Source organism: Eublepharis macularius, chromosome 8 (genome assembly GCF_028583425.1).
Source record: "Eublepharis macularius isolate TG4126 chromosome 8, MPM_Emac_v1.0, whole genome shotgun sequence".
In the NCBI taxonomy this organism is placed as follows: Eukaryota; Metazoa; Chordata; class Lepidosauria; order Squamata; family Eublepharidae; genus Eublepharis; species Eublepharis macularius.
In genome coordinates this window covers 55881887-56026065 of record NC_072797.1, presented here as the reverse complement: position 1 = coordinate 56026065, position 144179 = coordinate 55881887, and the positions used below count along the sequence as shown (strand labels likewise).

The following is a 144179-nucleotide window of genomic DNA, read 5'->3' as shown; positions in this document are numbered from 1 at the left end:
ATACATTTGGGTTAGGCAAGCAGAAAGAGAAATATTTTAATGAGATGAAATGAGAACATCTTTGTTATCACTGGACTGAAATTTCCCATTATCCTTCACAATAGCAGCAAAGAGAGAGAAAGAATTAAAATGTGATTTCCAAAACAAATGGATACAAAATTACATAAAGAAAAAGAAGTTCCTAATAATTAAATTGTCTGTGTCAGCTTGTTAATTGTTGCGAATTCACAGTCCAGCTTTAAAAACTTCATTCGAAGTGAGAAATAAGAAGCAAGAGAGGAAAACAGAGAGTGGGGAAGAAAGAGGAGGGAAGGAGATGTTTGTGTTCCCGTTGTTGTTGCTGCCTGTGTGCTCAAAGTTCAGAAAAAGGTCTAGGGGGCTCATGGTAAAACATGAAAACTTTTGACAAGGAGTAGGTAGCATTTGTTCACGGGTAGCCGTGCAGAGCACTAACTGCCCTTTGCTTCTTATGAGAGCAACGGGTGAGTACCGAAGGAACTCTTTATTGAAAATGCCAGACAGAACTCAGAGCTCTGCAGGCTGTCTGGCAAGGTCACAGGAGAATGGAGAATATATATTCGTTTTGAAAACATTCTTGCTACCATAAAAGAATATACTAACGTTGGAGAAAAGGCCGACAAACATTAAACAGAAAGCTTGGACTCCTGTTCTGTGGAAGTAATTGTACGTTAAGCCCTTTCTTTAATACTGAAGGTGAAAGAAAAGTCTTCATTCTTGTGCACAACTCTTCAGTCACAATTTAATTTAATTTTAATGTATGAAAATACAGGGACACTTTTCTCTTTTTTGATACCATAAACCAAATAATGCAGCGATGCAGGCATTAGGTTTGGAAAAGAAAAACCCAATTCAAATCCTCACTGAGTGATGAAGTTCAATCAGTAGTTGTCCATCTTCACTGCCTCTCATTGTTACTGTGTGGATAAAGGGTGAAAATTATGGAGCTTCCTATGCACTGAAAAATGGTGCAGAAATGAACAATTAAATGGCCTTATGAAGGCAAAGTGATTACTCATTTTCTGTTTCCTTGTGTTGCTTTCAGATTTTCTTTCAAGTTACACTTTCATTAAGAGAAAAATGTCTCCTACTTTCTCTAAAATATAGCATTGCCATTCACTTAAACTCTCCGTATGCATGTTGAAACAGCACATACCAGACAATGGGTTGGATTAACTGAGTTTCTTCCACCAGGGATGTTCTTAGTGATTCTGAGACCCAGGGAAAAACTGTAAAACAAGATCCCAGAATCACTGGGTGGAGGGGCAGCACCCCCAATTCATTGCCCCCACTGGCACTGCCTGACAGGCAGCAAATGGGGTGGAGCTGGGCAGTGGGGGGGGGAGCTAGGACTGCCCAGCACCATCCCATTTGCCCACCAGGACTGCCCACCAAGCAAGGAATCTTCCTGTAACAGATGGAGCCTTCCTTCGGTGGAGGAAGCCTCCTCATTCAGTGGAAGAGAATAATTGAATCCCATCTAATGGTATTTTCATGGTGTTATCATGTGGTGAGTGAGTGCCTGGCTGAGTTTATTGGGATTTGTCTGCTTTTAGTGTATCAGGGTAATAATAAATCTTACTTGTATATAAGACTCAGCTTCTCTTTAAAACCTCTTTTCTTCAAGAGCATCAGAGAATTAGTTAGTCCAAAATATGCCCCCTAGACAAAACATTTTTCATTTCTTCAAAAATTAAAATCTATTCAGACACTGAAGAGCAATCTTAAGATGTTTTCCAGTTGTCTCCACATACAGCATAGCCCTTCAGATTGACAATGTTTTTTAAAAGACTATCTTGTATATTCTTGTTTTTGTTATTATTGTTATTCCCTGAACCTAAAGACCACTAACTGCCTGTTCTGAGCAAAACATGTTACTGTTACTGATTTCTCCTATTCTGGAAGTACTTTTTATTTGTTTGTTTTTATCCGTGGCTCCCACTTTTCAGCTACCATATTCATGGAAGCTGCTTTCAGGTAGCAGTGGCAAAAATGGAAGGCTCGTGCCATATGTTATATTATCTACACAGATATGTTTCAAGGCACGTTGTCTACAGATGATTTTGAGTATAAGAAACATAGTTTTCTTAGGCATCTTGTATGTTGCAATTTCCCTTTCAATTTAACATTGAGGAGGTTCTGAGTGTTTTCTGATACTGCAAATATTTGCTCCTGTGGGGGTGACTTTAGTCACGCCAATATTCCTTGTGTGAATATGTGTATTTAGGAACTTCCAGTCATGAAGAGCTCAGGTTGCTTCCACAACTTTCAGCTACACAGCTTTATGAATTAATCATCAACTTAATCTGCAGAAAGCTCTGCTATGATATCTCTGCTCCATCACCTACTACCTATCTTGGGGATTTTGTCTGTGATTGAAGTAAACAAGGTGACTCCTTTCACAGTCATAGGAAAGAATTTGCAGTTTTCAGAATATTCAGCATTCCATGATGAAATCTGAAGTGACAAATGTTTGATAGGGATCATCCGCCTGTGCCTAGTTTTCTAAGATGTTCCTGTTGCATTGCATGGATGTGCACAGAAGTAAACCTGCAACAAAAGAGCTTGAAATACGTAGCAGAATTTGTTAAGCTATCTGGCTCTGTTTTTCCTCTTTTTCTTTTTTCTTATTGAATCTTTCCCCCCATTATCCCTACCCTTCTCTTGCCCTCCCCTTACTGTAAGGGCCAGGGCTGGTGCTGGTAGTAAAACAAGAGCTGAGCCTGCTTCTATAGTTGCTGCCACCACAGGCCAGGCAGGGAACCAGCATGGGCCAAGAATCTTCCCCTCTTCCCACCTGCCTTCTGCCTCCCTAGGCATTTCAGATACTCTTACTGTTGCAAAAGATGCCATACATTTGGTACTCCTTATTAACGTGAGGCCACATTGAGACTACATTTCATAAGTTGCATGAAGGCAAGGTACCTCAGAAGTGTTAGAACATCTAAGGCATGGGGGGAAGTGGGAAAGAAAAAGGTTCTTGCTGAGTTGGGCCAAGGCCTGACTTGGTACCATCTCCAAGAACAGTTTGGCCTACGCAGTAAGTGGGAAAGGAAACAAGCCTTATTTCCATACCACTTCCTATGATGTCAGAGAACCCTAATCTAGATATCAAGGTACCAAAATAATGAAGATACATGGATATTAACTGATATTAATTAATTCATTTTTACATCACAGTATTTTAAGAATAATTATATAAATGATCATGGATTTTATTTGATTATTGAATATCTAAATGCTGCCTCCTGTTTTATATATATGCATTCAACTCTATTTTAGTTGATTTTATTATGTATTTTATTGGGTTTAGGATGTATTTTAAGTATTTCGGTTGGCTTTATGATGCTTCTTATTATGCTGTTTTAATTGTTAGCCATCTTGGTGTCTTGGTGGACCCTTCCCACGTATTCTTGTTCATTGGCCCACAGCTCCACACTGAGTCAAAATTTAGTAGAATGAAGTAGGTCCATCATATACGTTACCCAAATGGGGGGTCTCCTTGCAAGTTGGGGAAATTAGCATGCAAGGAGAGGCAGCAAGAGACAGATAACTTAGAAAGATCTCCACCTATGTATATGAGGATTGTCCCTACTAGAGAACTCTTTTAATAACCAAGCAGATGTTTAATCAAAAAGGGTTTTTATTAAAAATAATAAAGGTAAATTGTACACAAAAAACACACAGCATACACACAGAACTAGCTAGAAGGCAGAGAGGAAAATTGGATAGAGTTGAGGGACTGGGTGATAGTTACTATCCAAAAGAGGGTGTCTGTGAGAAAGAGCGTTGAGCGACCAGTGCGCCAATGCAGGAAGAATCCAGATGGAAGTCTGAAGGTGGATGTTGGATCTGAGGGCATGGCAGAGATGCAGCCCAATTATACTGTGGAACATATCCTGGGGCAAGATTATATCTTTGCCCCAAAAACAATAACTTTGTATCCAAAGTAAGACAAAGAACTAGAAGGCTGTCTCTGGGGTGAGACAATAAAACTGGGAAAGTTTGATAAAGCCTTCCTGGGTGAAACTAAAGTTATTAATGATGACTGACAACCTGTGATGGATGGGTGGGTAAGGCTACCAGTGCCCTGAATTGCCTGAAATAGGAGAGTGTATAGGGGAAGATAAGGTAGGGTGTGTTAAGGTGATTAATTCAGGAAGACCCTATTGTCTTAAGATCTTTGCACATCGCCAGGGCATGGTTGCCATATCCATAAGACTTCTTAATATCATGAGGATAAGTCTGATTGCTAAAATATACAGATTCCCCAAAATTTGTTTATGATTATTCTGAAGGATTTACTGCCATTGCTTTTGCACCAAATATTCTTGCTGCATAAAACCCAAGAAAAGAATGCAGAGTGGATAGAATAACAAGAGGTCAGGAGAAATGCAGAACATTGAGTTCCTCTACCTGATGGCATATAACAAAATATGACTGGTATGGACACTTGGAAAGTTAAAGGCAAAAGGGAAGAAGAATAAAGTGAACTGCATATTCCTGGTACAAGGAATACCCAAAGATATGATCCTGAAGTGATACAATTCCTTATGTTTCGGCTAATTTTCACTGCATACTGCCTGAGAAAATACAGTGAGGAACCAGAAAGAATACTCTCTGTAATATCCCTACAATTAGTGAAGGCCTGCTTGGTGTACCAGTTTCAACAGAGAGCATGGAAGCAGAAATACCAGTGTGTCTAGAAGGTACAAGGCTCACATTACATTACCCTTGTTTGTCACAAATTGTCAGTTTTTGCTTACATTGTCCTTGGATCATATAATATCTGTTGATGCAGAGGGCAGACTTGTAAAACAAGGGCAGCTGCAGTGTTGTCTAATGGCTTAGGAAGAATTTTCTCCAGGTCAGACAAACAAATGATTCAGATTGTTGCCTGTTCCTACACTACATAATTTGGCTCAGATGCATGAATGATCAGGAACTGTTCTTGGTGTTTTCTGCTGCCCTGGCTTAGTTTACAGTCTAAAAGACATGAACTGGAGCAGGGATGAGGTTAGCATGCAAGTCATTCTGCTGTGACCAGGATTCATCTTCTTTTCATCTTCTTCTAGCTATATAAAATAACAACAGTAATTATTGCCTCATGCTTCTAGAAAACATTTGTGCTCTTTAGTCCTTGTGGGACTACAATAGAAAGTAGATAGGAAATTGCATGTTTTTTGAGCTCATTCATGCAGAAAATAAACATATTACAGGGAAGAGCAGACTAGATGATTTCTGCTTGATGCATAGTCTTTCCATGTACATGGAGTTTTTATTTGAATGGAGCATTTAAAAAGATGATTGGTAGCATTCTGAAGACATACAAACCTATCAAGACCGTGCTATTTGCTGAAAATTTGACTGGGCTCTCATGGCATAGGAAATAATATAAGTTTTAGGTCTGTTGTGAAATTTGGGCAAATTTTCTGATATTTACATTACAGAAAAAAAATCTGTGCTGGGAATGTTCTAACTATTTTTATCATACAACCTGTCTTAAATGTATACATTTTTAGTCTATTTATACAGTGAACATTTAAACACAATTGTTCACTGCAACCTGAATCAAAACTCATCCTTTAATTTAGTTAAATAGAATTGTAAACAAAGTCTTGTTCAAACATGTCACAGGCAGCAAACATTCTGAACAAAAGACAAAAGCATTAGTGGATAGAAAACAGCCTACAAAAAACAGTGACCATAATAGCTCTTTTCAAAGAGGAGAGGGGCAATTAACTAGCTTGTAGGTAGTTTCAGGTGAAGAGGATTATTAATTTGCATTCTTTCAGGAGCAGAAACAACATTACAAATGGTGAAGTGCTTCTAAATTTTAATGTATTCGGAATGATGACTACAGTTGATTGGACACTGTAAAAGCTGATTCACCACATAGTTTTGACTCTTAAGATACATTTGATATGTGTTTTCTTCTTATTTTAGGTTTTCATGTTTTTAAGTAGTTCTGAATGTCCCAGAACCAGAAAACTATTCTTTTTTGCAGGGTCCAATTCATTTGATTTCCACTGAAACATCAAAATCCTAGAAACAGCACACGTAGGTGTGTTAATTTGACCAAGAAAATCTTCCATTTTCTCAAAGCCTCTGGTCATTCACAGCTATTCTGCAGCATTCAGGAAGCCTGAGCAGTCCTTGATTCTTGTTTTTATACTTATTTGTATCATCCAAAATACAAGAGAGATGTATGCATGTAAGGCACCAAGAGCCCAAATCCAGGGGTTATGGAAGTCAGATTCAAACCGTTTCCTATTTGTACCATTATGTCAGCTTGACAGAAGGAGTGGCTGTGCTGTATTTGAATGCCACCAATGTAGCCAGCCTGCTGGAGATACTGCATCCTAATGCCAACATGGTTTCACCTGTAAAAGCCTCAGCCCCTCTGCATCCAGTTCTGGATGAATCTGAGCACTAAGTTTATCTGTGATAAGAGCCTTTGAGTGGGCTAGTTTAGAAAAAAGGGCTGACCACAAAAGAATCGTGAGAAAAATCCACTTCAGCACCCTGGACAGATCTAAAAAAGAAAAGATTTTTTGTCTCTGCTTACAAGTTCCGAGGAGTTTTTACATTCCTCCCTGGCCTAGAAATCTGTCCTAGGCTCCATCTGAAAAATGGGTAACCTCAAAGGAATAGTTCTCTGGCCTGGAGGCTTGTGCTCTGTCAACTTTCAATTCTCAGTTACCCTAAGAATGAAAGAAGAACTCAATTTCTTTTGAATATGTTACAAACATCCATTCCCAAGATCTGTTATTAAACTGACTTAACCTGGGGAATCCAGTTGCTCCTTGTGCTGTAAATCAATAAAGTTGTGGCCTCTTTCAACTACATCAGGGTTATCTAGAGTATATTGTCAACTGGCCCCTTGCCTCTTGTCCTCCTACCAGCACTGCTGACTTCTTTGAATGGGCCTAGACAATCCCACTATGGCATATAAACTCAAGGTCTCACAAGGATCTGTCTGTTCTAAGCAACTGTCTTGTCTGCAAACCAGATCAACAGGTAAAGAAAGAAATGTAATGAAAGAAATGTAAAGAAAGAAAAATAACATTCTATATACCTACTTTTGATTTTGTTTTTTACAATAGTGATGTCCATGCTTCCTTATTTCCTTGTTATTCACATATCCCTGCCTGTGCACATTCTCTGCTTGAATTAACCTGAGAGTGTAAGTAAACAAAGGTAGACAGGTTGCTAAGAATGGAAAGATTAAAATTGTTCACCAGCTGCTTCCTGCTGGCTCACAGTGGACAGGGGAGGTAATGTGTGGTGTCATTATACCCCTATTCAATTGCTAGGATGACTGAGGGGACATGTTTGTGTTTCATCTGTTCAGACACTGTTAGCCATTTCCATTGTTTGCCTGCAGTAAAACTGAAAATGTGTCATGCAGTGTTACACAAGCAAATGTAATGCCTCAAAATAAACATGCACCATTAGTTTGTAGGCAGTAATTGAAGTAAAAACAGGTGTTTCCTATATTAGTTGTGATTGCTTACATGTATGAGCCTTTTTATATTAGCTTACAATTATTTGTGAGAACCAGCAGCAAAAAAGAGACAGCACTGAGTGAAAGGAGCAGGCTTTTCAATGAGTTACTGAGTCTAATAGCAAATTAATTCTAGCCAGGATGGTCCTATTAGGTATTTAAATAATTAAAGTAAATGAGCCACTTAAAGCAACTGTTTATTCTTCAAATTATATTTTTCATCTACTGTATTCTTTGGTTGGAATTAGCAAATTAAAGCCAAATGTTAAAGGATGTTTAAAAAATCTCTGTCTCCTGTTAGGAATTGGTGTTCCATATGGAAAACAGCCTCAGTCGATACATTTCTGACACCACTACAAATTAACACATTAAGACTTTACCACACAGTTATTCTCACTATAACGTCATCCACAGTTCCTAAAACAGATCTCTGCTTTGCAGGAACCATGGCATTAAGCAAACAGTGGTATTATTAGCACCATCCTTTCCAGTTCCGCTGACATGGTAAGTAGGGTTATGAATAAGAATGACCAAGACAGGCAGCAGATCATAATCTGGAAGAGAATTTGAGTGAAGAGAGAGCTCAGGAGATAATACATATTATGGCCAATGGGTGTCCCGGAACTTCTCTTCAGGCAGTAACAGACTAAAAGGTGAGGTAACAACTAGCTAAAGAAAAGTGATCCAGAACATGACCTCAGGTTGTTGGTCTTCTTGACGGCCACCTATCCTCTGAATCCTGTCATTTGGGTGTGCAATAAAATAAACTAAGAAAGAGATGAAATGTACTACCTTTCCTTTTTTAAATAAACCAGACAGCCCCTCTAATAGACTTGCATCATCTTGAAGATCTTGTATGTATGTCTGGTATATATCCAAAGCAGTAGGAAAGGATTAGCCAGGTCTGTCACTTTGCTCACCCTCCTGTGTCTCAGAGAAAACTGAAGTCTAGCTTGCTGGCATCAATCCTCCAGTTTTGTTGGTCTTTTTCTTTCCCATTACATCTTGAGGGTGGACATGGGCCCAGCTTCACATGTGGCCAAGAAGTAGACATTCTGGCTATTTGCATCTTGAAAAACTAAGGACTAGCAGAAGCAGGGCCATGCCTAATATGTCCAATTAGAAGTTAAGCCTCTCTCACTATTGGACAATCAGATTGTTAACTGGGACCCCTCAAGCTATTAGTCATGGTGCATTTATCCACAAAGGTTGAATCCACACACGTTTACTTTCGGCTTTTTTCATGCAATGATGGTGTTCATCTTGATCCCGCTATCACCAAGCGGGTGTTCACATCCCTGCTCAAATAGTGTCTGTGTGGCGCTATCATTAGTTCACATGCCTGTGAAAAAGTGCTATATAGGGTGGAGCATTACCTGTCATCACCGCTGATGAAATTACATTTACGTCCATCTCTCTTTTTTAAAACTCATATTCAGATTTGTGTTATATCACTGTTTTGATATGTAATCTTGGAACCAGCTCTGCCCAAAGGGAGCCTGTGATAGGCTGTTACTTTGCCCACCTATTTCATTTAAATTGCTCATTGCAGGTTCCTCTTCTGTCTGCTCTCCTTCCGCCAGTTAGCTTGGCAGCTCTGTTTCTTGTCTCTCTCCCTCTACTCTCAGCATCCAGGGAAGCCAGGCTTGCCTTGTAACTCCCTGTTGCCAAATGGAGGAGCTGTACAAAGGATGCCTGCCCCAGCTGCTTCCCTCCCCCCATCCTGTTTTGCTTGCAATTCGATGGAGGGAGGTGGGAAGAAGGATTGCCCACTTTTCTTTGTAGTAAACACTATTTTGAAATAGTGGCAGGCCGGAGGGGGAAAGAACTTAAGTGAGCAGTTCCCCCCATCTGCACCCCTTTTTTTGTTCAGGAGAGATCTGATGAATCAACCTAATTAAAACCAAGCCGCGAACTAAGCACCCACTTTTTACAAGCTCTATACTTGTCCCTCCCATAGATGTTGTTACCAGAGATGTTGTTAAAAGGAGGGAGGATGTGTGTATTTTGCCTCTAGCTGTGAGCTCTCTCCTTTCTGTTTCATTGCCCCTCTGTTCCACGATATAAATTGCTTTAGACAGGAAATGCAATGGATTCCTTTTAAGTGAGAGATCGCAATAGTGCAATTAACATTTTTTTTTAAAGGTTAGGTGAAAACTTTTGACAGGAGTCAAAAAGTTTGCAGAATTCCAGTTTGTAGGCAGGAGCAACTGTTCTGAGGAAGCACCAGCTGAGAAAGGAGGAGTGGCTGAGTGGGCATTCTCTGAAGAAGCATTTCTAATCGTTCTCATGCATACAAAAATAGCATGAAAGAAGCATTTCCAAGCAGGAAAAGAACTACAAAGCCATTCTCAATTGAAGTGCAACAATGACAGGAGAGTGACAGGGTTGAGTGGAAAGATTGCAAGAACGTGTGAACAGCGGTAAGTATAGCACGACAGTAGCCATATATTAGTGCCACTACTAAATCTTTGACTGAATCAGCACTACAATTATCATCACTATAGAGGAAGCAATAGGCTTACATTCCTGGCAGAAATCCACAAAGGCAGCCTGGAGGGTAGAGGAGGAACTGGATTGCTGGGAACCTTCTCTCTTCCCTGACTGAAACTCTGAAGCTCTGACTGAAACTCCATCCAGTGGACCAGGGAAAGCAGAGGGATGAGAACAGGTACTGCAAAGCCCCATACTCCAGGCCAGCTCCTTGTATTATTCCACTCAATAAAATTATTCCTGATTTTACAGCGTCTAGATTCCCAGTATTCCTTTCAGGGGCTATGGAGGGCCTGCCCCACTTTGTCAGCAGATCCATTTTGCTATTTGTGTGTGTTACTACCTAGATTGGGGGCATTCCCTAAGCCAGACATGTCTCCTGACCACAAAGGATAAAAATAGTAGTCCTGATAAAAGGAACAACAGGCCCACTTCTGCAGATGAAAGTTTAAGCATGTGCTTAACACTTTTCTTTTACATCATGTCCTGTGTTTTCTTTTAGATCATGTTCTGTATTTGTTAAATTTAAGTGGTACATTTAGTTGTGATTGGATTTTCTTTCTCATAAATCTTAATTCTTCTGTGGTAGAACATGTTTAACTGTAAAACTACAGGGTATTTTACAGCATAAACAATTCTATCACTCAGAATCAACACAGCAGGAACAATATTTACTAAACATTTAAGTGCTGTGCTCATCTTGACCTGATGCAGCTGTGTAAGTTATTGTTTTTACATGTAGTCATAAGCTGACAGCAGTAAGAGGAAGAGGATATTTTTATGCACCGAAATATAGAACGAACTTGTTTAAGTACATAATACTAGCTCAGGATTAATAACTTCTTTTGAATGATTATCTTCATTGTAATACACAATAAAACTAGGGATCAATAGACTATTCCTATTATAGATCAAAATATTAAAATAAAGATGTTTTAAAAAAAATTCTACAGGATTTTCAGACTACTCATATCAACAAAGAAAGCAAAAATTTAAGCGGTAGCGTGTTTTAGTCACACCCTATACCATTGCACAGGAAATGCAAACTCGATGGTCAAAGCATCACTGGTTATAAAACTATCAACAAATATGGTGTTACATTTGGACAAAAACTGCAAGGAGCAAGTCATGATGGGGACAGGACTGGGAAGGCCTTTACTAAGCCCTCATATCATGGTGGAGAACACAGTTTATATGCCTTCCTGAATGCAGAACATTAAGGCACCTTTCAAACTCATTATGGTAATCACTTCCAGGGGAATAGAACACAACCATAGCCCATTTTAAAAGAAACTTCAAGGTCCTGTCATTGCTACACTATCACAGTAAATAAACTATGTAAAATAGATGGCTAATTCACAAACGTGTCCCATATTTAGCTGAAATAGCAGAAATTTGTTGGTGAACCTATTAAATGCCTACCATATAAGCATTTAATACCTTGCTATGTATCTATACAATAAGAGTTAATTGATAAGAGTTAATTGATAATTGATAAGATTTATTTTAAATGCATCTATGCATGGCTGGAGTAATTGCTAGCTCTTGGTCTCTGTTAGCTGTTGATTATGCTCAGAATCAAAAGCCATGTATTTCTGTTACATTCATGGTTTGTTTTCAATTTATATCTCACCACATAAGCAACAACAATTACAAGTGTGGTGTAGTGGCTTAAGTAATGGACTAGGATCTGAGCAATGCAGGTTCAATTCCCTGCTCTGCCATGTGAACTTGCTGCGTGACCTTGTGACCCAGTCACATACTCTCAACCTAACCTGCCTCACAGGATTGTTGTGAGGACAAAATGGAAGGGAGGAGAATGATGTAAGCCACTTTGGGTCCCTATTGGAGAGAAAGGCAGGATATAAATGAAGTAAAAAATTGAAATAATACAATAAGAAGTAATAGAGTATATTAAAAACAATGATAGATATGTGTGCTATATGCCGTCAAGATGCCTCCAACCTATGGTGACCCTATGAATGAAAGACCTCAAAAACATCCTATCATTCACAGACTTGCTCAGATCTTTCTTTATTAAGTCCAGCCATCTCATTTTAGGTCTTCCTCTTTTCCTACTGCCTTCTGCTTTCCCCAGTATTATTGACTTTTCCAAAGAGTCTTGTCTTCTCATGCTGTGACCAAAGTATGATAGACTTAGTTTTGTTATTTTAGCCTCTAGGGAAAATTCAGGCTTGATTTGATCTATTACCCATTTATTTGTCTCTTTAGCTGTCCCTTGAATCTGCAAAACTCTCCTCTAGCACCACATTTCAAATGAATCGATTTTCTTCCTGTCAGCTTTCTTCACTGTCCAGCTTTCACATCCATACATAGTAATGGGGAATACCATAGTCTGGATAATCTTGATCGTGGCCCCAGAGAGATATCCTTATCTTAAAGGATCTTTTCTAGTTCTCTCACAGCTGCTCTCCCAAGTCTCAATTTTCTTCTGATTTCTTGGTTGCAGTCTCCCTGTTGTTTGATGATTGAGCCAAGCAGTAGAAAATCTTGAACCATTTCAGTTTCCTCATTGTTAATGATAGAGGACAAGAGCATATTGTAAGTTCATGATTGCAGCAAGGTCTAACAAAATATCACAAGTCTGGTATAAGACTCATCTTTTCCTAAGGCTGATGGGAATGGTGTGGTCTTCACACTTACCCTAAAAACTCAACTCAAGCAGGCTGCCAGACATTTCTAGAGAAGGTGCTTAATAATGAGAGTACCACCACAGAGAATTCCCTGCCTCTTACGCTCTCCAAACAACAAACAATACTCATGCTTACAGCAGGGCCCTGGCAAATAACTTAAGCACACGGTGAGGTTCATTCAAGAGGAGGTGTTTTAAGATACCCAAGACATTAAGAGATTGAAAGATTAAATCCAGCACGTTAAACTATGGATGGAAACTAATTGGGATCAAATATAGATCTTTCTGCTCATATGTTTATGTTTCTTCCAGCCAGCTCCTCTCAACAGCTCCTCTCAATAACCATCATATGCTGGTTATGCATTTGTAGGATTTCAGCATCTTGGGAAAATGCTTTGTTCTCTGAACTCTTCCCTGTCTCTAAAAGCACTCCTATCCAAGCTGAACAATAATATACAGATATATCACACTGCAAATCTTTGTTTGCTATTAGTCACCAAAATATGTATCCTTTTTTGTTTTAGTTAGGTTACAATTTAATTGCTTTTAAAAATAATAGTGACCATGTGTTTCATGAGTAGGTGACACCAGGAATCTACTAACACATTTTAATTTAGCTATGATTCATTGCAAAAGAAAAGAAAAGAAAAGAAAAGAGGAAGTGGTGTCTTTGCATGCATGAGTATAGATTAAAAATGAATCTGTGTGAAATGAACCAAACTATATTATCCAATAAGGCAATTGTTGACAGATGGAAAGGACTCAGTCTCGTTAATGTTAGAGAATGAAACCCTGCACTGCATCACAGGAGAACTTTTGTCATAGCTTTTATACATTGCTTGTACAGCCCTCTCTATGCCTACACATTTATTTACATTGATCCTACATTACCAACCTATTGCAAGAAGGTTTTTATATGCTGTACATCCTATGTGTAAAATTCCATTGCCATGAAAAAGGTCATCATTTCTTTTTTACTCATTTAGATTCACTTTTACATTAAAATTGGTTTTGAAGTTTAGTGAATACTTGGCTTGGTGCAGAGTGTCTGTCCTCTTAACTTCATTTGAATACACCTTTCCTTAAAAATGACTTTTCTCATTGCAGGTCCATTGAACTGGTGCATGTCTTTTTCATACTGTTCTATTCTGCAATATTTGCTTTGATTCACAACCATGCAGTGAATTGTTACTGCCTCATTTCAGCTGATCCTTTAGCGCTAAATAACTACCACCTCCATATACATTCTGACTGACATAAATGCAGATAGGACACCCTGTACACCCATAAGTATGCATTCAAAGGGAGAATATCTACATTTTAATATTTTAACCACTTCAACCGCAAATATATCTGGGAGAAAATACTTAAAATAATCAGCATTGTGGTTCCATGTGTCATTAAGGCCTTGTATTCTTAGGCCAGAAGCAAGAAAGAGTGCTGATACCTCTGCTCACGTAACCATAACACTTAATTAGGGAATGCTCGTAAGAGTTTTATTTGTCATATTTACATGTAGAGTTGTCCAATACAAATTAAAGCAAATGGAGAACCAATAGGATATTACACAGAAATTCAGTGAAATTTCATAAGGACTAGGTATGAGAATACAGCTTCAGTGCCTGCGGTAGACTGACTTCTAGAAAATGCCAAAAATATCTAGCTAGTGCTAGAAGACCCCCTGTTCTGTAAGTAAAATGGCTAAAAATGGAATAAATGGTGCAAATAAAAATAAACAGGGTGAGAGAAAGATGAAATTTTCAGGAAGAAAGAAAGTGTTTGGAAGGGAAGGAGGGATTCAGAGACAAACAAAAATAGACATAATGAATGCTAACAGAAACTAAAGAACATTGAAACCAGTGTATAAGAGTGTAAAGAAAACATATGGGAGTTTTAGGAGGGATTTATTGGGAAGGATTTCAGTTACTCAGTGGAATCTCGGATAGCAGCTGGGAAACAAAGAAGAAAATGGTAGAAGCTGAGAGGCTGAAGTTAATGGGCTTAGAAAATTAGGATGGCACTCTAAAGAGCTACTCAAGAAATGTTTCACTTCAACCTAAACACGACAGGAACCGATCCTGTGTCCTGACATTCTCCTCTTCCCAAATGGGTATAGGCTTGCCAATTTAAACAGCACTGCTCTGCAGCACTTGTGGGAGAAAGCTTTGTGAATCCATATGGCATATAGAAAACACCTATATGTCAAGAGGAAATGCAGATATTGAAATCATGCTACTAGTTTGCAAGCCTTGAAACTTAAGAAGCTGCATCAGTGTGGAGTAACACAGAGTTTGGCTTGAGAAACGGGTAAAGGGCAGCTTGGTTGTCATACCAAAACAATAATGTGCCTAAAACCAGATCTGACTCATAGGAGCCTGGAGTTTAACTGAAGAGGAGATTGGAGTAAGGCGAGAAATGTTGACTCTGAATTAAAGACTCTTAGGATATAAAGCTCCTTCTTCCCCATCCCCTTTCTCAACATAGAGAAAGAAACAAGTTTCCAGACCAGAAAAAAACGGGACAGGGTAAAAGCCGGAACGAGACGGAACAGGCCGGAACGGCACTAAAGAAATGCCAGTTCCACAAAAAAGAGGGGGATGAGTTAGAGACACTCCAGAACAATATTTTAGAAATGAAAACTCTGGACTGCCCCGCTTTTATTAACCCGTTCGATGCCAAAAAGCTCCCAGAACAGCACAAAACAGCCCGGAACGGGCACTAAAGAAATGCCAGTGCCACAAAAAACAGTGGGATGTGTTAGAGACACTCCAGAACAATACTTTAGAAATGAAAACTCTGGACTGGCACCCTTCAATTAACCCTTTCCAAGCCAAAAATCTCCCGGAACAGCACAAAACAGCCCGGAACGGGCACTAAAGAAAGGCCAGTGCTACAAAAAACAGTGGGATGTGTTAGAGAAACTCCAGAACAATATTTTAGAAATGAAAACTCTGGACTGCCCCGCTTTTATTAACCCGTTCCATGCCAAAAAGCTCCTGGAACAGCACAAAACAGCCCGGAACGGGCACTAAAGAAATGCCAGAGCCACAAAAAACAGTGGGGTGTGTTAGAGACACTCCAGAACAATACTTTAGAAATGAAAACTCTGGACTGGCACCCTTCAATTAACCCTTTCCATGCCAAAAAGCTCCGGGAACAGCACAAAACAGCACGGAACGGGCACTAAAGAAATGCCAGTGCTACAAAAAACAGTGGGATGTGTTAGAGACACTCCAGAACAATATTTTAGAAATGAAAACTCTGGACTGGCACACTTTTATTAGCCCATTCCATGCCAAAAAGCTCCCGGAACAGCAAGAAACAGCCCGGAACGGGCACTAAAGAAAGGCCAGTGCCACAAAAAACAGTGGGATGTGTTAGAGACACTCCAGAACAATATTTTAGAAATGAAAACTCTGGATTGCCCCGCTTTTATTAACCCGTTCCATGCCAAAAAGCTCCCAGAACAGCACAAAACAGCCCGGAATGGGCACTAAAGAAACGCCAGTGCCACAAAAAACAGTGGCATGTGTTAGAGACACTCCAGAACAATATTTTTGAAATGAAAACTCTGGACTGCCCCGCTTTTATTAATCCGTTCCATGCCAAAAAGTTTCCGGAACAGCACAAAACAGCCCGGAACGGGTACTAAAGAAATGCCAGTGCCGCCAAAAACAGTGGGATGTGTTAGAGACACTCCAGAACAATATTTTAGAAATGAAAACTCTGGACTGGCACCCTTCAATTAACCCTTTCCATGCCAAAAATCTCCCGGAACAGCACAAAACAGCCCGGAACGGGCACTAAAGTAACGCCAGTGCTACAAAAAACAGTGGGATGTGTTAGAGACACTCCAGAACAATATTTTAGAAATGAAAACTCTGGACTGGCACCCTTCAATTAACCCTTTCTATGCCAATATGCTCACGGAACAGCACAAAACAGACTGCAGTTTTCTGCAGACTCGGGACTGAAAGCACACCCAGACCATGTTTTTCGCGTCCCTCCACCCCAACAATTATCTGTTGGTAGCCTGGGACTTAGCCTCAGGCGAAGAGGAGTTACCTGGCTTGATGCTCCAAGTAAGAATCAAAAAATATGTCCTATTTTTTCAGTTATTTATTTGTTTATGTATTTGAAAAAAAAATTAAGAGATGTCCGATTAATATATATAATAAACCAAAAAAAGGAATCCACTTTAAGGATTGCTTCCCATAGACCAGTTCAGTTAGAGAGTCAAAATGAAGGTGAGTGGAAAAAATGATGCGAAGGGTGTGTGTGTTTGTACAGTGAACAGTGGATTAATGTGAACAAAATCAGTGAGGCAAAAATTCGTGCCAGCTTGGTTGGAAAGCTGCATGAAGTATTGGTATCTGAAGAGGGTTTTGACTAAAGAGGGTTTTTGACTGAAGAGGGTTTTGACTAAAGCAGGTGCTTGGAGAGGCGGTTCAAGCATACAGGAGGGAACAGCAGAGCTGATTTGAAGAGAAGAAGACTGGGTAAGGTTGCAACCTCCAGATAGAGCCTGGAGTTCTCCTGGAATTACAGCTGATCTCCAGATAAGAGAGATCAACTCCCCTGGAATAGCTGCTTTGGAGGGAGGACTCTATGACATTATATGCCACCGAGGTTCCTTTCCTTCCTAAACCAAACCATCCTCTGATATTACACCTAAATCTGCTGGCACAAGCAGGAGTCAGCAACCGTAAGACTGGGGAGGCTGAGGATGGTGAAGCAGCAAATATCATACTCCAGAATGTAACAGATAAAGGGCTTCTAAGCAAGATTAGGTTTGCCATTATGGCCTCTAGGAGAAAATTTCCTATGGGATGGTGGTCTGGGGTACCACTTGTCTGCACACAACACACACACACATCAGTGCCCAGGCAGCCAGGAGGGCCAATAACGCTGGCTAGGCAAGAATCAGCCAGTGGTCTAGTGGTGCAGAAAAGCCTGGTGCTGCAGCTGCTGCCTATCCTCCTCACTAGGCTTGCCTTTGCCTCAGTTGCCTCATCAGTGATCCCTCTTGATCAGAGACAAGGAGGCGGGGCGGGGGGCGTCGGGGGGAGCGGCGCAGCCGTCTTTGTCCTTGTGTCCTTGTGTCCTTGTGTCCTTGTGTCCTCGTCCTCGTCCTCGTCCTCGTCCTCGTCTTCATCCTCGTCTTCGTCTTCGTCTTCGTCCTCGTCTTCGTCTTCGTCCTCGTCCTCGTCTTCGTCTTCGTCTTCGTCCTCGTCCTCGTCGGGGACGGGAAATTTTATTTTTGGCAACCTCTTCTACATGCAAAACTTTTTTGGTACAAAGTTGTAATGTTATAAAATGGTAAAAATTTCATAAAATTTTAATTTTACTAACAATCCAACTCAAATAAGTTTACAGATAATTCAAACAGTATTGCTTCTATAATCATATTAGGCATAAATATTAAACATAACTTTTAAACATTAAGCAAAAAGTATTAAATACTCAGTAGAGATGGGTTGAAGGTTTTATCTTAAATCCTGAGCAGCTTGAAACCTTCAAGTGAGAACTGAAAACACGTTTCTCTGTTTTAGAGAAACTGCTTTTCAGTACAAAATAAACGGGATGTATGTTTTTGTTGCACTCTCCCAACCAGGAGACAGACTCCTCCTAAGAGTTTAATGGCTTCTTTCATTAACAAATGCTAGTCGTTTTCTTTACGTGAGGTATCAAAATATAAATGTTTATTTAAATAAAACATAGAAAAATAGAACAGATGAACACAACAAGAATTAAGTTTCCTAACATTTCTTAATGAAATCTAACTCAGTCAGATTAACGATGAACGGCATTCAAGTTACCGTAGCACATATTACAAGGGTAAGTTTCCTGCCTAGATCTTCATGAGATTTCTTTTGGCCAAAACCCTGATCTGCTATTTGGATTACCATTTTTATATATTATCTTATGCAGAAATCTAAGATCTTTTCATATGATAACAAGGATAAATATCAAACCAATGATAATTTAATTCTTTTTTACTATTTCCAATCATGTGACATTCTACCTAGCTAAAAGTACCACTATGCCCAGCTGCAAGATAAGAGATATGGATAGTAAAAATGACAAGAAAAGTTACATGACCAGATCATCCTTGGTCTCTGCTAACAATTACAGAACATGTATCTGATACTGTTCACTATTTTTAATTGGCTGTCAAAGATAAAGCACCAGTTATACACCATACTAGAAAAAGAACTACAGTGATGTTCATACAGCGTTATTTAGAATGCATATGTTTCACGAAGTATGTGTTCTAAACCATAATCAGCAGTCTACTGGTTTGAATCCCACTACTGACATGAGCTCAGTAGGTGGTCTTGGGTCAGCCACTCCTCTCAGCCCCAGCTCCATTGTGGGGATAAGAATAACACTAACTTGTTCACTGCTCTGGGTGAGGCACTAATATGTGTAGAAGAGCGGTATATAAGCACAGTTATTATTATTATTATTATTTATATTTCCATGACACCATCCCTTGACCTGTGAAATTAAGTATTTTGATAAATATGAAAGTGATACAAAATATAAATGCATTGCATAATGTGTGAGTGTACATATACAAACTTTAAAAATTGTATTGGATAATACCGCAAAGCATGATTACTGAGAAAGCTGCTTTCACTGCTTTCAGTGTGGAGAGCTGCTTGTAGATCAAAACAACCTGACGAGCTGTCTTCATGCAGAGTACACTTGATTCTCTTGGCTTTCAATTCTGCTTTCGTTCAGCATGGGTAAATCAAATGTGTCAGCAGTAAACATTTGTATCACTCCTCTCTGAATGACCTTTTAAATTTTACTGCCTATCGTATCAAAGCAATTAAAATTAACAATACACTTACTAAGCTGCTAAGATCAATTAATGGCTCTTAGGCTTTATCTATTGATCTAGTGACATCTTCAAAACCCACTGGTAACAGACTATACATACTTCTCTTCTATCCACAATATATACACAAGGATTGATTACATATTCTTATCTCCTAAATTAATTAGTCAAACTCTTACATCAAGGATTGGTGACAAGTTGTGGACAGACTATGCTTGGACAGAATGTACACTGAGAATAAATGACATCAAACAAATTGGAAACTAAATAAATCACTTTTATTTAACAAATAAATTTCTTCTGAAGTCTCTTTAGAAATTAAACAATAGAAACAAACTATGTGGCATTCCTCAAATCCACGTGTAGGATGCTATGGAAGTGGTACTTAGAGGGAAATTAATCTCCGTTGCCTCCTGTCATGTAGAGCAAAAAGAAAACATTAGAAATGAAATGATATCTAGAATAAGAAAACTAGAAGATGAACACAAAAAAGGCCACCCAATCTATAAACTTGCTTGCATGAAAATTAGAGGAAAAAACCTCCTCACATTCTATACAAGCTATTAAAGGCACCCAGGAAAAACTCAAACTAATTCTGTAAAATTAGCCGATGTATTTGCTGAATACTACCAAACCATTTGTACATCAGACAATCCTGACACTAATCATATTTTAAATTATTTATCATCACAGGAAATTTGGGGGGAAAAACTCACAAGAACATAAACAATATCTGGACCAACCAGTCACAACAGAAGATGTTACAGTCACTATCAAATCCTTGAAAAAAATAACAAAGCTTCAGACAGGGATGGATTCCCTGCCAAATTTTTACAAAAAAATACATTCACCTACTTTCAACTCCACTAACTGCCACATGCAACTCTGTTATGTTAGGAGGTAGCATCCCTCTATCTTGGTCAGAGGCTGAAATAGTAGTTACTCCAAAAAAGGACAACCATATTACAAATACTAAATCTTCTCAACCAATACCCTTACTGAATCAAGACCAAAAGATCTTTACAAGCATATTTGCCAAAACATTGTCTAAATTTAAATAACCAACTACATTCACCTTGACCAGACAATACACGTAACACTTTAACTATAATTAATTTCTGTGAAGCATACAAAACCCCTGCATTACTTCTTGCCTTTGATATAGAGAAGGCATTTGATTAAGTGGAAATACCATATCTAAAACTTTTACTTCAAAAAATGGGTTTTGGCGACCAGTTCTAAAATGCCATTAATGCTCTTTATCTTTCTCCAAAAGCTACAGTTAGGACTAACAATGTACATTCAATAGATATCCATATAGCAAGGGGAACTAGACAGGGCTGTCCCCTTTCCCCATTTCTGTTTGCCATAACTATAGACAGGGCCAATGCTACCATTAGACCAACTAGGCAGCCGCCTTGCGCACAGACCTCAAGAGGGGCATAGTTTTAAACAGATTACTTTCTTGAAAAAAATGCAACTGAGAAAACCTATTGAGCACCCCCTAAATGGTCCTGTCCACAGACATCAAGCAGCTAAAAAGCTCACCGTAACTTTTTTATTTATTTATTTATTTATTTGATGTATACCCTGCCCTCCTCACAGATGGGCTAAGGGTGGCTAACAACATTAAAAAATACATTAAAATCACAGAAACATAAAATCAATAATATTTTTTTAAAAATAATTAAAATAGTCCAGGAGCAGGCTATTTAAACAAATATTGGGAGTCCGTATACAGGCATGGCAGATGGCTGAGGGCAGCTCCGGAAAAAATGGTGGTCTTAGATGGAAGAAGAAGGACACTCGCTGGCACTCAGCCAAAGGCCCAGCAGAACATCTCCGTTTTACAAGCCCTGCAAAACTGTAACAGGTCCCACAGGGCCCAGATCTCCAGCGGGAGAGCATTCCACCAGGCCAGGGCCAGGGCAGAAAAAGCCCTCGCCCTGGTTGAGGCCAGATGGATGTCCTTTGGGCCAGGGACCACCAGGAGTTGCTTGTCTGCAGAGCGCAACACCCTGCAGGGGATGTAATGGAAGAGGCGGTCCCGCAGGTGTGGAGGTCCCAGTCCATGAATGGCTTCAAATACCAAGGTTAACACCTTGAACCAGATCTGGAACTCCACTGGAAGCCAGTGCAGCTGGCACAGCACATGATGAATGTGCGCTTGGATGGGCGTTCCGGTAAGGATGCGTGCCCTGCATTCTGGATCAGCTGTAACTTCCGGGTCAGACCCAAGGGCAGTCCAGGATAGAGTGAGTTGCAGTAGTCTAGCCTGGAGGTGACTGTTGCATGGATTACTGTGGCCAAGTCCTGTGGTGAAAGATAGGGCGCCAGTTGCCTGCCCTGTCGAAGATGAAAAAAGGCAGACCTGGCAACAGTCATGACCTGGGCCTCCATTGAAAGTGTAGCATCCAAGGTCACACCCAGACTCCTCACCATCAGGGAAGGTTTCAATTGTACCCCATCAACAGCTGGGAGCCGGCTCCCAGCTCGATTGCCCCATGATCCAGACACAGAACCTCTGTCTTCAGGGGATTCAATTTCAGGCGACTCTGATGTAACCATACCGTCACAGCCTCAAGACCCTTGACCAAGGAATCCAAAGCAAGATCGGACTGGCCATCTGTAATGATTCCAAGTAAATGTGTGCATGTATCTTTAAATGCTTGATGAGATAGGTGAAGAGTGGGGGGTGAAGGAGATGGATGAGTGAGTGATATGTGTCAGGCTCTGGCATTCCAGACTTGATAGTCTGTTTCACTCCCTTCTGCAAGAAGACGAGGTCTTTTGATTTCAAAAGGTTTATTGTGAAAGACAGCATTCAAGTCCAGATGTGCATATTCCAGGATTAGAGATCCTGGCCGAGCAAAGCGTTGCTAGGAATGAATCATAGAGCAAAGATTGTTACATTTCACACTCCCGGAGCCCAGCCTCGCCCCACCCCCGAGTTCATACAGCAAAACTTCTCAGAGGTGCGCTGAGCTGGCCAAGGTCGAAACAGCAGATAAGACAGGATCCTTTCCCATGGAATCGGCTCCTTGCAGGTGTTGCCTGGAGGGAAAGAAGTCTAAACACTACACGATTAAATATGGCGTTACTTAGGTTAAAACAGTTTCTGACAATATGATTGGTTGAGGACTGAGAGGGTGGGTGGAGTGGATGCAGTTTGAGACTGAGAGTAGAGAGAAATTTTTTAGTCAGAAGAAAGCAGGCTAGCTGTGTGCTGCCTGAATATGTTGAAGTGTTTATGAGAGAAATATAACCTTTGTGGAACCTGAACTGAGCATGTTTGTGAAAGGACACTCAGTCAGGGAAAGAGAGGCCAGCTGTGTGAATGAGAGTAAATGAAGTAACTTTAAGAACCGAGAACTACATTTATGAAACCGATACGCTTCTCGAATAAATAAAAGCTTATTTTTGTTTTGCTGTATCCCAGTGTAGTTGTCATTGCTATATCCCATTCCTATCTTCAGGGCCACATAGAACCACGAAGGAGCCTGACGCTTAGAAACGTTACCAAAGGGAAAATTTAAATAAAATATCTTGGAATAAAATATTCCGGGTGGCAGCAGACTACCCAGAGGGTTAAGGGATAGATTAAAAGAAAAATCTACCCTAAAGAAAGTAAAGGTCATAACACCATCCATCAGCAGATAGAGCTGAGTGTCATCCGCATACCAGTGACAACCTAGCCCAAAGCTGCGGGATAACGGGGCAAGGGGGCACATATAGATGTTAAATAGCATCGGGGAAAGAATCGCCCCCTGAGGGATGCCACATACCAAAGAATGGTAAGCAGACATCTGTTCCCTGAGTGCCACCCTCTGTCCTAGATTGTGAAGGAAGGAGTTCAGTCATTGCAGGGCTGTTCCACGAATCCCCACATCGGCAAGGCAATGGGTCAGAAGATTATGATTGACCATGTCAAATGCTGCTGTAAGATCTAAAAGTATCAGCAGTGCCGACCCACTCCGGTCCAGGTGTCGCCGCAGATCATCTGTGCGGGCAACCAGAGCCGTCTCTGTACCATGGCCAGGCCTGAAGCTGGACTGGAATGGATCCAGGATAGAGGCATCACCCAGGTATACCTGCAGCTGTTCTGCTACCGCCCTCTCAATTACTCAAAGTTATCTCAGAAGTCTCAGTCAACTTGAGAGGAACAATCCGTAGTGAAACTACTCCTTTTTAGCTCTCCAGAGAGCCAGCTAAAAAGAAGAAAGCAAACAAATTAAGTAACTGCAGACAAAAGTATCTCCTTTTCAAGTACAACACAATTCTCTCTCTCATTGTCTCACAGCAAACATGAGAAGGGGGTGGGAGTAGAAGACACTCTGTTGTGCCAGACAGGAAAAAGGTGGGGAAATAGCTTCCAATGCTAGAAAAAGAAACTTTTCAGCAACTTGAGGAAGCCAAGCAAGAAGTGAGAAGGAAAACAAAAGGGAAAAGGTGGGAAACTGCCTCCAGAGCTAAGAAAAAACCCCACTTCTTAGAGCAAACTGTATCCCAGCAACACCAAGAGAAGAGGCAGAGTGGAAAACACTAAAATCTTCACAGCTATTCTGCTGTGTCTGGAAAGAAATGGGCAGAAAGTCAGCTTCATGGCTGCAATAAAAGGGAGTAAAGTAGGGAAATTCTGCTGTAGCAATGCGCATAGCATACTTGCTGCAGAGGAACAAGTGCAGGGAAAAATACCTCTGCACTAGAACCTACAACTATATAGCCAAGCTTTTAAGGTTTCCTCAAAATCTGAAAATCCTTTAAAGAGTTATGATGACCTCGTCCAATCCTTAAGGCCACTTTTGGTAGGTGCTCGAGAGGGAAAACTGGTCAAGACCAATTTGTCATCTAAACCTTGGTTTGATCAAAGCTATATTTGTGCTAAAAATGCTTTAATCTATGCCTATAAGCTAGCACTGAGAGCTGATGAAAAGACCAGACAAGATGCATATCGTTCTCTTTCATTTTTAAAAAAGAAGTATAAATCACTGGTTGCCCGCTGTAAGAAAGAACATACCAGAAAACTGTGGGCCAATATAACTGAAGCAGCTACGAGCAAAAACTCAGTGATGTTCTGGAAACTAGTGTCAAACCGCTCCTCCACAGCCGCCTCCCCCTTGGCTTCCTCTATCCCCCCAGATAAATGGACTTCTTTTTTCCAAAAAATGTATGATGATCCTATTCAACCCCCTCCTGCCCTAACAATAGAAAACCTGGCCAAATGCCCCCCAGTTCATGCCAAAGAGGTAAACGCTTATATTAGCCAGTTAAAGAATGCAAAAGCCCCTGGGCTTGATGGAATATTTCCAGAATTACTAAAAACAAATAAGGACTGGTGGGAAACTTTCCTAGCCTCCCTATTTACTTATATTGATGAAACCGGCTACATCCCCAATGATTGGGGAATGGCTATAGTAGTCCCCTTCCATAAGAAGGGAAAGAAGGAGGATCCATCCAATTATAGACCAATCAGCCTACTAAGCATTGTAAGCAAGTTGTCTACAAAACATCTGCTGAAGAAATTTTTAGACTGGCTAGAACAGGAGGATATAATTGCTGATGAGCAAGCTGGGTTTAGAGCTGGCAGGTCAACAATAGATCACTGCCTAGTAATGCAACACCTTGTAGAGAAATACGCTACAGGAGACCAAGCATCACTTTACCGGGCATTTGTTGATTTTAAAGCAGCTTTTGACACAGTCTCTAGAAATAGACTTTGGAGGAAACTGCAGGCCTCCTCTATTGATAGGCGACTGCTGTCCCTTTGGGGGGCTATGCACAAGCAAACTGCCCTGAGTAAGGTGCAGCCGAATTGGGCATTTGACTGACCCCATTCAAACTTACAGGCAGGTGTGCCTTCTAGCCCCCTTTCTGTTTATCTTCTACATCAACAATTTGGTAAACCTTTTGAATGACCCTGGATTGCACCCTCCCAAATTAGCAGATAGGCACATTCACGTACGGCTCTATGCAGATGATGCTGTATTACTTTCTAGGACCCCCCATAGGGCTGAAACGAGCCCTAAAAAAATTCTCCCAATTCTGTGATACTGAACACCTTCTAACTAATTACCAAAAAACTAAGATCCTGGCTTTCGGTAAAAATCCAAAGATCAGACGATGGGAGCTTCAGGGGCATCAGTTAGAACAACTTACCAGCTTCAAATATTTGGGTGTAGTTTTGCAAGCCTCAGGTACCAAAACAACACATAGCAGCTTCATTGCTGATGTGGGAGAAAAAACAGCACACGGTATACTGAAATTCTATCGATCGCAAGGTGGGCAGTATGTACCGGCTGCACTCAGTTTGTTTAAAGCCAAACCATTGGCCCAATTAGTATACGGATCATTCTTGGAGCTGCCATTCTCCTCTTTCTCTCAACTTGAGAGAGTGCACTCCAAATTCCTTAGAGCTCTATTACAAGTGCCCAAATGCATGCCTAACTCATGGGTTAGACTGGAAACAGGAATGTTAAGGGTAGAGGCCAGAATCACCATCCTTTCAATTTTCAAATGGCTGTCAGGACGTCTAAACCCACAAGGTCTGCTCCCTCTGTTATTCCAAGACAATCTAATTGGCAAAAGGCGACTCTGAAATCCCTGGGAAAATTGGGTCTTTCCCCTCAAAGTTTGCTAGTCATGGGGTTAGACCGAGCAAAATCACTCATTAAGCAGAGAGTGACAGACACTGAAAGACAAACATTTTCTTAGAGCACCAGGTTTTATTTCTTCAGATACTACTAAATATATTGCCGCTCCTGCAGCCTATTTTTACTTTCTTGAATCCAGTAACTCCAGAAGGGCATTTGCTTTAGCTAGAAGTTCAACTCTACCCTCTGCCGTTCTCGAAGGAAAGTTTAAAGCTGTCCATTACTCTCTTAGGCTTTGCTCCTATCCCCTAAGAGAAATTGACTCAATGGAGCACATCTTCTTCAACTGCCCAAGTCATAGTAAAATTAGAGCGGAAACCATCAGTCCATTAGTAGAAAGATTCCCTGGAAGTTCAAATAAAATCAAACTTGATTATCTTTTGTCTGATCGGAATCACCAGATACCATGTCAAGTAGCAAGATTCTGTGCCCAGGTCTACAAGCGACGTAAATCACATAAGGCAGCTTAAACAACTAATTTATGATGATCTTATTTTTTTACTCTTATATTTATTCATCGTTCTTCCCCGGTATCCAGTCTCAACTGCTTTTAAACTGATTTGCAAATGGTTTTATATGTACTGGTCGCAGACTGTAATAATAAACTTGACTTGACTACCTCTGCACTAAGAACAGCAGAAATACCTGAACCTACTTCATGGGGTGAAATATCCTAGCTACCACCAGAAGAAGCTGAGAAATGGAGAAAAGCGGAGGGTGTGGTGTCGGTGTTGAAGAGAATGATAGCACTTTGAAAGAGCTCCGTCTCTCCCATGCCTGAAATTTAAAATTTATGTTGAAAAGGTAAAGTAAAAATATTTACCCTTCCAACGTAAAAATACGCTAAGAGATCCGAAAGGCAGATTCATATTTATTAAAGGCACTATAGAAAACCAAACTTACACATTTGGCTCAATTTATGCCCCAAACCAAGACAGCCTAATGAAATTCTAAAACAACGTTCATTAGAATACACATGTATCACTTAGTATAATTTGCTCTAAACCATATTTTCATGACAAACCCACAGAAAAAGCAGCAACATAATCTAAGAGTATAATGGAGAGCAACAAATAAAAAAAGAAGGATTAAAAGTATCCTGCTCACTAGGTTGGAGGCAAGTTCTGACGACAACAGGGCCGACAACAAAGATTCTCAGATCAAACTCCATGGTCAAGTAACAGATTCCAAAATCAAAGACTGTGACCCACCAAGGCTCAGGCAGCCAGAACCGAAGAGCTCACCAACAGCCAAGTCGAGAATACCACAATTGTGACTAGCTCATCCCATGCTAGCTGCGGCCTTATAAAGGGAGTTTCTCCTACAGGTGAGGCTGGGTTCATTAAGCTTCTTTCTCCAAGCTGGCTCATCTCTTGCTACTCAGGAGGAGTAGATCAGATCCTGTACTGGCTCTCCTGACATTTCCTCAGCAGGGGGAGACAGTGGCAGTTCTGGCAGCAGGCAGGTCCATGCTAAGGCCGCCTGGCTTGATGACACTGTGGTTGTCAACCCTCCTGGAGATCCCCACAAATTACAACTGATCTCCAAATGACAGGTTTTAACATTCTCCGAAACATGGAGGCTTCTTAGGCTGGCCTATGTGGAGGGAGGGAGGCCACATTCAAGGCCTTAGGTCCAGAACCAGAGACTGGATCAGCACCAGCACATGTCCTCTTTTAGGGGACAGTCTCTGGAGTTCAGGGGTGTGTGATTTGGGGTGATCCAAAGATTGTTTTGGGTTTCAGAGGGCTTATATTTTCACCACTTCCTTATTCAAAGCCATGTCCAATACTGGGTGCTTGCAGACAGGCCACATTCGCAGCCAAAGCACCCTATGTTAGACTTGGCTTTGAATAAGGAAGTGGTGAAAATATAAGCCCCCTGAAACCCCAAGTTGGCAACTGCTGTAAGGAGGTGCTTCAGACACCCAGTTGCCAATACTACCATTGTCTCCAATTTAGGTAAAATAGGACATATGGAGTTCAGCTGAAATGGAGTAGCATCTCTCCTGAGTAAGGAGAGGGTAAATATTGGAAGGGTAAATATTTTTACTTTACCTTTTCAACATAAATTTTAAATTTCAGGCATGGGAGAGACGGAGCTCTTTCAAAGTGCTATCATTCTCTTCAACACCGACACCACACCCACCGCTTTTCTCCATTTCTCAGCTTCTTCTGGTGGTAGCTAGGATATTTCACCCCTGAGATGAGCAACAAATAGAAACAGAAGGATTAAAAGTATCCTGCTCACTAGTTTGGAGGCAAGTTCTGACAACAACAGGGCCAACAACAAAGATTCTCAGGTCAAACTCCATGGTCAAGTAACAGATTCCAAAATCAAAGACTGTGACCCACCAAGGCTCAGGCAGCCAGAACCGAAGAGCTCACCAACAGCCAAGTCGAGAATACCACAATTGTGACTAGCTCATCCCATGCTAGCTGCGGCCTTATAAAGGGAGTTTCTCCTACAGGTGAGGCTGGGTTCATTAAGCTTCTTTCTCCAAGCTGGCTCATCTCTGCTACTCAGGAGGAGTAGATCAGATCCTGTACTGGCTCTCCTGACATTTCCTCAGCAGGGGGAGACAGTGGCAGTTCTGGCAGCAGGCAGGTCCATGCTAAGGTCCATGTGATTTGGGGTGATCCAACTGCCACTTCCTTATTCAAAGCCAAGTCTAATATAGGGTGCTTTGGCTGCGAATGTGGCCTGTCTCCAAGCACCCAGTATTGGACATGGCTTTGAATAAGGAAGTGGTGAAGGGAGGTGAAAGAAGCCAAGTCGAGAATACCACAATTGTGACTAGCTCATCCCATGCTAGCTGCGGCCTTATAAAGGGAGTTTCTCCTACAGGTGAGGCTGGGTTCATTAAGCTTCTTTCTCCAAGCTGGCTCATCTCTTGCTACTCAGGAGGAGTAGATCAGATCCTGTACTGGCTCTCCTGACATTTCCTCAGCAGGGGGAGACAGTGGCAGTTCTGGCAGCAGGCAGGTCCATGCTAAGGCCGCCTGGCTTGATGACACTGTGGTTGTCAACCCTCCTGGAGATCCCCACAAATTACAACTGATCTCCAAATGACAGGTTTTAACATTCTCCGAAACATGGAGGCTTCTTAGGCTGGCCTATGTGGAGGGAGGGAGGCCACATTCAAGGCCTTAGGTCCAGAACCAGAGACTGGATCAGCACCAGCACATGTCCTCTTTTAGGGGACAGTCTCTGGAGTTCAGGGGTGTGTGATTTGGGGTGATCCAAAGATTGTTTTGGGTTTCAGAGGGCTTATATTTTCACCACTTCCTTATTCAAAGCCATGTCTAATACTGGGTGCTTGGAGACAGGCCACATTCGCAGCCAAAGCACCCTATATTAGACTTGGCTTTGAATAAGGAAGTGGTGAAAATATAAGCCCCCTGAAACCCCAAGTTGGCAACTGCTGTAAGGAGGTGCTTCAGACACCCAGTTGCCAATACCCAATACTACCATTGTCTCCAATTTAGGTAAAATAGGACATATGGAGTTCAGCTGAAATGGAGTAGCATCTCTCCTGAGTAAGGAGAGGGTAAATATTGGAAGGGTAAATATTTTTACTTTACCTTTTCAACATAAATTTTAAATTTCAGGCATGGGAGAGACGGAGCTCTTTCAAAGTGCTATCATTCTCTTCAACACCGACACCACACCCTCCGCTTTTCTCCATTTCTCAGCTTCTTCTGGTGGTAGCTAGGATATTTCACCCCATGAAGTAGGTTCAGGTATTTCTGCTGTTCTTAGTGCAGAGGTAGTCAAGTCAAGTTTATTATTACAGTCTGCGACCAGTACATATAAAACCATTTGCAAATCAGTTTAAAAGCAGTTGAGACTGGATACCGGGGAAGAACGATGAATAAATATAAGAGTAAAAAAATAAGATCATCATAAATTAGTTGTTTAAGCTGCCTTATGTGATTTACGTCGCTTGTAGACCTGGGCACAGAATCTTGCTACTTGACATGGTATCTGGTGATTCCGATCAGACAAAAGATAATCAAGTTTGATTTTATTTGAACTTCCAGGGAATCTTTCTACTAATGGACTGATGGTTTCCGCTCTAATTTTACTATGACTTGGGCAGTTGAAGAAGATGTGCTCCATTGAGTCAATTTCTCTTAGGGGATAGGAGCAAAGCCTAAGAGAGTAATGGACAGCTTTAAACTTTCCTTCGAGAACGGCAGAGGGTAGAGTTGAACTTCTAGCTAAAGCAAATGCCCTTCTGGAGTTACTGGATTCAAGAAAGTAAAAATAGGCTGCAGGAGCGGCAATATATTTAGTAGTATCTGAAGAAATAAAACCTGGTGCTCTAAGAAAATGTTTGTCTTTCAGTGTCTGTCACTCTCTGCTTAATGAGTGATTTTGCTCGGTCTAACCCCATGACTAGCAAACTTTGAGGGGAAAGACCCAATTTTCCCAGGGATTTCAGAGTCGCCTTTTGCCAATTAGATTGTCTTGGAATAACAGAGGGAGCAGACCTTGTGGGTTTAGACGTCCTGACAGCCATTTGAAAATTGAAAGGATGGTGATTCTGGCCTCTACCCTTAACATTCCTGTTTCCAGTCTAACCCATGAGTTAGGCATGCATTTGGGCACTTGTAATAGAGCTCTAAGGAATTTGGAGTGCACTCTCTCAAGTTGAGAGAAAGAGGAGAATGGCAGCTCCAAGAATGATCCGTATACTAATTGGGCCAATGGTTTGGCTTTAAACAAACTGAGTGCAGCCGGTACATACTGCCCACCTTGCGATCGATAGAATTTCAGTATACCGTGTGCTGTTTTTTCTCCCACATCAGCAATGAAGCTGCTATGTGTTGTTTTGGTACCTGAGGCTTGCAAAACTACACCCAAATATTTGAAGCTGGTAAGTTGTTCTAACTGATGCCCCTGAAGCTCCCATCGTCTGATCTTTGGATTTTTACCGAAAGCCAGGATCTTAGTTTTTTGGTAATTAGTTAGAAGGTGTTCAGTATCACAGAATTGGGAGAATTTTTTTAGGGCTCGTTTCAGCCCTATGGGGGGTCCTAGAAAGTAATACAGCATCATCTGCATAGAGCCGTACGTGAATGTGCCTATCTGCTAATTTGGGAGGGTGCAATCCAGGGTCATTCAAAAGGTTTACCAAATTGTTGATGTAGAAGATAAACAGAAAGGGGGCTAGAAGGCACACCTGCCTGTAAGTTTGAATGGGGTCAGTCAAATGCCCAATTCGGCTGCACCTTACTCAGGGCAGTTTGCTTGTGCATAGCCCCCCAAAGGGACAGCAGTCGCCTATCAATAGAGGAGGCCTGCAGTTTCCTCCAAAGTCTATTTCTAGAGACTGTGTCAAAAGCTGCTTTAAAATCAACAAATGCCCGGTAAAGTGATGCTTGGTCTCCTGTAGCGTATTTCTCTACAAGGTGTTGCATTACTAGGCAGTGATCTATTGTTGACCTGCCAGCTCTAAACCCAGCTTGCTCATCAGCAATTATATCCTCCTGTTCTAGCCAGTCTAAAAATTTCTTCAGCAGATGTTTTGTAGACAACTTGCTTACAATGCTTAGTAGGCTGATTGGTCTATAATTGGATGGATCCTCCTTCTTTCCCTTCTTATGGAAGGGGACTACTATAGCCATTCCCCAATCATTGGGGATGTAGCCGGTTTCATCAATATAAGTAAATAGGGAGGCTAGGAAAGTTTCCCACCAGTCCTTATTTGTTTTTAGTAATTCTGGAAATATTCCATCAAGCCCAGGGGCTTTTGCATTCTTTAACTGGCTAATATAAGCGTTTACCTCTTTGGCATGAACTGGGGGGCATTTGGCCAGGTTTTCTATTGTTAGGGCAGGAGGGGGTTGAATAGGATCATCATACATTTTTTGGAAAAAAGAAGTCCATTTATCTGGGGGGATAGAGGAAGCCAAGGGGGAGGCGGCTGTGGAGGAGCGGTTTGACACTAGTTTCCAGAACATCACTGAGTTTTTGCTCGTAGCTGCTTCAGTTATATTGGCCCACAGTTTTCTGGTATGTTCTTTCTTACAGCGGGCAACCAGTGATTTATACTTCTTTTTTAAAAATGAAAGAGAACGATATGCATCTTGTCTGGTCTTTTCATCAGCTCTCAGTGCTAGCTTATAGGCATAGATTAAAGCATTTTTAGCACAAATATAGCTTTGATCAAACCAAGGTTTAGATGACAAATTGGTCTTGACCAGTTTTCCCTCTCGAGCACCTACCAAAAGTGGCCTTAAGGATTGGACGAGGTCATCATAACTCTTTAAAGGATTTTCAGATTTTGAGGAAACCTTAAAAGCTTGGCTATATAGTTGTAGGTTCTAGTGCAGAGGTATTTTTCCCTGCACTTGTTCCTCTGCAGCAAGTATGCTATGCGCATTGCTACAGCAGAATTTCCCTACTTTACTCCCTTTTATTGCAGCCATGAAGCTGACTTTCTGCCCATTTCTTTCCAGACACAGCAGAATAGCTGTGAAGATTTTAGTGTTTTCCACTCTGCCTCTTCTCTTGGTGTTGCTGGGATACAGTTTGCTCTAAGAAGTGGGGTTTTTTCTTAGCTCTGGAGGCAGTTTCCCACCTTTTCCCTTTTGTTTTCCTTCTCACTTCTTGCTTGGCTTCCTCAAGTTGCTGAAAAGTTTCTTTTTCTAGCATTGGAAGCTATTTCCCCACCTTTTTCCTGTCTGGCACAACAGAGTGTCTTCTACTCCCACCCCCTTCTCATGTTTGCTGTGAGACAATGAGAGAGAGAATTGTGTTGTACTTGAAAAGGAGATACTTTTGTCTGCAGTTACTTAATTTGTTTGCTTTCTTCTTTTTAGCTGGCTCTCTGGAGAGCTAAAAAGGAGTAGTTTCACTACGGATTGTTCCTCTCAAGTTGACTGAGACTTCTGAGATAACTTTGAGTAATTGAGAGGGCGGTAGCAGAACAGCTGCAGGTATACCTGGGTGATGCCTCTATCCTGGATCCATTCCAGTCCAGCTTCAGGCCTGGCCATGGTACAGAGACGGCTCTGGTTGCCCGCACAGATGATCTGCGGCGACACCTGGACCGGAGTGGGTCGGCACTGCTGATACTTTTAGATCTTACAGCAGCATTTGACATGGTCAATCATAATCTTCTGACCCATTGCCTTGCCGATGTGGGGATTCGTGGAACAGCCCTGCAATGACTGAACTCCTTCCTTCACAATCTAGGACAGAGGGTGGCACTCAGGGAACAGATGTCTGCTTACCATTCTTTGGTATGTGGCATCCCTCAGGGGGCGATTCTTTCCCCGATGCTATTTAACATCTATATGTGCCCCCTTGCCCCGTTATCCCGCAGCTTTGGGCTAGGTTGTCACTGGTATGCGGATGACACTCAGCTCTATCTGCTGATGGATGGTGTTATGACCTTTACTTTCTTTAGGGTAGATTTTTCTTTTAATCTATCCCTTAACCCTCTGGGTAGTCTGCTGCCACCCGGAATATTTTATTCCAAGATATTTTATTTAAATTTTCCCTTTGGTAACGTTTCTAAGCGTCAGGCTCCTTCGTGGTTCTATGTGGCCCTGAAGATAGGAATGGGATATAGCAATGACAACTACACTGGGATACAGCAAAACAAAAATAAGCTTTTATTTATTCGAGAAGCGTATCGGTTTCATAAATGTAGTTCTCGGTTCTTAAAGTTACTTCATTTACTCTCATTCACACAGCTGGCCTCTCTTTCCCTGACTGAGTGTCCTTTCACAAACATGCTCAGTTCAGGTTCCACAAAGGTTATATTTCTCTCATAAACACTTCAACATATTCAGGCAGCACACAGCTAGCCTGCTTTCTTCTGACTAAAAAATTTCTCTCTACTCTCAGTCTCAAACTGCATCCACTCCACCCACCCTCTCAGTCCTCAACCAATCATATTGTCAGAAACTGTTTTAACCTAAGTAACGCCATATTTAATCGTGTAGTGTTTAGACTTCTTTCCCTCCAGGCAACACCTGCAAGGAGCCGATTCCATGGGAAAGGATCCTGTCTTATCTGCTGTTTCGACCTTGGCCAGCTCAGCGCACCTCTGAGAAGTTTTGCTGTATGAACTCGGGGGTGGGGCGAGGCTGGGCTCCGGGAGTGTGAAATGTAACAATCTTTGCTCTATGATTCATTCCTAGCAACGCTTTGCTCGGCCAGGATCTCTAATCCTGGAATATGCACATCTGGACTTGAATGCTGTCTTTCACAATAAACCTTTTGAAATCAAAAGACCTCGTCTTCTTGCAGAAGGGAGTGAAACAGACTATCAAGTCTGGAATGCCAGAGCCTGACACATATCACTCACTCATCCATCTCCTTCACCCCCCACTCTTCACCTATCTCATCAAGCATTTAAAGATACATGCACACATTTACTTGGAATCATTACAGATGGCCAGTCCGATCTTGCTTTGGATTCCTTGGTCAAGGGTCTTGAGGCTGTGACGGTATGGTTACATCAGAGTCGCCTGAAATTGAATCCCCTGAAGACAGAGGTTCTGTGTCTGGATCATGGGGCAATCGAGCTGGGAGCCGGCTCCCAGCTGTTGATGGGGTACAATTGAAACCTTCCCTGATGGTGAGGAGTCTGGGTGTGACCTTGGATGCTACACTTTCAATGGAGGCCCAGGTCATGACTGTTGCCAGGTCTGCCTTTTTTCATCTTCGACAGGGCAGGCAACTGGCGCCCTATCTTTCACCACAGGACTTGGCCACAGTAATCCATGCAACAGTCACCTCCAGGCTAGACTACTGCAACTCACTCTATCCTGGACTGCCCTTGGGTCTGACCCGGAAGTTACAGCTGATCCAGAATGCAGGGCACGCATCCTTACCGGAACGCCCATCCAAGCGCACATTCATCATGTGCTGTGCCAGCTGCACTGGCTTCCAGTGGAGTTCCAGATCTGGTTCAAGGTGTTAACCTTGGTATTTGAAGCCATTCATGGACTGGGACCTCCACACCTGCGGGACCGCCTCTTCCATTACATCCCCTGCAGGGTGTTGCGCTCTGCAGACAAGCAACTCCTGGTGGTCCCTGGCCCAAAGGACATCCATCTGGCCTCAACCAGGGCGAGGGCTTTTTCTGCCCTGGCCCTGGCCTGGTGGAATGCTCTCCCGCTGGAGATCTGGGCCCTGTGGGACCTGTTACAGTTTTGCAGGGCTTGTAAAACGGAGATGTTCTGCTGGGCCTTTGGCTGAGTGCCAGCGAGTGTCCTTCTTCTTCCATCTAAGACCACCATTTTTTCCGGAGCTGCCCTCAGCCATCTGCCATGCCTGTATACGGACTCCCAATATTTGTTTAAATAGCCTGCTCCTGGACTATTTTAATTATTTTTAAAAAAATATTATTGATTTTATGTTTCTGTGATTTTAATGTATTTTTTAATGTTGTTAGCCACCCTTAGCCCATCTGTGAGGAGGGCAGGGTATACATCAAATAAATAAATAAATAAATAAAAAAGTTACGGTGAGCTTTTTAGCTGCTTGATGTCTGTGGACAGGACCATTTAGGGGGTGCTCAATAGGTTTTCTCAGTTGCATTTTTTTCAAGAAAGTAATCTGTTTAAAACTATGCCCCTCTTGAGGTCTGTGCGCAAGGCGGCTGCCTAGTTGGTCTAATGGTAGCATTGGCCCTGTCTATAGTTATGGCAAACAGAAATGGGGAAAGGGGACAGCCCTGTCTAGTTCCCCTTGCTATATGGATATCTATTGAATGTACATTGTTAGTCCTAACTGTAGCTTTTGGAGAAAGATAAAGAGCATTAATGGCATTTTAGAACTGGTCGCCAAAACCCATTTTTTGAAGTAAAAGTTTTAGATATGGTATTTCCACTTAATCAAATGCCTTCTCTATATCAAAGGCAAGAAGTAATGCAGGGGTTTTGTATGCTTCACAGAAATTAATTATAGTTAAAGTGTTACGTGTATTGTCTGGTCAAGGTGAATGTAGTTGGTTATTTAAATTTAGACAATGTTTTGGCAAATATGCTTGTAAAGATCTTTTGGTCTTGATTCAGTAAGGGTATTGGTTGAGAAGATTTAGTATTTGTAATATGGTTGTCCTTTTTTGGAGTAACTACTATTTCAGCCTCTGACCAAGATAGAGGGATGCTACCTCCTAACATAACAGAGTTGCATGTGGCAGTTAGTGGAGTTGAAAGTAGGTGAATGTATTTTTTTGTAAAAATTTGGCAGGGAATCCATCCCTGTCTGAAGCTTTGTTATTTTTTTCAAGGATTTGATAGTGACTGTAACATCTTCTGTTGTGACTGGTTGGTCCAGATATTGTTTATGTTCTTGTGAGTTTTTCCCCCCAAATTTCCTGTGATGATAAATAATTTAAAATATGATTAGTGTCAGGATTGTCTGATGTACAAATGGTTTGGTAGTATTCAGCAAATACATCGGCTAATTTTACAGAATTAGTTTGAGTTTTTCCTGGGTGCCTTTAATAGCTTGTATAGAATGTGAGGAGGTTTTTTCCTCTAATTTTCATGCAAGCAAGTTTATAGATTGGGTGGCCTTTTTTGTGTTCATCTTCTAGTTTTCTTATTCTAGATATCATTTCATTTCTAATGTTTTCTTTTTGCTCTACATGACAGGAGGCAACGGAGATTAATTTCCCTCTAAGTACCACTTCCATAGCATCCTACACGTGGATTTGAGGAATGCCACATAGTTTGTTTCTATTGTTTAATTTCTAAAGAGACTTCAGAAGAAATTTATTTGTTAAATAAAAGTGATTTATTTAGTTTCCAATTTGTTTGATGTCATTTATTCTCAGTGTACATTCTGTCCAAGCATAGTCTGTCCACAACTTGTCACCAATCCTTGATGTAAGAGTTTGACTAATTAATTTAGGAGATAAGAATATGTAATCAATCCTTGTGTATATATTGTGGATAGAAGAGAAGTATGTATAGTCTGTTACCAGTGGGTTTTGAAGATGTCACTAGATCAATAGATAAAGCCTAAGAGCCATTAATTGATCTTAGCAGCTTAGTAAGTGTATTGTTAATTTTAATTGCTTTGATACGATAGGCAGTAAAATTTAAAAGGTCATTCAGAGAGGAGTGATACAAATGTTTACTGCTGACACATTTGATTTACCCATGCTGAACGAAAGCAGAATTGAAAGCCAAGAGAATCAAGTGTACTCTGCATGAAGACAGCTCGTCAGGTTGTTTTGATCTACAAGCAGCTCTCCACACTGAAAGCAGTGAAAGCAGCTTTCTCAGTAATCATGCTTTGCGGTATTATCCAATACAATTTTTAAAGTTTGTATATGTACACTCACACATTATGCAATGCATTTATATTTTGTATCACTTTCATATTTATCAAAATACTTAATTTCACAGGTCAAGGGATGGTGTCATGGAAATATAAATAATAATAATAATAATAACTGTGCTTATATACCGCTCTTCTACACATATTAGTGCCTCACCCAGAGCAGTGAACAAGTTAGTGTTATTCTTATCCCCACAATGGAGCTGGGGCTGAGAGGAGTGGCTGACCCAAGACCACCTACTGAGCTCATGTCAGTAGTGGGATTCAAACCAGTAGACTGCTGATTATGGTTTAGAACACATACTTCGTGAAACATATGCATTCTAAATAACGCTGTATGAACATCACTGTAGTTCTTTTTCTAGTATGGTGTATAACTGGTGCTTTATCTTTGACAGCCAATTAAAAATAGTGAACAGTATCAGATACATGTTCTGTAATTGTTAGCAGAGACCAAGGATGATCTGGTCATGTAACTTTTCTTGTCATTTTTACTATCCATATCTCTTATCTTGCAGCTGGGCATAGTGGTACTTTTAGCTAGGTAGAATGTCACATGATTGGAAATAGTAAAAAAGAATTAAATTATCATTGGTTTGATATTTATCCTTGTTATCATATGAAAAGATCTTAGATTTCTGCATAAGATAATATATAAAAATGGTAATCCAAATAGCAGATCAGGGTTTTGGCCAAAAGAAATCTCATGAAGATCTAGGCAGGAAACTTACCCTTGTAATATGTGCTACGGTAACTTGAATGCCGTTCATCGTTAATCTGACTGAGTTAGATTTCATTAAGAAATGTTAGGAAACTTAATTCTTGTTGTGTTCATCTGTTCTATTTTTCTATGTTTTATTTAAATAAACATTTATATTTTGATACCTCACGTAAAGAAAACGACTAGCATTTGTTAATGAAAGAAGCCATTAAACTCTTAGGAGGAGTCTGTCTCCTGGTTGGGAGAGTGCAACAAAAACATACATCCCGTTTATTTTGTACTGAAAAGCAGTTTCTCTAAAACAGAGAAACGTGTTTTCAGTTCTCACTTGAAGGTTTCAAGCTGCTCAGGATTTAAGATAAAACCTTCAACCCATCTCTACCGAGTATTTAATACTTTTTGCTTAATGTTTAAAAGTTATGTTTAATATTTATGCCTAATATGATTATAGAAGCAATACTGTTTGAATTATCTGTAAACTTATTTGAGTTGGATTGTTAGTAAAATTAAAATTTTATGAAATTTTTACCATTTTATAACATTACAACTTTGTACCAAAAAAGTTTTGCATGTAGAAGAGGTTGCCAAAAATAAAATTCCCCGTCCCCGTCCCCGTCCCCGTCCCCGTCCCCGTCCCCGTCCCCGTCCCCGTCTGAAGACCGAGACCGAGACCGAGACCGAGACCGAGACCGAGACCGAGACCGAGACCGAGACCGAGACCAAGACCAAGACCAAGACGGCTGCGCCGCTCCCCCCGACGCCCCCCGCCCCGCCTCACTGATTTTGTTCACATTAATCCACTGTTCACTGTACAAACACACACACCCTTCGCATCATTTTTTCCACATAGACCATAGACCATAGACCCTCTAACTGAATTGGTCTATGGGAAGCAATCCTTAAAGTGGATTCCTTTTTGTGGTTTATTATATATATTAATCGGACATCTCTTATTTTTTTTTTCAAATAAATAAACAAATAAATAACTGAAAAAATAGGACATATTTTTTTATTCTTACTTGGAGCATCCAGCCAGGTAACTCCTCTTCGCCTGAGGCTAAGTCCCAGGCTACCAACAGGTAATTGTTGGGGTGGAGGGACGCGAAAAACATGGTCGAGGTGTGCTTTCAGTCCCGAGTCTGCAGAAAACTGCAGTCTGTTTTGTGCTGTTCTGTGAGCATATTGGCATAGAAAGGGTTAATTGAAGGGTGCCAGTCCAGAGTTTTCATTTCTAAAATATTATTCTGGAGTGTCTCTAACACATCCCACTGTTTTTGGCGGCACTGGCCTTTCTTTAGTGCCCGTTCCGGGCTGTTTTGTGCTGTTCCGGAAACTTTTTGGCATGGAACGGGTTAATAAAAGCGGGGCAGTCCAGAGTTTTCATTTCTAAAATATTGTTCTGGAGTGTCTCTAACACATGCCGCTGTTTTTTGTGGCACTGGCGTTTCTTTAGTGCCCGTTCCGAGCTGTTTTGTGCTGTTCCAGGAGCTTTTTGGCATGGAACGGGTTAATAAAAGCGGGGCAGTCCAGAGTTTTCATTTCAAAAACATTGTTCTGGAGTGTCTCTAACACATGCCGCTGTTTTTTGTGGCACTGGCATTTCTTTAGTGCCCGTTCCGGCCTGTTCCATCTCTTTCCGGCTTTTACCCTGTCCCGAAAAAAACAAACTGTGATTTAAAATATTTATCGTGTTAGACGATGGAGGATAGAAAGCTGCTGCTGCTGGGTGTGTTTGTGTTGTTCTTCCGCCCTTCCTAAGAATACCAGCCAGGCTTGCCTACACTCCCGTGTTTCCCTTCCTCTCTCCCCCCTCTCCGCGCTCTCTCCCGGGGATTGCCCTGGGCACAACCATCGCCAATAAATGCCTGCATCTCCTCAGCGTAAAAGTGCGCCCTACGGTTCGTGGAGGAGAGGACTCGCAGCGGAGTTCACGCTGAGCAAACTGCCCCCTTCAATTTCAAGCCAGAGAACGACCCCACCAGTTTGGCCAGAATGGTAACTGACAAGGAGAAGGTTACTCGGAGAGCCACTTCCTTCCCGCTTGGCTGATCATGTTTACGAGCCGCCCATCCATTAATTTCGCTGCTATTTTCCCCACCAGCGTGTAAAATCTTTTATCGATGCCTTAGACTGTCAGAGCCAAAGAGCTTCAGAAGGAGGGAGACTGAAAACACCGGATAAAGAAAGCCAGGGTAAAATGCTGGTTTAAATCTCAATCGATTTAAGACCGTGGGTTATTTTACAGACCCGGCTTCGTTTATCTGTAGGGAAGCCTGCGCGGGGCGGTCTGTGTCTGCAGGATGGCTCAGAGTCAGAAGGTGGCCACCATGGACAGCTCCTCGCGGGAGCAGGGGCATTTCCCCCCTCCGCTCTTCCTTCTCTAATGCGACCCTTCCAGCTCACCGCGAACATTAGCAAACGCCTCCTGCTCCTCCTCTCCCTTGGGAACGACCATCTAATCCGGGAGATTTGACGTCAGGAATCGCTTTCGTCGTTTTGACGCGTAAACGCTTATTTCCATTCTGGCTCTGGCGGGTTTGGGTTCTGTTCAAGCATGAGCCAGGCACAGAGAGACGGTCTGTGAGCGCAGCAAGCCACTTTCTTGGTTGGGAACTGCCTGGTTTTCCTTCGCCTGCTCACGTAGCAACAAGAGAGGAGTCTTCGGCTGCTCATTTTTTTTAATCCCTGATTTCACCAGCTTTGATTTTTAAACATATCAATCGCCCCGGTCTTAATTTCTTCCTGCCTCTCTTTTTGCTCTCCGGGTGTCATGGAAGAGAGGCGGTGGGCAGAGCAATATGTTGCTGTGGCTTTGCTTTGTGCCTGGAGTGTAGCTATTTTGGCCAAGGCAGAGAGGCAATTTGTCAATGAATGGGCAGCAGAGATCCCAGGAGGTCCAGAGGCGGCAAAGGCCATTGCTGATGAGCTGGAGTATGAGCTTCTGGGGCAGGTAAGGTACACCCCCCACCCCTGCCCCAACCAGCTAAGTTTATTTCTCCCACTTTCCAACGTCAAATGGGAGGGAGCCAGTGGCAGATACTTCCCTGCACAATTAACGGCTATATGTAATTGAATGGTGGGCTGCAGTTGGTGACAGTTGTGTAAATAGTTAGGAATGTTAGACAGACCTACACAGACAGGATTCCTTTCAATAGATTCCCTTTTAAGTGGCCTTGATTCATTCTCATGGTTTTCCTTAAAAAGATAGTGGAAGTTCCTAGCTCAGAGTGCCAAGTGACTGCTTAGCTTAGAGCTCTCTTTGTGTTTGGGAAAATTCCTGAAAGCATCAACTCTCTTTTTAGGTCCTACTTTCACAGGATTGTTATTTGTTTGTTTCCCACCTCTTGAACATGGCAGTAGGAGAACCAGGGAATGGCTTGCTGGCAATAGCTAGAGAGCTACACACTCCAGTGTGCTCTGCTATCATTTGCTTTCTTAGAGACAATGCCAAGTGCAATGGAGTGGAATTAACAGGCATTGGGAATTACAGTGTGGGGAACAGAGGGATGCTTACTAAGAAACCCTGCGGGGAATTCAACTTTGGTTCGCCTTAACCCCTGCAGCTCTCAGAGTGCCACTGCTGAACAGTTAAGGCCTCTAGCCAGCTCTGGTCTGTCTGACCTGCTGTGGTTCAGTTTGGGGGATATGAAAGATTAATCCAGAGGAGAATGCTACTGTGTGTGGCCAGAGTGCCTTTTCTCCTCTGTGTAGTAACCAGAGACATATGTGATTAGGAAGACAGAATTCCCAGCTAGCTTCTAGGCAGGCACAAACTCCAGAATCTCTTTCAAGCCAATTATTAATTTGTCTTCTAGTCAAATCCCTCTGGTTTAGAGGGATGGATTCACTTTTCTATCCAGGTCCTCTAACATTAGGAGATATTTTTTCCTCTGTAGACAAGGGAAGGTGCCAAGTGAAAGCCAACATGACTCAGATTTAGAGAAAGAAATCGCACCTCTCTGAGAACTTCAGACTGTTCCTTAGCGGGGAGTTTCTTCCTATTTGCTACCATCACCACCACCCCTTTTAGTTTGGCATGCTATGACGTCTATGTTGTCAGGGATGAGTAACTTCATTTATGTAATAGCATCACTGCTGCTTCTGTTATCTTGTAGACCCTGTATTTTAGTTGTTAACTTCAACCATATTGATATCAAACTGCTCTGCTTTAATTTCTAAAGAAGCATCTTAATATATTCATAGTCCAGAGACAGGTGCTGATGTTGAGAATGGAAAAAGTGGAGATCAAAGTCTAACCCCTCTTTTATTACCCTCATAAGCCACTGCTGGGCAAGCTCTGTTGTCAGTGCTGAAAGCAAATGTAATTCCCCCCACCCGCCCCGATAATGACTAATGGACAGATACAATGAGCTGTTGTGCTAGTAAATAAGTGCATAAGATCTGACTCACTCCTCTACCTTGTGTCACTAGGGTGGCAATATGACCTGACCTTGGAATGTTATAACAACATAGCAATGGATAATGACAATATTGTGCTGGAAACAGCTAATGCGATCAGATGCAGATGCACCAGATTTATTATGTAGAGTAGAAATGAAAGAAGAGAAGCAAGATGAGTCCAGCTAACAAGGACCCAAGTGCCAGCCCATAAGCTTTTTGTTCCACCTATAGCCTGATGCATTGTAGTCAGCTTTGGTCAACTGATAATTTAGTCCTCTTTTCCTGCACAAGATCCTTTATGTGTCAGAAATACACTTTGTGCAACATGATGGATATACATGATAAGATTTGGGTTTTTGTAAAAAAATATCAAATTAACTAATTCACATGCATCACAATACTACCACTCAATAGTGAGGACTTAATTGAATCAGTGATCATCACAGCTCAATAAGGGCACGTTTCCAAAGCCAGAGCTTCTGCCTCACACCCTGGACATGATGACATAATACTAAAGAAGGGGATGCCTATGAAGAAATGCATAATACTTCCGCCACTTTTTTGGAATTAGAAGGGAGGTTTTTCAGATCAGAAGTCGTGGTTTCAAGGCAGACAGGCATCCCGACACTTCTCATGTTCAAACCTAAGCACTAATATCAGGGTGTTTTTCAAATAATAATGTGTCCCAATGGACACCCAGCTGTTGACCTGCATACACTTACATTTAGATTGGAAACCACAGAACGTTTGGACACTGAAAGATGACATTTTAATGAAACTGAATGCTCCCAAGAGTGCTTAGAGACAAATTATACAATAAATCTTAGGGTTCATAGAATGAACCAATTGTTCTGAAAAACTAAAGAACACCATCTCTCTCCTTCTCTTTCTCTCCCTGTTCACTGTGACATCTGGTCCTCCAAATCTTCAGTGTATTTAAGTGGTGTGGGCTATGTGTGTGCATAGGCAAGATCTCCATGCTAATCTCAATAGTCCAAGTCCCACTAATGCCAAAATTTACCAGCCACCACAAAAAACAGTGACAGAAATAAGGACAGCAATCTATGGCTTATTTCCCCCCATCAAGTTGCAGCCGACTTGTGACTGCCCCATAGGGTTTTCAAGATGAGTGACTAACAAAGGTGGTTTGCCATTGCCTGCCTCTGAGTAGCAACCCTACAAATATAGAAGTGGGTTTTGATCCTGGAATAGTATACCAGGAGAAAACTGTGAAATTGGAAATGAACACCCAGTACTATTTTTTAAAACCATCCTGAACATCGGACTACAACTCAAGTAATGCAGTAAATAGCCAAACTCTCTTTAGTGTTCATGTATAGTACGTAGATGACTGCATAGGGTTGTATCACTAACTGGAAAATAAGCTAATCTGTGATTCCCTGTGCCCCAATTCCAATAGTGCAAATGTGGTATAGTTTCTACCAATAAACACTATTATTTGTTTCATTTTTACTCTGCCTTTCTCACTGAGAATGAAGGCAGATTACAGGGTTAGAAAAACAATGTTTTAAAAGGCCAGTAATAATATGCACAACAAATAATGCATTAAAACTGGATTACATCCTGTGCCTCATTTATATTTCCAGCTACCCGCTGCATTTGATATATATTATCATGAGAAAACAATGTGCATTGGCAACTTCTTTTTTTAATCAATACCATCAAAGATTTGAAAATATTATCAGAATGTTGACTTCCTCAAGTATTGTACTTGCGCTTTTAGGCAACATCAAATTTCCTTACATATACAGCATTTCTGATTGTCAATTGTTGTTCAGTGTTCATATTAGGAAATCCTCCAGAAGTATTCCTGTGTCTTACAGATTGGATCACTTGAAAACCATTACCTATTTAGACATAAGAGCCATCCTAGGAGATCTCGAAGAAGTGCTGGTCACATTACTAAAAGACTCTCGGATGATAATCGTGTAAGTGTTGAATTTAATCTTTCCCATAGTCAGTCTTCTAATGTTCATTTCCAGAGTCAGATTATGTCTTGTTTATCCTTAAAACAAATAATCCCCTCCCATATGAGATTCAAATTGGTGCAGCCATACAGAATGCTGGTGTGATACCAGTTCTTGCATGTTTCAGTGGGCCTTTCTTTAATGTCTTGGCTTGTAATGATCCCTCATATATAAAACCCCAAATGTAAAACATACCCTATCTTTGCCCCCCTTCAGATCTGGTTCCTGAGTTTTATATCAAACCAATATAAATCTTAACTCTAACCCTTATGCTTCAGATTAAGAAGACTTTAGTCTATTGCAATTCATATAGAACATTTTTCTGCTATATAAATCATTACAAAAATTCAGTCATGATTTGCATATTTATTTAAGAAAAATATTGAGCATTTTCAAATGGAGCAGGTGACATTTCAAAGATAATCTTCCACTTGCATTTATATGTCATTGATGATTCAAATTAGTTCTTGAAAGATTGAATTGTAATTTCAGAATTAGGAAGTACGAACCATAGAGCCTTTCTCTAATACTATGCAATTGTACAAGGCCCTCTGCTCTGAAATTCTGCATTAGATCAAGGGCAACTTACTTCAAATGGATTAAATTAAAATTAAGTGTGCCTTGGAAACCTCTTGTATGGAGTGCAAAATGGAACATTAGACTTCAGCAGTGACATCCTAAGCAGAGTTACACCCTCCCGTGTCCTTTAATATCAAAGGGCTTAGGAGTGAATTACTCTACTTAAGATAGCAATATTAGGACACACAAAGCATGAAAATGCAATTAATTGCTTTTTAAAGAAATTTAAAAGTATTAAGGTCACAGTAATGAAGGAATCCATGATCACAGTGCTAAATGCTATATTTAAAGTTTTATTGAGCAGGAATATCTGTCTTGCCTTGCTTGTAACAAGACAGCAAAGCAAACTTCTGTCAGACAATAAAATAAGCCAGGAATCTCAATGCACATAAGTCAGTTCTGTACACTTTGTGTTGTCTATGGCCTGGCTGTTTCTGGGTAGTCTCTCTCCATGTTGGGGGTGTAATGTGTAGCACTGCTTATGATCACGTGGAGAGTTTCCACTCGAGCATCCACTGTTCCTGGGGACCTGGTCACTGGCACAAGTCTCCTCCTCCTCATTTGGTATTTCCATGTGATAAACTCATGAAGCACATGACAGCCTTAACACTATTGACAAAATAAATCTCTGGTGAAAATTAGCAGTTTTCTCAGAATGTGGTGAGTTGGGACTTAATCTGAGCAAGGATTTGTTTCCAGAATTTGTTTCCAATGTTCTGGGTCAATCCTGGAATGTTTGAAGTGGAATATTAATGAGAAACCTGAAAGGTGAATGAGATATTTTTTCCCTCTTACTTTCAAGAGACTGGAAAAGAAAGTGTTTCTGAGCATATGTAGAATACCTAGGGATGCCAGGTCCAGGTGGGGAAATTCCTGGAGATTTTGGGCATGGAGCCTGGAAAGAGAAGAGTTTGGAGAGGAGAGGGGCCTCAATGGGGTATAATGTCATAGAGTCTACCCTCCAAAGCAGCTGTTTTCTCCAGGCGAATTGATCTCTGTGGCCTGGAGATCAGTTGTAATTCCGGTAATCTCCAGCCACCACCTGGAGGCTGGCAACCCTAAGAATACCTTCTTTTTACACAGTTTGCTTCCATGCATCCTGATTATCAGTCATAAATTAACAGAGGGTCTGTCTTCCAGGAATGTTTGAGTAGCAGCAAATATCTTTTTAAAATTAAACCCTGAATCACAAAAACTAGATTTAGAATGCAATCCTAAACAGAGTTACTCTAGTATAATCCCATTGAAATCAGCTGGCTTAGACTGGAGTAACTCTGCTTTGGATTGCACGGATAGTTACCTAAATCAATAAATAAGTTACACTGAGGGGGGGATTAGTAATATAAATAAAACTATTCCCCAGTAAACTGGATATTCCAGTTGCATATCTAAATAGACACAGTAAATTAATCTGCATGTGATCTCACTGTCATTAGAGCACTTTTCTATTATTAGTTATTACCTAATAGTAACAGTTTTCTTGTGGTGCCATTTGGAGGAACATATGGACTGTGAATAACCACTGCTACTGGTATGACATGAGCGTGATACTCATTGCTATAATTGTTTTCTGATTCACACTGATAAATACTCAACTGTAGCCCAATGAAAGAAGCAAATAGTGTTATGATTTATATGAGTAAATCCCACTCTGCAGAATGGGGAACAGAATGGGGAACCCTAAGTATAAGCACAATGTTTTTTGTGTACCTGTAAAAATGTATGAGACAGACCACAGTAGCAGCCTGGGACAATTTACTATTGCTCAGCCAAGCCTAGCAGACAGAAACACTGTGAAACTAAAAATGCTACTTTGAGATTCTTGGAGGAGGGGTCAAACACAGTGTTGTATACTAAGCAGAAAAATGTCAACCATCTTTATATGCGGTAAATATATTTCAGGTGTCTTGGGTAGAACAACAGTATGAAAAGAAACGAAGTAAACGTTCAGTATTGAGAGATTCAGCTGAAAATCGTTTCAATGATCCAATGTGGAATAAACAATGGTATCTGGTAAGACTTTTCATTTATATAAAGAGGATCCAAATTACACATCCTGAGAAATTGTGCTATGTTGTGTTCTTTCAAGGTTGTATAAATATGAGGGGCATTGCAACCACCTAGGTATTTTTGTTGTTGTTTATTAAAATATTTATACTCTGCACTCTCAATAAAATATTCCCAGGGTGGCTTACAACATCTATTAAAAACAATAAATGCAAACTAATAACTTGGATTGAAGCCAACGTGCTATTCCACCAGCATAACAGCACTTAAGCCGATAGAGCAGGTCTTCACTTGGTGGTAAAGGGGGAGGCTTTTGCTGATTTCTCTGTCCCTCTGCAGATGCCCATTTCACCCACACACATACTTACACCATGAAGGTTCTTTGATGCTCCCCACCCCCCAAATTTAAGGGTACTCAGTTGGCTGCAATGGGGGTGGGAAGGTCCAGTTTCACAGTCTTTACCCCGTTTGCAATACTTTGGATACTACCCAGTGAGGTACAGAGGCTGGGTAAGAATATGGGAGAGCCAGGTTCAATTCCCAATTCAGCCATGCAAGCTTGTTGGGTGACCTTGGGCCAGTCGCACACTCACAACCTAACCTATCTCACTGGGTTGTTGTAATGATAAAACTGAGGAGGGAAGAATGATGTAAACCATATTTGGTACCCCCTGAGGAGAAAGATAGAGTATAAATAAGGAAAATAAATAGCAAAAACAATAAAACCAATAGCATAAAAATCAATAAAAGGATCAACACAGCAGTAAAATGGCAATAAATGTGACAATGAAATAGCAACTAAAACAGCAACTCTCTATTTTAAAACTAATAAATAAATTAATAAAGCAGTGGGAAAACTAATAATAAAAATTACTGTGCAAAAAGAATAGATCAGTTTCATTATTTAGCTAAAATAAGGCATGGGTACTAAAATTAGCAGTGCATCTTGGCCAGGGCCCCTCTATCTTGCCTTCTTCACATCACTGTAGGAACTAGAATGTGCCCAATAAAACTAATCCCAGAAACACAAACAGTTCATACATAGTAAACATCTCCTGATGTCTTCTCTTTAGACGTCTGCTACTACGTTATAAATTGAAGACTGTCATATGCAGGGGTTTTTGAAAATTGTTTCTAGGTTTTGAGATGAGAAGTGTTTTACAGATGCTAGACTTCTTTTCTCCCATAGCATTGATTAGCAACACTCACTTTTTACATTCTTAGGTTCAGAATAAGAAAAGTTCCCTGGATATCACAAACCATACAACAGTTATCTGAACTGCTAGTATCAGAAGACATAAACAGTGCAATCTTATGCACAGTTGCTCCAATCTAAGTCCATTTACTTCGATGGGCTTAGAATGGAGTAATTCACCAGAGGAGTGCACTGCAAGGCTGCATTCTATGCATACTTACTTGAGAATCATCCTTAGCATGGCTAATTTATATGCTGGAAGGGATCCGGCTGACAGGCTGCAATTCTCAGCACACACAACTGGAAGTACATCCCATTAAAAATGATAGGACTTTATTGTGAGTAACTATGCTTAGAATGAAGCAGTAAAATGCAAAAAAAACCCCTTGGACATGATCAACCCTAAATTAAGTACTTTTACGTCTCGTTAAGTCAACTAAAGAAATTTGCAAATAGGTCTAATTTTTACTTCTTTGTTCCATTGAAATATCCAAGTGATCTCTGAGTAACCATACTTAGGACTACTTTGTTAAGCACATGTACAACTCTTTTGCTAAAATCAAAAGAACTTAAAATCCTGTTAGCAGGATGGTGTCCAGGGAAATATTTCAGCAGCTGGCTTTTGTAATTACTAAGCCTTTTCTAGAAACATTTCACTTAAACAAGTATAGGATGATGATGTATTGTCGAATAAAGGATGATGGTTTGAATCTAAAGAGCCCCTTGTAAAAGACAACAGGACTTCCACTCCATAACGTGGGAGTTACATTTATTCTCTCCCTGCCCAACCAGAAGCCCCTCACATTGTATTCCACACCTGTTGCTCTTTGGACTCAATCTGATAAATGAGAAGAAAGCTAATAATGAACTGTGATTCAGTGCTAATTTTTTGCAACCAACACACTAATTTATTTCTAAAGGTACTAACTGGGTCCCACTAGATACTCTGAGTATCTCTGAAAGAGTCTCAATTTGCAAAAATCAAATACTGAATTGCTACAGTTTAATCTCCAGAAACTGAAGGAGCGCAAAGTCCTGCAGACCTTTTAGGCTAAATCAAAGTCTGCGCATTGCACTTTGTTCATCCTCAATATTTTATCTGTTCCTAATTGCAGGATAAATTCCATGCCATGCTCCCCTTAACATTTTCAGAAGTAATTACATCTTGTGAGAAAACACCTCACATCTTGCATATAAATATCCAAAGATAAACTAGAGTGTAGTTTATGTGATGTAGGATCATGGCTTGCAATGCTGTGTTGGAACAATAGTTGATATGACCCATCCCCAGCTTTTATTTGATGGCACGATAGAAACCATTAATATAGCCAAAGCAATGAACTGACAGGATCCATGCAAAACTTGGCACAGTCACCTAGGTTGGAAACTTCCATTTTCTATAGCACAATGTGATCCAAAATTAACTCAGTGGCAATACAGTAAAATCTGTGCTGAGTTTCTAGCTAGGCACATGATAAAGAAATTACACCTAGCCCTACTCACTGAGTACATGAAACAACTTGACTTTCTTGATAATTATGGTATGAATATGTACATTTCTTATTATATTTTATTTTTCCTAGCAAGACACAAGAATGTCTCCATCTCTGCCAAAACTGGATCTTCATGTCCTTCCTGTGTGGCAAAAGGGAATCACAGGCAAAGGAGTTGTCCTAACTGTGCTCGATGATGGTTTGGAGTGGAATCACACAGACATTTATGCTAATTACGTGAGTGTAACATCTAAGGAGAAAACAAGTAGTTAGCATTGGGGTCAGTACTTGGGTCTCGGATGTAGGAACCTCCAGCCAAGAAGCTTGCTGAGGCCTTCTCACTATCTGTTAGTTTAATCTGCCTTGTCGGGCCATTGTGAGGATAAAAATGATGTAATCCTATGAATGCCGCCCTGAAGCCTTCGGAGTAATTTAAATGTCATAGATCTATAAAACATCATCATGTTTTCTGTATTCTAAGACAAACGGTTTATTTATTCTAGAAAAGTATATTCCTGGGTTTAAAAAAAATCTCAACAATAACAAAAATTTAGACAGTACCTACTGCAATTTATTTATCTCATTGTCACAGCAACTTAGATTATGGGTTTCAGAATAGGTGTTTAATCCACTCTCTTATTTTCTTTTAAATTTAGGATCCTGAGGCCAGTTATGATTTTAATGACAATGATCATGATCCGTTTCCCAGATATGATTCAACAAATGAAAACAAGTGAGTAACTACTTGCTGTTATTAATACTTTGTGTCTGGAAAGTTTTTAAAATCATCCTTAGATGATCTTTAGGGACATTCACCCGTGCTGGAATCTTTAAATGGGATTGCAGCACCAAGGAATGTTCCTAAAGCACCAATGAATGTTGGTAAGCTCCATTGGCTAAAATTGGGCTTACCTCTGAGCAGACCCACTTGGGATTGCTTTGGGTCTTTAATGATGTCTTCATGGGCTAAAGCAATAGCAGAATTTTTTTTTTACTTAGCTCATGAATTTCTCAACTGCAAAGTGTGGACCTTTCCATCCTTTGTATATATATTATTACCTGGTTCATTCGCATGCCCTGTCTGAGATGCCAGAATATGGCCTGAGAGGACTGGCATTGCAACTAGTTTTGTTCTGAGCTGGTCATGTGATGGTGTGCACTGCTCAAAATACAAATATCATTCACAGAGCCACATAAATCTACATTTGCAGTTGTGTAGTAAAGGGCAACTTTCATTTTGACTGAATAAATGTGTTTTCAGGTTATGACAATGAGACAAAATTTCTAGATACCATAAAAAGGCTGTGCCTTGGAAATGTCAGTTGTGATACCAATGAAAGAGAAATGATCTTCGATTCAGACCTGGATGGTGCTGAAAAAAGGAACTTGCCCAGAAAGTCCAATATAACTACATTTGATTTTGGAAGAGGAAAATTCTTTAAAATGATTAAATTCATTAAAAGGAAGTTGAAAGGGAAAGTACATAGTGTTAAATCCCTTCAGAATACTCAGAAGTTATTTAAATCTACCATAACTGAAGTTCATATAGAAAACATATCTCACTCTAGTAAAGATAACACCAAATCTTAGGCGGATGCAAGCGTAGTTTAATGAGCAAAGTTAAGGAAGCCATAAAGGCAAGAAAGTTTCCTTTAAACAAGTGGAAGTCTTGCCCAAACAATGTAAACCAGAGGGAGCAAGGCTCAGACTAAACAAGTTACAGTGAGGCAGGCAGAAAGAGAATACGAGGAACACTATTAAAAAAACCTCCAGCAGTTTCTTTAAATACATTGAAGGCAGGAAGCTTGCTAGGGGTACAGTGAAGCCTTTGGATGATAAGGGGTGAAAGGATTGCTAAAGAAAGATAGAGAGATTTCAGCAAAACTGAATGAATAAGAATAAATATACAGTTCCAAAACAGAGGATAGTAAACAGTGGAATCCCTCCGGGATCTACAGTGGGACTCATTCTATTAAACAAGATCTATGGTCTGAAATTAAGGGTGAAATTAAGCAGCCAAACTTGCAAATGCCCCCAAATTATTTGGGATAGTGAACCCCAAATCAGATTGTAAAGAGCTCCAAGAGGATCTCTACAAACTGAGAAAGTGGGTAACAATTAGGTGAATGAGGTCAGATATAAGTATAAAGATGCATATTAGAGCAAAAAAAATCTTTGTTTTCCATAAATGATGGTGGTGTCTGAACCAAGGGTGACTGACTGTGGTGGAAACGCAGAAGTGTTGTGAGGAGTCAGGTAGTATGCCACAATTCCCTTCCATTGTCTCCCACCCAATTGCCATAAGGAGCAATTTTGTTTTCCCCTCTCTCAAGTTGGTAGTGTATGATTTTAATAGGCAAAGAAGCAGAGGCAGGCAAAAAATCTAATCAGCCAACACTGGGAGGGCCTATGATGTGTTACCCTTTGTTAGCAATGGGCTGATTAAGAACACCTCCTGTTCTATATAAGACTCAGAAGAACTTCAGCCAGAGGTACCAGGAGGAAGAGAGGGTTACACAAGAAAGCCAGAACCTCAGCAGGATCAGAGAGAACTCTGGGCTGATTTCAGGGAAGGGCTGTGTGCCATCCTCTGCTAGGCTGTAAGCATTGTCTCCCCCCCCTCTTTTTTGGGGTGTGTGTGTCTGATTTGAGGGTGTAAGCATTGTTTTCTGTTTGTTTAATGAACCTTTTTTGATTTCCCAAAACCCCATTTTGGTAAAGTATTTGGCAAAACATTGACCAGGAATAAAAATCCTTGGGACTGTGATGGATAGCTAAATAAGAGACTCCAAGTACAGCAATGATGTAAGAGGTTAATTTTGTGCTAGAGATTATTAGAAAAGTAGCTGAAAACAAAATGGCCTGTATAATTCTATGATGCAACTACATTTTAAATACTGTGTACTGTTCTAGTCACTATATTTCAAAAGTGATACTATGGAGCTGAAAAGGTTGAAAAAAGACACTGAAAAGTTTAAGAGGTTGGAGTAACTTGTGCCATGGACTCCTTTGCCAGTCTGGTGAAGCCTATGGACACCTTCTCAGAATGTTTTAAAATGCATGAAATAAAATACATAATTTCAATTAGATTATTGAAAATAAGGATGTAAATTTTTTCCCATCCAAGTTCATGGACCCCCTGAAATCTGTCCACCAACCTCTAGGGGCTCCACAGACCCCAGCTTAAGAATGTGATTATAATGTAAATAAACATTATTGCAGCCACTGGAGACCTGTTCATTTGAGTGAAGGCAGCCAGTAACAAGTCCTGCACACTTTCTGAATATCTTAGTGAGTACCAGAGGAAATACTTCTGGGCAACATGGCACCCGTGGATGCCACACTGGGAGTTCCTCTACTCCACCCAGGGGGCACCCAATGAAAACAATTGAAAGCAGAGTCAGAAGAGACAAAAGCACATACTTAACAAATAATTAACTTGTAGAATTCAGTGCCACAGAATGTTGAGATGGCTACTACCTTGGCCTGATCCAGCACAGCTGCTTGTTTGTTCTTATTACTGCTTTAGTATGCAGCCAGGTGCAACTGGCACCAACGGAGGCCCTGTTCACAAGTCACCATGAAAGCACATACAATCTGTGTGCAAAGTGTAGTTTGTTTTCTTTATAAGTGCATTGAGTAACTCTCATGTAATGTTCAGTGCATGTACTGAAAGGGTTGCCAGCCCCCCTGCTAGTGGCGGAGCATCCCCTGCCCCCAGATGCTGCTCCAGAAATGATGGGTCACACCAGGGCCAAGTCAATAAACTTTGGTCTCAAACATAGTGTCCTGACTTGCCTCCCCCTCATTCCCTTTTGTTTCCCCCACCAGCAAGGTGAGCAGTGGGGAGGCAGGCTAGGATGCTGTGTTTGGGGCCAATTTTTATTTAATCTGCCTAGGTGCAACCTGCCATTTCTGCATTGTGCCAGAAATGATGTCATTGGCTGAGAGCATGGGCGCATGTTTATACTTTGCATTCACATGCAGGTAAGTCCTCCCTGGCTCCTAAGCACCCCCCCCTGTTTTTAGGTCAGGGGGACCTGGCAACCCTATGTACAGTTCAACACATAATTAAAACTGCACATTTATCCAGGTACTGGTCCCTGGTTTCATTTGTAAAGTGAATGTATGTTAGCTCTCTTTCAAACAGATATGTGCATGTACATATAGGATGTATGTGAATCCACTGTCACTTGTGAACAGCACATGTATTTTAGAATAACGGTTTGGTCATGCTAGGAAGCCCATACACATATCCAGTTACAGAACAGAGCTGATGAGCTGACTGATACTTCACAGGATCTCATATTTCCACTGCTCTCCTGTTCTGTATTTCATTTTTTCCTTATTTTATTTTGATGTCTTATCCCATTTCATTCTTAATAACTTCCTTGTGATGACTCAATAGATTAAGTTTGCTCATAGATAATATCTGACCAATGGTTGTATTTGGAATATGGAAGGATTTTTTCTCCAAGTTACATTATCTAGTATTTGGTAGAATAGCATATGGCTTGCCACTCTTGTCTGAGTTATATAGAGCTACTGATCTATAAGTAGGCAAGGCAGTGCACTTATTCTTTACTTGTGGCACGGTTTGGTCTTGTTTGTTTTCATTAATCTCTATGGGGCAGGTATGTATATTATCCTAAGTTAAGCAGAGTAGATGGACCGATGGCCTTTCATTCCCTTCTAACTCTCTGATTTTAAGTTTGTCCAATAAACAATATCACTTTTTGGTCATAGGTATACTATAAACATTATAACCCTTCTTTCCTGTATGGCATCAGATAACACAGCCCCATCCCTAGGCATAAAGTCAGCTAGGCACCCAGCTCTACCACCCCAGCTGAAGAGAGAACTTCACCATCTCTGGCTAACTGGATCCATGTCCACAGCCCCCACCCAGAAGCCTAGGGCCATCTTTTTATGTAGGCTGCTGCTACTATACCTACTGGCAAGTGACTTGCACCTATTTCATATCACATTGGGGTACACTCTTCTGTGAAACAATATGGCCTGTTACTCAGTACAGGTTTTATCAGTGTCAGATTCAATAAGGATTGCCTCCAATCCAAATGTTACTACCTAGAAGGTGCAGTTGTTATTGACTGACTTAGGGTTTTTTATTTGACCAAACTCCCTGTGACTCCTCTGCAGTACTCCCTTCCTATGCTGAGGATTGTCTCTTCCTCAGTAGTCTCTGTCAAGGGCCTGGTGGTCCCACTCCCACCATTCTCCCATCACTTCTGGGATGTGGGAATTTACTACTATGAAGTATTTCCAGGGTGCAGTGTAAACCAGTAGTGCTCCTTGTCCTGTCCTATTAGACACTTTGATCAGTTTTATACCACAGTGACTGACATTTCCAAAGTAATCCTTGAGATGGTTGTTGTGGGTTTTCCGGGCTGTATTGCCGTGGTCTTGGCATTGTAGTTCCTGATGTTTCGCCAGCAGCTGTGGCTGGCATCTTCAGAGGTGTAGCACCAAAAGACAGAGATCTCTCAGTGTCAGAGATCTCTGTCTTTTGGTGCTACACCTCTGAAGATGCCAGCCACAGCTGCTGGCGAAACATCAGAAACAACAATGCCAAGACCATGGCAATACAGCCCGGAAAACCCACAACAACCATCGTTCTCTGGCTGGGAAAGCCTTCGACAATAATCCTTGAGAATTCTGAACTGATGATTGTGAGAATTTTCCTCTAAGGATTCTTAGCCCACAGAGAGAACCATAATTCCCATATAAGTGGAATATAGCCATGAAACCATTGTAAACCTATTATGTAGATTTGCTTTAGGTGGTTCATTTTGTGGGTCCACAATGAACCTGCTTCTCCTTGGAAGGTGAACTCTGTTCTTTCTGTGACCTGCCCAATGAAGTACAGCTATCCAGTTATGTTGTAAATGATGACAGTTATTTTGAAGACTGCGCTTTTTGTGTTAGCTTCAGAAGGCTAGTGAAAGGAGAATATTGGCTCATTTCAAATGTGTATTCCAGAACAAGTAGTTGTTCCAGGCCAATTAGAATGTCACTGTTCCCAATGATGAAATAAGTAGCTTATGCTACGGTCCACCAGCACCTATCAAGCAAAATGATATTTAATACACTATGTGGATGCTATTATAACTGAAATAATATCATCTGAGTGGATGTTGTCAAAGGATAAATGTTTCCAGGCTTTTGAAACTACATCACTCTGCTTAGCTGTAGCGGCAATAAGAGACCATTATCCTCAGTTTCAAATGGCATTATCTTTAAAATCTGCTATCTCTGCATACACATCTATTCTTTATGAATATGTAAATGGAATTCAGACTAGAGGCATTCAATGGTTCCATTGCATACGAAGGCAGCTTTTTCATAAGAGGTCCATCATTTGTGAACTGAAGGGCAAGTACAACAGCAAATATCACAGAAAATATCTTACTCTACAGAAGAAATCATACAAAAATCAGGAGGAGGTTGTTCGTTTAAACTCATATGCTTACGTGATCACTTAAAACCTGTACATCAAGTAAATTACAAGCTTTTCTCTAAAGGTGTGTTTTTGTCATTCTTTTGAAAAACTTGAGTTGAGTGATGACGTCAATGCGCACTATGCAAGTATTATGAGCTGATGATCCCTATAGGTGCCATCACATATGTTCAAGTGAATAATCATTAAATAATAATATTTGTAGATGATCTGTATGGGGATGGTGATTTTGTTGCAGACATGGAACACGATGTGCAGGAGAGATTGCCATGCAAGCCAACAACTTAAAATGTGGAGTTGGAGTTGCATACAATTCCAGAGTCGGGGGTAAGAAAACCAAGCAATATTTTGATCTTTATTAACAGTACTTAGCACATATATGGCACTTAAAACAATCAAAGTGCTTCATTTAGATGATCTTGCTATAATCCCTACAACAGCCCTGTAAAACAGACGAGTATGATTATCCCCATATTGAAGATAGAGGAGGACTGAAGAAGAATGGGTTGCTTAAACCCACCTAGTGAGTTTATGGCAGAGGCAAGATTTGAACCATATGTGGATCATAGTTTAGTCTCTTAGCCAGTATGCTAAGCTAATAAGGTTTTCCCAGATGCAGTCCATGGCTAACAAGGGAACTGTTTCTGAAGTGCTATTGGTTATACTGAGGAGACAACCCTAAACAGAGCAATATGAATAGAAGACAAGAGGGCTTTTCAGCAGACCTCCTATCTCTGTTATGCATTGTGGCTGCCTGCAAGGCTTATGACAACTGTGTGCTGAAGCAGCTAATACCATTTCCTAAGCCACTTGCTGCATTCTAATGTATTTCAGTAGAGGGTTCATATCACCACCCTGTGCTTATGGTTTGCTGGATCAAGTAGCTAACAAGATGGGCTTATTCCTATGATCCTTAAACATGGCATTTAGGCTGTTTCCTCACTGTCTTATTTTAGCAGCACAGTATCACTATTATGCCATTTTATTCACATTAGTACACACATCCTCGTAATCCATCTGTACAAATCCCGTCATCCTCCCGTTATTGTTGTGCTTTCTCCGAGAAAGTAGACTTCCCACTTTTTCTGCTTTGAAACGTGTATTTAGTGCTATTTTTGGCATGCATGAGAATGCTTAAAAATGCTTCTCCAGGGAATACCCCCTCAGCCTCCCCTCCTTTCTCAGCTGGTGCTTCCTCAGAACAGTTGCTCCTGCCCACAAACTGGAATCCAGCAAAATTTTTGACTCCTGTCAAAAGTCCCCCCCCAACCTTTTTTTTTAAAAAAATATGTTAATTGCACGATTGCGATCTCCCACTTAAAAGGAATCCATCTCATTTCCTGTTTAAAGCAATTTAGATCCTGGAACAGAGGGCAATGAAACAGAAAGGAGAGAGCTTGCAGCTAGAGGCAAAATACACAACCCTTCCTTCCTTTTAACAATGTGTCTGGTGATTTTAACAGACCAAGGGAGGGACAAGCATAGAGCTTGCAATTTGTAGTACAAAAAAATTGGATGCTTAATTCACGGCTTGGTTTTAATTAGCTTGATTCATCAGATTTCTCCTGAACAAAAGCAAAGGGCGGGGGGAGAACTGCTCACTTAAGGTTTCCCCCCTCCAGCCTGCCACTGTTTCAAAATAGTGTTTACTACAAAGAAAAGTGGGCGATCCTCCCACCTCCCTGTGTTGAATTGCAAGCAAACCGTGCTGGAAGGGAGCAGCTGGGGCAGGCAGGCTTTGTACAGCTCCACCTCTCAGTGACAGGGAGTTACAGGGCAAGTCTGGCTTCCTCGGACGCTGAGTGTAGAGGGAGCGAGACAAGAAACAGAGCTGCCAAACTAACCAGCGGCAGGAGAGCAGAGGGAAGGGGATCCTTCGACGGGCAATTTAAATGAAATTGGCGGGCAAAATCACAGGTTCCCTTTGGGCAGAGCAGGTTCCAAGCTTACATACTGAAACCGTGATATAACGCAAATCTGAATATGGGTTTTTAAAGAACCCAAAATGGACGTGGATGTGCTTTCGTCAGCTGTGACGTGAGCTCATCCGCCCCCATTATACCGCTTTTTCTGAAGCACGTGAACTTCTGAAAGCACAATGCAACCACAAAAGTCAAGACATTTGACAGCATGTGAATGCTGTGTCATGAAAGCGGGATTGGAAATGGTGTGATAAAAGTGCAAAAATAAGGCAATGAGGAAATGGCCTTAGTTAAAGGAATGTGGCATGAATTTGCATGAATGATAAAGTGGTCTTGTTGTTGATTTACTGCACAACCAAACACAGCCTATCCTCTATTGCCAAGTGGCAGGATTACATTCAGGGTTCTTAGTACCAGTGCAAGGCAACCCCTGTCCCATGTTGCCAACATTGTGAGCTAGCACTGCTCCCTGAATAGAACCCTCCGCAGCCATTGACAACTCCAGCCTAGTGGCTGGAGAAAACACTTTGTTCCACAGGATTCTTGTACAAGGCTTTATTTCAGTGCAAAGTGTGAGTTGTGAGAAGTAGCACTGCTAATTCCTTAAGGGCTCAGGAACAGGCATCTTATGCCAGTTAAGCATCATGGCTGCTGGGTAGTGGAACAGATTTCTACTGAGTGACAATCATTCTCCTCCCTGGCCACTAACCTTGTATGGGTGGATAAAGTAGCTTCTGTGGTATAGGCACCTGCCCTGCTAAGCCTCACTGTTTTTCGCCATAAGCTGATGTTTAGCCACAGTATCTCTAGTCAGTTCTCGGAACCCTTTGCAGAGATGCAAGGAAACATATTCCCATGTTGAAAAGAAGAGACTGAGGCCCAAGCTACAAGTGATGAATGACACTTGAACAGCAAGTGTATTTCTCCCTGTTCACTTGCCCTCCACTCAATCCACTTGCCGTTCAAGTGTCATTCGTCATGTGTAGCTTGGCCCTGAGAGACAAGCTACAAGTGACTTTTTTCACGTGTAGAACACTTGATCGTTTTCGCAAGTTTTCCTGGGAACTGAAGTCCCAGTGTCATGGCCCAGTCTGAGAGTGAGGTCTCCTCTGGAGGAGAGGAGCCTCGTGTAGCCAGCCAGGACTCCTCAGGAGAAGAGGAGCCCTGTGTAGCCAGCCCTAGCCCTGATTCAGCAGAAGCCAGCAATCAGGAGCAACAGCTGCTGGCTGATCAGAGCTTACAGCCAGCAGCTGAGGCACCAGCACCCTCTAGCTCCTACACCACTGGGGAAGCTCAGCCAGGGACTTCTACAGGTGCAGCGCAGCCAAGAGCCTCCACCCCCCCAGGGTCACCCACGCCCAAGGAACGCCGCAGGCAGCGCCAGAGACTGGAACTGCAGGAGAGACAGCACAGTGCTCACCTCTTGAGCCAACGCCAGCTGCTGGAGAGTGACAATGAGCAGCATCAGGATGGAGCCCTAGCAGCTGGCTGAAAACCACGCCTGGCTATAAGAGCCAGTCTGGAGGAACTGCCGGGCGTGGAAGCAATGTGTCTATTGCCTGCAACCACTCCATGTTCTGTGAACCGTGCCCGTGCCCGTGCCCGTGCCCGTGCCCGTGCCCGTGCCCGTGCCCGTGCCCGTGCCCGTGCCCGTGCCCGTGCCCGTGCCCGTGCCCGTGCCCGTGCCCGTGCCCGTGCCCGTGCCCGTGCCCGTGCCCGCTTTTGGGCCTGACACTACCAGTAAATGACCTTGGATTGTACCTGACCTTGCTCTTGGACTCTGGACTCACTCCTAGCATTATCTCGTGCTCTGACCACCAGTTTGACCTGGCTTTTGCTCTTGGAACTCCCCTCAGACTCTGCCATTAAGGTTTGGACTTGAATCACCCTGCTTGGGCTGGCCCAGCCCGTGACACCCAGTGTCCTTCCCCTCTCTTTTAGAATCGCTGCCTGAAGAGCCAGAGAAAGCTGGCTGCAAATCATTCCTCCAGCCACAAGCCTGCTTTCAACGATTGTTTGGGGGCGGGCAGCTGCTACTTTCTCCCTGGGCGTCCTGCTCCCAGGGAGCTGCTCTGGAGAAAGCCACCCATCCCTTGCTCCTGAGCTCCTGGAGAAAACCTGGAATGAGGGCATGTTAGAGCAGCAGCAGATTCTTCCGCTGTCGCTGTGGCTGGAGCTTCACTGACACGGCAGCTTTCTCCAGAGCAGCTTCCCAGGAGCAGGACGCCCAGGGAGAAAGTAGCAGCTGCCCGCCCCCAAACGATCGTTGAGAGCAGGCTTGTGGCTGGAGGAACGATTTGCAAAAGCTGCTGCTGCAGCAGCCAGCTTTCTCTGGCTCTTCAGGCAGCGATTCTAACAGAGAGGGGAAAGAAACTGGGACTTCAGTTCCCAGGAAAACTTGCAAAAATGATCAAGTGCTGTCCACGTGAAAAAAGTCACTTGTAGCTTGGCTCTGAAGCAATCCCTCAAATACTTCAGTGGGATATATGCATACTTCCCTCCCTTCCACCCTGATTACAGGACAAACGTACTTCCTTTTGTCTTTCCTAACTGAAAATGTATTTTTCTAATATTTTGATTTTGGCTTTCAATTAGAAAAATTGCTGGAAAGATTAATTTGTATTTTTTTTAAAAAATAAGAAATATTTGCACATGCTTTTATGAAATATAAAAGAATAGTATCCAGTCTGGCAATACCAAAAAAAAGTATATTTTCTAAACTGCTAAACATGACTTGATCCACTTTGAGACATGGATATAATATTGCTGTGGGTGGTTGTTTGTATTTTGAATACAGGGATGACAGGCTTGCAGTTTTGTCAAGAAAATAATCTAGCCTGTAAAGTGAAAGCAATTTTCTTTCCACGTAGCTCTCCTAACAATGTCAGCCAAGTTTCCAAATGATCTTGGAGCCTTCAATTAAATTGTTAGTCTTTCACTTAATGTTAATGTTGTACACAGCACACCTTGCACATAAAAAACCCTACCACTTTAAAACATCTAGAGGTTTCTAAAACAGGCATGTTGTTTAGCAGAGGAGGATTACTTTTTAAAATAATGAAAATGGGACAGCCTCAGAGGAGCAGATAATTGTGCTGGCTGCTGTCGCATTTGAATTCTGTGTTAACAGCTTCCCCTTCTTGGCTGGTTTGGAAACTATCCGTCGTGTTACTTTCCAATCTGATTTTGACAGCCTACTTCACATCTTCCTACTCTGTTGAGTGAAGTGGCTGCCAACAGCAAGTGGTCTAATTCCCAAGCAAGGAGGAAGATGTCAACAGAAATAATGGAATATTCCTCCCTGCAGCTGAGAAAGCCTTATATTTTCAGGCCCTTGCATGGCAGAATAGAGGACAGTGCCATTTTTATTTACATGCTAACAACTGATGTATTATTATGTAACTGACCCATCCCAAAATAATAACTGGTTTCTGCCTCTCCCTCTCTCTCTCTCTCCCTCTAATATGAAGGCATAAGAATGCTAGATGGAATAGTCACCGATGCCATTGAAGCCAGTTCCATTGGGTTCAGTCCAGATCATGTGGATATCTATAGTGCCAGCTGGGGCCCAAATGATGATGGGAAAACTGTCGAGGGGCCTGGACGCCTGGCACAGAAGGCATTTGAATATGGGATCAAGAAGGTGAGGCCTCGAATAGATGCACTGGCCTTATTTGAAAAGAGTCCTCACATGTACCTGGAAATATAAGAGGTTTTCTGTGTGTTTTGGGGCAATGGTATGCCTGCTTGTTTGCCCACTCTGTATTTTCAGGCACCCTGTTTTAGACAGATGTAATCACTGTAGAGATGAATGGAAGGAGAGGGGCTTGATAGATTGTCAGATCTAAGGCTCAACAGTGTCTAGGAAACCATTGCCTTCATTTTCTTTTTAAAAGCTGCTTCTCTGCTCATTCTTCTGTCTCTGGCACTCTTCTTCCTTTTTTCAGCTTTCTTCTCAATGACTTTGTCTGCTTGTTTGGCTTTGAATACTAATGAGACTCTTTGCAAAGAGCTGCCATCAAATATTAATGCAAAATCTCCTGTCTCATGAATATGGCATTTGGCTTTCTTTACAAGCCAGCTTTTGATGCATTATATTCTAATCCCACACATAACACGTAATCCAGTTATAATTAAGATAGTTGGGAATGCATGTTGAGAAATATATCCTTGGTGTTAGCCCATTAGATCCAGCTAGAGATTATGGAGCTTTAATGGTAGCCATTTATATGCAGAGGTATAAAAATTCACACAACACACTTACATTGGCCACAGCTCAATGGCAAGGTGCATGTTTTGCAGGCAGAGGTTCCAGGTTCAGTCCTCTGCATCTCTGGTTAAAGGCTTTCAAGTAGCAGAGCTGGAAAGACTTCTAGAGAGCTGCTGCTAGTCCACATAGAGAACAGTGTCTTAAATGGACAAATGGTTGGAATCAGATTATGGTACTAGTTTCATATGTTCAAGTAGATTCCCCCCTCCCCCAACAATTTTTTTCATCCCCTTGCAAGTTAGCAGCATTTTTCCTGGTAAAATGGAATTTTAAAGTAAGTGGTAAGTGACAGATTTGGGGAGATGTTATTTTCAGTTATCATTGCTGGATAACTACTACATATGTGCATATTAAAGCACTTTGCTGGTTATACAAATTCTGCCATACTTAAAACATTCTTTTCCTAAAACCAGTCTTCTTCCAAACCTTACCTATATTGCCAATGGATCTACATAGATCTGGAAGAACAGATCATCAAACAGATAAAATTAATGTTAACAAAATATAGAATTCATAATGTAAGATCACTGGCAATTTGACTTTACTCTCTTCCTACATAAAGCAGATTACAAAGGATGACTGTGTTTCAGAGGAGCTCTCTAGAACAGGCAAGTCCTTTAACTAAAGGGGTATTTTATTAGAGTAGCCTGCGCGTTAACCAAGACCAGCACATTTCATAAACATGAAAAAGAAACCCATGAAAGAAATGTCACCCTGTAGGGGGAAAAATCAGAAGTCTTTCATTCATTCATTCATTCATTCATTCATTCATTCATTCATTCTATTTACAATATCCATATGCCTATCTCCTAAGCAACTAAGAACCAGAGGTGTATAAAACAATATAAAATTTAATAAAACTCTGTACAATCACAATGATAAAAACAATTAAACATTAAAAACAATAAATATAAAATTCATTAAAACTTCATGAACACACCAATACAAAAACCCATGTACAGCCCTGCTGGATCAGACTAGTGGTCCATCTGGTCCAGCATCCTGTCTTAGACACCAGTTATTCTAGAGGGCCAACAACAGTGGCCCTCTAGGGATTAGTGGCCGAGGGCGGCAGTCATTTGAATTGGTGGGTGATACGAGGTTGGGGATCCCAGTGGTTATGGGATGAGGGAGGTATGGCGGTGGGGCTAGGTATTATAAGGGAAGGAGCCAGAGATATGGTTATGCTCGGGTTCTTTCCAACCTTTGCCCCATCTCAAGGGATGCTGGTAGTGGGGCTAGGACTCAATGCCCTCTCCCGTCACTGCTGCTGTGCAACTCCAGGTCCATTAATAACAAGACCACAACCCTTCAGCAATATTTTGTGATGGAAGAGGTGGACCTGGTGTGCGTGACCGAGACCTGGGTACGGAAAGGTGAAACTGTCAGCCTGAAAGAGCTGGCCCCCACCAGGTTTCTCGGTCCTTCACCATTCAAGGGACAGTGGCCAGAGTGGGGGTGGGGTGGGGTGGCGGTGCTCATTTGAGAGTCTTTCTCCATCAGGCTGCTCCCCATACCAAAGATTGCCGGCATTGATTGTGTGGGCCTGGTGTGGGATGCCGAGAAGAGTATAGCCATCTGTCTGGTGTACCGATCGCCCTGCACACCAGCAGATGCTGTGCCTGGCTGTTGGAGGCGGTGGCTGGCTGGGCCTTGGAGTACCCCAGGCTTCTGGTCTTGGAGGACTTCGATGTCCATGCCGATGATGCTACCTCTTCATGGGCCATGGGCCTGATAGCCTCCATGGCAGCATTAGGACTCTTTCAGTTTGTATTGATGCCCACACATCAAGCAGGACACATGCTGGATTTGATGTTTGGGGTGGGGATACAAGTGGATCTGGATGAACCTATAGCAGTGCTGTGGTCAGACCACCTTGTCCTGAGGGCTTGTCTGGGCACCATGACCCACCCCCCTGCTTGGGCGACAAGCTGATTTATGCTCGCCCGTGGAGTCAAATGGATCCAATTGAATTCCAGAACGCTTTGCGGGATCCGATGCCCCCTGGTGGCTCATTGGATGAGCTGATAGAGGAGTGGAATGCCCGTCTCTCTGAAGCTATCGATGAGATCGCTCCCCGTTGCCCTCTCCGCCCCTGAACTAGAGTAGCTCCTTGGTATACTGATGAGCTACGACAAATTAAATGGGAGCTGAGATGGCTAGAGCGAGTGTGGCAGCGACTCCATGACAAAGTGACAAGAACATCTTATAGGATGTTTATGAAGGCCTATGAGATGGCAGTGAAAGCTGCAAAGAGAGACTACTAGGCAGCTTCCATTGCGTCCACTAGTTCTCACCCAGCACAACTTTCCAGAGTGATTCAGTCTTTAACGTCCGTCACACATGGGACAAATAAAAATATAAATTCGGTAATAAGCTGTGAGGCTTTTGGAGAGTATTTTGCGGATAAGATCTTGTCACTCTGCCTGGATCTGTCCACCACGGTTGATGCAGTATGTGTACTGGAGGCCCCTTGGTCATCCTCAGGGTTGATATTAGATCAATTCAGGCCACTCTCCCAGGAGGAGGTAGGCAGGGTCCTGCGTGCTGTGAAACCTACCACATGCCCACTGGACTCGTGCCCATCATGGCTGGTGAAAACTGGTGGTAATGGGATTCGGGCACCATTAGCTGACATCATTAATCTTTCTCTGAGTTCTGGTTTTTTTCCAGACTCACTGAAGGAGGCAGTGGTGCGGTCCTTATTAAAGAAACCATCACTGGATCCTGTTGATCCAGCCAATTACCGCCCAGTTTCGAATCTTCCATTCCTGGGTAAGGTAATTGGGAGGGCAGTAGCGGAACAGCTGCAGGTATACCTGGATGATGCCTCTATCCTGGATCCATTCCAGTCCAGCTTCAGGCCTGGCCATGGTACAGACGGCTCTGGTCACCCTCACAGATGATCTGTGGTGACACCTGGACCGGGGCGGGTCAGCACTGCTGATACTTTTAGATCTTACAGCAGTGTTCGACATGGTTGATCATAATCTTCTGACCCACCGCCTTGCCGATGTGGGGATTTGTGGAACAGCCCTGCAATGGCTGAACTCCTTCCTTCGCAATCGGGGACAGAGGGTGGCACTCGGGGAACAGATGTCCGCTTGCCATTCTTTGGTATGCAGCGTCCCTCAGGGGGCGATTCTTTCCCCGATGCTATTTAACATCTATATGCGCCCCCTCGCCTGGTTAGCCCACAGCTTTGGGCTGGGTTGTCACCAGTATGTGGATGACACTCCGCTCTATCTGCTGATGGACGGCCAGTCTGATCTTGTTCTGGATTCCTTGGCCAAGGGTCTTGAGGTTGTGACGGTATGATTACATCAGAGTCGCCTGAAATTGAATCCCCTGAAGATGGAGGTTCTGTGTCTGGGTCATGGGGCAATGGGGTTGGGGACCCGGCTTCCAGCCCTCAACAGGGTACAATTGAAACCTTCGCTGACGGTGAGGAGCCTGGGTGTGACCTTGGATGCCACACTTTCAGTGGAGGCCCAGGTCACAACTGTTGCCAGGTCTGCCTTTTTTCATCTTTGACAGGCCGGGCAACTGGCGCCCTATCTTTCGCCCTGGGACCTGGCCACAGTAATCCATGCAATGGTCACCTCCAGGCTAGACTACTGCAACTCACTCTATGCTGGGCTGCCCTTGGGCCTGACCTGGAAGTTACAGCTGGTCCAGAATGCAGCAGCATGTGTCCTTACCGGAACGCCAATCTGAACGCACATTCATCCTGTGCTGTGCCAGCTGCACTGGCTCCCAGTGGAGTTCTGTGGAGTAGCCTTGGTGTTTAAAGCCCTTCATGGACTGGAACCTGCATACCTGTGGGACCGCCTCTTCCATTACATCCCCTGCAGGGTGTTGCGCTCTGCAGACAAGCAACTCCTGGTGGTCCCTGGCCCGAAGGACATCCGTCTGGCCTCAACTAGGGCCAGGGCTTTTTCTTCCCTGTCCCTGGCCTGGTGGAATGCTCTCCTGCTGGAGATCTGGGCCCTGTGGGACCTGTTACAGTTCCGCAGGGCCTGTAAAACAGAGATGTTCTGCCAGGTCTTTGGCTGAGTGCCAGCAGGTGTCCTCTTTCTTCCATCTAAGACCATCACTTTTTCTGGAGCTGCCCTTGGCCATCTGCTATGCCCATATACTCAATATTTGTTTAAATAGCCTGCTCCTAGACTATTTTAATGACTTTTAAAAAATTATTATTGATTTTATGGTTTTTTGACTTTTAATGTACTTTTTGAATGTTGTTAGCCGCCCTGAGCCCATCTGTGGGGAGGCCAGGGTATAAATCAAATCAAATAAATAAGTAATAAATAAACAGGACATGGAGACCGAGGCCTTCGTCCGATATGGCCTCTTGGCACTGGTATTCAGAAGTTTGGATGTGGAGGTTCCCTTTAATCACCATGGCTAGTAAGTGATGGACCTATCCTCCATGAATCTCTCTAGTACCATTTTACAGCTATCTAAGCCTGTGGCCATAAGTACATCCTCTAGCAGCGAATTTCACAGAAGTAAAGAAGTATTTTGTTTTCTCCTTCCTGAATCTACTGTGCATCAGCTTCATTGGATCTGTTATAGTTCCAGTAAGAGGGAGAAAAAGTTCACTCTCTCTACCCCATGCATAATTTTGCAAACCTCTATCATGTCCCCTTTAGTGATTTCTTTTCTAAACTGAAAAGTCTTCAGTCTTTCCTCACAGGAAAGGTGCTCCAACCCCCAGTCATCTTGGCTGCCCTCTTTTGTACTTTTCCAGCTCTGCAATGTCCTTTTTCAGGTACAGTGACCAGAACTGCACACAGTATTCCAGATGAGGCCACATCTTAGATCTACGTAGGGGTATTATAATATTGGCTATTTATTTTCAATTCCTTTACTAATAGTCCCCAGCACAGAGTTTGCCTTTTTCACTGCTGTGGCATATTTGGCTGACACTTTCATTGAGCTATCCTCTATGAACCCAAGGTCTCTTTCCCGCTCAGCCCCAGTAAATTCAGATCCCCTCAGAATATACTTGAAGCTGGGATTTTTGGGTCCGATGTACATCACCTCACACTTGCCTACATTGGACTCCATTTGCCCCATTGCTTCCCACTCACCCAGTTTGGAGTTCTTCACAGCCAACCTTGGTTTTCACCATCCTGTATAATCTGTATTCTGTAAACTTGGCCCTGTACTGCTCACCCCCTGTTCCAGATCATTTATGAACAAATTAAATAGCACTGGCCTCAATACTGATCCTGATCCTTGCAGGATCCCACTGCTTACTTTCTTCTATTGCAAGGACTGTCCATTTATTCCTACTCTTTGTTTCTTATCATTTAACCAATTTTTAATCCATAAGATGACCCATCCTCTTATCCCATGATTGCTAAGCTTACCAGGAAATCTTTGGTGAGATACCTTGTAAAAAACCTTTGTAAGTCCAAGTATATAATGTCTACTAGATCACCATTATCTACATGCTTGTTCACTTTCTCAAAGAACTCCAGAATGTAGCAGGGGGAGGATTTCTGTTTGTGGAAGCCATGCTGATTTTCTCTTAGTAGCTTTTGTTCCTCTATATGCCTATTAATTCAATCTTTGATGATAGTTTCTATTAATTTGCCTGGGACAGATGGTAGGCTAACTAGCATGTAATTTCCTGGTTCCCTTCTGGACCCCTTTTAAAAATCTATGTAACATTTGCTACTGTCCATTATCCTGGTATAGTAACTGATTTTAGTGATAAGTTACATATGCAGGTTAGTTTTAGGTGGATAGCTGTGCTGGTCTATAGCAAAAGAGCAAGATTTGGGTCCAGTAACATTAGGTTCAGAACCTAGTGTAAGATCACTATCCCTCTGGTTGGCTTTATGAACAACTGTTCTGGTGCATAATCATTTACGATGTCTAAGAATTTCATCTCTACACCATGACTCAAGCACATGTTTATCCAGCTAATGTGAAGGTAGTTTAAGTCATTCATTAGCCAGTTTAGTGTAGTGGTTAAGAGCACTGGACTCTAATCTGGAGAACTGGGTTTGATTCCCCACTCCTCCACTTGAAGCCAGCTGGGTGACCTTGGGTCAGCCACAGCTCTCCGGAGCTCTCTCATCCCTACCCACCTCACAGGGTGATAGTTGTTGTGGGGATAATAATGACATACTTTGTAAACTGCTCTGAGTGGGCATTAAGTTGTCCTGAAGGGCAGTATATAAATCAAATGTGGTGGTGATGATGATAATGATGATAATGACATTATCTACATTAGTCACCTCCCTTATTTTCTTCTCCTCAAGACCAGCCTCAAGGATTTGATCAGGTGGGAGACAGTACACCTATACTTTAAAGTAACCTTTAGGGCCCAATATTTCTACCTATATTGCTTCTTTTGTTTTCTTACTTATTTTCTTACTTATTTGATTCAATGGTCTCTTTGATATACAACACAACACCTCCCCCAACATATCCCTCCCTGCCTATACAGTTTATACCCAGCAATGACCATATCTCATTGATTTTCCCCATTCCACTGTGTTTCTGAGACATCCACTATATCTACATTGTCATTTAGCACTAAGCACTCCAGATCCCCCATCTTGGCTTGGAGACCTCTGGCCTTCTAAAATCACCTTCTGCCCATCCAGCAAGACATTCCTCTTTTGCCCAAACTTTGATTCAGGATTCACCGTATGGGAGAATTACCACCATGTTGCATTCTTATGTAATATATTACTGTATTTGTATGTTTATACTATATTACTACTTTGATTGCTAGCTTATACCTCTATAGTGGGATATTGTATCCAGTTGATAGAACACATGATTTACATTAGACGGTCTCAGATTCAGTCCCCAGTTACAGGATCTCATGGAGAAGGTGTTAAGATCTTTTTCTGCCTGAGATTCTGGAGAGCCACTCATAGTCACAGCTAATACTGAGCCTGACTCCAGTGGTCTGCCTTCATAGAAGGCAATTTCTTAGGGCTACTCAAAATCTGAAGTTGGGAAAATTTCTACTAAATTGCTGCAAGTATATACCTCTGTAGATATTGTCTGATAGAAAGCTATCACCAGGCTCAAAGATTCAGCCACAATTTTTCATGCTGCTCTCTTTCTCAGTTTCCTATGGCTGTTTTTGCCTTTTAGCTACTTTCAACTCATCTAATACTAAGGCATAAAAGCTGCTGGTGGGAGGTAGTTGATCTCTGATGTTAATTATAAGAGGGTTATGGATCTTGAAACAACAGAAAAAAGATCATTTGCAGCAGACAAAGCCCATTTTACTCTTTCCCCCATGAAAAGTGCATGCCAAACATAGAATGCCTGAAATGCCAATGCACTTGCCTATTAATCAGCAATACTGTGTCTGTAGTACATGGAAATGAAACTAATTCCTGGAATTTAAGTAGTGTTTTCTGTGCCAGAAGACCTTAGTGTTCCTTTGGAGAAATCATTTCTATTGATTACAGGCTGTTTATCTGCATATCTGCGTTGACTAATATATTTGACGTAAACAGGACAAATGAGGCTGAACAGCAAAAAAAAAACCCCTCCCACAGTGCTAAGGCAATCGGGCTATATGGGCATATAGGTGTATCAAACGATAAGGCTGCACAATCTGTTTTTAAAGGAAATGTTCCCCACATGGTGCTTACTCATCCTTTTTAAATGATCCCTTGCATGATGAAACAGACATTGCTACATGAAACACACATTAAAGATTTCCCAGTCAGTTAATAATGCAGCAAATTTGTGCTTGCTGTTCACCCAGACATCTTTCCCCAAAGTGGGATTCTTGTGTCTCAGGGAGTTCTCAGAACTTGGAGTGCCCAGTGCTGATGGTTTTGGGAGTGGGAGCAGTTCCAAGAGCAAGGTGACAGAACACACAGGACAACTTGCTGGAGTTAAAAGAGGCCACAACTTTATTTGTGTACAGCTTATGGAGCATTGGCATTGCATAGGGCATGGATCCAAGCATCAGCTGTCCTGCCTGCCAGCCGATGACCCACCACACCCCTTCAGCCCGCTGGCAGAGGAGGGGAATCATGGGATGACAGCTAGTGGGATACCACATGGGCATACATCTCTGTGTGGATCCCCTGTCACCTGGGAGTGAGGCTGCCTCAACAGCCTCTGAGCGGAGCATGCACCTGCCATGCCGTGCTCCCAAGATCCCTTAACGGGACCCCCAAAATGGGGAAGCTGGGCTCATAGGTCCCCTTCTCCTCAGAAGGATCCATGCCCAATGCCAAAATCACCCTACCAAAGTTGTAACAGAGAGAAAACAGTTACAAAGTCCCCCGTAAGCCTTCAAACAAACAGATATCCCCCAACCTCCTCAACAGCGAGAAAGTGACCCACACCCTGTGCACTGCTAATCTTAGGAGGAATGGGAGGGACGCCAGCCAAGAGCCACTGATGAGGAGGCCCAGCCTACCCCTCTTAAGTTTCCTTAGAAGCAGAAGATAACACCATGCTATAGATGTATAAAAAAACAACACAAAGTTCACTTGTAACAGTGCTTAAGTGTCTAATACATAAATAAAGATGTACAGGCAGATACAGGACCACAAAAAAGATGATGCATAATATATATAGAGAGAAGATATTCTCTCCACAATATCACAAAGTCCAGTCTGCAATCCTTGTGTGGAAGAAAACTTGACCAATGCACATCTGCTATTCCATGCATTTCAATCACTTCATCGGAGTTGCATTGCGATGCAGATCTTTGGCCTTCCCGACTGCTGCTTGAAGGGAAAGAAGAAGCCAGCTAGTTCTGAATAATTTACAAGCATGCTAAGAAGTCATAGGTTTGCTGTGTGCAGGCAACTCGTAAAAAGCGAATCCCAGGGCGGTGCGATGACGTCAGTTGTAGAAGGTGATGTTATCATGCAGAGGCAGGAAATGCTCTTGCACTTCACAGTTTGGGGCCCAAATCAGCCTGAATACTACCAGGGCGGCATGATGACATCACTCCCACGAATGCCAACATTGCATCACCCCAGGAGCATGCCCAGGAGGCCTATTCACCTGCCTTTCCTTCCCTGCCAGCTAAGTGAGTGGTGACGGGGAGTGGAGGGGGGGGGATCTCCTGACCCCACCAGAGGACCTGGGATCCCTAGGTTGGGACTAACTGGTTTTAGGACAAGGAGGCTCATGCAGTCTACAATACTGATGAAGTCGCTATACCAAGAGGGAATGGTCTTCAATTGAATGACATCGAAGAAAAGGAGAAACAACTCCAAGAAGACCATGTATAATGATTTATATTGTCAAACAATGTACAATTGGGGGCAGCTCGGCGGTTGGAAAACCGCATTTAAGTGTTGTTGCGGCAATGTAGGTCGTGTGCCTATCACAACAGTAGAATGGAAAATAATGTAATTACTAGTGCTGTAATTTATTTGTTGAATGCAATACTAATGAACCAAAAGAACTAACTAAACATGGACTCCACGCCATGAGACTAAACCATCACACACAAATATCAGAGGGGTGAAGCATACTGTTGCATTGTAATGCATACAATAAATACATTACAGGCACTATGAGTCTCTCTCTACATAACAACAACAACAACAACAACAACAACATTTGATTTATATACTGCCCTTCAGGACAACTTAATGCCCATTCAGAGCAGTTTACAAAGTATGTCATTATTATCTCCACAACAAACAACCTGTGAGGTGGGTGGGGATGAGAGAGCTCTAGAAAAGCTGTGACTAGCCCAAGGTCACCCAGCTGGCTTCAAGTGGAGGAGTGGGGAATCAAACCCAGCTCTCCAGATTAGAGTCCCACGCTCTTAACCACTACACCAAATATAAGACATCTTACACAAGTAGGATCAAGTGAAAGACCTTACACTTGTTCTCCCATTGTGGATACAGGTGCACTGCTAAGGAGACAGAGTACCCTTGAATATAAGACCACACAGAAAGTAAGTCACTTGAGCGTCTGTGTGTAAGATGTCTTGTGTAGAGAGACTCTCTGACACTTGCCAGTACATCCCCTGGTGCCTGCCAAGCTTTTCAGAAAGTGGTCTGTGCTGTTGTAAATGGGACTTATTACTGGTAGCCCTCATTCAAATGAAAAGACTGCAGTATCAGCCACAACCACTGGAGGATCAGGACCAGGACTCACCATAGTGTGTGGGCCCATTCCACTTTCTCTTTCTCCCTTCCTCCTTCCCCCTCCCTGGCTTTTTAGAATCATAGAATCACAGGGCTGGAAGGGACCTCTAGGGTCATCTAGTCCAACCCCCTGCAAAATGCAGGAAATTACCAAATACCATCCCTAACAAACAGTGACCCTTTCTCCATGCCCAGAAGATGGCAAAATTCCATTAGGATCCCTAGCCAAACTGGCCTGGGGAAAATTGCTACCTGACCCCAAGGATGCAATTGGCATTCCCTCTATTCCTTCATCCAAATCATTTATAAAAATGTTGAACAGAACAGGTCCCAGGACCAATCCCTGAGGCACTCCACTTGTCACTCTTCTCGAAGAGGATGAGAAACCATTAACAAGCACTCTTTGGGTGCAATCTGTCAATCAATTACAGATCCACCTAACAGTAATGGGACCCAAACCACATTTTACCAACTTGTCGACAAGGATATTATGTGGAACCTTATCAATCTGCGCTTGATCCCATGCTCAGACTGGCCCATGTTTCTTCCTCATAACCACCCAGAGAGATGGTATGAGAGATGGTATCTCATGATGCACCTTCTCTTCATACATACTCAAACCTTCCTCTGTAACTTTTCTGAGAGGGAGACTTGTTTACTCATTTGGACGTATGGGGGGGGGACCGCTGAGTTTCCTGGGGGGGCAGTAAAAATGGGGGTTCCACACCTCTGCTGAGATCTTACAGCTTGGTCTGCCTAGAAGAGGGGCATCTATGGAAAGAGGGGTGGGCAATCCCCACTTTGGGAGCCATGGCAGCATTTTTTGCTGTCAACCAGAATCAACTCTTTCCTGCCTGTTTGTCCCCAGCCACCTCCAATCTCCATTATTCTCTATGGGGGAAACTATGGAAGCTATCCAGGTGGATGGGGGGGTGCATTTTGCAAAATAAATCTAAAACATTTTCAGGGAACCTACTGATAACTGTCATCTAAAGACCTCCCAAGTTTCAGGGAGATTGGACCTTGGGGAGCCATTTTAAGGCCCCCCGAAAGAAGCTGCCCTCAGCCACCCCAATTGTTCTTATTGCAGGGAAAAAACTGACAGCAACTGGAGAAACACATAGATCATGCCTTCCCAGAGTCCAATCACCCTGAAACTTGGAGGTCTTTAGAGGACAGTTAGGAGTAGGTCCCTTGAAAATTCTGTAGATTTTGTTTGCAAAATGCCATCCCAGCCCCCTAGATAGCTCCCCTAGTTTTTCCTTTAGGGAATAATGGAGATTGGAGGAGGCTGGGGGCACCTTCTTTGGGGGCCCATAAAATGGCCCTCTGAAGTCCAATCTTCATGAAACTTGGGAGGTCTTTAGAGAACAGCTAGTAATAGGTCCCCAGGAAATTTGGTAAAATTCTGTCCTAAAGTGCCTCCCCAGACCCTTGGAAAGTCTCGAATTCCATTTCCAATTGGAAACAATGGCCAAATTTTACCCAATTTGTTATGTATTACCGAGCCAAACTGGAGAATGAGTACCTCCCATGCTGTCCTTTTCGTTCATGTATCAGGCATGTTTCTGAACTTTTGCTAAGATGATTAATCGTGTTGCCACCTCCTCCTTATCCTGACCGCAGACGTTGCATGGAGAGGAGGAGGAGGAAGTTAAGGGGGAAGGAGGGTGTAGGAAGAAGGAGTAGGGAGGCAATAGCATCAACTAGAAAATGGGAGAATTTAAAACATGCCAGATTAAAAGCAAAAACAGTGGGTGTAAGTTGGATCTAAAGGCAAAAATAGGGGAGAGGGAAGAAGAAGCCGCCCAGAATCGATGATCTGCACGACTCGCTGATTATGACCATGGATACTTGCAACCGTGACTACACCAGTTACCCAACACGTTCATGGCCTAGGGCTACAGGACATGTGTTCACTCAGATTAAAATGGATGTGGGCAGGTAGGAACAGACATGATTGTAGACACTCACATAGCCTTGTGTAATTTGTCTCATCTAGTTCAGCTCTCAGGAAAAGTAGGAACTGAACAGTTCTACCCTCTCTTCATCGCCTGTTACAATTTCACTCCTTGAAATGAGCCGACCATGTTTTTCTCTTTTTTTACTTTGAACATAAGAAAAGAACCCTTCTTTGTTGTTTTTAGCATCTCTTGATACCTAAGCTCAAACTGAGCTTTAGCATTTCTAACACTCCCCCTACAAACATTGGTTATTTGTTTATATTTGTTTGGTTATTTGTTTGGTTATAATGCCATCCTTCCATTTCCTAAATAAGTCTTTTTTATTTCTCAGTTCATTAGAAAGCTGTTTATGGAGCCACCTTGGCTTCTTTAGGCCTCTTTAGGCTCTTCCCATTTTTCCTTCTCCTAGGAATCATTTGTGATTGGGCCTTCAATATTTCACCTGTAAGAAGCTCCTATGCCTCTTGAACTTCCTTCTCCTTAAGTATTTCTGATCATGGGATTCTACCTAGCATAACTTTCAGTTTGTTGAAATTTGCTTTCCTGAAGTCCAACCTATATGTCTGACTACATACAGCTTTTCCCTTCACCAAAACTGTGAACTCCAAAATTACATGGTTACTGCTACCCAGGGTACCCACTACTTTCACTTTGTCAACCAGTTCTTCCCTGTTGGTGAAAATCAGGTCGAAGATAGCAGAATCCCTTGTTTCCCTCTCCACTTTCTGAAAAATGAAGTTTTCAGCAAGACAAGTGAAGAATTTATTTGACCTGTAAGTTTTAGTAGAGTTTGACTTCTAACAGATATTCGGGTAATTGAAATATCCCATGACTATTGTGTCCCATCTCTTTGTGAATTGTGTAATTTGTTCTAGGAGTTTCTCATCCAAGTCCTCTGCCTGGCTTGGTGGTATATAGCAGACCCTCACCATAATATCACTATTATTTTTTACTCCTTTTATTTTTATCCAGAGACTCTCAACTGAACTTCCATACTCAGATACATGTATTTCCTCACAAAAATGTATCTCCTTTACATATAAAGCTACTCCTCCCCCCTCCTTATTTGTCTATCCCTTTTAAACAAGTTATATCCCTTAATCCTAGTATTTCAACTGTGTCAATCTGTTACCTGAATTGGTCTCCTTGCGAGTAAGTGGGGGGTGGGAATTAGCAGCAAGGAAGACTGCTATGTGAGAGGCCGGTAACTGTGGGATCTTGTTCATCAATTTTTATGGGGTGCCTTCCAATTTAGCAGATGAGACAGGTGTATTAAGTTCAAAGAGCAAACTTTGATTGAAAGAGGAAAATGCATGCTCATACACATAGGATGAATAGCAAAAATGGTTACACACACACAGAGTCCTAGGAAGCTAGGCAGAAGTTGGAATAGAGGGAGGGAGGGCAAATTATAGCTACCTATCCCGAAGAGCAGTCCACAGGGGAAGAGGGCAGCTTCAAACGCCAGTGTTCTCAGCCAGGAGAGCAAGAGGCTTAGGGCAAACCTCAAGGGAACAACGCTTTGGATCCAGTAAGACTGTACAATTTGAATGGGGCCAGGGCACTACTCTTATAGGGTAAAACATGACCTGAGGTGGGATAGCCCACCTAGCTGTTAGAACAAAGACTCCAATGGTCAGTTCCTGGGAGTAACAAAAGGTTTGATTACCTTGATTGGTAGCTGCCAGGGCATGTGAAAGAGAATGCAAAACTTGTCCTGGCTCTGCACAAAACGGCAGTTTGTTAATGAAGTCCACCAGAGCTAGGTTGATGAATTTAGTTGGGGAATGTACCTTGCCAGGACTTAATTATAAATACTTATGAATGCTAGTTGATTCTCTCCTCAATCAAGGACAAGAGATCTCATCATGGAAGGAGGGAAAGGAATGTGTTAAGTGGGGGTGATTCTGCGAGACCTTTGTTGCTCTGGATTCACTGCTAGTCTCTCCGCATTTACTTGTGGCATTTCATTCATACCTGGGTCTCCTGGGTGGGACTCAGCAACTGTTAGCTGGAATTCCCCTGGCTGCAATACCAACTGCCATTTTAAATCCAGGGGTCTTGTGATTTTATATCACAGGTAGCCATGCTAAATGGCCATTGAAGATGGTGGAGGCTGGGCCGACTGCTTATAATTCCACCAAGTTTTACTAATGCCTATTATGTCATACTTCCCTTCCTGTATTAGGACTTCAAGTTCCTCCTGCTTGTTTCCCATACTTTGTGCATTTGTTTCTTTTCATTCCAAAATTTATTTCTCCATCCTCCTGCCTTTTGTTAATTTCTTTTTATCCCCCTTCCGTGATATTGTGCTTGGTTCTATCTCCTGTGGCAGTGGGGTTGCCAACCTACAGGTAGGGCCTAGCGATTTCCCAGAATTACAACTGAACTGCAGACTACAGTGATGCGTTCCCCTGGAGAAAATGGCTGCTTTGGAGGATTGGGTTCTATGGTTCTAAGGTTTCTCCCCTCCCTGAACCCCAATGACCCCAGATTCCACCCACAAATTTCCAGAAATTTCCCAAACCAGATTGACAGCCATTTTGAGTTTGGCTGTACCTCCTTCAGCAGCCATTTTGGGGTGGTGCTCAGTACCACTTCTCAAAATTCCACAAGGTGCCCAAAGGCTCAGAAATGTTGGGGATCCCATCCTAGATTTTTATGAATTTTTGGGACATCACAATAACAGCAAATTAATTATTTTACTCTTGAACCAATTGCACATATAAAGGTAACTAATTTTCCTTCATTTACCACAGGGCCGGAAAGGAAAAGGCTCCATTTTTGTTTGGGCTTCTGGCAACGGTGGCCGCCAAGGCGATAACTGTGACTGTGATGGCTACACAGATAGTATTTACACTATCTCCATCAGCAGTGCTTCTCAGCAAGGCCTTTCTCCCTGGTATGCAGAGAAGTGTTCTTCATCACTGGCCACAGCATACAGCAGTGGGGATTATACTGACCAGAAAATTGTAGGTTGTTTTTACCAGATTTAACAAGCATTTTTGAGGATCATGCATAAAACAATGTGTGGGGGAAACAGTCATCTGATCAGTATTTTATGTTCTAATATGACTTACAGCTCAGAAATGGAATTCTAAGAGAAAGTACTGCTAAAAGAAAACTAATTTTTACACATATGGTTTGCATGGAATCAGCATGCTGCCATTTCACTTGGTTGCTTTGTTCTCTGAAAAAGATGTTGTTTATGTGGAAGGGAGAACTGCTCAGATCTAATATTATGTCAACCCAAAGAAATATATCACTGTACTACCAGAGGACTGTACCACCTCTCAACAAAAAAAGAACGAGTTGGCTTTCATGTCTAAAGGACAATGGTACTTTTCGCACTCGGGTTTTAAAACGTGTCTGTACCTGTTCCGCATCCCATGTTTGCAGGGGTTTCACATTTGCAAGCTAGTCATGGGACGTGGTATCGCTCTTTTCCTCCATTACCCTGATTTTTCTCCCTGCTGATATATCCCGAAATTAATTTTTAATCAGCTGCCCAGTCAGGGCAGACTCGATTAATGCCAATGTGAACATTTTGCAGCACTCCCTCCCCTCTTCATTTCCCTGGTTGCTGATTGGTTTGTATGACATTAACCACACCCACATAACTCAGCTCTCTGAACTCCTCTTTTCTGCCATTTTTTTGGCTGCACATACAGTGTCTCTAACTTTATGACTCTGACATATACTTTTCCTTTGGGTGGGACCTGCTAGGGAGGGGGGGTTGTTTTAACGTCATTCCCCTTTCTCCACTTTCTGTGCTATCCCTGCGCCCCAGCGCGTTTCATGTGAGCGCTGCCTGTTTACTCTTTAAGCCGGGTTGGGTTGTTTTCCTCCCCTTCTCCTCAGTGTGGATCCATTTCCTTTTCTCTCCTTCTCTCAAGAGCATCTCTCAAAATGCTGTCAGTCAGAGTGGCGGGACTTCTCTTTCATCTCCCCCCACCACCCTTTCAAGCCAGCAAGCAAGAGCGCGAGATGGGGGAGGAGGAGTGGGTGGTAGGGATGTTAAAGTTACATTACTGGTATGAGGGAGAGGGAAAGAGAGAAAGGCGTACAGAGAGAGAGAGAGAGGCTCTCAACTGGCTCTCCACTTCATGCAGACAACGTGCTAATCTCAGCCAAATTGTGCTGGTGGTTCAAGAGCTGCTGCAGCCTCTCCTCTCTGGAGTGCGCGCACGCACGCAATCCCCACACAAGAGAGAATTTCACAGCCCCTCAGAAGGCACACCAATCCCCGGCTCGGTGCGTCTCAGCAGACCCCGAGGCAGGTGTAAGTCTGCTCCCCCCCCACTGTGCCTAACCCCTGGGGAGGCAAGACCCGGGAACAGTGAGGCGGAGGTGGGTGGTTGAAGGGGCGGCATGAAGTGAGGCTTGTCTGTCCGAAAATGTAACACAGGTCGTTACCACACATGCTCAAAGTTAAAAAAAAAAAGCTGACGTGCACTGCAATGCCCCGAAAGGCTGAAACTGAACAGAGGCTCCCAGGCAGGTGTCTGAAAGGAATCACAAGAGACCAAATCGAAACTGCTAGGAAGTGTGAAAGGATCAGTGCCAAGCCGATTCCACTGCGGCTGCTAAAAATGGTGCTTTAAACTGAGTGCGAAAGGGGCCAATGCTGTGAAAATTAGCAAGTTTCCTGTCCTGTTAATGTATGTTGCATAGGAGGGAGTTCCCTGATCAAGAGACTGAATGGTGGTGATTCTATGTATTAGCTTCAAAACTTATATTGTGCAGCTGCACAGTCTAATTGTGAGACTAGAGGCCAAACTAGATCTGCAAGTTTTTAAATTTAGGTTCCCTCAGCTGCACAGCAGCTGTGGCAATGTCTGTTAAAAAATAAAATAGAGCCCGTTTGGGCCTGGAATGCTGCAACAAGGAGAGGAAGGGCTCCTGCCTTCCTCCCCCAAGCTTTTTTCCTGTGCCAAAAGAACACTGAGGGAGTTATTTCCCCATTTTTGCAGCTCCAAAACTCACAATCTGCTTGGGACCTAGGTTGCAGGCAGGAAGCAGCATGCAAACCTATTACAAGACAACCAGAAAAACAGTATAGATAGTGTGCCTTGCCTCTTCTGATAGAATAATGTGCCTAATAGAAAAGGATGGTCCATAAATGTTAACAGGAGGTATTCCTTTATTTTCTGAAGACTGATTCACACAAATCAACAGTGACATGATGGACTTTAAATGCCATGATTTGCTGCAGTTCACTGTAATTTTTCCAGTGTTTTTTCACTATGCTACTGCAATGCTTTTCTTTAACAGTTTGTAATAGCACACTGACCCACATAGTTTACCAGTGCAAACATACTCCATCTTCCTTGTGTGATTCATCAGACCCCTGCTTCGCACAGCAAGATGTTTTGACTGAAATTACTCTCCCTGAAAATTGTCCCATACCCTTCTCTGTAGGTTCTATGACCTCCCCCTTGGAGCAGTTTCAGACTAACCCCTCCCTGTGTGAAAATGATGGGAGGGAGACTGCACAAGTTCTCTACCCCCTCTGAAATGAATTGGTTCTCTTTATTACAGGGGGAAGTGGGGGGATGGGGGGATGAGAACAAACTTTTGCATCCACGGAGACTTGAATTTTGTCTTCATGTTGCCCAGTTTCCTTCTTTTTGCTGAGATCTGTCTTCAGCTCATGGTAGATAATGTCAGATGAATTATTGACCTTTTGGGGGGGGGGGTTAGCTACTCTGCTGGACACTCAACCAGCTGTTGTCTTGATTTGGAGAAACTAACATTAATTACATTTGTGAATCTCTAACAGTAAAAAATAATACAATCGTCTGTATTTACAGATTGGATGAGGTGAGGTGGTTGGAAAGTAGCCATATTGTTGCCCTATCCCACCTGATCTCTTGGGTTCAAAATCATAGGGTTGACCACATGAAAGTAGAAACTACATCACTCCTGTAAGGAAAAACATAGTTCTTGAACAACCGTTGGCCTTTAACATCATTGAAGTACAATGGATCAGGAAACTACCCTCCTAAGTGAACATATTTTTGGCTGAGTTGTGAAGGTTCCAGTAACTAAAATCCCCCATATGCATGCATTCATATGCAGTCTCATTCTCTGCTTCCCCAAATTGTGGTTATTTGGACAAACGCATCAGGTGTTTTATCTAACTGGGTTACTTAATTTTCTCATAAGCCATCTGCTTCGTTTTCCAAATTATAGTGTTGTGCTTCTGTTGAAGAGGGAGGAGAACATTCATTTTCAGCTTCTGAGTAATTTTAAGCAGGCTATCATTTTAAAATATTCTAGGCCAAACACAATGATATGTTTTATGATTCACTGGAGACTCTGAAACACTTATTTTTATACTACTGAGATCTCAGGATAAGGAAATTTATTTGACGTGGGAGTATTTTCCTTTAAAATAAGCCATTCTGATACAAATATTATACTTAAATATTAAATATTTATTATTCAAATCTTTATGATTTTTATCTGAGGGAGGGGGCAGTGTTATGAGGTGCATAGGTGGCACCAAGATACAAGTGTGTTTTGTTTATAGAGATAGTAAATTTGGGAAGATTTTTGTAACATTTGTATTATATTTATTTTCTTCAGATAAGTGCTGATCTTCACAATGACTGCACCCAGACTCACACTGGGACCTCTGCTTCTGCTCCCTTAGCTGCAGGGATTTTTGCTCTAGCCCTCGAAGCCAAGTAAGTCTTCTTAAACTTTCTTTTGGAACCCCCTGTCCTTTTCCTGTCAGCATTGTATAAATGAGGGTTGGATCCTACAAACTTTAAGCACAAGGATACACGTGAAAGCAGATTTTTCCCACCTTCCTCCCCAAAAGCTGATGCAGGTGGATGGAAGAACCTCATAAATGAAATTCCATGGGGCACTGAGTGGGTTGCAGGAAAGAGAATTGGGTGAAATTGCTCCACCTTCCTCTTCCACCAGCAGAGCTTCAGCTTTAAGGGGTCCCTACAGTTGCTGAGGGAAAGTAAAAGCAGGAAAGATTTGTGTCCATAAGTGCCAAGCACATACACTTTGTAAAACTGGTGGCATCATTCTCTCCAAAAAATCTTTTATTTCATATTTTAAAATATCAGTGTCTCCAAAAAATTGCCCAAGACTGTTTCCTAATAAAAGTAGAAAGTATTATGGATCTAGGATTAAGGGTTAATCTGAAGCATTTTGAACTCTGAAAATACTATATGAATTGCATTGCGAGCAGGTGTAAAGTAGTCCAGGGAAGATAAAATGAAGAAGGCGGAAGTTTATAAGCTACTCTGAGCTCCTTGGAAGAAGGGCAGGATAAAAATATACTAGATAGGTAACTTGGGACACTCTGTTGCTGCACAAAGTTCTCTGAGTTCCACAATAAAAGTTACATCAGAAATAAAGTCTTTTCTTCTCTTTTACTAAGACGGTATGCAAGTTGTTTTTATGCAGGGGCATGGATATTACTTATTATTATTTATTTACAAGATTTATACGCCACCTTCCTGCCCAAAGAGGGCTACCAAAGCAGCAAACAATTAAAACAAAGCACAATAAAACACATCTTAAAAACAATTAAAAGCAAAAATAAAAACACATAAAACAATAATTAACACCTAGGACAAGAAGGAAGGATCATTGAGGGAATGCCAAATGAAACAAAAAAGTCTTCATCCACTAAAGGAAGATAGTGACAGACAAAGTTGCCAGCAGAGTGCTAGTGAGTGGAGGAAAGTTTAAGGGACAGGGACACACAACTGGGAAGTAATTCCATAACAAACCTGGAAGTGACATCATTGCATCACAACAATGCTCTAGGATTGCACCAAAACACTTTGGTTTATCCAGCTGGAACCTGCAGGTTCAGTGTGGAATATCTATAGCAGAAGAATTGGTCCACCAGTAACAGAAGGCTATAGATGAATATACCTGGAGAAAGAGTTCCATAGTTTGGATGCTACAACAAAGAAGGCCCTCTTTCTGTGTTCCTACCCACCTAATCTTGAAAGCAGGGGTACCTGAAGCAAGGCCTCAGAAGATGACCTTAGCAGTCAGACAGGTTCACATGAGAGTAAGTGGTCCTTCAGGTATGCTGGTCCCAAGCAATTTAGGGCTTTAAAGGCCAATGCTAGCACCTTGAATTCAGTCCAGAAATAAATTTGGAGCCAGGATAGATGGGCCAAAACTGGAATGATATGATCCCGATCACCCACTTTAGCCAACAACCTGGCTGCAACGTTCTGTAGCCACTGAAGCTTTTGAACACTTTCCAAAGGAAGACCCATGTAGAGTGCATTGCAGTACACTAATCTAGATATGACCAGGGCATGTACCGCAGTGGCCACACCTTTTCTGATAAAGAATAGCCACAGCTGGCTAACAAGATAAAGCTAGTAAAAGGCACTCCTGGCCACAGCTGTGACCTGCTTACCCAGCGCAGTAGGCCTAAGTCCAAGAGCATCCCCTATCTACAGATCTCTTCCTTCAAGGTGACACATAATTGGGACACAGAAATACTGGGTCACTACATCTACATACTAGTAGCACTTCAGACTTGTCAGAATTAACCTTCAGTTTATTAGCCCACATCCACCCAAAACCGCTTTAGAGTTTCTACAGCCTCCCTGAAATCTGCCAAAAGTGTACGACAGATCTGGGTATCATCAGTAAATTGATGCTAAACAAAGTCCAAATATCCAGATGACCTTACTTAACAGTTTTGTTTAGAAAGGCATGGTAGAAAAGATCATGATTGCCAGTTCTGGGTTGGGAAATTCCTGGAAATTTGGAGGTGGAGACAGGGGAGGCTGAGATTTGGGGAGGGGAGGGAGAGGAAGGAGGTATAATGCCACAGAGTCCATCCTCCAAGCAACCATGTTCTCTATGGGAATTGATCTCTGTAGAATGGAGATTGGTTGTAATTCTGGGAGATCTTCAGGAGGCTGGCAGCCCTAGACAAAATGGACATTGTGGGACTTCAGAGGCCAAGGAGCCAAACAGCATTCCCCAGCACCATCTTCTGAAAATTCTCCTTGAGATCAGAATGGGTTATCAGCCAGAGAAAAGCTGAATGCAGGATTTCTGACATATTTGTGAAGGAGCTGGACATTCTAAGAACTTGAATGTTCTACTCCTGCCAGGCAGTCTATAAACATATTGAAAACAAAGCTGTGATCAATAGAAGCCAGCATGGAGTTGTTAAATAATAAATCCTGCCAAACTAATTTTATTATATTTTTAAAATTGAGTTACTAATCTACTTTACAGGAGGGCAACAAAATCAATCAGGAGTCTCAAAAATAAGTCCTATATGGAAAGGTTGAGGGGACTGGGCATCGTAACCTGGAAAAGAAAAAAAATACGGAAAGGCCTGATTGCACTCTTCAGCAATCTTAAGAGCTGTCGCATGGAAGAAGTCAAGAAGACTAGATCTAATGGGTTCAACTTAGAGAAGGATAGATTTCAATTGAACATTTGAGAAACTTCCTAACAGTAAAACCTTTTCAGAGCATACAGAGGGCTTATGGGATAAGGGGGAAATAGGGAAGATCCACCACTACAAGCTCTTTGTGTTACCAGCTGGTGGATCCAATATGTAATATGTAAGTATAGAAGAAATTTTCTGTAGATTGTGGTTCAAGAAGACCATTGAATGACTGACGTGTATATACTGACCAGATTTTTGTTTGCAATAGTCCTAATCTAACCTGGAGGGATATGCAACATTTGGTAGTCTGGACATCTGAATTTGACCCATTGGCCAACAATCCAGGATGGAAGAAAAATGGAGCAGGGCTAATGGTGAACAGCAGATTTGGATTTGGGTTATTGAACGCAAAAGCACTGGTAGATTTGGCAGATCCTAGAACCTGGAAAGGAGTGGGGGAAAAGAAAGAATGCATTGTTAAGGACAACAACTTTGAGCCAAGGTATGTGTTCATTTGATAGATGATAGCTAATGTACACTGGTATTGTTCTTATCTGAGTCCTCGCAAATACAAAACAGATTTAATGTGAAGGCTACTTCAAAATGCTCCCTTTGGTGACTGTTTCCATGAGACACCTTTTTCATGTTTATTGAGCCAAGAAAAAGGAAATTAATCATTTAAAACCACACATATTGACCTTTTAAAAGATATTGAAATGTTAATATTTCTGCTTTACATTTCTTGTTGCTGAAATAGTTTTTATTTTAACATTTCTATTTTCTCCCTTGCTTGCAACAGCTGTATTTTTCCATAAAGACTTTGGGGTAAAAAGAGGTATACATTATTTGTGTTTTGGTTAGACAGATAAAGGATATTAATTACCCTGTCCACTTGTCAAATTACAATGCATTTTAGGGGCTCTGAAAACTGAATGCAAAGTAAGAATTGTTCATTTCAAATTATTAATCCACACATTTGCTTCTGAAAATGTCAGCCAATACGATTTTACTTTCTTTGGTTTTCATTTTATTGTATCTGAGAGCTGAGGAAAGTAGCAAATCAATGATCCATTTCCTTCATGCTGTTCCGTGTAAGATTGGTAGAAAGTAAAATTAACATCTTGCACTTTGCAGTACAGCCATTTATTTCAATAGCACTTAAGCATTGTGCTGATAGGAACAAAAGGTCAACAGACAAAAATAACCTAGAGCTGGTTTTTCTTGTCCACTAGACTATATGCCCTCAGCCGCCCAATGCATACTTCATGCTGGCTGCACATGACCAGTATCCCTAAGAGATGTTGCCTTCTGTGCGCCACGGCTAAATCTTTCTTCTGGGCACTGAGTGTTGCATCAAAATACATCTTTCGAGCCTACTGTGATGAGAGTGCTGCTTGAAGAACATTGTATACTATTTGGGAGCCTTCTGAAGGCACAATGAATAATATGATTATTTAACAAAATTGCCAAATAAATACTAAATCCTGGTGTCTCACATCACTGGGAATCCAAGCAGTTTTACATAATCCTACTTCCCTTGTTCTTTCATTCACAATCTAGCTCCATCAGGTTTTGAGTGAACAATAATAGAAGTAATATGCCCAGATCTTGCAATCAGATGATTAATCTTCCAGATGTCTAATAAAAGCAGAAAAACTTCATGAAATAACTGGAAAAAATAACAGGGCAAATTTCTCATAATGCTTCCAGGTTGTTAAGAACTGGTGGTGAAGTGACCATTGAAATTCCCACAACAGCTTGTGAAGGTCAAGAAAATGCCATTAAATCACTGGAACATGTACAATTTGAAGCAACGATTGAATATTCTCGTAGAGGTGATCTTCACGTGACCCTAACTTCTCCATCAGGTGCAGGAGACTCACTATATATTTCTGCTATATATAGTAATTGTACCCTAGACACTATCAGTTTTTATTATGTTTCAATATTTTGGTATATATAAGGATTAAGGGCCCTTCTGGGAGGTGGAGTACTTGCATGCTCAATGTAGTGGAAATAAAACCCTGAAATTTAAGTGGCATGACATGCCAATATTAAGTAATCATGCAGCATGGGGATGTGCATATATTACTGTCTAATAAACCTAATGAAGCAAAGCAGCTTTATTGTCTTAAGTACTTATCAATTCTAGTGTGATCACTGTGTTAGTCTGTTGCAGTAGGGAATCTTGTATTCTTTAAGATGCTAAAACATTCCTCTTTGATTATAAAAATCTTTGCTAACACCAGAACTATATATGGAATAGATCTCTTAATGTTGAGATGCAAGTATCTCCTACAGAGGGCATACAGAGCTTGAACTGTATGCACCAGCCACTGTTGTCCTGGCAACAGAATGCTTCGTAACAGAGCTCTCCTGCCTTGTATCTCCTATGTTGCGCATTTTCCCCATGCGTTTTTCATGGTCAAGAAAGCAGGCTCCAGAACTGCTGCTTCCAGAATCCATCAAAACCCTTCTGGGTCTTGCTCATTTTTTGACTGGATTGGTGGCCAAGAAAATCATAGTTTAAGAGACCTTGGTTTTTGGCTAGTTTGAAAAATGGGAAAGCTACCTGCATACTCCAGAGCAGTTATACTGACTTGAATAGAACTACTCTAAAGTAAATGAGAAATGTCTTGCAGTCTTTTTATTTCAGTTATGCAGGCAAGGGAAGGAAAATATAGAAGAAGGCATTTTCTTATAAACGGTGTGTTTCTGCTTCCAATGCTATAGTTTGATTATTATTATTACCCCATTTATAAAGTCTAAACCATTACTTTAAAAGCCAACGTTTTCAAGACATTTACTGCACTCGTTCATCCTGCTTCTTGTTTTTCTGCCTATGGTAGATATCAGCTCATGAGGAACAGACTCAATTGCCACATGTAACTTTACACAATCACATTTTTACATCAGGAGGAGGTCAGGAGTGGCGTGCAGTGATGTGCAGATCTGCATCTGGATCCCTAAAGGTCAACAGGTCCTTACCACTTGCTCACTCACTAGAGCATCCCCCTTTTTATCTACTAACTCACACATCATTGTACCACAGCACCGGCCACACCTGACCTGCAAACTTTGCAGCAAGTTTGTTGGGGAGTTCAGGATGGCCAAAAGGTCTTCCTCCAGAAAGTGCTTGGCATTTAAACTGTTAAGATGCAAGATTACATGGAAGTCATAATGTTTACTGAGTTATAAGATATGGACTAGTAATATTTAATGTGCTGAATCATGTTGGCAGTATTTTAAGATCTGCAAGTGCTCCTTATTTCCTTGGATGGCATATCCAAATATTATTATGGCTCTGGAAGGACAACAAGCTATTTCCTTATTGTTTTGTCCTCACAGTGACCCCAAGTGATGCAACTTGATATCCTCAAGGCCATACCAAATAGTTCAGCTCATGGTAAACAGAGCATCCAAGTCATTTGTTACATTCAGACTTTCAAATCTGCACAATGATGTATAATTACATTAAAGAGGTTTACAATGATATGCAAAAACAGCAGAACCTGTGAATCCATAGATGATATTAGACTATTGTCTATCTAGCTTTATTTGACTTTGTAACGAGGTACTCCTTCCTTCTTTCTAATTCAGGGACCAACACTGTTTTATTGGCTGAGCGGCAAAGAGATAAATCCCCCAATGGCTTTAAAGATTGGGATTTCATGTCAGTTCATACTTGGGGGGAGAACCCAACAGGCACATGGACTTTAAAAATTATTGATATGGTAAGTAAGGAAAGCTAATGAGGCAGACACATTCATGGATATAATTGCAGAAGGGATAAAGGGATATGTTCCTCTGGAATTAGCAATGAGATACGATTACTTTCACAAAAGTTTTGGGAGCTCAATCTCCACCCACTCAGTAAGGGGAATAGAACAGCAAAGTCTTCTTGGTTCCTATCCAAGCAGTTTCAACACACCACTCAAAGTCCAGAGCAAGGGTCTCTAGAGTATGGGCAGCCAATAATCTAAAAGAGATCCTTGGTATATTTCAGGAAGAATAGGGTTCCACATGGCTATGGAAAGCTAGGTGGTGTGAAGCCAGACTGAGCAGCTGCAAGATCTCCTGAAAGTGTTCCCAAATGAAAGACAATGGAGCACACAAGAAATTCCAAAGCAAGTCAAAAAAACAAATGCTTAATGGCAGGAGATGATCTTTCACTTCAAGGTGAAATGTTTCTATTGTCTTAGGGATGGAGTTATCTTTTCTCCCTCTCAACATTTAACCCAAAGTTACCACTGTTCACATACAAAAGTAAAATGTGTAGAGGAACAGCGTTCTAACCAATGGTTTATTTGGGGCCAAATCTTGTAGGTTTTTCTGCTGCTAATCAGGTGTTGGCCTGCATCCCAATAGCAGCAATCCCAAAGTGACATTTGGACTGACCTCACTGTAAAGCCAAGATAAACTTCAGCTACATAGTGAAGTGGTTGATGATCCAGATATGTGTTTTTAAAACTTTGCATGAAATCTAAGAATGTTCCCTAAGTTATAACTTGCACCAGGGTAGGTGAGTTTGCCAGTGGGTTTTATCATAAACTAGGATTGCCGCTTTAATATTATTATACTGTGCCTATGTTTTATTGCAAAATGGTTAATCATTTCACATATTTTTAATCCTTATTTATAAGCCCAGTTTGGGGGCAAGAAACAAATTCCTGTTTGTGGAAGTGCAATTTCGAATGAATTGGGTGTGTACAGTTTAGGCATTGAATTGGTTTTGCTGCTTTATACTCTTAACCTGGTAGTAGTGCTCACTAATACTATTAATATCACTGCTATTTTCTGTAAGGATTACAACCACACAAAGAAGTAAAAATAGAAGCAGCTATTACTAACAGCTGAGCTTCATCTAGGGAAGCTGTCAGTGTCTGTCAAGATTCCACCACCAACCTGTGCCTGCCTGCTTCTCATGCTTCATCTCAATTCATTATGTACTATCTCTGGCCCTCCCTAATTATATCTACAAAGATCACAGCACTGAGGGTCTGATTTAGCAAAATATGTCATTCTTGGAAAAATTAAATGAGTATTGTGAAAAATATTGTTGCTAAGAGTACTAAATCTTGAGTACTAGAAAGGGAACCATCCCTTTCCTTTTTTCTGGGTGGTCACCTTTAATTAGAAACCTGATATAGATGGAAAATTGAATGCTATATTTTAGAAAACAAGAAATGTGAAAAGCAGTTCTTGGCATGCAGACACAGCAGTTACAAATACATTTTATTCTGAATGTAGCAACTGGAATCATTATTAACACTGCCTGTAAAATGTGTAAGCTGTCAGATTCTCACATGGAATCACCCAACTTGTATAGGTTTGTAAAGTCCCATGAGAACTGATTGGATATTTTCCACTCATGCATAAAGGGATCTAACCATAAACAACTGGCACGTGTAGAATTCTATATTTCTTCAATCTGTGGCATTTTAATATTTTTCAAATGAGCCTTAAGTGTAATGACAGCTGCTGGTAGGACTATCGTGGAGATTCACTGCTAATGAGAACAATTTGTCATTAAGTCATTAGAATAGCTGTCTATTGAATGAGTGCTTCTGTGGAGCTGGTACAAAAATTAAGGAATAAGATTAAAAATTTGCTTAAGAGAATGCCACATTTGTCTCCCCATGTGTATGTGTGTATGTGCCATCAAGTTACAATTGACTTACACCAACCCCAGCAAAGGGCTTTTAAGACAAGTGAGAAGCAGAAGTGGTTTGCCAATGCTTCCCTCTGCAGAGTTTTCATTGGTGGTCACCCATTCAAGTACTGACCCTTCTTAGCTTCCAAGATCTGACAAGATCTGGCTATACTATGCTGCCTTCCCTCCCTTGTCTCCCCATACAAGATATCAAACTAGCACAAATTTTAAAAGGCTCATAACAAGTTACAAAATTAAACAGCATTTGCAAGTGGATTCATCAAACCAATGTTTCCCAGCCTCTGGGTCGGGACACAAAAGTGGGTCACAAAGCCCCTGAAAGCGGATCAAAGGGCAGCTCTCCATGATGTCCCTTGCTGTCTTTTGCATCATTCTTTCTCTTTGTGTCCTCCTTGGTACCTTCTCAGATTCTCACCTTTCACCTCCCTTTGCGACAATAATGGGGGATGGTTGGGAATCTGTCAGGCAACTAGTAACTTTATGGTAGTAGCTGGAAGGAGGAGAGAAAAGGCTGGAGAGTTGGTGGGAGCTGTTCCAGTGCAAAGTCTGTGTACTTCAGAATGCCACTTGCTTGGGGACCAGCTGTGCCTACGTTGCTGGTTTCTTAAAAGTACCTGGTTGAACCACTGCATTAAACCAAAACCTATCACTAAGTTTGGGAATTACTGGGGCTGTGCTTGAAAGGATTGCAAACAGAAAAAAACATATTTTTAATAAAAGACCCATTACTGTGATAGAATCTATTAGTAGTGTAATTGCTTCAGATACAGAGAATGTATGTGCTTTTGCCACATGCATATATTTTAAGAAATGACTGCAGCAGGCCAATGTATGAATTTATCTATCACCAGCTTTTAAAGTTACATTTTAAACATTTCTACATAATGTTTGTGTTTAGTTTCATTGCCGCCATCTGTTTTCTGTCTTCTGCCTCAAGCTTGTACAATATAGTCTAATGATTATACTAATGTCCTTCAGTCTAGAAGAACGCAAAATGAAGGAAGAATTGTGAACTGGAAACTGATCTTGCATGGCACTTCATCCCAGCCGAACCATATGAAGCAACCTCGTGTTTATACATCATACAATACAGTTCAGAATGACAGGAGAGGGGTCGAAAAGATGATAGACTTTGTGGAGGTATCACTATATTCATTCACATTCATCTGTATTTTCCTTCTAGTATGTGAAGCAAATCAGATGGAAAGAATTGTTATCGCTTGCACACCTTTCTGGATTTAGGCCAGTTTACATAGCCATGAGGTGCCTGGCAGTTTGGGGAAAGTGCATGAAAATATTTCATGTGCTGATTTCTGGCCCATAGCCAGCAGATCAGTTGTTTATTAGGATCAGCTCTAGTTGTTGGGGAGCTTTGGGGCATCTTGACCTTTGATTGTGGACAACTGATTGAAGTCATGGTATGGCATGCTTATTACTTGCATTTTGCAGTCACTTCATTGGCTGCCTATCAGTTACTAGGCTCAATTCAAGTTATTCACTATCACTTACAAAGCCCTTCATGGCCTTGGTCCCCCATATCTGTGGGATTGCCTCTATCACTATGCTCCACCATGGCAGCTTTGCTTATCTGAACGAGGACTTCTGCAGGTGCCACCTTGCAAATGGGCAAAATCAAAAACTGCCCACACACGTGGATTGTCTGTTATGGTACCCACCTTATGGAATGGCCTGCCTGAGGAGGTCAAGAAAGTTCCCTGGCTTTCCACAACCTATGAAAAACTGAATTATTCAGGAGGGCTTTTTACACAGGTAGGAAAGGGCTGGATCTGTAGGAAAATGGTTCAGAGAGATGTTTTTAAGGGACAGGGGCTATGGATTATTTTACTGTGCACATACTGGGAGGTTTCTGGATCACTTAATATGCCATGTCTAGTTGCTTATACTCTGCTAATTGCTTATGCTTTGTTTTAGCTTTGTTTCAGGTCTGTATCAGATTTCTTGGTGTATTCAAATTTCTGCAAACCATATCCAATTGCATTGTTATTGATGTACGAGCCTTTGATCATATTGACTCAGGCTGTGTAATCTGCCTTGAATCTCTGTGAGAAAGGCATAAATAAATAAAATAAGGAGCGTAAACTGAGAATCTCCTGTAGCTTTGTCTCCAGTTGACTCTGGGGCACCCTCTCACTGTTTAGGTCTGATCTGGTAAGAGTCATGCACATCGACATGGCTAAACCCCACATAAAAGAAAGCCACACTAAAAGAGAGCTCAAGTGGTGGTTCTGGTCCATAAACTCCTTAGCTGGACTCCAGCAACAGGATGACCCCACCAACCTCTGGTACCAGCCTTGTTATTTATTGTGTCATCTCAAACTAGACTGTAATCATAAAAGAGTTTTTGTTAAATCATATCACACCTCAGGATTTACTTATCTAACCCCTTGGCAAATAGCAGCCATGGGGAAAGCCTGACCTCATTTGCCTGTCGTTTACACTCAGCAGATTTTGTGAATCCATCACCATTTGGCTGTTAGCAGCTCCAGCCCATCCAATATTTGTACAAAACATGGGAACTTTTTTGTGATAATAATCAATTACTCCTAATGTTCTGCATCATCATCTCCCTTTCAGGACCACACCACACTGGAGAACTTGAGTGAAAAAAACAAGGCAACGGAAAGTATCAGCCGCAGCACTGAGCAAGCACAGGAGCCGGCCCCATCCGATGCAATGCTCCGCCTACTGAAAAGTGCATTTAGTGGTCAGATGGCCGGGAATCAAGTACCAAAGAAGACTTTGAATGAAAAACCAAATATTCCATATGAACATTTCTATAAAGCTTTTGAGAAACTAAATCAACCCCCTCAGCTGAAGGACTCAGAGGAGTCTCTATATAGTGACTATGTCGATCTTTTTTACAATTCGAAACCATACAAGCATAGAGATGACAGACTAGTGCAAGCCTTGGTTGATATTCTGAATGATGAAAACTAAAGGTATAGGTTATAAGGCACTAGGTTGGAAATATTCATATCTCCTTTCAAACTCTATTGCGCTTCTCATTTCAGCATCACTTATTCTAACAATTTTATTTATCATATTTTTGTTGCTTACTAGCTACCTAAAGGGTGAGGAGAACAGAAAAGAAAACTTGCTAGACATGAGGTGATCACCACTTTCTTCAATATTTTCAGTAATCATAAACAATAGCAATTCACTCCAGGGATCTCACCTTTCCCCCTTGCCCATCCTTTCTCCACAAACTGCACATAAATATATTGGCCCTGATTTCTGCCCAGCCCCAAATGCTTTCAATCTAGTTCTTTTCAGAGACTCTCATGTAGCTTTTCTGACTATTTTTCCAGACAACACCATACATTAATGCTTTAGACAAAAAACACATTAGGAAAATTTAACAATGGTCCAGTTCCAATTAAGGATAACTCTGTTCAATTCAGAGAAGAAAACATATAAAATAAGGTGGAGGAGGAAAAACTCAACTACCAAAGCTATGACAATCAGGACAAACTTCGCCAGGTGCCTAAAAGATGACAGAGGGGTTAGCAGATGACCGTCTCTTGGAAGGTAGTTCCACAAAGAGTTGGAACCACAGAAAAGACATTGCATTCCATAGATACCCCCCTCACATCAGAAGACAAAGTAACCTTGAGACTGGGCCACTTCAAGCTGCAGCCTCTGCCACCTTCTGCCTTCTCTCCATTCTTGTCCTCCATCCTTCAGTCAGCAGCCTCACCTATTCCCCATCTCTATTTCACACTTGGCAGCAAGCAGTGTACTCTTGGTAGATCTTATCAAGCTCCATGAACTCTCATGAAATTTCCAGATCACCCAATACTAACCCAAGCAAACTGACCTCTCTATCAGGACCCTTTTTTCAATGTCGCAAAATGCAAGTTGAATGCCTGACCATCCAATGAAGTAGCTGAGGTAACCAAGATGGTGCCTGAACACTTTTGCCATAAGGAAATTTCCCAAGAGTTTGAGGAGACTTACTTGAAGTGTGTAGATTATTGCCCTGCATTAAAAGAGATGAGGAGATTGTACTCCCGCTCTCCTCTGAAGACTGATGGTCAAGAGGATACAGCGAGAAAAGATAAGGGCAGGGACCTGAGAATGCCCCCTTCATGCCAACCCAAGCAGATCTGTCTGGAGAATGATCTCCAATGATGATCTCAGCTGCTGGGCAGCTTTGTTCTGGGGAGGGAAGTTTTTAGGTATACCTGCCCCAAACTATTCAGGGCTTTAATTGTCAACGCCAGAACTTGAATTGTTCCTGGAAACAAATTGGAAGAAAAAATGAGGAAGTGGCATCACAGAATTCTGCAAATTTCTCTCCCCCCAAATACTGGTGATTGCTAATGATTGAACATTGAACCCTTCTTTCTGGATTCACTTATAACATTGCTCTTTTAAAAACATTTAACTGCAGCTAAACACCTTCCATACATCTGCTTTATTTGTGGAACCAGTTAGCTCTTCTCCTTTTATCAGGAGAACCTACTACTACACCAAAACCAGGAGTAGATCTGGACTGATTGTCCAGATCCTGGGAAACTCAAACAGCCCTAAGGATGCTGCATATGGGGCAATCGTTAGCCCCACTTCCAAAAGACAAGGCAGGAAGCCAATGCTGGCACAAACAGTGCTGGTATGGATGTTATTGTGTCAGTGCCTGGTGGTAAGGGTCCAAATTCAATAGGAGGGTACCAGTTGTGTTATTTCAGTAGTATTAGAACCAACTGTGAACGAAAACCAAGTCCACACATTTCAATACCTCTAAAAAAACCCACCAAATATAACCAGAGTTGGTTTCACGCCTTTCTGAATGAATGACACATTGGTCAACATCCAGCCTGCTCCCCAGAAGTTGAAAGGCTGGTGATAACTGTTGAAAAATGAAAGGCCAGAGAGGAAAGATATGATAGCTTTTTTAAAAAAAATCAAACTCAAATATGGAATTGTCTTTTTAAAGAAGCCCCCTGAATGGCTTGGCTGCTGTATTGGATATACAAATACCTATGGAGAATGTTTATTAGCCTGTATCCCACCAAAGGCTGAAAAAGATAAGAGAGAGGTGAGGACAGCAAATAGTGAGAGAAGATGAGGGCATGAAAGCTGTAAGGGCTGTGGATAGTAAAAGACAACAAGTATGGACGCAGTTGTGCCAGTTGCAGGCTTTTGATACGCTGGTGGAAAGCATCACTCCTAAGGTATGGTAACTTGGAAGCAGATCATCAGGTAATGTAGAAAATAAAATAATATCGGTCTGCATTGAGTGAAGTTGCACAATTTTTCCATGTGCACATTTGCAGTCCTAAGCAGAGTGACTCTTGTCTAAGTCCATTGAAATCAATGGGCTTAGAAAGGTGTAACTGCTTAAAATAGCCCTGTTAGAGAATCTAGTCTGCTGCCTACAGATCTCAGATGAGATTGAACTGTTAAATCAACAGTTATAAATATGAAGTGCTGTCAAGCAGAGGAATTTATAAAGTTTAAGCTAATGTAAATCTAAAACTCTATTTAGTAGAATAGTATCTAAGCTTTTATGTCACTCCGTCTTTCTCTGTCTGTTTAATCAATATAGGCCTTGTTGAGAACCAAATTTGCAAGACAACTAATAGTTATAAATAGAGATGGGCACGATCAGCATTATGATAGAAAAATACCCATGATAATGGCGTTCGCACGATCGGAACCCAGCGGATTGGTGCTGTCCACGGTGACTGATCCAGTGTTCGGGGGGGGGGGCTTCATCGGGGCTTGATTCGGGCCATCAGGATCTGATTGGGGATGCAGACAATCAGGCGCCAGTAATCTATTCCCGGGGCAACGGAGCCAGGGGAATACTTGAGCTGTGTTTGCCCTCCTTCTGTCGCCCTGGAAACCCGAATGGAAGCCCAGCTTTCCTTGATCAGCAGGGCTTCCTTCCAACCACGGAGCAGCAACACACTCACCACCAGTTGGGAGAAGAGACCCTGGGGAGGGAGGGGGAAGGGGTGTTCCAAACGTTTTTTGCTTTTTAAAAAAACGGGGCTTTGTAGGAGGAATGGCTGTTTTTCTGTCTGTTGCTCTCTGTTTTTAACCTGCTTTTAAAACACTGTATTTTGTGGGAAAACCTCATTCACGGCTCTGTGTGTGTGTTTAAAATATGCTTTTGGAAGACTGGCTGCTTGCTTTTAAAATTGGGTGGGGAGGCATGGAGGATTCTGTCCCTGCTTTTTTTAAAAAGTTGGTTGAAACATGTTGACGGGGTGTCTCTCTCTCTATTTGGAGAGGCAGGGACGGGTTAAAAACTCCCCCCCCTCTGCTCTAAGTGTGTGTGTGTGTGTGTGTGTGTGTGCGCGCGTGCGCGTGCGCGCGCGTGCGCGAACGTCCCCTCCCTGAGGGGAGGCGGCTCGTCGCCGGGTTAAAAACTCCCCCCCTCTGCTCTAAGTGTGTGTGTGTGTGTGAACATTCCCTCCCTGTGCCCGCTGGGCCCGGCGGTCGCCGCCACCACCCACCTTCCCACTCCCCAAACCGATCCACAGATTGGAAACGGGAGATGATCGGTGTGGATTGGTGATTTGGGGTCGTCGCCGGCGCGGATCCACGATCAGCTTGATCAGTAATTTTTTTTTTATCGTGCCCACCTCTAGTTATAAATGCTGATATTTGGAATAATCAATGCTATTTTAAAGCATGAACAAATTTTGCCTAGATGGCAGTCATTGTTAAGAATTTTTCACCTTGGTTCCTTCCAAATCAAATTGCATTTAAGGCATGATCAGTTGAGGACAGAAATATTTATTCCCCCTCTACTGGCACGAGATCCCAGAATGAAATGAAAATCTGGAAGTTAACTTCTGCCTTCATCTTTCTCAGGCAGAAACCACAAATGCATTTCCTCCCTGTCAAACTACAGGTGATGACATCATTCTAGCAATCGTTATCCTTTTGACCATCAGCTTCAGTGATACTTGAAGTTCCACATGGGCATGCTTAAAATTACCCTTTCTTCACCTTTTATGCTAGACCAGTGGTTTTTACAGTGCCTTTCCAAGTAAGAATTCATATGTGAGAGCTATGGAAAATATGTACATTCTTTTTATTAAATCTTAGCATGATTCCAGATGGAGAGGTTTTTCAGTATCTGGATCATCAACCCTTGTACTGTGCATAGGGAGTATCCATGCAAACCACTGCTTATCTAAAAAGATCAGTAGGGGTAGCATGATGAGCATGGAAGCACAACAATCACTGCTGTCACTAAATCAGCAAAAGTCATGCCAAACTCCCATGCTACCAGCTCCTTTCTGTTAGGCACTTCCTGTTCTGTTTTCTGTCTTGATGCTGCTTATCACCAGGAACATGACCTTAAAGACATATTTGGAGTTCTTTAGCGGCGCTTCAGTTTTTCTCCGTTTTCATTTCATTCTTTAGAATGGTTATTCCTGATTTATTCCAGCGTAAGAATAAGAAAGCTATGATCAACTATGAAAGTTAAGTAACCAAAATCTTAATCTGATCTTTTCCTCATAAAATTACATCTCCATCCTCCTTTCCCCCTCCACTTGCCTTACTCTAAACGTGTGACCCATACTTTACACAGAATAGTAGTGGCATGAAGAGGGTTTTACTGGAAACTTCTCCAGTTTCTACAGGATTTAAGGAAACAGAATGTCCAGTAATGGGTGGCAGCTTAAATAGAAAGTGCCAATTGAATTAATGACTGAGTGATTATCAATGGGAAGTGGAAAACAAAAATAACTTCCTCCCTCAACAAGGTTCTAAGAATCTGAGAGCCACATTGTACATACCCCAATGCTTTTAGCCTTTAGGAATATCTAGTTTAGACCATGATACTTATTGGCTGCTTTCTTCAGGAGACATCAGTAAGAGCAACTCTTTATTGTCTGTGTGAAAATTTTCATGCCAAATCTTCAATAACAGCAGTAGCAACAGCCAATACATTATTGTTGTATTCAGGGTAACCCCTTAAATATGTGGTTTTGTTTTTCTTTTTAAGACGAGTACCAATGTTGTAACTAAAGTTTCATGACAACTGTGTTGAAATTAAGTAGATACAAAATCTGCTGCTTGAATGTTTCCAACCCAAAGTGCATTGTACAGATGTTAAATTATTTTTGTTAGTCTTCTTGGTGCCAATCTGTGTTTTGTGAAAATGTACAATGAAAGATAAAAACATTTTATCTCAAAGAAAATTAACATTATATTTTCTTTACAGGTATTTATAACATATTAAAGATTTTAACAAACATAATTTTAGAAGAATTATAACAAACTTTAAAAATAATAAATTATAACAAATTACGTTCTTGGTTGAGCAAGACACTTCGTCCAATAAAGTATTTTTGATGGCATGTTGTAATGACAACAGCCTGATGTATGTGATGTGATGTCAAAATTTACCTTTGTTTTAATCGTAGTGATATCCATAATACAGCATAATGTGTTAGCAGAGCCCAGTGTGTGGTCTCAACATTTGTAAAGAAACACTGCCCTGAGGTACAAAATGAAATAAGTGCCAGCAAGCCTCGGGCACAGTGATCTAAACACTGAACAGGGAAAGGAAAAGGCTTTAATATGCCTGTACGGCACATTTTGTAACAGGGGGGGCTGATCTCAGTGCAATAATGACAACCCCTTTTTATGACACCCTGAGGCAGCTAAGTTAAGTACATATCATGCAAGAGGACTGATGTCATACCAGCACAATGATAGCTGTGGAGCACACTAAGAACAAGTTTGTTGGGTACCGGGTTAAGCAAACCTATTAAACCAGTTTAAATGCAATTCATTTACATGGCTTGTGTAAGGCAGCCTCAGACCCAGTAAAGATTGTGATATGACTCTCTGTTACTACTTATTTCAAATTAAAGCATTTTCACCCTAATGCAAAATGATTGATCTGCACATACAGGCTCTAACATTCATCCCACTGGCTTCATTTCCAAAGGCTCATCTCCTTCACCTGTTCAAATGTGTTGGGGGCAGGGGGATGTCCTAGCCAGTCTAAAATGTGGGGTAAATAATTTGCATGTCATTCTGCTAGATGAACTATATACTATACACAGAAAACTTGAGTAAATCACAGGCAAGTATGTTTTTGGCTACTATTATAACTTATCACTTTCGCCATTTCCATCTGCTCTTACTCTCTTTAGTTTTCCTAGGACTTTGGACCACCCTCTTTCCTCCCTTGCCCAGCAAGAGTGCACACAAGAGGAAGCCCCTCCTATCTTTTCAAGGCCTGAAAGAGGCATTTGTTTTTTATCCCTGCCATTTCACCAAAATATTTTGCTCCAGCCCACCCACAGTAGTAGAACAGCTTGCCACACACACCCTCCAACAGGTTCTGCTTGTGATAGCGCACAGTCTTACCATTTCCATTTGGATTAGTTGCTGCCTAGAAGCCTGGCCCCCTGCCTTGATGCCCGAATTTCTGCCTGGACATTCCAGAATTGGTAGCTAATACTATTATACAAGTGTGGGGCCTACAATGACTAGAAGGGACATGCCATTTATCTAGGGTTGACAGTTGGGGGTCCAGAAAAACACTGGACGCCAAGGAGAGCAGGTGCACATACCTTTCTTTAATATTTGAGTGCACAATGTATGTGCTCTGGCTAGGGTTGCCAGCCTCCAGGTAGTGGCTGGAGATCTCCCGGAATTACAACTGGTCTCTAGGCCACAGAGATCAGTTCACCTGGAGAAAATGGCTACTTTGGGGGGTGGACTATATGGAATTATGCCATGCCAAGGTCCTTTCCCTCCCCAAACCCCTCTTTCTCCAGGTTTCTCCAGGTTTCACCCCCTAGATCTCCAGGAACTTGCCAGTTTGGATCTGGCAACCCTAGCTCTGGCTGATGCAATGACATCACAACAGGAAGTGATGTCACTGCACCGACCACTTGCAGGGCCCCCAGCTAGCTAGCCACTCCTGAGCACAGCTGTGCAGCCACAGGAGGCCAAATAGGTAGCGCTGCGCAGCCACAGGAGCTAGGCCAGATGCCCAGATTGGCTGGCCGCTTCCACAGGAGACTGGCCAGGCAGCCCACACTCCCCAACTCCGCACAGAAGGCCAGATACCCAGGCTGCTGGCCACTTCGCTGGCCCGTGGCAAAGTCAGGCTGAGCAACAGGGGAGGAGGAAGGGGAGGGGCCAGGGGTCTGGTATTGGGGGGATGTTTCCCCTGGACAGTCCCCTCAAATACCAGACAGTCCAGGTGTATACTGGACACCTGGCAACACTACATATACCCCCCTCACTACTTCTCTTTCCTTTTCTTGAAAGCCTCCGTAGCCTCTTCCCATTTCCTGCTTCCTTCTCTCCTTCCACCCACCAGCCAAGCTATCTTTATTTGCCTGCCTACTTTCAGCTTTCCCTCCTTCCCTACCACTGGCAGCATCTACCTGGGAAAAGTATGGCCCAAACCTAGTTGCACAGTGAATAACTTACAAGGATTTAAAGGGGGCACCTCACATTCCCTATATCACCCTCCCCCTACCTATTTCCTCTTTCCCTCCCCCCAGTAGCCCCCAAATGCTCACTTTTCCCTTCTCCTTCCTACTGACCAACCAACCTACTTTTTATCTGCCTCCCAACTTCAGCTTTTTTATTTACTTCATTTATAACTTGTCTTTCTCCTGAATGGGGACCCAAAGCAACTTACGTCGTTCTGCTCTCCTCCATTTTATCCTCACAGCAACTCTGTGGGGTAAGATTGGCTGAAAATGTGTGACTGGCTCAAGGTTATCCAGTGAGCTTTCATAGCGGGGATTCAAACCAGGGTCTCTCAGATCCTCGGATGAATTTCTAGCTATCATACCCCTCTGGTTTTCTTGGGCTGGCTGCTGCTGAATAGTAGCAAGCAGCCTGGCCTGTTTGAGTCATGCAAGTTGCATGGTAAAGTTCCCTGGTGGTTGCTTCTAGGCCTGGCCCCAATGACTCCTCCTTCATAAACCAAAACAGCCCTGGAAACGGCCCTGCTCCTCCCCCTGCCTTTTACCAACAGAAAACAAGGCTTGAAGACTGACAATACTGTGTGGCTGTCTAGTAATGGCCAATGAGAGCATTTGTTCCTTAAAGCTACAGATAGAATCATAGAATCATAGAGTTGGAAGGGGCCATACAGACCATCTAGTCCAACCCCCTGCCCAGTGCAGGATCAGCCTAAAGCATCTCTGACAAGTATTCATCCAGTCTCTTCTTGAAAACTGCCAGTGAAGGGGAGCTCACCACCTCCCTAGGCAGCTGGTTCCACTTTTGAACTACTCTGACAGTGAAAAAGTTTTTACTAATGTCCAGCCGGTACCTTTGTGCATGTAATTTAAGCCCATTGCTTCGGGTCCTACCCTCTGCTGCCAACTGGAACAGCTCTTTGCCCTCCTCCAAATGACAGCCTGAAGATGCTGCTTCTAGTATGTATGAAAGGTTAACCTCCTTTCCTTATTTAAAAAAAGATTTCAGAATTTTTTGAAACATGGGGCATTTTCCAGATTTGTAAAAAGATCTGTCTTGTCTATTTATGACTCCAGTTTCCAGACTAGAGTTGCCAGGTCCCTTGACTCCCCAGGTGGAAGATTGGGAGCCTGGCACCTACCTTGCTATGCCCCTGGGTCCTGGTTTCACACGCACACATAGCACGCATGCGCTCCCGGCTTGTGCAATGACATCATTTCTGGGAAATGACATCATTGTGCGGGTCAAAGGGCAGCCTGGAAGCGCTCCCACACTCACCAAAGGGCTGGATTGACCCACTGCAGGGTGCGTTTCGGCCCAAATCAGGCCGCTGTGGGCACGGGAGCGCACTGCGCTGCCTGGGGGGCATGCTGCACTGCCCAGATGGGGCACCCCAGGGAGCGCACCCCCTGCTGGCCAAGTAAGTGGGTGTGGAGGGAAAAGTGGGAGCAGAGGATCCCCCACCCTGGATGAGGGAATGGCAGCCCTACTCCAGACCTAAGTATCCAGAGATTTGACCATGTTGAGAATTAGATATATTGATAGTACTTTGACTCAGTATGCTTGTAACCAATTTTGTGACCAATATCTTTAGCATTTCCATGAATTACAACACATATGACTGAAATATCACTTCTATGCCTGAAATATCCATTATTCCATAGCCAGGAATATATAGTGCAGTAATCTTGTAATTACTTTTACCACAGAGTACGATGTGGATGCACAAAATTTCTGCTGGAACAAAACTGAAAGGTAACCTGCAGAGGCAAAGATCTTTCTGATTTACCTGCCTCTGCGCTGTGTGGGAGGGTGTGATGTTCAGACTCAGAAAGGTAGTTAATTATTGCATTGCTTATTGAACACAAAAAGGGCTGTTAGCTTGTCTGTTCCATTTTCCGTTGCAGCTTGAGCTGCCTATTATTTTCTAGGTCACTCAAGAAGTCAATCCTCTATTCTTAATTGCTTTTTCAGATTGCCAGAGCTTTTGTCAGGGAAACCTCCAAAAAATAAATTTAGAAAAGGTTACCAGCATATTTAGCTGCTAAAATTAGTCAATGACCTGTTTGTTCCAGTAAGAATAGTCCTAACTCTAGTAAGTGAAACCTAAAAGATGTTTGGTTAAAAGTGCTGCGCAAAAAAGAAGTTGCTGCTTGCTTACCAATACTCCAAAGCAGAGACACTTCCCAGGCCTGGTCCAGTCCTGAGGATTTTCTGGTTTTAAGACCCAGGAATCTTCAGGACCACTTTTCCCAATATACTCTTGGGTGACAGCTGTGATCATCTCATCAGATCAAGGTCTACGTACAGTGCCACTAAGCAAGCAGATTGCATCAACCCCTGCCAACACCAAAGCTTTTTGGCTCCTGAGTAGGACCTCCCTGAGTTTGTCAAAAAGCACCCCCGCCCCGCCCTATATTATTAGCATTCTGACATCAGTAGGACTGAATTGTTGAGATGGGTCTTCCAGTAGATGGATGGTTGTTTTGAGTGTTAAAGTGGAAATGTAGCAAATGTATTCTGGTCATTAGCATCTCCTCCCCCTCCCCCGCCGCCCTTGCATATTTTAATATCATTGTCACTAGCCTTGAGTTGTTTTAGGCATAAAGGAGGCCGGAATGTCTTAAATAAATAAAACAAATTGTGTCTAATGGGACAATGCTATCAATCTCTGGACGTTTATGAGAATTAGCTGTTGCTGACAGTCTAAGCTCCCAGAAATCTTGATCTAGAGATGCAGCGGAGTGAAACCCACATATCTTCCTCATTGCAACATCATGGTAGCTTGTCAGAGGATGAATTGCTAGTTCCATCACTGTAGGTGACCAGAGAGTGGTATCAACCTAATAGCTAAACATGAGGCAGAGGACTTAAGGGGCCAATAGATGCATTTGGTTCTATAAAGTTTTTGACTCCTAGCTGGTTTCTCAGTCTCAGGAATTTGAACAAGCAGGAAGTAGGTGTGGCCAGCATATACGGAGAGCCATTTTTTAGTCACAGTTTAACCTATGATAGTGGTATGAAAAAATCCACAAATAGTATTTGGGGCATATTCACCTCAAAGCAAATTGCCATTGTATCATTGGATTAGGATTGCCACATTCCTGCTCCCAGTGGAGGATTCCCTGCTTTGAGCCCCTGATCCCTGCCACCTCTTTCTAGGCTAAAGGAGGGGGGAAAGATAACAAAAATTGCTATCACACCAACATCATGAAGTCATTTCCAAAGTAAACCCAGAAATGCCATTGTGGTGCTCTAAGATTCAGTGGAAACTCAATGGTTATCAAAGAATTTCTACTGAATCCTAGAGTGGCATGATGTCACTTCCAGGTTTGCCCCAGGAACACTTCACAATGTTGATGTGACAGTACTCTCCCATGTCCCTACCCTCCAGTCTTTTGTCAGGTGCTAGCCACTGGCTGGCAATCCTATGTGGAATATAAAAATGTCCCACAAAAAAACCTTGTGTTTGGTAGTCAAAGTCAGTATGCTTCAAAGCTCCTGGAGCCAGTTTCAAACACCAAAGCCTCAATACATACTTTCAGAGCAGCTGGAGTTTTTGTGTTTGTTCAGACACCCCCTTTCATATTTAAAAACTCACACAAGTTCTATAAAATTTTATTAAGTCACCTCTCTGTGAGATGATAGAGGGGCAGTATCTCTCCAGACCACTTAACTGTGAGTCTCTTTACATGAGATACCTCGACACGTGTTCATCAAGTGTAGGGAGATGCAATATTAGCCGGGAAGGGTAGTTTAAAAAGATAGAGCTGGTAGAGATTGTTCCTGAGAAGGGCCATTTTCACATGGCCAAATACTCCACCAATTTTGCACCATAATCCGTCACCTATGATCCCGCATTGTCTCACCTTGTTCCACCTCTTTGCCCTTCCTTGCAGTACCAGAAGTTCACATTCTGCAGAAATCGCTCAATAGTGGGCATTCACTTGTGTTCGCATCACAGTTGATGACAGCATCTTGCTGCCCTTTTTCACCTTTCACCTTTTTTTAAAAAAAGGCTCCAAGATTTGCGCAATATTGCTATTTCAAACTATTGCAATTTCTGCAGAGGCTTTGGGGGGGGGGGCTGTCTGTCTGTCTGTCTGTCTGTCTGTCTGTCTGTCTGTCTGTCTCTCTCTCTCTGGGGCTTTCAGTTCATGTTGATGCCTCATTGGAGAGCAGCCAAGAGGGGGGCGCACTCCGATGCCTCCTGCCTACAGCCCGCCTGTGACCCGCTGGGATGGTGGCACAAGCAATGCCAGCCTTGCGCTCAGCCGGCTTCTCGCTTCTTCTCTCCAGCTGCTCCCTCGCCAGCTTTTTCTCCCCTAGCAGAATGCTTGTCGTGCTCTTTTCCCTCTCACTCTCCTCCGCCTTCCCCTCTGCCTTCTCACACTCGCTCAAGAGAGCCTGGAGGAAATGACAAGAGTTCTCAAGCCAAGGCTTCCTTCCTCACATCCAACTCACTTCCCTCCCTTCTCTGGGGACCTGGGCACTGGAGAAGTGCAAAGGCGAAAATGCAGCTTGCCCGTCTGCCTTTTAGGCAGCAGATTTGCGCTATTGCACTGTCTCCCAGAGAATTTTTTTTTTAAACAGACAAAAGTGGTGGTTCTCTTTTGCTTGGTGCATAATTAGCCACATACATTGAACATGCAGAACTTAAATGTAACCAACAGCAACAGCTGCATTAGACTATGGCTGTAAGTATTCAGCTGTTGGTTCCTGTTTAAAGAAACATCGCAGTAGCGCAATCAATTTTCCTTTAAAAAAAAAAGAGGACATCACTCGGAGCCTGCAAAGGCTTGCGGGACTCCTGTCTTGGGCGGGAAAATTGCTTCCAATGGTTCAGGAAAAGAAAAGGGGGGATGGGCTACGTGGGAAGTCCCTGGAGAAGTATTCCCAATCGTTCCCAATCATTTCCAGGCGTTCTCATGAACGCAACAAAAAACGTCAAATAAGTGTCACAAAGCAGAATAAGCAGAACTCGAAGATTACGGGATAATGCAGGTATTCGTGGAAGAACAGCGATAGGTTGCATTAGTGTTGCGCTATTTTAAGGCAGTGTGAAAATGGCAGGGTTTGTTAATTTCATCTTTGTCTCCTGGAAGGCTCTGTCAATTTCACCTCTCTAGTCTAAAACTGTGTGAAATGGTAATCAGAGGACGGCAAGGAATGGAAATGGACAAAGCCTTTGCCCTGCCGCTGGCTCTGTCTTTTTAAAATACCCTTCCCAGCTACCATTGCATCTCCCCACATGTGTCTTCATGTGTCAGATGTCTTATGTAGAGAGACTCTATGCTTTCTTGGATCAGTTTTTACTACAAAAGCCATAGGGTATTTTTTAACTCAAATATCCCTAATATATTTACATTGTATGGGGTAAAAAACCCTACCCCCAACCATACCTTAAGTGCATAATCTTGGGCAAAAAATGCCCCAATTGCAAAAACCAATCGATGTTTCTGGGACTGTTTGATACAAGGTGTTTTTGTTTACAGAAACATTACCTCAAGCCTAAGAACACATTCTTGGGAATAAGCTCCAATGAATAAAATTAGGAGTTACTTCTGTGTAGACCTGCTTAGGATTGCTATCTTTGTTTAGTGATAAAGAGGTAACAATGTCCAAAAAGGAAAGGGCGGTAAAGCCCCTTTTGTATGCATTTTTGTAAAAAAGAAAAAAAAATTGCAACAGAGGAATTTCATTCCTGTTTTATGTTTAAGTGCTTAATTTTAGCTTTTAATTTGGACAGAATGGAATGTACAGTACATAGTAGGCATTTCCTTCCTTCTTTTATGAAATTTATACAATATCTTTCTAGTAACATTTTTATCCAAGTCTTCTATGACAAATGGTTAAGAATCAATTTAATCATATTTAAAGAAGTTCTTAATTTCACCCCACCTTCCCCCTACCTGCTGTCTTAAATAGCATTAAATGAGTAGATTTCATTATCTGCAATCTATTTCATCCTCTTATTTCCATGTTCACTAAATAATACCTCATTTGTTGATTTAGAATGCTATTTCAATCCTGGCTGCTAGTAATAAGATAATCACTAATTCCTTATTGTCCTATTTTTCAAACCTTTTATATATCCTTTCTCTTGCTCTCTCTTTTTTTAAAGATAGCTTTAACAGGAGATCTGGTCCTCTGATGAACTTTGTAATCATAGTTACACTTTTTCAAAAGCAAATGCTTTTGGGGCTGCTTGCTCTTTGTCATTTTTCCAGATCTGTGGAGGTCCAAGTATGGTAAAGTTACAGTTACTTTTCATCCAAGCAGCAAATAATCCATCATGGCCAAGGTCAACTTTTGTTTTCAGTCTAGCATTGGAAAGCTTAGTCATCTCCAGACAAATATCAAGTTCTGTTACTCAGAGCACCATCTGCCGTTCAAGTATTTGTCAACCTCTTTCCTATTTTATTTCCTTCTTAACATAATGCTATTAATTTCACCATCAATTATTGTGACTGGATCTATCACTCTGTTTCTTTCCGTAAGTGTAACCTTATGGAGATGAGGGATTTTACCAAAAAAAAATGTTAATATGTCTTGGTAACTTGAAATCTCTCTCCAGCCTTGAAATGAATCTACATCAAGGATTACATAACAATAATATGTTTTCCATAAGAATTAAATTAGTAGTTGCTCCTTGTTTAAGTTTGTAATAGATTTTTGTTAGTGCTTTTAAGTAAAGAAATTGACTTGGATTTATATTTCATGTGGTAGGAAAAGAAATCCACAGTGGTTTAGGATTATTGACTAACTTGCCAAGAAGCTAATAAAAACAGGTGAATGAGCAGTGTGAACGTTTTAAAATGGCTAATAGAACATGAGTGTAAAAGGACTCACATGATGACAATGGCATAACATATTCCTGCAACTGTATATTGCAGTTTTATTATTAAAAATGGATTTTATATCAAAAGCAGTAATGCTTGTGGTATAAGTCTCTTCACCCCCAATAAATGTGAAAACTTCTTAGTTCTGCTGGAAAATTCCTTTTTGAAGCCACCTTCAACAGCTTCTCAAAATTGACTTCTACTATAAGTCAGCTACAGGTCTGGAAGATTTTGGTAAGTGGATTTATGTCTCATTCTTATTTAATGACTCTGGCATGGAGAGCCATATATGTAATGAAGAGAATGATCTAGATGCTCCTCGTAGCAGGCTTTTCTGGAATTCTCTGGAAAACGACAGTGTATAATGGTGTCACTTTCTTTGTGTGAGGTTATAAAGATGTTATAAAAAGCAGAAGTCATCAGAATATTGGTAAGATGGACAAAGGAGGAGATGAAAGAAAGAATGAAAGACTATGCCACTGTAATGTTTATATTTGGGTCCAGTCCATGTCTTTGCTCAATTACTGTAAATCAGCAACCAAACTAGATAACCGCACCTTACTAACTATGCTGGATCAATAAAGAATTGTTCAACAGTTTGTTTAATCAAAAGCTTTCACAAGGTAATTAGTGTTCAATTAATACAAGTATACACGTAGTACAATATCCATCATAAGAAAACTTCAAAATATGTATAAGTATATACAACTGCTATCGTGCTACAAAAACTTAAATGCAATGAAAGTAACCGCTGACGGGTCGCCAGCAGGAAGTTCCCGTTCCGGAATCCCCTTTCTCAAAGCAGTTACTTAAATAATTTTGATGGATGGTATTTCAATAAATAAAGTAGCAGCTCAATACATTTCTCACGTTTCAAAGTGCATAGTGGCAAACTGCTCAATGGCGTCATTGCATTTAAGTCTTTGTAGCATGATAGCAATTGTATATACTTATACATATTTTGAAGTTTTCTTATGATGGATATTGTACTACGTGTATACTTGTATTAATTGAACACTAATTACCTTGTGAAAGCTTTTGATTAAACAAACTGTTGAACAATTCTTTATTGATCCAGCATAGTTAGTAAGGTGCGGTTATCTAGTTTGGTTGCTGGCTTGCTCCGTACCTCTCTCTTTTGTTAATTTCCAATTACTGTAAATGGCAATTAACTTGCCCACATTTGTGCTAAGTACAAGCTATTTTTTTAATCCACTTCTTTGGTGTTTGGTATTTCTGCAATTAATATTTGCTTTGCTTGTAATACCATAGGTAGGGACCATGGCTCAGGCAGATTACCTGGTTTCCAAAGAGAAGGTCCTAGGTTCAGTCCTTGGCATCTCCAGTTAAAAGGATTAGGTAACTGCAGATGTGAAAGATTTCCAACAGAGACCATGGCAAACGGATGACACATCCAGGACTATAGACCCTGAGAATGTGGTATTTGTCCCATGGGACAGGACACAAAGGAGACATCTGAATGTAGGGTTCTGGCAGAAGGAAATTAAGTTCTAGATGACAGTAGTGCAATTCTATACATACCTACTCCAATCTAAACCCACTAAAAGCAATTAGAGAAAATCTATATAGTATTGCATTGTTGGTCAGCTAGTCTCTTCTGACCTCTAGTGATGGTAGTGAGTAAAGCAATTGCAGGAAAAATGCTGGTTGTTGGGGGTTTTCCGGGCTGTATTGCCGTGGTCTTGCCATTGTAGTTCCTGACATTTCGCCAGCAGCTGTGACTGGCATCTTCAGAGGTGTAGCACCAAAAGACAGAGATCTCTCAGTGTCTGAAGATGCCAGTCACAGCTGCTGGCGAAACGTCAGGAACTACAATGCCAAGACCATGGCTGTACAGCCCGGAAAATCCGCAACAACCATCGTTCTCCGGCCATGAAAGCCTTCGACAATATGCAGGAAAAATGTTTCTTTTGGTGAGAGAGGGAAATGTTCTTCACTGTGGTTGAGCAAACTATATTATTTCACTCACTGGGTAGAAAAGGGAAGCTGTAAACTTCTTTCTATCACATTGTTTACCACATGTCATTATTAGAGCTGCTTTGAGCCTTGCAATTCAATAGAAAAGAGAGATATAAATTTAATGAATTAAATTAATTAAATAAAAGCCAGAAATATAATGTGAAGCTACTGAATGTCACTCTTACTGCTGAGAGCTGTTTGTGTAAGGTTAACTACCTACTGATTAACACAAGACTCTTCTACTATTTATCCAAAGGAGGGTTGATTGATTGACAACTAAGCAGGATGGCTATGAATCACATGAGATCTCTGAAGACTGACAATAACCTGCTCTCATCTATTCTTTAGAAAAGAGATAAGTATTTGTTGGGAAAATGACTTTTTCAGTAAATAGCATCTCCTACAAGCCCTAGGAAATGACTGTATGGTTAATATGACCCAGTATTTAGCACCTTGGATCCTGGAATCAAAGGACCCTTTAGCCAGTAGCATAGCCGAAAGAAAACCTCTCTCAAATCATCATCTGTACTGGCTGGATTAAACAAACATGTTGAGGACTTTATGACAGCAACATTAAGTGTGATACTGTGAATGAGCCATCACAGATCCAATACTACAGTCTGTGGTCGTCCCCACTCCCACCCCGCAATAGCAGCTCACCCAAGATCCTTTTCCATTGAGTCACTTCACACATTCAAGTATGGTCTACATATGCAGACATATGAGGTGATAGAATCCTAAGGTACTGTGGGAAATGGACTTAATGAAAGAGATTTTATATACCTTTTCTGTGCCTTTCAGTATTATGCACTTTTACTATTCTCAGGAGCTAAGGTAGAACTTGTAAAGCAACTTGCAAGAAAATTAAACTTGAAACAAAAGACCAAAGCAGAATGTATGTAAATTACTGTGAAACGTAAGATCAAAGCACCGTGAAGCTTGCTATCAGTAGATTGCACTCAATACATCTGATGAGCACCTGTTTGATTCCTGACACCTGTTACTTACTTGATACAGAAATCCCCTCTGTAGAGCTGTCTATGCAAAAATGTTGCAATGAGAGCAAGCTAAGACTAGAAACATCTCTCAAGGCTGAGAAGAGAAACCACAAAAATGGGATGGGGACTTAATGTAACCACAGGCACGTTCCAGTAGCAGCTTTCCACCCACAGAACCCAGCTTGCTCGAAGCCCCCTAGGTTGCAAGAAGCGACACTGGGGCGCCATTGTTAGAAGTTACATTGACCAAAGGAGTGGGCATGAATGAGAAGCTCATGAGAGAGATGTGTGAGAAAGGAAGGAAGATGTTCCTTCCAGGGATAACACCAAGGACCGATAAGATAAGAAATTGCAATCGTGAAATTTCTTGGAATGTTGTTGACCTAAGTTGTTTCCTCCAATGAGGATACCCCTAGACATCTGTAGGTGGCTATCATCAAGCCAATGATGGCCACTGTATTCTTTGAGCCAATAAGATCACAAATATTATAATTAACCAAAATGTATTAATTGCTTTGCACTGCTATTGTAGCTCTGATGAGGTTTGGGCATGAGAAGACCTTTTATCCTCGGTGTAGACATTGCTTCTCCATTGTTTAATAAACAATTTTAGATTACTTCATCTACAGGACTCCGTGTGTATGTGTATCTCTTATCATGATCGGCTAGAGGGATATTCCAGGTACCAAGATTTGTACCACAGTACTGAAGTAGAGGAGACCTCAAAAATGGAATACTACACTTGTAATTTCTGTCCATCTGGGGTCATATTAGCTATCTGGAATACACAGAGGGTATTCCAGAATCCATTAAATGTAAATTAAATACAATAATAGAGCACATGAAACATCACAAAAAAGACCATGCCATGATGTCACTCAAGTTCTATATAGAATAAAGGTTGGCTCCTATGGCTACATTCTGCTATGGGAGTAGTCCTGTTCTACTAGAAGTTATCTTGTTCCAGATAATGGAGCCTTACTCCAACACCAAATCATGCTCCAAAATCAGAACAACACTAATCTCTTAACAGAAGGGAGCCAAGAGTATATTTTTAATGTAGCTCTTAGAGCCTGTTTTTTCAGCGTCTTTTCTCAGAACAGAATTTCCCGCACTTTCCTGTGTCGGCTAAAAGATGCCAAAAAAATGGAAGCCAAACTGCCTGCTTCCTCTTTGAATTCGGAGACATATGGAGTGAGTGAAAAAAATGGAGAGAGTTCAGTGAGTGGGCCGTCTCTTTAAGAGCGTGTGGAAACAGCCCAAGATTGAATGAAAAGGTTGGCTGGATCCAACCCATGGAGTAGCTGGTATCTTTTTAAGTTCCGGAGATATATGTGAAACTATTTATTAATGCATTGATAATGGTGAAATTGATAGCTCTACACAAAACTAACTATAGAGGGCACTGCATTCTTAGAGTTTTAACCTCTATGTCTTCTGCTTCTTAATGTTTGCCTTTTTTACATACACACACTCGCACACAAATGAGAATCCACAATCTCATGTGATGTCAATCTCATGACATTACATTGTTGATATGAGAATGCAGGTCTTTTTGTGCAAGAGGACAAACAGAACTGAGTGTTTCTAATATTATTTCTTATTTATATGTTTTGCAAAATGTATACCTGCCTTTCTGCCTTCTTAAGGGCCACCATGAGGAAGATGATGGAATGTTGGGCCTGGTTGTCAGTTGAGATCCATTAGAACAGTTAGAAAGAGAAAGCAGTGGGGTGTGTGAGTGTGTGTGTGTGTGATGGAAACAGCCTCTGTGATATCTGGCTTCTATGAACTCTTACATTGTAACCATCCACTATTAGGAGAGTTTGGGCTTATGAATTCACATACTAAGAACAATGTATCCCTGTGTTTTAGGGGTGTGCACCCCCAAAAGATTCAGGTTTCCCGCTTCTGGTTTACCCAGAGCAGGGGGGGGGATTTAGTAAATTTGGGTATTTAAGCCGATTCGGGATAATTAGGGAAGATTTGGCCATTGATTCCAATGGGAAATGCTGCTCCTGGCTATCTGGGGGGCATTTTCTTCCCAAATTATACCAAATTTGCAGGGGACCCTTTCCCAACCCTCCTCTCATGGCCACCCAAGTTTCAGGGAGATTGGACTTCGAGGGGCCATGTTATGGCCCCCCAGATAAGGTCCCCCCAGCTGCTGCCAATCTCCATTGCTTCCTAAGGGGAAAATCGGGGGGAAGGTTCCCAGGAGGCTGGGGGAGGCTTGGGAGGCACCAAACCTGCAAGGGACCATCTCACAAACCTCCTACCATGGTCACCCAAGTTTCATAGAGATTGGACCATGAGGGGCCATGTTATAGCCCCCCAAAGAAGGTTCCCCTAGCCTCACCAGAGAATCACAATAAGAAAAATTTGATTAAAAATATACAAAACCATATGAAGCGAGTGAGCAACTAGAAGTGAATTAATGAACAACCTCCTTCAATACAGCCAACATGATGAAAAGGGATCAACTTCACTCCAGAGAATCATCCATTGAATTCAACCCAAACCAAACTGAACCATGTATTGAAAACTAGTAGGCCATTCTAGGAGGCTGGGGGTGGCGTTTTGTAAGCAAAATGCACCAAAATTCCAGGGGACCTACTCCTACCTGCCCTCTGAAGATCACCCAGGCATCAGGGAGATTGGACTTTGAGGGGCCATGTAATGGTCCCCCAAAGAAGGTTGACCACCCCAGCCACCCCACTTGTTTGTTTCTATTGGGGGGAAATCCAGACTCCCACAGTAGAAGCACATGGATTGTGGAAGCAATGTACTTCCACTTACCATCCACACCACAGGCAACCCAAAAGAACCAAACCAAAGCCCCCCAAAAGTCCAGCACCCCCAGAACTGGCTGGACAGCCATTTCCTCTTATTCCCTATGATGGGAACTTTTAAAAGCAATTCAGCAAACAAGAAGCAAAGGAACTTAGAAGGAAAAGCCCCACGAAACTCTCCCAGTTGAATAGCAAAACTGAAGTACAGCAAAGCAATTCAGCACACAAGAAGCAAATGAATCAATGGACCCCTCCAAAAGCAAAACTGCACCAAAGAAGCCTAAAATTGCAAAAAAACAAAAACAAAAACCCTCTCCAGCCCACACACAGCAAAGGCAACACAAAATCAGCACAGCAGCAGAAAAAATCAGCACAGCAGCCCACACACAGCAATGATGAAACAGAAGCAATAATTAAGAAGCAATAATTAGAAGATTTAAAAGCTAGGTGCAACCACCCACAATTTCCCCTTCCCTCAAGCCACCAAGACTAGAGAGTCAACAACCCCTCCCCCCAAATAGAAAAAAAACCCCAGTGAGTCTAGTGACTCTCAAACCAGTTGTGGACAGTCCAGTCCACGTCCACCAGGGTCACGAAGTAAGGTCCAGTTGGTCCAGCTGGAGAAGCAGCAGGTCACTCACAGCAGCAGCACAGCCAGCCCAGAGAGAGGCAAGCGCATGGCTTAAGCAGGGTGCATGGCTTAAGCTTCCCAATTTATGGCTTAAGCTGGACATGCCCCCAATTCAAACCAGCTAGTCACTGCATCAGGCCAGCAGCACTGAATTTTTTTAAAAAAAATAAATACTGTCCTCCCAGAGAATCACCCAATTGAGAACGGAAGAGATGCTTGCTGCTGCAGCAATTGCCTCTTTCTCTCAGCCAGTCTCCCTTCCCTGATCACCCCCTCTCCCACTTCTCTCACTCCCCTCTTCCCCCTCCCATCATGCGAAAGCCATGGGAAGGGAAGAGCTCTTTGAAGCCTTTTCCCTCTTGCCATCAATAAAAACGGCAAGGGGAAAAGGCTTCACAGAGCTTCCTGAAGCAACTTGAAGTGCTTTGGGTAGCTCTGCTTTGGGTTTCCAGAATTGGCCCAGCTCTGCTGGGTCCAATTTGGGAATCACAGATCAACCTGAATCGGGCCCAATTCAGGCCCGATCTGGGTTTCTGAAACCCAAAGCGCACATCCCTGCAGTGTTTGACTGAATCCTATGTTGTTAAACTTGTAAATAAAAATTAACTCTCTTCCCCTCTGTTTAAACCTGGCTAACTGGATACATGTTGGCTTGGGGAAAAACAACACACACACAAGTCATTCTGGTCATGACCAAGACATCTAATGAATGAAAGGGTGACAGTGTATATGGGAAATAAATATTGAGTTCTCTTGCTCCAATATTCCTGGACAGTAGCTGGGTAAGGTGTAGTTAATTTAGGGAACAGGCCACCTTATCAGGTAGGGTCTCTGGGAAGAGCAGAGAAGGGATCCAGTGTGTAAAGGGGTCAGGGCTCTCTGCCTAGAAAGTAGAGATTAGAGAGGTGGCAGATTTGAGCCTGCCTTACCTGCCTGAATCCCTGATACTTAGGAAGAGGAAGTTTGTATGGGGAGCAGTGAGAAGGGGTCGCAACTATACCCTATAATAAACCATATTATAAACCATCCTATATGCTAATAGCCAAGTGACCCTGATCAGTGGACACTTAAATCTGAAGACTGGAGCCATGAGTGGACAAAACAGCTCTTTCTACACACCTGAAAAATGCCCCAGGTTTGCAAAAAACATCTAAAATCTTTAAAAAAAATACATTGAGGAGTTTTTTAAAACCCCAAAATGATAATAGGAGCACTTATTGCTTTAACCAGATGGCCCCAGTAACTATTACTAAATAACCATAACAGTTTAGCCAGTATTCCAGACTTGGTTTCTGTCAGTAAAAAGCAAGGGGGAACTCTTTCCAGGGCTGTTTTGGCCTTTAAGAGAGGACTTATTGGGGCCAGGCCCAGAAGCGACTGCCAGACAACTTGATACTACATGACTTGCATGACTCACCCAGGACCAGCTGCTTGTGTTCAACAGTGTTCAACAGCACTCCCCTACACAAGAAGCCAGTGTTCTGTAGTGGTTAGAGTTTCAGAGTAAGATCTAGGAGACCTAGGTTTGAATCACCACTCTGCTGTGGAAGCTCACTGGGTGACTTAATCCAGTCATACATTTTCAGCCTAACCTACCTCTCAGGGTTGTTGTGAGGATAGTATGGAGGCAAAGCACATGATGTAAGCTGCTTTGGGTCCCCATTGTGGAGAATGGCAGTATATAAATGAATTAATAAATATAGATGAAAATGGGGGGCAGATAAAAGGTAATTTTTTAGTGGATTGAAGGAGAGAAGGATGCAGGGAAATATGAGCATATGGAGGTGCAAGGAGAAGGGAAAGAGGAAATAGTGTGGGGAAGGGAATGAAGTAGAAAGTGAAGTATCCTCTGTAAGTCCTTGCAGGTTCCCCACCATGCATCTGGGTCCGGCTCAGCTGGAACCACACAACTGGGCCATATGGGAGAGGCTGCTGTGGAGGGGGAAGGGGGAAAAGTGAATATGGGGAGACAAAGGAGGGTGGGAAGAAGAGAAGGAAGCAGGAAAAGGAGGAAAGGCTATAGGGAGGTCCAGGCAAAGTGTTACCCAAATTAGTTGGGGGAATTAGCTTAAAGGCAACAAGCAAGAGGGGGTAACTGGGATTCTGCATCTATGTTTACAGGAATTATTCCCTTAAGAGAACTCTTGAAATAAGCCAGGCAAATGTTCAACAAGAAAGGTTTTTATTAAAAACAGAAGGAAAAGGGCAAACATACAGAAAACCACACACAGCACACATATGAGGCTAATTAAGAGAAAATCAGGGAAGAAAAGGGGAGAGAACAGTTTAGGGAAGGCAATACCTACTAGTCTTGAGGACAGAGGTCTGTGGAGGCAGCAGCAAAATGACTAGTGCCTCACGGAGGAGAGGCCCAAATGGAATTGGGGGCACAAGTTTGGATCCTAAGACACACACCCTCTGGCGGCTAGGGAGTCCAGATATAGGGCAAAATGCTCCATGGGGCAAGCTGATGAATTCACTCCAAAACCAATAACTTGATGGGTTTTCCAGAGGTGGATAATGGGTGGGAAGAGGCTTAATGGGTCTCCCTGAGGAGGACTATAGGTATAAATGGTGCTTGATGACCCTCAAAGCACCAGATGAAAAAATCTACCAGGTTTGCTGAATAGCATTAGGAGGTGCTTAATCAGGGTAAATAGGTGAGGGGAAGTAAGACCAGGCATTGAATAGATGAGTCAAGAGTTTCCTGGAAGCCTCATTGTCCTAAGTTATGCATCTCTCTGAGACAAGGAAGGGGTCTTTAGGCAGCCATCCATTCTGATTCTCTCTTTAAAATATTTCCCAAACTCTTACGTGGCTGGCATCCATTTTGTTTCATTTCAGGCCAGGCAGTGTCTTGTACTATGTTATAAGAGGAAGGGAGTTTATGATATTATATGTATAAACTGCTCTCAGCAGGAGAGGGATCTGATTGCTAACACAGGGTGGAGGGGTGAAATCAGATGCCCCCCCACAAGTCCTTGAGGGTTTCTTATTAATAAACTGTTAATAGATGTGATTACATGTATAAATATTAACCACACCAATCTATTACAAGCAATTCAAATTTACCCTATTTATATATGTACACAAAACAGGTTTAAAATAATCTTTATTATTTAAAATTACTTAAAATTACAAATCACAAATTCCTATTCATGTTATTTGGGGTGTCACTCTGGATCAACCAACCTTTCCACCCCCACTTGGTTACATATTAATATTTCTCCCATTCACCAAAAGACTACAGCCTTCTTAGAATAAACTGTGCTTCTTTCCTCTTTTTCTTTTCTGTAGCCCTAATTACCATCATGCCTTTTCTGCCCTGGCCCCAGCCTGGTGGAACACTCTCCCAATGGAGATCCGGGCCCTGCAGGACCTTTTACAATTCCGCAGGGCCTGCAAGATGGAGCTGTTCCGCCGGGCCTTTGACTAGGGGCCAGCTCTCTGTCCCCTCTTCTGACTGCCACACCCTCCTTTTGCAGCCACCCTAGAGTTACATCGTGGTGGTCATATTAAATAAATAAATAAATAAATAAAATTTCTATTAGTATGCACATGTGAATATTTTAATGTAAGATGCAATATGAAACATTAATTTCTTGTTAATTAAATCAAATTTCTGATCTATAGAAGCATTACATTCTGTTTCTAAAAATTCCATCGAAAATTTTAAGAGTCATCTGTGAAAACTGTGCATTATAGCTCAGGCAATCTGATAAAAGGACTATTGCCAAGCAATGCAATGCATTTTGTTTTAAAATGATTGTTACAGTTTAGTTCTACAAACGTAGTAACTTAAAGATATAGCAGTGAATGCTGACAGTCACCTAGGTATGAAATATATGTGCACATAGAAATATATTTAAAGATTCATAATATTCTTGTTCTCACAGGTGAATGTCAACATTTATTAAATGTTGAAAAGTCAGTGTAATAAACACAGAGGAGTTAGCCGTGTTAGTCTGTGGTAGCAAAATCAAAAAGATTGTGTAATAAACACACTATGCATTTTTAGAACCCAAAGGCTGAAATTATCTCTGATTCCTATTCCACTAGATGGCACTAGTAATACTTTTGTTCTCTCCAGTATTGGACTTTTGGAAGAAAAGCTCAGAAAATTGGTATGTCTTCTTTTTAATTGGTATGGTAAGAAAGCAATTGCTCCAAACAAATAAAAACAGTTATTAGTGGACAAACCTTTGGTGTGCTGCTCCTGCTAGTACTTTATATTTTATGACTATATGCTGAGCACCCTGATATGAATACACTGAACCTTATTATAATCAAGCAATGCTTTTCTTTTCTTTTTTTTTAAAGGTATGTTGAATGTGCTAAAAACTGAGGGCTGAAATCAAACACAAAATCTGCTAGAGAAAAAGGAAAGAAACCCAGATACCTTTTCCTATGCTTTAACCACAAATCCATTCTTCCATCTTGCAAGTTCATAATGATTACCAGTTGCCAAATCCAGCAAACAACTATGTTTGGCTTCTGTCCTGGGACACCATGTTCTGGCCAAAGTAGGCTGATTTAGGAAAATTATTTTATACACGCATTCCATGAAGGAACTTACAGACACAGGGTCTTAATATATATTTTCCTGGTTGTTTAAGATTTTAAAGGTCAACATCCCAAACTTTGGATTGTACCCAAAAGCAAATATGTAGGCAGTGCAGCCATTCCAAGAGCAGAGTGACATGTTCTCTGTCACTTACTCCAGTACTGTGGTTAATGGGTACACCAATCTGCATGAAATACTGGTTATTTTAAAAGCCCCCCCCCAAGAATGTGTGTGGGGGGCTTTTAAAATTTATAGTCCAAAACCTTCCCTGAAAGAATGAGAGCTTATTTTGATAACAAAAACATTTCTGATTAAAAAACACACCAGGGATGGCTGACTCTTCTTGCCCAACAGTGATAATGCTGCGGAGTATACCCATCCAGCCAACTCTGTTCACCTAAACTCTAGCAAAAGAAATACAAGATGGCAGTAAAGCAAGCAAAATAAAAGGGAGTTTAACAACAGCAAGCTGGGAAGGAGCTGAGCCAAGCGCGCTGGTAGCGGCAGTCACACAAGATGCCTAGAGAAAGAACAGCTGCCAGGGGGGAAAGGGATTCTCTCCCTCTTCTCCTTGGCAGGGTTTTTTTCTCACTACACTTTCCATCAAAACTTGCAGGAAACTGGCCTGCGTCCTCCACGTGTCAGGCATCTCGTGTGATTTGGCTCAGAAGCAGAAAACCAGCAAGTGAAGCTTGCCAGGGTGAGACAAACAGACGTTCAAACCACAAAGATTAACACACGACTTGGGGATGTTCAGCAAAAGCAGAGAAACTGAATTTTGGCAGGAAAATTTACCTCGCAGTGGGGGAGTAAAGGAGGGTCCATCATAACATGCTATTTTACACAGTGGAAAACTGACTTGTAGTACTGATAGGCAGCAATGGCCACTGGATGTCAAAAGGGGTTGGTTAGATTTATGGAGGGCATTGGGTCTTATCGGTGATAGCTGAATGGGATCTCCCAGATCAGAGGCAGAGGGTCTTCCATTGTCATATGGTGGGAAGCAGTCAAAAGGTGAAGGCTGTTGCCTGCAGACCCAGTTCACGGGCTTCCCTGTGGCATCTGATTGATTACTATTGGCAACAGGATGCTGGACTAGATGGACCTTGGCTTTGATCCAGCATGGCTATTCTTACATTTTTAGGGGTAACCTTTGTCCAGTTGATTTCTCTCAACATAACTTACTTCATAGTTTATTATGAGGATAAAGTTGGCTAGGGACAGCCATAGATGCTGCAATGAGCTCCTCTGAGGAAAAGTGGGATAAAAATGTGGCAGAGGGGAATAACTATTCTTACTCCATTTATGTTTATGGCACTAACAGTGGGAGACTAAAATGGACATAGACTCTTTGGCTTGGTAATGGATGCATCTGTGGTTTTAGGAAATCATAGACTTTTTGTTCATTTCGTTGAAGCCCTGCCTGGAAATGTGATTGCCCTGTGCCAGGGCCAAACTAGACATGACAACCTGACCGGGCCTGCAGCATGGTGGGCTAAAGCATTCTTGTTCCTCTTTCCCTCCCTCCCCCCCACACACATGCATTTTGGGTGCTGAAAATGCTGCAAAGCCCCCTCCCCCCCACATACAGCTTTTTCAGCTCTTGAAAAATACAGACGGAACAAGAGCTCCTCAACTCACTGTGCCACAGGCCTGATCAGGATTGGGCCCTTGCAGGAATTTTAAATCACTTAAAATGGAAATGGTATCCACAGATGAGATGTGTAGATGCCATCGTGACTAGCTTGGGCCCAAGTTAGTAGGGAAGACTAGCTATGAATTCAACCTTCCATCAGAGTTGGCTGCCATGTTGTGCAGTGTGCACTAGCTGCAGCTTCTAAATAGTCCAAAAGTGGTTTTAGCTGCCAGTTCCCACAGTTGATAAATCCAGAGGACATACCAGTAATCCCATATTCACCAGCTAGATTATTGAAGGCTTCGGATAAGAAGCTTTGCATATGACCAATAAATGTGGAACGTTCATGCCTCACCCTAAACAAATGGGGCCCCAACTGCCTTCCTTTAATTTGTTCAGATTTCAATTATCTTATTTTTATTGCATTTGTAACCCTTTACAACTTTGCTACATGACTTGCATGCATACTTTATTCCATAGTATATAAAACAATAAATTTGTAAATTAAATCTGTTTATTAATCTCATGTATAATCCAGTAAATTTGTCTCCTACATGGTTATAGAATGTTTTAAAGTATTAATAATCTTAAATGAAATAACATTGAAATGTACACTAGACTTGGGTGGATTATTATTAAACAGTGTTAGAATAGGTGTTCCCAACTGTATGAGTAAAGAGTAACCATATCCGTACTATTTGTTCCAGCTATTTAGGCACACGTATGAGCCCAGCACTCTCTCAGTCCAGAATCCCAGATGACCACTTGGATCACTGCCCTTAAATCCAGCCCTAGGAATATGTCTCAACCCTGCATTTCTTAGGCAGCGTGCTCGCATGAACAACTCTGAATGCTACACGTTCTCAGCATTCCATGTCATGCCTTTTTTACATTACATGATTATGTAAGCATAGCATTGGTTTAATTCTAATTTCAGTGGTCTGACTCAACTCTGGAGAACTTGGCATTTTATTCAGGGGTGATTGAACACTAATAATAGGAAGCAGCTGGATTTTTTTTTGTTACATCATTATTTCAGATATTCCATGGAGTAATTCATTTTAGAATGATCTCATCTCAACTATTCAGACTGAAGTCTAATTGCAACTTAATTTTAAGAAACAATAAGAGAAGGAATCATACAATGCAATCCTAAGCAGATCTACTCAGAAGTAAATTCCACTGAATTCAATAGGACTTACTTCCATTTAAGTATGCACAGGACACAGGCAGCTCAATCTTGAAGGGGGGCCAAAAGCACCCTGGAAGCCAACTATAAGTCACTCTGTTCTATCTGGGATTTACACTGGTGTAACTACCCCCCCCCCCCAATGATAGCACAGTGGCCCAGCATTGTTCCATTTGGGTTGCCCGCTGGCGCCCGGCCATGGTGGCTCGGTGGAGGTGTAACCAGGGTGTAAGTCTCCACGCCAGTGGCCCAGGGGGTGAGCTGGGAGGCAGGGCATGATTTCATCAGCTCCCTAAGTCATTTCAGTAGCGGAAAGTTACACAACGAAATGTGACAGCATGGCCCATAGGTGCCCATTGTGTGGGAGTCGTCAACTGTCTCCCCTGCACCTGGCCCCACCCAAGAAGTTCAACAGCATAGGATGCCAACTACCATGGCGACCAATCTGCTCAAGCCCCATGGCAACCAAGTCCCTACCCCAGTGGCCAATCAGTCCCCCACCCTCCCTGCATAATCTCCGGCCAGAGTGCCCATGAACCCAGGTAAGTAGGGATGCAGCTGTGGGCTTTGCCTGAGAGCCCTCTGACTTGAGAACTTAAAGCATGCAGCAGGAGAGGGTGCTCAAGGTGGCGGGCAAGACTGCACTGGGGAAATTTTGCAAAATTCGAGGTGCACCTCTCAAACACACATGGGAGGAGAGCTAAGTTCAGAATGTCTAACCACCACCACCTGAGTTGCCTTACAGGTTACCTGTCTCCAGAGGCCTGGCTCAGGGAGGGGTGAGGGTGCACTGACAGGCAAGAAAGAGTTGAGGAGCCGGCTGCTCTGGCTTACCCGTTCACACCAGCCTACCCTCTCCCCTCACCAGTGCCCCCCCCCAATGCTAGCCTCTGTGGTTGAGGCTTGTTTGCAGCAGGGCATGGCCCATGCCTGCCAAAGAGGCAGTCACCAAGGGAGCTGTGCTTGACATAGCTGTTTTGCAGGAAGGGCTCCTAGCAATCCATGCCGGGATTCCATTTGCACCCCGTCAGCTGGGCTCTTAGCCTTGAGCAGACGAGAGAGCACAGCTGTGGTTTGGGGTGACTGGGTACTCACTCTCACAACTCCACTGTGATGCTGGGCGAATGACCCGTTGACTCTCACCCTCACAGGATCAGAACTTCAAGTAGCCAAGGCAGCAGAACAGCCAGATGCAGATGAGCATTTCCCACCAGAGGGGCATCCTTCATCTGGTTGTTAGCAGCACCTGTGACAATGGAGCCACTGCTTCTGCCCCTGACCATAGACACCCACCCAGGACATTGCAGACCTGATCGTGGCCTGTGTGAGGCCCTACCCTTGCCACATATGTGTCTGTTTCGCTTTCAGGAAGATTGTGACCCATCAAGGAGGCCAAGGAGCATAGCTGTTCCAGCCCCCCTGGTAATCCTTCTCAGCTGCCATCCAAGCCTTGTCCACAGAGCCATTCCCAAGACAGCCTGCAACTCAACCCCCCTCCTGAAAAGGCAGCATGAGGAATAGTTCTCACGGCTGCAACTGCTGCGCAAACAGGTGCAGCTCCCATTCCAGCCAAGGGAAGTTGGCAACACGTGGACAGACATTCTCTTCACTGTTGGCAGTTCAATAAAGTGTTTTGAACAACCAACCCCTCCCTGCCTCTTTGCTTGCCCATGGCTGATAGTAGTCCCCTCACCCCCCATTCCCTCCTGGGGCAGCCCCACAGCAGATCCTCAGGGATAGTCCCCAGCCCTGAGTCACCAGTGAAACAGCAGCCCTGAGGATCCACCAGGAACCTCTGCTCCGTTGGGTGGCTTGGCCCCTAGAATGGAGCAGGGGTTCATCAATCCCATGGGAGCTGCTGCTGCATGCTGCCTCTGTCCTGCCCACTCCCCTCACATGGTGATGAGGCAAATGTGGAGGAATGTGGGGTCTCACCCGTGTGTGGGGAGAGGCCTATCAGCCCCCCCCCCCTCAATGCCACTGGGGTCTGAGATGCCAGGCAGATGGCTGTGCTGGCCAAGGGGTTAAGGATGATTCAGGGAGGGGGGATGGCCAGTCCATGCACCATATGCAATTGCTTTTATATGTGCCCAGGTCACATTAAGGCCAGTATTGTAAGGTGGTTGCGTGAGGTGCATAGAAATTTCCAACAGAGGCATTCAGTATGGTGTCAAGGATCCCAGTGCTTATGGGGCAAGGGAAGTATGGCGGTGGAGCTATGGTTTGTATGGGAATGAGTCAGAGATATTGTTATGCTCAGACACCTTTCAAACTTTGCCTCATCACAAGGGATGGTGGTAGTGGGGCTAGGATTAAGAAAAACTCCTCTCCAACACTGCTGTTGTGCAATGTCAGGTCCAAAAATAATAAGACCCTAACTCTCCAGCAATTTTTTGCAATGGAGAAGGCGACCTGGTATGTGTGACCAAGACCTGGGTACAGGAAGGTGAAACTGTCACCTTGAAAGAGCTCCCCCCAAGGATTCTTGGTCCTTCATCAGTCTTGGGACAGTGGCTGGGGTGGTGAGGTGGTGGTGCTCACTTGAGAGTCTTTCTCCTTCAGGCCGCTCCCTGCACCAAAGATTGCCAGCATTGATAGTGTGGCCCTGATGTGGGGAGCTGGGGAGTATAGCTATCTGCCTGCTGTATTAATCGCCCAGTGCACTGGCAGCTGCTTTCCTGGCCTGCTGGAGGCAGTGACTGGCTGGGCTTTGGAACATCCTCGATCTTCGGTCTGGGGTGACTTGAATGTCCATGCCAATGATGTTGCTTCTTCATGGGCCATAGACAGTCATCCATGGCAGCACTGGGACTTTCCCAGTTTGTATCAGTCCCCATGCATCGAACAGGTCACACACTGGACTTGATCTTTGGGATGGGGATACAGATAGCTCAAGATGTGCCAGTTGCAGCACCATGATCAGTCTGTTTTGTCCTGAGGGCTCCTCTGGGCACCTTGACCGTTGAGCATTGAGTGGATTTATGCTCACCTGCGGAGTCTAATGGATCCAATCAGATTCCAGAACACCCTGCGCGCTCCCTAGTGGCTCATTGGATGAGCTAGTAGACAACTGAAATATCCATCTCTCTGAAGCCATCGATGAGATCACTCCCTGTTGCCCTCTCTGTGCCTAGATCAAAGTCGCCTCCCTGTATACCAAGGAGCGATGGCTGCTTAAACAGGAATCAAGATGGCTTGAGCGAGTGTTGCGGTGGATCTCTCTCTCTCTCTCTCTCTCTCTCTTTCTCATTTTTATTTCATTAAAGCAAAAAGGGGTACAGAAAAAAGGAGAAGGGGGAAATTAAAGACAAATATAAAACTATGTTCTACAAGGGTTGTTAAAATACAGAGTGCAAAAAACATGACCTTTATCAATATTAAAATAGAAATTAATATAATTATTGAGCCCAACTAATATATATTTTCCCATCTGTACTACACAAACAGAACTTAAACCTATTCCTACTTGTTATTTAATAGTAAAAAACTCATTATTTCATTATTACTCCAAGTTATCCTTTCTGTCATTGTCATTGTCATTGTCATTGTCATTGTCATTGTCATTGTCATTGTTAGCAATATCACTGCTTATTTCATAATATAACTGATTAACATGGCTGAGCTCCTTTCTCCACAGTCAGGAACAGAGGGTGGCACTAGGGGAACAGATGTCTGCCCGCCATTCTTTGGTATGCAGCATCCCTCAGGGGGCGATTCTTTCCCTGGTGTTATTTAACATCTACAAGTGCCCCCTTGCCCAGGTTGTTCAGAGCTTTGGGCTGTGTTGTCACCAGTATGCTGATGACAGCCAGCTCTATCTGTTGATGGACAGCCAGTTAGATGCTGCCCTAGATTCCTTGGCTGGGTGTCTGCATGCCATGGCGGAATGGTTGTGTCAGAGCCTGAAGTCAAATCCACTGGAAGTTCTGTACCTGGGTCGTGGGACAACAGAACTGGGAATCCAGCTCCCAGCCCTCAATGGACTGCAGTTACAGCCTTCAGGCCAGGCAATTGGTGCCCTATCTCTCGTGCCAGGACCTAGCTTCAGTAATCCATGCAATGGTCACCTCTAGACTGGACTACCGCAACTCACTCTACTGGACTGCCTGAGCTGCCTGTACGTTTGACCTGGAAATTCCAACTGGTCCAGAAAGCAGTGGCACACGTCCATACAGGGATGCCATTTAGGGCACACATCTACTCTGTCTTATACCAACTGTACTGGCTCCCAGTTGAGTTCTGTATCCAGTTCAAGGTACTGGTTCTAATGTTTAAAGCTCTTCATGGACTGGGACCCGCATACCTACAGGACTGCCTCTCCCATTATGTCCCCTGCAGGGCCTTGTACTCTGTAGATAAGCAGCTTCTGGTGGTTCCCAGCCCAAGGGACATTCAACTGGATTTGACTTAGGCCAGAGCATTCTCTGCCCTGGCCCGAGCCTGGTGGAATGCTCCCCAATGGAGATCTGGGCCTTGCAGGGCCTGTTACAGCTCGGCAAGGCCTGTAACAGAGATTTTTCACCAGGCCTTTGATTAGGAGTCAGCGCTTTGTCCCTCTTTCTGATCTCTATGCCCTCTCTTTGCAGCCGCCTGGATTTACATCATGGAGGTGTCTGTGGTTCATACTAATTTTGTAGTAGCCTGATTGTTTAGAGGCACCTGGATTTTTTTCATGTTATCTGATTCATAAAAAAAGAGCCCCATGGCACAGAGTGGTAAGCTGCAGTACTGCAGTCCAAGCTCTGCTCACGACCTGACTTCAATCCTGGTGGAAGCCAGGTTCAGATAGCTGGCTCAAGGTTGACTCAGCCTTCCAAGGTCAGTAAAATGAGTACTCAGTTTCCTGGGGGTAAAGTGTAGATGACTGGAGAAGACAATGGCAAACCACCCTGTAAACAGTCTGCCAAGAAAACGTCATGATACGACGTCCCCCCATGGGTCAGTAATGACTCGGTGCTTGCACAGGGGACTGACTACATTTACCTTTTTAAAATCTGATTCATATGGTTATGAGGTTTTTATTGTGTTTTAATTGTATATTTTTGTTGGAAGCTGCCCTAAGCCCATTCACAGGAAGGATGGGATATAAGCCTAAACAGACAAACAAACAAATCACACACCCACAGAGGAAAAGTTCCCCACCCCCATGGGGTTCTTCTCTTCCCATTCTGATTGGAACTGTTAACCCAGAGAGTACCGAAGAAAAGGAAGAGGTGGAAGGAATCTCATGCTACCCCCTAGATCAGTGCTTCCACGTGTAATACTGGTCCAGGGAGATTGAAGTATGTGTATGGTTGTGCAAGCATGCTCCAGCTCTCTTGCAGTACTCGCTGGGTGAACAGTCCCAATCAGACAAGCCCACATAGCCCGAGGGCTACCCAAGTTGGATGATCCTCCAACTCCCAGTCTCCCCACCCACCATCTCCAGAGGATCCTCTTGGTAACAGTGCATAGCCCACTTATCCTGGCTTGGAGAAACTGGCCAACAGCTATGAGAGGACACGGGGCAGCCGTGGCAACTGTTGGAGTGGGCTCTCCATGGGCACTTCCCTGGCAGGGCAAGACCAACAGCAGTTATCACCAAGATGCCCCCTCATCTGCATATGGAAATCCTTTGCAGCAGCCGAGGGGCTGAGGTTGGAGAGCAGACCACTCCCCTTGCACCCACATGTACACAGCTGGGTGAGGGAGACTGGCCCTGTCCAGGGGGCCACACGATGGCAGCATGGGAGGGTGTAGCAAGGCTGCAGGCGCTGTGGTCAGGGCGTACCTCCCCAGGGCAAGGGTCCAGCTACTTAGGCACCATGGGGTGGCTAGGCAGTCTGGACAGAGGCAGGGAGCTGTGGACTCTTGACATGCCTGGTCAGTGATGGGGGCCACCCCCATGGTACTAGGGCTCTCCCAGACAGCTTTCCCCCATCCAGATGTGTGGCATGACCATGGGGGCATGTGGTCCATGGCTGCTTGCTCTCTAACAGGGAGGAATGGAGGTGTTGACAGGCAGTGGGGATCACAGCCCACACATTGGCTGCACCTTTGCTTTCCACTTGTGTGCTTGTCATGGGGGGTGGCATGGCCATTGGGGTGCTGGCAGACTTGTTAAGGGAACAGCAGAGGTGCATTTCCAGTTATGGCCTCAACATGCCTTGCCGTGCTCACCCTCCAACGTAGCTGTCCCACAAAAATTCTTAACATTTCACAACATTATGGAAGCAGGTTAGTAGTGTGAAAACGGCCCTGGTCTAGGATTTGGAAATTCCCACTCTACCATGGAAGCCTGCTGGTGACCTGGAGCCAGTCGTACTCTCTCAGCCTAACCTACCTCACAGAGCTGTTGTGTGGATAAAACAGAGGAGAGGAGAACTGTGTAATTCACTTTGGGTCCCTATTGGAGAGAAATATTAAGTGTAAATGAAGTAAATAAAATAAAAATTGTGGTCTAAATCACCTTCAGACACCTGACAGAAGGTGTGCAATAGTTTCAGTTTGGTCTAATCTTGACAGTGTTCTTTTTCAGGAGTTCTGCTATAAGGAGAACATAAATTTCTTTCTAAAAATAGAAATCACTTCAACTATACAGACGCTTATTTGGTGTTTGATTATCATCTATATACATCGAATAAAACCCATCACAAAAGAAGGGAAATTGTTGACCAAGGAAAATTCAAGAGGCAGGTGTTGAGGAAATCAATCTGTGTTGGTTGTTTACAAGTGTATTTTGCATAGTGGTGACTCAGCCCAAACTACACAATATGAAGAATTCATAGCTGCTGTTAGCCTGTATCTCCAACATTTAGTTAAACAAGATGTGTGACATGACATCAGCGTGCCAAGAACTTCCCCAACCACAAGCCAGGATTGGCAACCAAAAAAGTGTTGGGGAAGTCCAAGTGTTATGTTGTACACATGTCAAAGAACTTTTGTGCATGCATGTAACTCCAGGTAGAAACGTCAATAATCTGCAATAGAGAAGAGAAAAATCTCTCATTGTTTTATACCGGCAATGCTGAAAGGCTGACTATTGGCATTGGTTTCATTGGATCATCGGGATAACATGGGACCCTAAGACCATCTTGGCCACTCCTTATGCAAATGTCCTTATAAAGCAAAGAGCAATTAACTAGGAACAGGTTCAGATGTTACCCAGGAATGTCAAAAAAAAGATGAACTTTGCCATATGTACACCAGAACTCTCATCTTTGCACACAATTACTTTGCACTTGGCCTAAAAGAACTAGTTTAAAGTGTCAAGCATCCTTAAAGGCATCTGAAGTGATTAAAGGAAATTTATTTGAAAAAGCACTTCTGAATGTGCAGATCAAGCTGCTCTGTTGCTAGCAAAGAGTCTTTAATGTATGCCCTTGGGTCTATATTGAATTTAATTAATATCCAAACCCAATCCAACACAGAGTTAAACTTGATTAGAATAGCATTGTTTATTTTTCGTTCTTCCATGTGGCATGCCTATTTGGGCTTGTTGTCTCCCAGGCTTTGGTTCACAGAAATAGTTGTGTTCCCATTGTAAGAAGCTAGATAAACATCCATCTCTGCTGGAGACTCTATGGATCCTGAGTAACAGCACAAAGAAATCCTAACACTGATTTTCCATAATGCCATCTGGAACATTTGAAGGAACAACTGACACTAATTTTGTGCAAAATGCATGATGGCAAGTTGGAGAACTGTGTCAGGATTAAAGTCTTGCAGTTATACAGTTATCAGATTCCTTACTGAAAATTCATGAGAAAATCATAAATCCTGGATTCCAACCTCAACAATTCTCATATGCCACAGTCTATTTACTCCGTGTTCCACGGAGTTCAACAGTAAGTGCCCTGGTGATTCTTCTGACCTTACATTCTGCTGATGGCAATTTTCTCTTATGAAGTGGTAGCCAACTTTTCAGCCACCTCCCGTAGCCGCACTTAAGAGCACCTTGATATAAAGACATTAATACAGAATAATGCTTATCTCCAACACAATGAAAAATTCATTTGGCAGCCTCTGCACATTGAGCTGGTGTTAAATGCACAAGAGCCGGCAAGGCCATTTTTTCTCAGGGAAGGAAATAAACTGGACATACAAAATAAAATAAATTTTGCATAGCTGGCAAAATTCTTCCTTAAATTCACACGCCTGGAATTTTAGGGACTGGTTAATATTTGCATAACTTGTTTTGCCACTAGGATCCAATTCTAATTTCAGGGACCTTTTCTTTAAGAAATGGAAAAATCAGTGAATACAATGCAGTAAGGAAATCAAAATCTCACTGAAACAGAGGTTTAAGAAAACAGATATTTTTTTAGTCCAATTAATGTAATTAAATTAATGTATGCATAATTTTCTCAGAATTTCCCCGAATACAATTAATTTTAGTTAGCAAGTCTGGTAAAGTGCTAATTAATCATCCCATGAAGATATGAACAAGATATGGTATGTCTCATTTTAGCAAAAGGAATAAAATTGTTGTTGTACTCCACCCTGAGCCCACCTGGTGGGGAGGGCGGAAGAAAAATCTAATCAAATAAATAAATAAATAAATAAACAAACAAACAAACAAACAAATAAATATCAGCATGAAACACAAATGGAAAGATAATTATAAAAACAAGTTCAAGTTCATTAAAGTTATGAAAGAAAAGCAGATGGACACAGATTTCAAAGATATGAACACTACATAATTTTAATGTGCTCCTTCCAAAACCAATGTTTGCTATTTTTCTATTAATTTATTAATAATATTAACACAGGGCCTTCACTGTGCAAAAGAGATCTGCCAACATAGAACAGGCACTGGGTAGTTGATAGAGTGTCTAATCAAAATCTGGGAGAGCTAAATTTGAATCTTCCATTCTGCCATGAAACTCACTGGATGACCTTGGGTCTCTTACTTTCTCTCAACCCAACCTACTTCATAGGGATTGTTATTTTGAGGATTAAATGGAGGAGAAGAGAACAATGCTGTATGTTGCTTTTGGTGCCCATTGGAAAGAAAAGAGAGGTACAAATACCTAAATGAAAGTTATCGTTTCTATCACAGCCATTTATGGGCTACAACTCAAAGCTCCAGACATACAGAAGCATTAAACCTGAGAAAAATCATAGCAATATGGGGCACAACAACCAGTACAAGTTATTATAAGACATAGAAATGGTCCGTGTTGAATTCTGTCCCACAAAATGTAGGGCTGTGTGTCTCATGATGTCATGTGAGCCCCTGCTCCATATCATTCTGTTGGCAGCAATGCCAGAGCCAGGCTGTGTCAAGAAGGAAAGGTAAGCTGCATGTGATCAGCATATCTGGCTGAGAATCTCAGTATGATCTCAACCAGCAACCACATACGTACACTAAACAGTCCCCTGTGACTGGGGATGTTCCTGAAAGAAGCAATGAATTAATAGCAACCACTACTACTTACTGAAATTTCCAGACTGGTCTTAGGTTGGAATCTAAAGAAACCTCTCTCTCATAGAAACAACCCAGTACCATAAATCTGCCAAGACAGAATGTGTGTTCCTTGTATTAGAGAACCACAACAGACCGGGAATTCTACTTTTGTGTCAGCCACACAGAGGTATAGCAAAATCCTTAACTGAACTTGCTGAGTGTCTCAGAAACAATATGAGGTCACCCACACTTAAACTTATTGTTCTCTTGTACTTTTAGTTAACGGAAAAAGAATATCCTCTTGAGCAACTAGCATCTACTTGCACAATCTAAATGTTAACAAGAACAAGCAGTTGAATGTTCACAGAGTAAGTTTGCACAATGCCCCAAAATAGCAAAAGATAGAGCACAAATTATAGATTTCCCCTGATCTCATGTAAAAAGGACACTCACCCATCTCCTCAAACACAGGGGAACATGTATGTCTCTTGTGCATATTTAGCATATAGAGAGCATCAAGTTCATAAAAGCAGCACATGCAGAAAGTAGATTCCTTCCTTCCTCGTCTTTTACAGAATTTGGAGCCCAAATACGTGTTGGAAATAATGCATAATTTTTCTATATTGGTTAGCTTCATGTATCTAAACAGCAAAGATCAGTATTGCGGTGCCATCTACAATCATAGGTTATTTCATTTGCTCATTTCATTATTAACTACTTCTAGCCTTTGATTTGGAGGAGAGGGAGACTACAAATACGAATAAACCATAGTAACCATAGTAACCTATTTATTTACAAGCACTAGAAAGAACCTGGAGGGGAATGAATTAATCGTTCTTCTATTGTTTTCCACAAGTTTCCCTATATACAGCAAAGGAAGGAAACAAAGACATTCTATAAGATGAAATTCAGCTACTTTTCATTGTTTAGGGGCTGACAAAACAACTTTGTCTATATCTGGCGTGGTTTTCTAAAAGGACTTTCAATACACAGTACACTTGGTATATATGATTTATGGGCAACTCCAGTGTGATGTAACAACTTGTATGCTAAATGAGGATTGGGGAACCCAAGATTCATGACTCTACTCAGGCCCAAACCAGGTAATAGTCTATGCATTCCATGAGTAGATATTTAGAGGTTTTTAAAATACATTTATCTGACTATTGTGTGAGGGGAGGGGTGTGTTAAATGCAATTTCCCTAACTTGAAACTGCCTTGGGAAGCTGACAGTTGCCCTGTTGCTTATTGCACATGAACTATTACACATTGGGTGTGTGAGTGGGGTCGGGGGTTGTTCTCAAATTACAAGCTGTAGGTTTTTTACAGATCAACTTAGAACCCTATGTAGTTGTGGCTGGATAATCCACTGCTTACAAAATATCAAGCAAAATGTTTCCAAATAAAGAGCACGTGCATGGATAATTTAAATTATATACTATAAGAGCTTGTTTTGACATCCCATTCAACAATCTGTTCTTATAAAGAACCAAGAATAACAACAAAACACTGCAGGTGCACATGAAGGGACAGGTAGAACTAATGTCTGCACTTCACAGCAACAGAACGAGACAGAAACTGGGGCAGAGCACAGCAAACACAATTTATTGCAAAACTCGACACAGCACTCTGTATCACAGCCCTTTAACATACATTTAAAAAGCAAGCAAATTTCTTCACATTTCCCATATAATGAGCTGGTCACCTGATAAACAGATCCTACCCACTGAATCTTCCTAAATGAAAACTGGGAGAGAGTGTTCAGCAGCACTCCATGCCACTCAACATGCTGGGGGTGGGGGTGGGGTGGACATTCATATTCACAAGCTACATTCAGCAAAAGATTGTTTTTACTGTTTTCCTCTGGAGGAGGTCAGAGCTCTGCCATTCAAGCACATACAATCGAATTAGTTAAGATGATTGATAACCTTCTTTCTTTGCTTACTAATTAATTCAGTATCTGAGTGATTTATTTGATCTGATTTTGGTGCAGTATCATTCCACTTCTATTTCAACGATCAACCCACTAGCATGCATTTAAACATTTTATTTTTACTTATTTCTATATTTATTTTTAGTAGGTATGAATTTTTAAAATAGTAGCCTCTTCTTTTTCTGGTTTTGAGGTATCAAAAGGAAAGAGAAGGGAGGAGACAGATAACAACAACAACAACATTTGATTTATATACCGCCCTTCAGGATGATTTAACACCCATTCAGAGTGGTTCACAAAGTATGTCATTATTGTCCCCACAACAACAAACACCCTGTGAGGTGGGTGGGGCTGAGAGAAGCTGTGACTGACCCAAGGTCACCCAGCTGGCTTCAAGTGGAGGAGTGGGGACTCAAACCCAGTTCTCCAGGTTAGAGTCCTATTGGTCTTACCACTACACCAAACTGGATGAATGAGCAACTAGTTCTAACTTCTGAAGTTTTTTCAGAATCACCTTGAAACTTGCCAAAAGCCAACATCTTTGCAATGTCTAGATCTTGGAAGGAATTCTGAAGGGCTTTTTTTTACTGCTGAGTCAAAACTTTTCATCAACATTAGAGAGAGAGAGAGAGAGAGAGAGAGAGAGAGAGAGAGAGAGAGAGAGAGAGAGAGACCAGCAGGGGACATTTCATTTCTCTCTACCCCCATACCCCATGTCTTCTTTTCCTTCCCTGAAAGCCCCCATTGTATCTCCCCTTTTACTGCTTCTTTCTCTCCTTTCCTGCCACCTATCAAACTACATTATCCTGTCCTGCCCATCTTTACCTTTCCCTCCTTCTCTCCCTTTAGCATGCCCACCCTGTAAAAACACTGTACTGTTCTAGCCACTGGGCTGACCTAGGCCCAGTTGCATGCTGGGGTACCCACAAGTACATGTGGGGAACACTTCACTTTCCCCTGTATTCCCCTCCCCACACAATTTCCTCTTTTCCTCCTCTTGATAGCCCCCCCCCTATCCCCACCTTTCTTTGCTTCCTTTTCTCCTAATCCAAAATGAACCAACCTGGTCACCCAGTGAGCTTCCACTGCAAAGTGGACATTTGGACCTGGGCCTCCCGGATCCTGGTCTGAAACTCTAACCACTACATTACACTGGCTTTTGTAACTGGGTGTGGGTGAGTCATGCAAGTAGCATAATAGCAAGTTGCCCCCTGGTTGCTGGCATACCTGGCCCCATCCTCACTCAAAGTCCAAAGCCTTAGGAAATGCCGTGCCAAACCCCCCTGACAGAAACCAAGACTCAAAGGTTGGCAATACTATGTTGTTGCCTAGCAGCAGCCATTGAGGATGTTTATTTCTTATTGCTACTGGTGCTGCTTCTATTGTTTGTGTGGGTCGGAAATTAACCACCAATTTTTTAAACATTTCAGATTTGTCTGCAAACCTGGGGCTTTCCTCAAGTTTGTAGACAGATCTGTCTTGTCTGTCCATGGCCCCAATACCTAGATTTAAGTATCCATAGAAGGGGCCATATTGAAAATTCCAAGGACGAGATTTATAATTTCATCATAATGTACAGGCCAGATTGGCTTCATGTTTACTATGTAAAAGTTGTAATGGTTGATCTCTGTGAATTTGTACACTTAATTTTGATCACTGCTGAAGAAAGTTTCTTTTCTTTTTTCTTAATTAAAGGTATAGTTTATGTATTGTACATGTATATAAATTTATAAAAATATTTGTGTGATATGTAATACAAGTGTTCTTTTTTGGTTGATATGTCTTATTTTTGAAAGTATTTTTAGGATATTTCTAAAATGTGTTTATCAACATTTTACTTGTTTTTCTACTACTTCTACTTCTACGGGGAAGTCAGCATGGTTTTGTTCCTAACAGATCTTGCCAGACCAACCTGGTTTCCTTCTTTGATCAAGTGACCAGCTTGCTGGATCGGGGGAACTCTGTTGACGTGATTTATCTGGATTTCAGTAAAGCTTTTGATAAGGTCCCCCATGACATTCTGATGAGCAAACTGGAAGACTGTGGAGTAGACTATAGGACAGTTCGGTGGATAGGGAACTGGTTGGAGGACCGCGCTCAAAGAGTGGTGGTCAACGGCGTTTCATCAGATTGGAGGGAGGTGTTCAGTGGGGTGCCGCAGGGCTCGGTTTTGGGCCCGGTACTTTTCAATATTTTTATCAATGATCTGGATGAAGGAGTGGAAGGGCTGCTCATTAAATTTGCTGATGATACCAAATTGGGAGGGGTAGCAAACACCCAAGAAGATAGAATTAAAATTCAACAAGACCTGAATACTCTGGAGAAGTGGGCAGCTGTGAATAGGATGCAATTCAACAAAGACAAGTGCACAGTATTACATCTGGGCCACAAAAATGAGAAGCACAAATACTGGATGGGGGATACACTTCTGGGCAGTAGTATATGTGAAAGGGATCTTGGGGTAAGAGTGGACTGTAAACTGAATATGAGCAGTCAGTGTGATGCGGTGGCAAAAAAGGCTAATTCAATCCTGGGTTGTATCAAAGGGGCCATAGCATCGAAATCGCAGGAGGTCATAGCCCCTCTCTATACTGCCTTGGTCAGGCCGCACCTGTAGTACTGTGTGCAGTTCTGGAGGCCTCACTTCAAAAAAGGATGTGGACAAAATCGAGAGGGTGCAGAGGAGAGCGACGAGGATGATCAGGAGTCTGGAGACTGAGCCCTACGAGGAAAGGCTGAGGGCCTTGGGAATGTTTAGTTTGGAGAAAAGGAAGTTGAGGGGGGACATGATTGCTCTCTTTAAATATTTGAAAGGCTGTCATTTGGAGGAGGGCAGGGAGCTGTTCCAGTTGGCAGCAGAGGTTAGGACGCGAAGCAATGGGCTAAAACTACATGCACAAAGGTACCGACTGGATATTAGGAAAAACTTTTTCATGGTCAGAGTAGTTCAAAAGTGGAATCAGCTGCCTAGGGAGGTGGTGAGCTCCCCCTCACTGGCAGTTTTCAAGAAGAGGCTGGATGAATACTTGTCAGAGATGCTTTAGGCTGATCCTGCACTGGGCAGGGGGTTGGACTAGATGGTCTGTATGGCCCCTTCCAACTCTATGATTCTATGATTCTATGATTCTACTTTCTTTTAAGGTTTGATTTTTACTGTGGTTGTTCCCTTTCTTTTTGTCCTGTTTTTGTATGAAGAAGTCACAACTCATTAGCACAAGACAATTAAAAAAAAGCCTGTAGCACACTTCCTCCCCAAAATGTACTAACATTCCATCTACTATCATTGGGAATTTTTATGGCTGAATCCACACATCCCAGCATCATGGTAAACGTTTGCTAAACTTCCAGAAGTATAGCGAATGTTTTCCGCGACGCCAGGACATGCGGGGACGTGTGGATTTGCCCTATGTGTGTTAATGGGAGACAAATAATATTTTATTATACCTGCTTGCCACTGAATGCCCTCAATTCTTGCCTATAATAACATAGCAAACATTGTTATCACATCTAAACCAACTGTACAGCAGCCCCAGTTCTAAATCAACTCACTTTCTGTGCCTGTATGCCCAGAGAGCCATTGTACAAATAGCATAGAGTTTAATGTGTCCAGATGAAGTGATATAAAACTGCAGACTTCATGTTCGATTAATACCTTATGACAAATTACCATGCTGGCAGATATTTTCAGGTCATCAGTGTACCATTTCTGTTGTGGAAGATGATAAATAATGGCTGCATTCACAATCCATTTCCTGGGAGCAACAGATGGTATCAGCTGACCTTGAAGTAGCTACAATATAAGCAGCTGTAAGAGAAAGAGATATTTCTGGCAACCAGAATGCACCCAAAGGTACAGCACTGTAAAGCATTGTAATATATATACACAAGAAGCAAGAGAGGCATTTGAATAGATACTCTAGATGTGTGCTGGCATACTTTCATAATTCCTTTGTTTTTGTTAAGGAAAACAACTATACATCTTTATACTATCGTGCCATTAAAAAGCACAGACTCTTAAATAAGTAGAGAAAACATGCACATTTTTCCAGCTACACTGTTACTACTATTACAAATGAAAATTTAATTAGTACTAATTATGAGTTAGACACTGTACAGAACACATATTTTCACACAGGCTGCATCCACAGTGCTGTTTTGCTCTACTTGAGCTTCCAAACCAGAGCAGTGTTTTTCAGAGGATTCACACAACATTGCCTCCAATGAGCCACTCTTCAGGTTTCACTTGTTTTGCTCCAATCTTTCTCAAACCTGCTTTGTTATGATCTTTTCTGAAAAATCTCAGTCAAAGAGAATAATCATGCCATCTGGACAGGAAAGTGCACATTTTCAAAACTCACCCATTTAACTGCCATCACCCCTTAAACCTGCAATTTCCTTCCCTGCACTACCAAAGGCTTTTCTGCCAACTGTTTTTTAAATGGATAGCTGCTATATAATGCTATAGTGATATAGCAACTACTGATTGTTTTTTAAGCCAGTGGTACAAGGAGGAAATGGCAGGCATGAGAGATGATTGAGGAAAGTACAGAGAATACCCCAGGGTAGGCATTCAATTGCCACTGTAAATGCCTCTGCATTCATAGCTGCAGTGACTGCACAACTGAGAATCATTGCCATGTGGATGCAGCCTAGATCTGATGAATGCTAAACAGATAAAACGAGGATGTGGGAGGGATCACAAATTAACAATGCTATCTTTTACATTTTCTTTCATGTAGTATGGTTATCTCTCCACAGTTCAGAATAATACATAAATAACTTGTACATGTGGTCCACATATTATGTTAGCTAAACCAGGCTGGAATGACTAAGGGTCACCTACACATTTGGGTTTTTAACAAGTGGGGCCCAGGTTCCTCGCAGCCATACAGCAGCTGTGAGGAATGGGTTTTCAAAAAATGAAAGAGAGCCCAAACAGGTTTGGAACACCACTGGGGGGAGGGGAGAGCTCCTGCTTTCTCCCCAGGCTGTTTTCCTGCATGTAATAACTCCATCTGCACTATGCATACAGAGTCATTGCTATACGGATCATGTTCACAATTACTGCCTATTAGAAGGGGAGAAAGAATGTTCAGCTTCAAATTCATGCTTAGACACAGTGTTTGTCTATTGCAAAATCCTTGTATTTGTTTCTTTTATCCAATGACCAAGACACATTCCTGGCAGGCTTTTTAGTTCTATTAGTATTAATTAGATGTGTACAGTGAAGAATACAGTCACTCCATTAGTGACTGTTTTCTACTTTGTTAGGCAGACGGTCTGTTCATGGTCAGAATATCTCGTTGTACCTTGATCAGTATGTGACTAATTCTTGCTCTTTAGTAATACATCTGCTTTTAATGAAACTTTAAAGGCAATTAGTGACTCAGTGTGTCAAAGAACAGGCTTTATACAGCTGACAAGAAATGAAACCTTTGTTGATGATGTAGTAAATGGAAGGGGCTTAATGATCTCAGTGCTGTCATCATCAGTTACCTCCATTATCCTATGAATTCTCTTTCACCAAATTCCCAGTAAACTAGTTGATTAAAAATGGAAGATCAGAACATTTTCTGGGCAGCAGCAACATCTGCTCCAGCAATCAGCTGTTTGTTGACAGGCTTCAATAGCCAGTCATCATCTCTGCCTCATCTTTGCAGCGCACTGTGCATCACTACTGTTGCCAGAGCCTGTGTGTTAATGACTCCGCTGGGATACACTGAGAAAAGGGCAGGGGTGGGGGTAAGGATCTTATCTGGCATGGAGATATCAGGAAACATTTCCAGGCAGAAAATTTTAAATCACTATTTAATGATAATTGCATGGTTTGCCTGCTTGTTTCTGCGTTCAATTAAAGTTATTGGTTCCTCCTACCAATGAAGCCCATTACAATATGGGACTCTCATACCTGAAGGGCCATCCCTCCCAATATGAACCCATTGAGAAATACAAGTCATTTAATCCATGTCTGCTCTTTATCCAGTCTTACTGACATGGAAAAACAGCCATCACTCTGCCTCAAGCCTACACAGTGGTGGCTTCTACATTGTGGAACAGACTTCCTGAAAACATTAGGGTGGCATCTGTTCTGCTGTTATTGTAAGACAGAACTGTTTAGCAAGGCTTTTGAGAGTGGCTGAGAAAACTGATAGTAGGCATTCTGTTTCTTCTTGTTTTCTTGATAATAATTCCAGAGGGGTTTAGTCTATGGCAGAAAAATGAAACAGAATCAAGCGGAACCTTATAGACTAATCAAATGCATTCCATCATAGGCTTTCGTGAGTCAGGAGGACTCAGGACTTGCTTCCTCTGATGCAAAATGTAATGAAGATGCGTTTGATGACATGAGCTCTGATTCACAAAAGCATATGCTGGAATAAAGTTCGTTAGCAATGCCACTGGGCATCTGTTCTACTTTGTTGTTTTCTTGGTCTGTGACAACTATAAAATTGCTTTAAGTATTCTTATTAGCCATTTTAGTCCTTTTTTGGTGGGGGTGGGGGAGAAAACCAAGCTAAAATAGTTTAAATAGATACTCAAAGTTCATACTGGGAATTTTTTTGGCCAATAAAAATAGAAAGTATGCTTACATCAGAATAAAACATTGAGCACATGTCTACTATAAACATACAAAATATATAAAAGTATACCATAACCTAGAAAATGAGATAAGAATTGTCTCACATAACATAAGGTCTGTTTGTACTAACTGACATCAAAGAAACACAAGATAGTAGATATTATGGTACTGCACACAAAAAAGTTTCTCTTTAAGGATATGTATAAAAATGCAAATTTGTTTTCATGAATTCATGATGCATTGTTTTTATGATTTTGGTTACTATTTTTATTACTTTCAAATCTGATCATTCCATACTCATCCTTACCATTATGTTAAACCCTATATTTCAGCTTAGGATTCCTACTAACATTACAACTACATATGCCAAAAAGAAGTCTGGGAAATGATGACCTTGAAAATCCAGGCTTTCTTGGATAAAACTGATTCTCTAGACCCATGTCTGTTCTATGTCAGACACAGCTTTGGAACTGAAAATATTGGTCGCCCTAGGAAACTTTCCCAGGAGAGAAGCAAAGAGATTCTCCTGAACCTCTTAGCAGCTTTCAGTTCCAGTAATCATGGTATCTTTCTGGATCAATTATCAAAGGTGGCTGTCAAGGTACCATTATTGGTAGTTGCATTCCTACCTGGTGGACTGGCTCTAGAAGGTGGTATCAGGAAACAACTGCTCTACTCCCTGACATTTAAAATACAGGGGTCCCACAAGGTACCATTGTGTCCTCCATGCTGTTTTACACATACATGAAACTACTGGCAAAGATCATCCAGAATTTTGGACTGATACATCATTAATATGTGGATAACACTTTGTTCCACCCCTCTTTTTCAACAGGGTCAGTTGGATGTTCTGAATTGTAATCTGGAAATGGAAACTGGTTGGTTATGATAAATAAAATGAAGCTCAGACAAGATTGTTTAGTAATAAGGCCAATAAGATGGAGGAGTCTGACTGCTCTGGGTGGAGTTGTGCCCATTTTTAAAGAGCAGCTGCACAGCTTCAGGGTGCTTTTTGATCTGATGGAAGTGCAGATCTCATCTGTAGCATGTAGCTCCTTTAGCCAACTGTGGTCCTCTGATTACTTCCAGGGTGGAGTACTACAGTGAACTCTGTATAAATGGGGATATCAGCTTTAAATATATTTTTGAGCACAATTCAAAGGGCTGGTCATAGAGCTCAACATGGTCCAGGATCAGGTTCTGGCCATCTTGGTGGCAATGAATAAATACCTGATGTATCACCTTCTCCCACCAAAACTTATCCACCAATTAAGATCTTTATCAGGCCCAAATTACAAGTAAGTTTGTCAAACTCCAGGTGGGGCATGGAATTCTCCCAGAATTACCACTGGTCTTGAGTCTACAAAAATGACAACTTTGGAGAGGAGACTGTATGGCATCCCCACTGAGTTCCCTCTCCTCCAGTGTCCCCAGGAATCACCCCAAATCTCCATACATTTCCAAGCCAGAGTTGTTACCTAAGTCGGTACACGTCAAGCCTGTGATGTGAAAAGTTTCTATATAGAGTTGGAAGATGTCATCAGGGTCAAATAGTCTGTGATAAGTTGAGAGACTGTTGAGTGAGAGTTACTGGCCGAAGGTCATCCAGCAAATTTTAGAAGTTTATTAAATTAATAATTTAAGTTTATTAAATTTTTAAATATATAGATGTCTCATTATCAGATAATAAGGTAAACTCTATAGGCGATTTTAGGAGTGCCAGGGTTGTCCAGTATATTGAATATGGGGCTTGGTCCTGAGAGTATGATTCATTGTACCTCTGCTCAGGGAAAGCTGTTTTCTCTCTACCTCAGTTCCCCCTTCATAAGACTATCTAAAGCTGAGGAATAACCAACCCTTCTCTCAGCTGCTTATCCACTCAAAACGGCCTCTGAAGCTGCTTTTTTATTAAACAAAATGGCCATTGGCACACTGGAACATATCACTTATACCCAGTTGTGTGTTTTTTTCAAAACACAAATACATGCAAATCCACATAATTATAGAACCCCCTTTCTTCTATTTTAGCATAAGCACCCTTTCATTTGTACAGCTGGATTAAATATCAGTCTGCATAATGTCTTCTCAATAGTTTTTTTCAATCAGGTTGGCTTTCTTCAGGAGGAGTATGGGGAGCATTTTTCTTTCACTGACATAATTAAAGTTGTTAGATGTTTCTGACAAAAATCTTAAAATTCTATAGATTTTATTTTTTATATCATTCTTCTACACCATATTTTTCACTTCTGTTGAATTCATGTGGACTGTTTTTATTTAAAGACTAGTTACCATCAGACTGGGCCCCATTATCTAGAGTAGCCAACCTTCAGGTAAGGCATGAGATCTCCTGAAATTACACTTATCTCCAGACAACAGAAATAAGTTCCCTTGGATAAAATGGCTGCTTTGGAGCTTAGACTCAATGGCATTATACTCTAGTGAGATCCCTTGCCTCATCAAACCCTGCCTTCCCCAGGCTCCACTCCCAAATCTCCAGGAATTTCCAAACCCAGAACTGGCAACCCACCTATTATTATTCTCATCAAGATGAGAAGTATTGAAGATGAACATGGTTTTTGCAGAATAATTTGGGGGGGATCACCACAATATCTAGTAGTTTCTGCTTATTTTTGTATCACTCTTGGGAATTTTAATGAAGACAGTTTGGGTTATTGTTTTGTTCAGTGTTTCACCTTCATCATCTCGTCTTTGGAATTCCTTCAGTTCAGGATAGCCTAAGATTAACTTAAATGTGTGCAATAGGTAATGGAGTCTATAATCATCTTCCTGTGAAAAGTTTTTTTCTGGAGAGTGTCCTAATTCTAAAGGTGTTGACTAGTATGCCAGGAGTGCTGAGTACATGTTGCTCATCTCTCTCAGGAGGCCTTTAAGGATTGCACCACCCTTCCTATTTCCCCATTGTTATGTGTATATTGTAGTACTATTATGATGTTGAAACTGATAGTTTCCTGCATTCTTTTCATATTTACCTGAAATGTTTTGAGGTCCATCATATAATATTAGAATCCTTGGAATTTCATGCCTGGGAAATATTACTGTTATTTTATATTTTATTTTATAGTCTTTGACTAGCATATTATAAAATAATACAGAGTCAGTATAGCTGAAGAATTAATCTATTACAAGAATGTTTGTGATTCATATCCAAAAAAACCCAAATCTCTTTTATGGTTGCCTACTGGCCTGGAGAAAAATGTCCTATCCCTTTAATAAGAATTTTCTGTATAGAAATGGGCATTTGAAGCTTTTCATGGTATGGGAAAAAATTTCTCCAGCCAGTTGGCAACCCTACTTACCACAGTCTAGTATATAGGTTTACTTGAAGGATCTTGTAATGTTTCATGAAATTTTCTACTAATATTCTTATTTGTTTCGTTAATTCTGGGCACCATATGGATTACTGATTCCTTGCCTTGCACTTTTGCTTCCAATAATGTCATCAAAGCTTTATTTTGAATTATAAACTAGCCATGTAGAACTGAAGTGCCCAAAGAACAATTAAAGTGTACATTCCCCCCCCCCCCACTTCTGGTTTCTAGCATTCTTTCTAGCCATGGTATTGGGGCTAGAGTATCAGCCTAGGAGCTGAGGATTCCTCATTCTGCCATGGAAGCTTGCTGAATAACTTCAGACCAGTCACTCCATCTCAGCCCAACCTACATCACAAGGCTGTTGCTGTAAGGATAAAATGGAGGAGGGCCCCCATTTGGAGGACAGCCAGATAAATACAGTAAAAAAAAATCATTTTATTGTATCTTTAAAACACATGACATCTGGATGCAGTTCACAGTTGTGTGTCTAATGTCTTGCCCACAATATCCTGCGTATTTTTTTAAAAAAGAGGGGCATGTATAATTTTCAAATTGTGACAATACAGAGGCACTCTCTTAAAATTTATTTATCAAATGAAAACTCAAAGTGATGTCCACCCAGCCGGAGTAATTAGCCAGTATGAACTCAGCTTGTTGCTACTCGCATGCATGGCACAATGATTCTCATTTACCTCAGAGAACCTGAATATTACTATTACTGCCATCGCTGAGATGCCATACGCTCAGATGGTTTTAAGAGGGAACCGGATACATTCATGGAAGATAGGTCTATCAATGGCTACTAACCATGATGAATAAAGGGAAACTCCATATACAGAGGTAGCAAACTTCTGAATCCCAGTGATTAGGGACAGCATCAAGGGAAGTCCTTGGTCTCTGTTCCCTGTTAGTTGGCTCTTCAGGGCAACTGGTGTGACCGTTGTGTGAAACAGGATGCTGGTTACTCCATGATTTCCCAGCAAAAGGCACAGTTCTCTTTCAGGATATGCAGCGACCCTAACGCCACTTGGGAATGGTTGTGACAGTTAGGAAAATTACTGGCGATTGCAAAATAAGCTGTGTACACATGAGGCCATGTGCGCAATATCAGCTCGGCAACTGCAGGTGCACTGGGAGGCAGTGTTCTCCTCTGTGCTAGGACTGCAAGCACTGCAAATACCTTCCCTCACGTAAGTGTTATTTACATAGGGCTACGCTCCTGTTTACTGCAGTATATTGTGTCCTTGGTCAGTCATGCAAAACAGCACACGCACATAAGACATGACGGTAGCAACAGCCTAGGTCAATAGCAACACACTGAATGCAGCAAGTTAAATATGAGTCTGAATAGCTTAAGTTTCAAACAATGAGGACTCTGTTATATTTATCATCCATCTTTTGTCTTTTTTTCCAGAACTTATTGTAAAAACTGAGCAGCCAAGGAGATAATCTTTCCTGCTACTTTGCCTTTTTTCAAGGAGTTTATCTGATGGCTGCAGCTGGGTGTGGTAGAGAATAACTTGAACAGGCACTGTCCCAAGCAGTCATCTGCAAGGCCCATAAGAGACTTCAGGAGTCAGATAAGAAGTCTGAAAAGTACCCACACACCCTCAGAAGTGTTTGTAGCCAAACATTTCCTGGTGCTTTACAAAATGTTTGATTACCTTTCTTGTGTTAATTCCTATTGCCACATCATGCAATTCCTAGAATGTAGCAAAGAAGAGAGGAATCACCACAATTCAGGAATGTTGTTCAAAGAGGAAGTCAAATAAAAGGTTGCCAGCTCTCTTGGTCTGGACAAGCTCCTGTGCCTTTAAAAGCTGCAATGACAGACTGCAGAACCATATCAATGCAACCACAGCAGTGCCAGGTTTTCACCAGCATGACAGCAGTAGTGTTCTACCCCAGATAACCAGCATGCCTCCCAGTGATGCCTGTGTGCGCTTATTTGCTATCCTAAGCAATTTGGGGACTGGCTTTAGGACTGCATCCTGAAATAATGGTGCATTGCTGTCATTGTATCACAGTAATAAAACCGCAGATAGGAATTTGCTGTCTGATAAGAACACATGCAAGGCTTTAAAAGGCTCTTGCTGAAGCTGGATTGGGCCAAACACATACTTTCAGCCTAACCTACCTCACAGGGGTGTTGTGAGGAAAAATGGAGG

At 42.1% G+C, this 144179-nt stretch overlaps 1 protein-coding gene across 1 annotated transcript; it reads left to right on the top strand.

Annotated features, from left to right (window-relative positions):
- Positions 1-40975: 40975 nt before the first annotated feature.
- On the top strand, positions 40976-92658 carry PCSK1 (proprotein convertase subtilisin/kexin type 1). Its single transcript, XM_054986786.1, has 14 exons — positions 40976-41155; positions 44451-44555; positions 47076-47186; positions 49959-50105; positions 50525-50601; positions 56585-56673; positions 61739-61911; positions 77380-77592; positions 81212-81312; positions 84295-84528; positions 85737-85894; positions 87627-87760; positions 90679-90840; positions 92296-92658. The coding sequence occupies exons 1-14, from the start codon at positions 40976-40978 to the stop codon at positions 92656-92658; spliced, it is 2247 nt and encodes a 748-aa protein (XP_054842761.1).
- Positions 92659-144179: the final 51521 nt, after the last annotated feature.

What these genes read in the sequence shown, in the direction of transcription:
- PCSK1 (XM_054986786.1), top strand. Translation starts at nt 40,976, where the DNA reads ATGGAAGAGAGGCGGTGGGCAGAGCAATATGTTGCTGTGGCTTTGCTT. An exon ending in GGAATAAACAATGGTATCTG is followed by an intron (nt 47,187 to 49,958) that starts GTAAGACTTTTC and finishes TATTTTTCCTAG; the next exon opens with CAAGACACAAGAATGTCTCC. An exon ending in GATTCAACAAATGAAAACAA is followed by an intron (nt 50,602 to 56,584) that starts GTGAGTAACTAC and finishes ATTTTGTTGCAG; the next exon opens with ACATGGAACACGATGTGCAG.